This window comes from Malaya genurostris, chromosome 2 (assembly GCF_030247185.1).
Source record: "Malaya genurostris strain Urasoe2022 chromosome 2, Malgen_1.1, whole genome shotgun sequence".
NCBI lineage: Eukaryota > Metazoa > Arthropoda > Insecta > Diptera > Culicidae > Malaya > Malaya genurostris.
In genome coordinates this window covers 225,577,599-225,721,777 of record NC_080571.1, presented here as the reverse complement: position 1 = coordinate 225,721,777, position 144,179 = coordinate 225,577,599, and the positions used below count along the sequence as shown (strand labels likewise).

The following is a 144,179-nucleotide window of genomic DNA, read 5'->3' as shown; positions in this document are numbered from 1 at the left end:
AGTATCCTGTGTTTTTTTCACTTGCAGATCGTCCGACAACGCTATTATCATTGTATAAAAATATAACGAACGATGGTAGAGAAACACTGATCATTCGAAAAACATTCGATTCGCATGTCTTAGTAAAGATCTATTCGCACTGCTGCATGTGCATCTCAGCCATAACCGAAGCAGAAAAAATACTGTTCAGGTCAACCTTAAACCACTCATACACATTATCACACACCGGGACATGAGCAGCAGCAAGCCATGTTCGGTTCAACTCACTACCACAATAACTAATAACTAATAATACTCTGAACAATGCTTTCAAATTCACCACTCCAAATCTGCTCGGAGATACAAAATAACCTCTTAGGGCGGTCACCATAACATTCAGGTCACACACAAAGGATTTATATCCCTACTAAACCGACAAATACCACGAAGAGGAACGTGTATAGCGTGATGGGATAGTCGATGTCGAAAGTTAATTTTAATGTCAGGATCTAAAAAATATATTGAAATAAAAATAAAAAATCCGTGTTTAAATTTTTTTTTATGCAACTTTCTAATACTTGAAAAAGCCTTCAACATGTTTTTTCAAAGTATATTTCATTCAGAACACGTTATTGAATTTCTACTACTTCTTGTTGAAATAGTGTCCAATTGACAGTTTCCTAGTTGAAACGAATTGAAGAAAATGCATTTCTATATACACCTACCATTTTCAAATTAATCTCTGGATACTTAATCCATCCGTGTAAAACAAACTATTCGCCATACTAATGACGCATGGTTATTTTTGAAAAAGGCGGTTCGGTAATGTCAGAGACATAACCGAATGACGTGAATACGAATGCAAAGAATTGTTTAAGTTCGCATATGAGTTCAAAAATTCATTTTTGTGCGGTCAGTGGAATGAACTAAATCGCTTTGAAAATATTTCTATTTCATTCCACTAAGGAGTGTATCGAAAAATAGTTAGCAACATTAATTATTGAATAAAAAAGCGAAAAAAAAATATTTTGACATCAGTTTTCGATATATTTACATTTTTATGCGTTTCTTTGGACTTGACATTCTTCATTTAATTCTGCACAGTTACTTTTGTGACTTTCCTGGTGGCATGTCCAGTTTTTTTTAACTCCTGCATGTTTTGGGACACTGTACCTTCCTTCCGAAAGTGCCGCTTGACAATTGCCCAATACCTTTCAATTGGCCGAAAATCCGGGCAGTTCGGTGGGTTGATGTCCTTTTCCACGAATTGTACATTATTTTTTGACAACCACTGTAGAACGGAGTTGCCGTTGTGGGCTGAAGCCAAATCCGGCCAGATTAGAGGAAGAGCCTTATGCTTTCTGTACAGTGGCAGCATTCTCTTCTTCAAACATTCTTCCTCGTACACCTTGGCGTTAATTGTGCCTTTCGTGAAGAAAATCGACGACCGCAAACCACAGGTACAAATTGCTTGCCAGACCAACACCTTCTGCTCAAACTTTTCCATCGCCACCGTGGTTTCAGCGTCGTCCAGGTCCTGGTACACCGATTTCGTATAATATTGCGGTCCGGGCAGCGCTCGAGAGTCTTTCTTGGCGTAGGTTTCGTCGTCGATCAGGATGCATCCGTCTTTATTCTGTAGAATCCGGCTATACAGTTTTCGCGCTCTTTATTTGGCCTGAACTTGCTGTACCAGAGACTTTTTCGGCACCTTCTGTTCCTTGGACGTTTTCAGGGAGCTCCGAACTTTGATTCGTTGAATCATGCCGAGGCTGGTGTTGAACTGCTTGGCCAAATCCCGCGTCGACGCCGATGGGTTTTTCCTGATGTACTCAACCACTTTTTAGTCCCGGCCAGGCTGGCTGGGACCCGTTTTCCTACCGGATCGGGGCAAATCCTTCATGGAAAGGGTCTTACCGAACTTCTCGATAATATTTTTGAAACTGGTGTGGTGCACTTTCACCCGTTTTGCAATTTCGTTGTTCGTGACACCACTTTCTGAGCACCAAGTGTGCAGAATTTTCTTTCGCGTTCCCGGATCAATTCGACTCATCATTGAAACGATAAACCGTACCGAAACCAATCGATTGCGCAGCTGTTATTGATATATAAACAAACATGTCACCGCAAAACACGCTGCAAAAAATTAAGCCATTTCAGAGTAATAACTGTTTGAATGTTGCTAACTACTTATCGATACACTCCTTATAAACTGTTCACTACGCCTACTGTCACGAGATAGTAATAGACACAGATACTAGTATTTCGGTGTGCTATTTGCAACCTTCATCAGTATATCAGTCCCGAGTTGGCGGTTCAATGCATAGGACGCTGGTCTTACAAGCCAGCTGTCGTATGTTCGAGCCCCGACCTGGAAGGATTCTTAGTGTCAGTAAGGTCCATAGTACTAGCCATGCAATAATTCTGTACGCTAAGAATCGGCTGCGAAGTCTGTTGAAACAGGAAGGCCAAATTCCACGAAAGGAATGTAATGCCAAGACTTTGCTTTCAGTATATCAGTTTCGTTGAGCTTCGCATGCGATAGAGTAGTTGTATCTGGACTTACCATATCCCTGGCCTGACCTGAACTCTAGACCTAAATTCAGGAACCGAATTCAAAAATCGAGCTCTGGAATTTTATCTTTTATTCAGAAATCGATTATTGAAATCTGGATCTGGACTCTGAACCTGAAATCTGAAATCGTAGTTCTAGACTTGCACTCTGGAACCGAATATTGTATCCGGACTCTGGAACAGAAATATGAACCTCTTTTCTGGTATTTATTTTAAAAACCAAAGTAATTTTAATTTAATTTGATTTCTGTTCCTGGATTCTTTAGCTAAAAGCTGGAATCGCGTGCTAAGCCAGCACCCTGAATCCTAATTCTTGGCTAGAATATGTACCTGGACTCTGGAACTCAGTTTGGCGCTGAGTTTTGCTGTATTTTGAACCAGAAAATAAAACGTGGTTCTGATTTATGAAATTGATTTCTGGAACTGAATTCTGAATCTAGATTACGAAGCTGAATTCTATCTCTGAACTCTGCAACAAAGTTCTGGACCTGAATTCGGGAACTGAATTCTGGAACTGCAAGTTCAAGAACTGTATCCGTATTTCGGAACTGAAGTATGAATCTGAATTCTGGATCTAATTTTTGGTACTTAATTTTGGGATTGAGTTCAAGTCCTGGATTCTAAACTAGAATTAGGCAATCGAAATCAGGACCTGGATTTCGGAGCTCAATTTTAAAACAAAGTAAAGCTTTTGCATTCCTTTTGTGGAGTTTTGCCTTTCTGTTTCGACATAATTCGTAGCCTATTCGAAGCGTACAGAATCATTGCATGACTAGTACGACGACCCTATTGGCACTAAGAATCATTTCAGGCCGGGGTTCGAACATATGACAACTGACTTGTAAGACCAGCGCCCTATGTATTGAACCGCCAACCCTAACCAATTTTAATGCTGAAGGCCTAAATCCTGGAAATGAATTCTTAATCTGCATTTTGAAACTGAATTCAGGAAGTGAGTTTTGTGTCTGGATTCTGTAGCTGAAAACTGGGATTGAAATATGAACCTGGATTCTTGAACTCAATTAGCTACTATTTAGCTATTTTATACTAAATTTTTTTCCTTTCTATACTAAAATCACGGTTACGAGGAAGGCGAGCAAGCGTCATGAGTTTTCCGATTCAATACTCGTTGATTCTCAAAATTTCAGAAATCTTTAATTCTTGAAGTGATGCCATACATCCAAAAGTTTTATCATAATTTGTTGATTATATTACCGGTAGCATGGTGGAAGATTAAAGTTGATACGTTAGATATAACAGGAGAAATTCACGATCAGAAACTTATCACGTCAAAACACCTAACGAGCTGTTTCTTGATGCCTTTCATACAGATATTCGTTATATAAATGGAAGAAAATTTCGCATTCAGTTCTTTGGTATCGATATTCTGCTTCTAAAAAAACAAATTATTGCTTTTTTTACAGTGTTTATCACTGTCGATGGCATATTGCTCGGATGCGCGAGTCCTTTTGGATGATATTGGGTATAGTCAACAGTTTGAATCAAAGATCCATTTTGAAAATGTTACCCATCAGTTTGATTTCCTAGCGGATACCGATTATGCATCTCCGCTATATTGATTATTTGCAACTATTTGCGTTAAGATACTACTTCAAAGATCTATTCTTACCTACCTAATTTCTGAGTAGGTCCTTCTTATCTCTTTTTAGAACAAAATTCATCACAAAAATCAAAGGATATTCCAGGATAGATCGAGTTTTTCACGCATTCCGGTTTCGAGATTCAAGGCCACATATAAGGTAGGGCCTGAAAGTTTTACTAGCCATGTGGTCTATAATCGACCTAAAAAAAAAACAATTACTGTATAAGATAAAGTTTCACTCATTATTCCATAGGGTGAATTTTGAAAAACTGATCCATACTAAAATCGACACTCAAAATTCGGCATTCGATACGTCATAACATTTCTAGATCGAATATTTTCTAATTTCACATGGTTCATGCACTGTTCGATGAACGATCATAGATGAATGATTCAGATATAAGCCGCACAATTGAATATCATCATGAGAAGAATGTAAGTTATAAAGCAAAGCAAAGTCCTGACATTACATTTCTTTTGTGGAATTTGGCCTTTCTGTTTCATCAACAGACTTCGCAGCCGATTCTTAGCGTACAGAATCATTGCATGGCTAGTACTATGGATCCTACTGACACTAAGAATCCTTCCAGGTCGGGGCTCGAACATACGACAACTGGCTTGTAAGACCAGCGCCCTATGCATTGAACCACCAACCGGAATGTAAGTTATGGTGGTAGCTGATTTTTTTACGCAGCAATGCTATAATAAACACTAAGAATTTAAAACTATCTGCTCTACGTTATGAAATTAAATAATTCGAAAAGAACACAATTACATAAAATTGAACATCCAAAACTAATTCAGTCATTGGAACCTAAGCCAGTGCAATAATGCAGTACAAATTTTCCATCAAATGGTTCTAATTTAAAAGTGCTCTCAATTTCAACTCGTTCCTATTTTTGGTAGCACTGGTTCGTCAAACACACACCAGGCACAAAAGCGAAGCATGCTTTCTTATTTCGAGAACAGATAAAACACTTGAAATTCACTTCAATGTATGATACTTGAGTTATCTCGACAAAAGATCGAACCAAAGAAGGTAGATCTTTCGGATCAGACAAGACAAGTGAAGTTTGCACAAGAACGAATGAAGCTAGGTACGATTCTCATCGAACCGAGAACTCATCAAACACCGAAACGAAGAGAAATGTTACTTCCGTTGCTTCGCCAAACCTTTCGAAGGATGTATGTTTGAGAAAAAAAACGACTGGGATGCTTGGTGATATTATTACTCCTTTCCAGCTGGAGAGTGACAAGCATACAATGGGTTACTTTGTAATGCCGAAAATACTGCCATGAACCTTACATAACCTTAAAGACGTAGAAGAGTTCCTCCCAATTAGGATTCGCTGAATGCCTTTTCGCTGTCATAATTCCACTCGTGCAAGATGAATGGACATCGAAAAAGCCGGTTCAGTTTGACATTCTGTTGATTTAATTCCCTGGTTGGGACTATTCTATTTTGCTGACGCTAAGACTAACTTCCTTTCCATGTTCACTAGCACAGGAGAGAATAATAAAAGTTATGTCCAGATTTAGTTATTGGTTTGCGCCGTAAGCTGACAGTTGATGGTATCAAGAGATTAAACGTTTCGCCGAGAATATGAATCGGTTAGTAAATATTTCTGCGAGAGTTTGGGATCACACGTGTTGGTGAATTCGACGGCGCTCGACGAATTATCCATAATTGAAACTGTTTTTATACTCTGAAAAATTTCTTCACCGATTTTACATTTATCGATTTCGCATGAATGGGGTAGTTCAAATATGCTTTAGATGTCATCAACAATGCTCTTAAATTTGTTAAATATAAAATTCGAGTACATAATATAGAATAATCATTGAACAATCTATCTTGAATGAGCTCAAATAATAATTCGTATAGACGAATGGAAATTGAACCCAAATGGGAGACCAATTCAAACCTTTCAATTTATCGACCGATATGATTTATGTCTACGCATCGAACATCGATTATCACCATCCCGCACAAACGCTGAAATCTAATTCCAAAGCTTGAATGGCCATGACAGGGCAGGCCTTGTCTGGTTAAAATCTTTTGTCCGCCAACGTCCTATGTCCAACCTTCAAGCCTGAATCAACAGTCCGAAGCATCTGTACAACACAAACTCCCGGAAGAGTTCCTCCGAATGCCCCTTCCGAAATGCCTCCACTGCTCTTCTGACGGCAGTGATTTCAACACTTTCACGCTTTCACGCGACATCGTTGTGTTAGATCACAACGACGTGTAAAATTACAATTACTTCCTGTTAATGTCGGGCTATGAAGATTTATATAATGAATAAATTTCCGGCCAAAACAATGGGCATGCCACTTTTCATGTTCAGGGTTGAACCCCGTAACGCTTCCTAGCGAACCCATTCGGGTGTTGGCATGCAGTGCATCGCTACAAATGAGCGAATAATTGGCGAAAACTGACTGAGTTCTAAAAGCAAGAAGAACCGAAAGCAAAAGCAGGGACAGCATGTAGTAGGTAAAATCCTACGATTGCACCAGCTTCAATGATGCATAATTGCATTTGTCGCTTTCGGCGGGTTTATGGTGAAATGGATGGTGTTTGCCGTTTGGTCTGTCGGTGATGTTGCCGCTTTGTGTAATTGCACAATGGGGGGGAATATTGTTTGCCAGCATATGTGTGTTTTGCAAATCATTACATTTCGTATTCTTCCTAAATTAGTCCAAATTGTGAATTCGACCATCTTCTTTAAACTGGTACGTGCTTTGGCATAAGGCTTGCTTCAATCACAATCGCTGATCATTTATTTTTGCGCATTTCATTTATTTTTGCGCGTTTTCAATAACATTAATTAATTCGTCTCCTAATTATATTTGATGATTGAATTAATATGTATATTAATTTTTCTAACAGTTTAACATAACATATCTAATATTGTCATTATACAATTGTGACATTATGTGTGTAATTCTAAGTTACTCCTCTATCATCAACCCGTAACTCTGAAACTGAAACTTTAATCCAAGTCAATCAGTAACTTGTTTTCAATTCAGAGTTTTTATCTATCATAAATGTAAATAGGTTTTTCTCTTGTCAACGCATCAGTTTTGACATCAGCATTTATCAGAAATGTTATTTGAGGTCTGCTCCTCGATTCCGTTTAGAAAATAACTAGTCCTCGGTTGGAAAATAACTGGTCCTCGACAAAGAAAGTTCTTAGTTAACTAGTCTAACCTACGAAATAAAACAGTTCTCATATCGGTTAGGCTTTCTTTGAGAAAACGAAATGAGTTCCACTATTGCAGGTTCTTCCGGAACTGGTATAATCGAAATCGATTCGTATAACCATCAACTAACATGACCTACAAACTCTGTTATTTTTTAATTAGGTTTAGAAGATTTTATACGATGATGGCATCATGCTTTAAGCGACGGTTTGAAATTGTAAAAACTTCTCATCGCGTGATTCCGGAGCCGAAATTCGACTATTATCAAAATTCATGAGTTTTTTATGGGGCCATAAAACCTTTCATTTTACCCTAAATTTGTGAATATCGTTCCAGCAATCTGTATAAAAAGTTAATGAGATCCATTTTTGAGTATGACTATTGAGAACCTCGCGCTAACTCGTATTAAGAGTTGGCAGCACCCTCTCAGATTTACACAAAGAGTTTGTCACAAAAAAACAACTTGAATACATTGTTTTTCCAAAAATAATCTAGACTGCCAAACTTTTTGAACCATTTTTTGCCTTTCTCATATAGAAGGGTTATGCAATCACTTGAAAAACCGACTAGTGAAAATTGGCCTGGAGGGCTAAGTGTCATATACCATTCAACTCAGTTCATCGAGCTGAGCAATGTCTGTGTGTGTATGTGTGTGTCTATGTGTCAAATAATCTCACCGGGTTTTCCCGGAGATGGCTTAACCGATATGGACAACTCAGATTCAAATAAAAGGTCTCGTGGTCCCATACGGAATTCCTGAATTTCATCCGGATCCGACTTCCGGTTCCGGAATTATAGGGTAAAGTGTGTTCAATATTGTACACCGTCACTTAAACCGGCAAAACAAAATACGTAAAAAAATTTCTAAACTAGACTCAAAACTATACAAATCCATATTCATTATCAGTAGGCAACTAAACAAACCGTTTCCGGCTATCCTGGTTCCCGGTACCCGGTTCCGGAAGTACCGGAAATAGTGGTCATATATACCAAAATGGATCTCACTCACTTTTCTCAGCGATGGTTTGACCGATTTCCACAAACTTAGATTCAAATGAAAGGTCTTTCGATCCCATACGGAATTCCAGAATTTCATCCAAATCCGACTTTCGGTTCCGGAGTTATAGAATTTGAATTTTATCCCGACCCGACTTCCGGTTCCGGAATTACAAGGCAATATGTGCAAATCTATGAGAAAATGCACACTCAATAATTTTCTCGGGAATTTCTTAACCGATTTTTACAAACTAAGATGCAAATAAAAGGTCTTGAAATACTTTAAAAGGTTCCCGAAAAGTTTCGGTTCCAGTATTACAGCACGATAAGTGAAAAATTTCCAATTTCATGAGTATTTTTTCAAAAGTGATTACGAATCGAGGTGCAAATTTTTATAAAACTTACGAGTAAATTCATCTAGCTGGCAGACCTGGTTAGTTACTGGATATATAAATCTACTTTGGGACTACTAGTCCCCAGTTTCCGCTTCCGAACGCACCGGTAATAGAGAGGGAAAGTTTAAAAAAAGGGAACTCAATTCGATTTCTCAGCAACGTTGAAACCGATTTTCACAAATCATGATTCAAATTAAGCGCCTTAAAAGATACTGTGCAATTTCGTCTAGATCCTTCATTATAGGGCAATGAGGATCAAAACTTTCAAACTTTAATACAAAATGATTCAAAAAATGTACGCACCAGTAAGTACTGGTACGGAAGAAGAAAACACCACCACCTAGCGCACAGCGTGCTTTGTTCAATTTTGTATACCGTGCAGGGTTGCCACATTTAGATCTATATTTACTTCACATAACTGTTTACAAATTGAAAATGTTATGGTAGTTTACACCCAAAGAAAGTTTTTGATTTTATTCAAGCTTAAAAGAAAAAATCTACACAGGTTAATTGTCCCATATAAAGTTCCTGAATTTTATTTGGATCCGGAATTACAGGGTGATTAGCGAAAAACTTCCCATTCCAAATTAGTTCCTTACTTTTCTCAGAGGTGACGTGATTAATTTTTACAATCTTAAATTCAAATGAAAAGTCTCCTGAATTATAGAGTAAAATGTGTTAAAAATTTGATACCGTCACATAAAACGGCGAAACAAAGAACGTAAAAAAATCTAAACTGGCCTCGAAACTATTTCAATCGGTAGCCATTATGAGTAGACAGCCGAACAAATTAATTTCGGCTTTCCTGGTTCCCGGTTTTCGATTAACAACCGAAAATTGTCGCCATAGACTCAAAAACGGGTGCCAGTCCCTTTACTCGAACCGACTTTGATTAAACCGGTTCCCGGATTCCGGTATCGGAAGTAGACCTGTGCGCCACGCCGCCGTCTCCGATAATTTCGACACGCCGTCAATTTAAGAAAAAGATGATCAGGTTATCACATTTTTATCATGCCGCCGATTATATTAGATCGGCAGAAAAAATAATATTATCAATGTAGAAATTTTTTCACAGTTTTTATGAAAATTCATTGAAAATTAAAAATTAATCACTAAAGCATTTTCCGGCTACTTATACTGAAAATCAGTACTACCGACGTCAACCAAAGCCAATACCATTTGATTCAAAGTCTATGTTATTCAAAAGGTTTTGAGCTATTGGCACATTATCGCAAAACTGAATTACCGGTAGCGACACCTGCACATGAAAAATGGATCCTAAAAAAATGAGGGTTCTTCCGAAAATTTTCATATCGGCAGTAGTGATTGCAATATTTTTTTCGTTTATTCAATAGTACAAAAGGATATCAGTAATAAAAGTAAACTCGGAGTAGAAGAAAATCGATTTCAAAGTGATTACTACTACTTTTTTGTGTAAACTGCAATTAAACATGATAAGCCCCCAGGAATGTGTAAAATTGGGTATGTAAGGTTAGGTTAGGTGTCCTGTGTGATTCAATATTTAAATTAATAATATGTTAATAATTGATTACACCGAATCGCGCCGCCGATATTTTCAAGAAATGACGTCACGTTGATTCGCCGCCGCCGCTGGTCAAAAAGACGCTTTAGCCGCCGGTGTTGACAATATTGATCGGCGCACAGGTCTAATCGGAAGTACGTGTAATAGTGGGCTCACTTCATTTTCTCAGATATGGCCTAACCGATCTGAGTAGGTTAGGAGCAATTATTTTTGTTTTTCAAGATTCAAAAAAAATTATTTTGTTAAATACATCACATTTATATATGAGAATACGTGAGATATGAGAAATGCATCATTACACCACTAGGTGGATTGAAACAGGTTTTTTTATTGTTTCTCTAAAAAGAAAATATTTCATGTTCTGAAAAAGCACATCTTTTCGCCACTACTTTACAACCAAGAATAGGCAATAATCTTCAGAAAAATCAAAAATCGAGAGAATTTCGTCTTCTTTCAATGATTTTTTTGTTCTTTAGAAACGAGGACTGTTCTGAGCAAATAAAGTCGTGAGTTATGAGTTTGTTAAATTTATCAACAACAATTTGATTCTATTTGCATTGTGGGTTCCTTTTCAATGTATTCATAAAAAGCACAATTTTTACATACATGCAAAGAAGCAAACAGTTGTTCTAGTAGTTCTATCACAATGCATTTTTTCTATCATTTCTTCCTGTGACACAATTCTTTTACTACTAATCATTAGATTGCCATTTTCATGGATTGTGCATATAACATACATACATTGTGTATTTCTGCACGATCAAGCAAAATGCAATGTTTTCGTCGCAACTGTGCAAACACAGTGAAAAGAATATTGGTTTAGTTTTCGATAAAATTACACTGAAAAAATAATCAGTTGGGACACGGAAAAGTTTTTTTCAAATGACTTTTTTTCTTGAAAGTGCCCTACTTGAATTTTTGATTGTAGGTAGGAAACCTACCTTGTAACAAAATTTCATTCAAATCAAAAATGGCGTTTTTTTTTGCAAATCGGCTTTTAATTTTTTAAATCGATTTTTTCAGTGTGCGAGTTGATTAGGATTTTATTCCATGCATTTATTCGAACATTTGAATATTTTTTTAAAAATCATTCATACAACACTTTTTTATAAGATTTGTCAGTTTTCGACTACAGTCATTTGAAAAATATTGTTAAAAAAATGCATGGCCCATTTCAAAAGACAGTCTAGATCATTTTTGGGAAAACGAAGTATGCAAAATGTTTATTTGTTTTTGTGACAAACTATTCATGTACAGCAAGTTTCATTAAAATCTGAGAGGGTATTACCAACATTTGTTCGAGTTAGCGCGAAATTCGTCTATATGACTACAATATCCAATGCATTCGCAATCGAAAACCGAAAACCAGGATAGATAGCCATAAGTTTGTTTGGCCTTCTTCAAACAATGCTTATGGATTAAAGAAATGTCAAGATGCAATCATTTAAAAAACGACTAGTAAAAATTGATCCGGAGGACCAAGTGTCGGACATACGGAATTCCTGGGTGTAGGGTGCAAGTTTTTGGAAATTTTATACTGTCACTAAAACTGGCGGAGCAAAAACCACAATAAAACCTAACTTACTTACTCTTTCAGTCGTAGACCACGCGGGTCTCTGCTGTATACAGGAGGCGTCTCCATTCATCTTGGTTCATGGCTGTTCACCGCCAGCCTCGGTAGCTGCGAAGGGTCCGCATGTCGTCCTCAATTTGATCGATCCATCTGGCCCGCTGCGCGCCTCTTCTTCTTATACCGGTCGGATCATTATCGACAATCATTTTAACCGGGTTGTTCTCCGACATTCTAACAACATGCCCGGCCCACCGTAACCACCCGACCTTGGCCGTTTGGACGAGGGTTGGTCCTCCCAGCAACTGGTGCAGTTCATGGTTCATTCGCCTTCTCCACGTACCGTCTTCCATCCGCACTCCGCCGAAGATGGTTCGCAACACCTTCCGTTCAAAAACACCTAGTGCGCGTTGATCCTCCGCAAGCATTGTCCAGGACTCGTGCCCGTAGATGATAACCGGTCCAATCAGCGTTTTGTAGATAGTTAACTTCGTATGACGGCGAATTTTGCTCGATCGAAGCGTCCTGCGCAGTCCAAAGTAAGCACGATATCCTGACAATATGCGTCTCTGAATTTCTCTGCTGGTGTCATTATCGGCAGTCACCAGTGAGCCCAAGTACACGAACTCGTCGACCATTTCGATTTCATCACCACCAATCAGAACTCGTAATGGGTTGCGTGCTATAATATCAATATCATCAGCGAAACCAAGTAGCTGGACGGACTTTCTGAAAATCGTGCCACTCGTGTCTATCCTCGCTCTTCTTATCACACCCTCCAAAGCAATGTTGAATAGCAGACACGAAAGGCCATCACCTTGCCGTAGCCCTCTGCGAGTTTCGAAGGGACTCGAGTTTATCCCCGATACTCGAACAACGCACACCACTCGATCCATCTTAGCCTTGAACAATCGTATCAGTTTGTCCGGGAATCCGTAGTCGTGTATGATTTTCCATAACTGATCTCGATCGATTGTGTCGTAGGCTGATTTGAAATCGATGAATAAGTGATGTGTGGGCACATTGTAATCGCGGCACTTTTGCAACACCTGGCGGATGACGAAGACTTGGTCCGTGGTAGCGCGTTCGCCCATAAATCCTGCCAGATATTGTCCCACGAATTCGTTTGCAATCGGTGAAAGTCGACGGCATAAGATTTGGGAGAGTACCTTGTGCCGCCTACAAGGAGAGCAGCAGAGTTATCGCGCGGTAATTGCAGCAATCCAGCTTATCACCCTTTCTGTAGATGGGACACACGATTCCTTCCATCCATTCCTCCGGAAAAAGCTCGCCCTCCCAGATCTTGGTAACGACCCAGTGCAGTGCTTTCACTAGTGCATTAACACCGTGTTTTAGTAGCTCGCTTGGTAGTTGGTCAACGCCAGCGGCCTTATTATTTTTCAACCGGCTTACCACCTCCTCCACTTCTTGGAGGTCTGGGACCGGCAGTCTATCGTCCTCCGCACGCGTTCCCAAGTTCGTTACCGCGCCGCCACTTTCGTATTCCGCCACATCGCCTGCATTCTTCTCGGCCACTAACTGTTCACATTCGTCGTCGAACCAGTCGTTCCTTACGTTCGGAGCCGCCGTACCTAGCGTTGCTGATGCAGTGCTACCTATGGCAGAAGCTGCGAGGATTTAGTTCGTCGTATATTATCCTGTCGCAGCCGGCGAAACCTAGCGACTTGCAGTTCCATGTTCCAAGTTTCCAATCGTAGTCCTTATTTCGTCGCGTGGGTCTATGCCGATTGTTCCGGGTCGTATTCTCTCCTGTATTATTCGTAATAGATGTTTTACGGGCGGCTTATTAGGCCTACGCCAACCTCCCTGTCTCGCCGGAGTTTCATTGTGCTTGCTCTGTTTAACGTCCCAGCTAGCACTAGGACGATCCCGTTGGTGGGGTTGCCACCTTGGATTTAGCTGGACGGGATGCAGCATTTCATACTCAGCCGCTGGATACCAGAACAGACGCTGTTTGAAGCCGCTCCTAACACGGAGTACAGACGCTCCGACATCCTCTAAAAAAACCTAAACTGGTCTCAAAACAATTTCAATCGGTAGTTATTATTAGTAAACGGCCAATCAAACCGAACCCGGTTATCTTGGTTCCCCACTTCTACCACTATTAGTCATATATTTCAAAATGAAACTTACTCACTTTTCTTAGATATGGCGTAACCGACTTCAACAAACTTAGATTCAAATGAGACGTCCTGTAGTCCCATGCAAAATCGTAAAAAAGACTTCTAAATTTGACTAAAAACTAATAGAGTTTGTAGGTAATGTTAGTTATTAGGCATACGAAACGACTTCAATTATATCGGTTCCGGATGTATAACTTGCAATAGTTGAACTCCCTTTATTTTCTCAGAGGTGGTCTAACAGATCTGAGAATTTTTTCATTTTGTTTATTATACCTAGGACATGCTTTTTCAAGTTCCACATAAGAATGTTAAACTAATATTATTCTTTCAGTAATGAACCTAGCACTACGAAATTCGTTCCATCGATTTGAATTGCCTTATCAATTTATAGGGTTTCACATTGCTTTAACAAATCAATCGATCACAGCGCAACGTACTCAATCCTATTTGCTGCCTATTGCTAGCTATATTTCAATTTCTCCTGAAATGTTTACAAAAGTCGAAGTGGTTATCTGGAGTTTAGCAAATCTGCTAGTGATATTAGTCTGGCAACCTATACCCTGTGATAGCGGGAGATTCAAACGAATCATAGGTGGAGCTTCGGTTAACATAACCAGTTTTCCTTATCAGGTTGCGCTGCTGCTGGAAAAGAAAAGATGTGCCGGTTCTGTGCTGAGTGATCGATGGATTTTAACAGCTGCTCACTGTGTGAGGTGAACCAAATCTAAATGGCTATTTAATCTTCAGTCGCATGGATGTTTGACAATTTTGTTAGGAATCAGACAAAGGTGGCTATTCGAGCAGGATCGAATCATTTCTACAGTGAAGGCGTGTTGGTGGCCGTGCGGAATATTTTTATGCATCCCATGCAGAATGACTGGAGAAATTTTGATTTTTCACTTTTGGAACTTGCGGAACCGCTGGTTTTAAGTGAGAGTATTCAACCGATAGAGCTACCAACTCCGGGTCAATGTTTCTCAGACGGAACATTTTGCAAAGTATCAGGCTGGGGCCAAACCGGAAATGTAAATGTGTCAAGATATTTCTTACGGGGCACTACTGTTGCAATATACAATCAGGAAAAATGTGCCTATAACTACAGATATTTAGGAACAGTTAAGGAAAATATGCTATGTGCGGGATACGACCAAGGAGGAAAGGATTCTTGCGCGGTTTTTTTCTGTTAATAGCCGAATGTTGACTACTAGACTAATCCTTACCGTTTCAGGGTGATTCCGGAGGACCTTTGGTGTGCAATGGTGTACTGGCAGGAATAGTATCTTGGGGAGGAAAATGTGCTGAAGCCGGCCAACCGGGTGTTTACGGTCGTGTAACCAGTGCCCTGAACTGGATTACTGGGACTATAAATTCGGTATACTAAAACTACTAGAATCGAATTAAATGAAATAAGCAAATTTCGACAAGTACAGTGTGATCACTTTTTAGGAAACCTTGCTAGGTTCGAGTCTCACACCACGTCCATAAAGAGAACAGACACACACATACATAAAAAAGTGGTTCAGCAACTTGCCCAAGCGATGTGTTGATCTGGGAATGGGCATGTCTGCTGATCCTTTGCTTGTCATATGTTTTTGTTTGGTTACGAGAATTTTTTGTTCTGGAATAAAGCGAACAATAATTAAATTGTTCAAAATAGTACCCTTATTGAGTTTTGATTTGATGGCGAATTCTGACTCCTTATCCTATATTTTTCCACATTTTGTAATTGTGCGATAAGAACGCGACTGGAACTATCAGTGATGAGACTGAAAATAAAAGATATTAAATTTTATGCGTGGGATTCCCATGTTTCCTCACAATTATTTCTGAAAAAAATAAACCAAATAAACAGTCAAAATCTGATAACTGATTTTGAACCAGCAGAGTTGCCAGTTGTACTGAAAATTTATTAAAGTACACTGTCAAATTGACAGCGACATCTCTCCCCCACTTTACCCTAATTAAATTGGTAATGTTTCTATCGAAACAAAATCGAACATCGATTTTTTCGGGAAAAAACGGGAATGTTTTATTTTTGGACTCTCGAATATGTCAGTCTTCGAAAAGTAAATTCACACGAATTTTCCAAAGTGTGTATCTAGAATTCAGATGCCCCAAAAATATAAGTTTTAATTTCTTGACAGGTCATAACTTGCTTAATAGGAATTCATAATTCATAATGACAGTACTCAAATGACAATGTCAACAAATCGACACTTCAAGAAATCACAAAAGCACATATAAGAAATAACTGCAGGATTATGTGCACATAATTCATCTAGATGTAATGCGTATAACGACATTCGCCGACGTTGTCCGTAGTGACACTCCATAAGTAATTTCACGGCCAGTAGCTAGACAAACATCTTCTAGGTTGGACCTAGAACGCCTACCTGCTAACCTGTGCGTGATGGTTTTCGAAAATAGAGTCCAACATATCGTCATCGTTCGGTTGTTTCTTAAACCGATGACCGATCCCGGATGACTGCAACAACATAACCTAGAGATGAACGGAGAAAAGACCCACTAAACGCTTTATGTAACGCTTGCCTGTAGGTAAAATTAATTCATAAATATTTTGAAACCCGTTCCCCATAGGAAGGATAAGCTAGGACATGAAATTTACATTCAAATAGATGACGCTCTTGACAACCATATGGCACCTTCTGAGGTCGGTGCTGTATGGCAATAGCTGTTTCAGGCATAACAATACCGCATCAGACACTATCGGAACCGTTCGGAATAACCAACAGTGAACGACAGACGGCCTGGAGCAATGTCAAGCCTTGTACGTGAAAGTGTGACGTCTGGTAAACTCTGCAATATTCTATCCCGGCTCGCAGTAAATGGTGAGCAATAGGAGCTACTATTATTTAATACCGTATCGTACGTACACCAGCACATGGCGAGTTAAATATTTTTCTTTAATCATACTGGAAAACTACTTGCAATAGTAATATTCGATCACAATACAATAAAGTTGTCACTGCTCAATGTTCGCAATGCGGATTTTAAATATAAAGGGTGATTTTTTAAGAGTAGAGAATTTCATTAAAAAAGCACACAAAAAATTTGATAAAATTTATGAAAATCTTCATTGGAACCACTCTCTTCAACATGTCGTCCGGTATTTCACGAATAATGCCACCGGCACATCAGTCACACCAAACAGTGACCTTTCTGGGATACATTGGTAGCTCTTGTAAACCAGCCATGAGTGCTTCGTCGCTGAACACAATTTTTCAATCTGTGATCTGTCGAGAGAGAGGGAGATGTCAGATTTTTTAAATTACTCGATTATTCTAGCGTATTTCCAAAATAATCGATAAAGTGTTTATCGATTAGCAGAGTTATTAATGGATTACTCGATAAATGTTTGACCGATATTGGTTGAAACGTCTTTTGACGGATAAGAATTCCGATGAAACGGCGGACTCGTTTTGGTCCGTCGCCCAAGTGTTTCTCCTATTTTGAGTACAACTCTTTTACGTAAGCTGAAACGAAAACGAAATGCAGCACAGCGACGACTTCGGAAACACCACTAGTAATGTATACCGCAAACTGAATTCATTATTGTATAAATCATATGTTTTACGAGTGCAAACTGATCTAAAACGAAACCCTAAAGGAGTTATGTTAACTCGAACGGGAAAACATCAACTGTTCCAGCAAATGTTTATCTAAATGATAGCATATCGTCGACAAGTGGTAAAAGATGCGAATTTCTCATAAGTATTTAATGCAATGCCCGTTACCACTTCTGGATCGAAATTGACAGTTTCGGATGTTCCTGAAATTTTGTTGATTTTTATGTTTTTTTAAAATCACATCTGAAATGGTAACAAGTGCTACTAAGAAGCTAAAAAGTTATTTCTCGCCTGGACCTGACGGTATTCCCTCAGCTGCTTAGCAGAATATACAACCAATCGTTAATTGATTCACGTTAACCCGTTTTTTTTTTTTTTTCAATCATATAATTTATTAAGGCACACTGCTTAAGCTCTAAGATGCCAAGGGCTTTTTCTAATTTTAATTAACAAATAACTTAAAACTAGGATAGTATATTAAGATAATGTAATGACTTTGGCAGATCCCGCCTTCAGCTGGCTATCGGCACCGGCCGGCGTACTGAATGTAACACGTTGGTAAGTATCTTGGTATTAGCCGCTTTTTTCTGTCCGTGTGGGTTCGCGGGGGGACACCCCCAGGCTACGAATACCAGACGGGTGGCCCATATTCATCTCATAGACTACAGCGGCCGTCCGTGGGTAATGATGATGATGTTACGGAGGAAAATGAAAAAAAAAATATACAGAGAAGTAAATATTACGGAGAACAGAGTAAAAAGGGGATATGGGAACAAAATGACTAAGAACGACAAAGATCTAATTAGTTGACATCGAGATGGTGAAAAAACGTGGGAGGGGGAAGCAGAAAATTTAGTGACAGCAGAAAGATCTTGTTAGTTTCAATGAAGATGGTGGACAGACGAGGGATGGGGAGATTCGGGCGGATGTTAGTGTCGAACCTGTGGGTGGAGTTTCTTCTTCGCATCAGTCGAGGAACAGGGGTAACTAACGCAGATTACACTTGTTTATTAATGTGTTTAAGGAATTTATATATGAGTAACATATATGATATATCCCGACTCGCCAACACATCTCGAACCGGAACATCAGGTGGTCTACCTCGGGCCCTGAGGGAGTCCTTTAAAACAGACCTGGCGTCACAATACCCCACACATGACCATACGACATGCTCGATGTCCTGATAACCGTTGCCACAGGTGCAGAGACCGCTCTCCATGACCCCAATACGCCGAAGATGTGCGTTGAATGTGTAGTGATTAGACATGAGCCGAGACATAACACGAATGAAATCGCGACTCACGTTCATCCTCCTGAACCAAGGTTTCGTCGATACCCTAGGGATAATGGAATGTAGCCATCGTCCCAGTTCGTCATTACTCCATGAAGTTTGCCAACTTTCAAGTGCTCTTCGACGAGAAATACTGAAAAATTCATTGAAGCAGATTGGTCTTTCATAAATATCACCTTCTAATGCGCCCACTTTAGCCAATGAGTCTGCCTTTTCATTTCCCGGAATGGAACAATGTGAAGGGACCCAGACTAACGATATTGAATAAGACCGTTCAGATAAAGTTCGCAAGTGTTCCCGTATTTTCCCCAGGAAATATGGGGGATACTTTCCTGGCTTCATTGCCCGGAGAGCTTCTATTGAGCTTAGACTGTCCGTGACAATGAAGTAATGGTCTTTGGGCAACGTTTCAATGATCTCGAGGGTGTACTGAATAGCAGCTAATTCTGCGACGTAGACTGAAGCCGGATCACTGAGTTTGTACGAAGCGGTGATGTTCTGATTGAAGATGCCGAAGCCTGTGGACTCGTTGATGTTTGATCCGTCAGTGTAAAACATCTTTTCACAGTTGACTGTTCTAAATTTATTATAAAAAATATTTGGGGCCACTTGAGGGCGCACGTGATCCGGAATTCCACGAATCTCTTCTCTCATGGATGTGTCGAAAAACACAGTAGAATCAGAAGTATCCAACAAATGAGCACGGTTGGAAACAAACGAAGAAGGATTAATATTCTGAGCCATGTAATCAATATACAAGGACATAAAACGGGTCTGAGAATTGAGCTCGACAAGCCTTTCGAAGTTTTCAATCACCATCGGATTTAAGATATCGCATCGGATTAGCAATCGATATGAGAGATCCCAGAATCGATTTTTCAACGGTAAGACGCCCGCAAGCACTTCGAGACTCATCGTATGAGTCGACTGCATGCAACCTAAGGCAATACGCAAACAACGATACTGAATTCTTTCCAGTTTAATGAAATGGGTGTTCGCGGCGGATCGGAAGCAGAAGCATCCATATTCCATTACGGACAATATCGTTGTTTGGTACAGCCTGATCAGGTCTCCTGGGTGGGCACCCCACCATGATCCGGTTATTGTACGAAGAAAGTTAATTCTCTGTTGGCATTTTTGTTTCAGATACCTAACATGACATCCCCAGGTGCCTTTGGAGTCGAACCAGACCCCGAGATATTTGAATGTGAAGACCTGAGCTATGGTTTCACCCCTTAGTTGAAGCTGTAGTTGTGCTGGTTCTCGCTTCCTTGAAAATACAACCAGCTCAGTTTTCTCCGTAGAGAAGTCGATACCAAGTTGAAGAGCCCACGTGGACAAGTTGTGGAGTGTATCTTGTAATGGTCCTTGCAGATCGGCAGTTTTGGATCCTATAATGGACACAACGCTGTCGTCGGCAAGTTGTCTTAGCGTGCAAGATGTGTTGATATATTCATCGATATCTTTTACGTAAAAATTGTATAAAAGGGGGCTTAAGCATGAGCCCTGAGGAAGACCCATGTAACTGAATCGTATTGTCGACAAATCACCATGCGCGAAATACATGTGTTTCTCAGACAATAGATTATGTAAAAAGTTGTTCAAAACTGGCGAAAGACCATGCTGATGCAGCTTCTCAGATAAGATATTTATAGAAACTGAGTCAAAAGCCCCCTTAATGTCTAGGAAAACTGACGCCATTTGTTCTTTACGAGCAAATGCCATTTGAATTTCTGTTGAGAGCAACGCAAGACAATCGTTCGTTCCTTTACCCCTGCGGAAACCAAATTGTGTATCTGAAAGTAAGCCATTAGTTTCGACCCAATTGTCTAGACGGAAGAGAATCATTTTTTCGAACAATTTCCGGATACAGGAAAGCATAGCAATCGGCCGATACGAATTGTGATCGGAGGCTGATTTTCCTGGTTTTTGAATGGCGATCACTTTCACTTGTCTCCAGTCATGTGGAACAATGTTGTCCTCAAGGAACTTATTGAATAAACTCAACAAGCGCCTTTTGGCGGGGTCTGGCAGATTTTTCAACAAGTTGAATTTGATTCTGTCTAACCCCGGGGCCTTATTGTTACATGACAAGAGCGCAAGTGAGAACTCTACCATCGAAAACGGTGTTTCGTTTGTATTTGATGTCGCGGCGCGGGAGATCTTCTGTTCCGGAACAGAGTCTGGACATACTTTTTTAGCGAAATCGAATATCCAACGGTTGGAATATTCGTCGCTTTCGTTCGTGGTGTTTTGGTTTCGCATTCGTCGGGCTGTGTTCCAAAGAGTGCTCATCGATGTTTCTTTTGTTAATCCGTCAACAAACCGTCGCCAGTAACCTAGTTTCTTTGCTTTAACTAAGTTCTTCATTTGCTTATCTAGCGCTGCGTAATTTCTATAATTATCAGGTGTTCCATATTTTCTGAACTTTTTGAATGCTAAAGATCTTTCCGCGTTCAGTGATGAGCACTCTTTGTCCCACCACGGATTGGGAGGAAGGATGTTAGTTTTCGCGCCGGGTACACGTTTCGTCTGAGCTTGAATCGCGGAGTCGAGAATCAAGCCAGCCAAAAGCGTGTACTCTTCCTCCGGAGGAAGTTCTTGTGTTGTTTCCAGTTTCTCAGACATCGCATTTGCGTAATATTTCCAATCAATATTTCGTGTGAGGTCATACGAAACATTGATTGTCTCCGATGGTCTTAATCCGTTGGCGATTGAAATTACGATAGGTAGATGATCGCTACCGTGAGGATCGGGGATTACCTTCCACTTGCAATCCAACCGTAGCGATGTCGAGCAAAGGGATAAATCCAGCGCACTTGATCTTGCTGGTGGTGCAGGAATCCGTGTCATTTCTCCCGTATTCAATATTGTCATATTGAAGTTGTCACAAATATCATGGATCATAGCTGATCTGTTATCGTCATGAAGACAACCCCATCCCGTACCGTGTGAGTTAAAGTCTCCTAAAACCAACGTTGGTGCGGGAAGGAGTTCTATGATATCACTGAGCCGCTGATGCCCAACCGAGGCTCTAGGGGGAATGTAGATGGAAGCAATACAAAGGTCCTTACCTTTGATTGTAACATGACATGCGACAACTTCAATACCTGGTATCGAGAGGAGGTTAATTCGATAAAAGGAATAGCACTTTTTGATTCCCAAAAGTACTCCTCCATAGGGGGTTTCTCGATCCAAACGAATAATATTAAAATTGTGGAAGTTGAGAGATATTTCAGAAGTTAACCAAGTTTCGCACAATGCAAATGCATCGCAATTCGTGGTATATAATAGATGTTTGAAGGAATCAATTTTTGGGATGATACTTCTGCAATTCCATTGTAAAACAGTGATCAAATCCTTGACCTCATTGGATAAATTAGCCATCGAAGGATACAATCGCTGAAAGAAGGGGCCATTTTACAGTCAACTGTTTCAAAAACGTCTCAGCTACGGGTACAAAGGTCATCAAAATACCTTTCAAGGGGTCAGAGATATTGAAAGTTTTAAAAATCCAGTCCACTATATCAGAGAATTTAATAAATCCAGCATTTGGTTGATTCTTTGACTGGTCTTTAGGGGCAATTGAGTTTTTGTTTGTCTTAGGAAGTGTTGGAAACTCCTTATCAGATCTCAGTTTTTCTAGATCAGGAGCTATTCTTTGCTTCGGTGTTTTACTAACACTACCATTAGCTGTTACTTTTGGAGGCCCCTCAAGGGCCACCTTCGAACCCTTACTAGGTAGCTTATGAGAGGAAATATTTCTCCTTTTCCTGTTGCTACGAGGGATGGCCGAAGATGTGCCTTCGAGAGGGTCGTCTGAATCGCACTCGTCTGTTGACAAGCAAGCATAGGGATTTGCAGATGGGCTTGGTGGTGTAGCACTCTTTAGCATTTCTGCAAATGTGCGCTTGGAGCGTTCCCTCAAAGAGTGCTTTAGCTTATCTCCACGCAATTTGTAGGTGGGACATGCTGAGAGATCATGCGGACCCTCACTGCAGTAGAGACACTTTTCAATATCTCTTCCGCAAGAGCCATCCGCATGACGCTCTCCACACTTCGAACAACGGGGCCGATTCGCACAATGGGAGGCTGTGTGTCCTAATTGCTGGCAATTAGTACAGTTCATAACCCGCGGTACGAAGAGACGTACGGGTAGACGAACCCTGTCCAGAAGGACATAATTTGGCAAAGCCGAACCAGCGAAGGTCACACGATACGAGTTCGATTGAGGATAAGATTTTGACCCATCCTCGGCGATCGATACTGAATGCAAGCGTTTGCAATCCAGTATCTTCAGATTCTTGAGTAAGGGGTTTTTGAAACCGCCAACCCCGTGCTCAAGAATATCTGCGCAAGTCAAACCTGCATCTGTGACCACGCCGTCTATTTCGACTTCGCGGGCTGGTACATATACGCGATAATCCCGCGTAAAGAGCTCATTTCGAACGATCTCATTAGCCTGCTTTAAGCTGGTCAACGAGACCCTGAGTTTGTCGGAGCGCATTTTTACTATTTGTGTGATAGTCGGGTAATGTGACGTCAGGTTCTTATTTAATGTCAATAAATTCAATGTTTTATCTTTAGATTTGGTCCGGAAGTACACCACATATGGACCGGTCGATAGCGAGGGTTCATCGGAATATTCCTTAATCCGGGGGGTTTTATTACTGTCAACAACAGGCGGATTAGGATCTGTCTTCATTTCTTCGTCTGGAGGGGGAGGACTCATTGTGCTTACTGTAGCACGAGGTTATATTTAGGCAAGTGGTAAATTATAAGAGGGATGCAACAATAAACTGTAATAAGTAATAAGAATAAAGAAAAAGGCAATACTTAGCTTGTTGTACAAATGCAAGGAACGGTCGCCAAGACCTGCTCTTGGTCGATTGCCACTTCAATTGATGCCAAAAAACCTCTACGAGGAAAAGTACAAAGCACCAGCTAACGGTTCGGTGCGAAGGTGCAAAAAACCTCACCGAGGAAAAGGCACAAATAAACTGTTTATAGTTTGTATGGACTAACGGTATCACTTCACTTCAATGTTCGATCACAATCGACACAGGGAACAATGGCCGCAATCGACACAGGGAACAATGTTTATAATCCGCACACTTGGCCTTGATCGGCGGAACAATAACCGGCTAACGGTACCGTTTCGATCGACCGCTCACAATAAGGCACTGTTCTATTATATAACGCGAAAAAAAACCTCTCAGAGGAAAAAGCACTATTGTCTATCACACAATATCGTCCGACCACTTTATCACACACACACAACTGGTTTTCTATGCTTTCGCAGTAAATCCAAATCACGTCTGTTCGCTCGGAAGGTTGAAACGGCAATGACGTTAACCCGTTATTTGGAAGCAATCGGTCATAGTACCCGTTAACAAAAAAGGAGATAAGCTTAATGTGGCAAACTACAGAGGAATTACTAGTTTATCCGATGCTTCAACAAATCTTTAAGGAGATTACATTGTTGAATTTAGATTATTTTTTAGATAATTTTTTACGTTTTTGGCATCGTCGCTTTGATGGACGGTTTGAAATTTTGAGCCACAAAAAAAATTTTGAACAGCAATAAATGGCACTTGAATAAATAAGGTTTTCCAAAGAATAATTAACTCCAAATAGTGCAAGGTGGATGTCGTTACTATTTGCGTTAACAAGATTCACCAAAACGTAAGTGTTTTTATTACTTTGAGTTTCTGAAGTCTGTCATCAAGTCTTCAATCTTTTCTAAAACAATGCTGAAGTATTTCGTGTCAACAGATGCACTGGTTTTAATGGCTGAGCTATGATGGTTCTATTGATTTTCATTTTATTTGATGTTTTGAAGGAATGTTTTTAAGCATTCTCGGGAAGGCTTACCATTTTTTTGAATTGTTGTAGAACATATCTTCAGATATTTTTACACCTCTGGTTTTTTTAGTATTAAACCAATAATTTTATAACGCATTAAAGTGCTTCGGATTCATATATTTTTTAATATGAACGATCACAATATTTCATTATTTTTAAATTTACAATCGACCATGCGTTTCCAAGCTCTATTCGTAGGAAACGCATGGTGCTTAGTTCTTGTAGTTATGTACCATGCGGTTCCTTCTAATACAACTTTAATGGAGACGCATGGTTGATTGATTGTGTTTTCAGAAAAGCTGAAATATTGAATTGATCTGGTTCTGCAGTCTATCTTGATGCTGGTCCGGATCAACCCATGATTGTTTCCCGTTTAGGATTCTTAAAATGAATCTATCTATCATCGCCAGTTATAATTTGATGCCAAACTGATTTTTTTCGTTTCATTGAAGCAAAATTTTACAAGTGTTTTTATGTTTTCCATCTATCTTTCATTCAATTCATATGGCACACATTTTCCACACTTTTGGCCTCTCCCCATAGCTTTTAAGCGCACCCTAAACTGAGCAATGACACACTCCCAGCAAGGTTACCTGTATGCAAGAAAGCAAAAAATGTATCACCTATTCATTATCGAAATGCCTATTGCATAAATATTTTGTTGTTGTCAGTCTTTTCTGGTTGACGCTTTGGGGCAATTTTTTTTGTAGACCCTCATGATTGAATCATGACATGATGAGCAACTAATCGCTTTGTCGTTTTAAACAATCAAGATTTTTCTGCGTGTGTGAACGATAGATTGTAATTCTCAAGATGGAAGTAATAAGTAAGTAAGGTTTACAATTAATTCTTATGATCTTTGCAATGGCAAATACGTAACTAACATAAACGACGTTCAGTTGCCATTTCAATATTTAAACATGAAATGTTTTCAAATGTTTCAACATGTAACGATTCTGGTTTTTTGTTTGCGATTCAGCCAGCTGATAGCACTCGAAAACAATTTTATTTTTACCTAAAATGTCGGGGAAAAATCTACAGAGATGTTAGTTAAATCAATGACTTTTTAGTTCATAACACCCGGGCGTGAAACAACAATTGCAGAATTTTTGTTATCTGGGGGCTCTTACACACTGAATTAGTTTTGAGAAAACATTTAGAATATTTTATTCTGTTTTACCTTTCTGCCTTTCTCATATAGAAAGGTTATGCAATCACTGTGAAAACCGACTTTTGAACCGAGGCCCGGAAGGCCGAGTGTCATATACCATTCGACTCAGTTCGTCGAGTACGCAAAATGTCTGTGTGTGTATGTGTGTGTGTGGGTGTGTGTATGTGTGTGTATGTGTGTGTATATGTGTATGTAACGTTTTTTGCACTAACTTTTCTCGGAGATGGCTGAACCGATTTTCACAAACGTAGAGGTCAAACGTAGATTTTCACAAACGTGAAGGTCTTGTGGTCCCATACAAAATTCCTGAATATTATTTAGATTCGACTTCCGGTTCCGGAATTATGGGGTAAAATGTGCAAAAAAAAGAAAATATGTGTTCTAACTTTTCTCATAGATGGCGCGACCGATTTTCACAAACTTGAAAGATCCTGTAGTCCCATACGTAATTCCTGAATTTCATGCGGATCCGACTTTCGGACCCGGAAATATAGGGTAAAGTGGGTTAAAAATTGTATACCATCACTGAAAATGGGGAAAAACCTTAAAAAAAATTCTTAATCGACCTCAAATCTTTTCCAATTTGATAGTTTTTATCAGTAGACGGTCAAACAAACCGATTTCTTTTATTTTTTTTAAGAATCGAGAGAAAAATTTTTTTTCAGTATTATATATGATAGTATGATTGATATGAGAAAGGCATCATTACACCACTAGGTGGATTAAAACAGGTTTTTTGATCATATCTGTCACAATTGACCTTGAAAACAGACTATGTTTTTAGATTTAGATTCTGCACGGTAATACCTATCCAACAAGCCATAGATTGTTAAAATCTGTCCATTTTTAACGGAGATATCGACATTTTTGTGTAAGCGACTTTTCCCCTTATTCCAGCAGTAGGAGTTTTGAGCGCTGTATGACAAAACAATGCTTGGGAGCAACGTGAAACACGATTTTTTATACTGTTACATACAATTGTTTCTAAGTACCAAAATAACTGTGTACAGCAACTTTTTTCATGGCATTTTGCCTCGGACCGATTTTAGCACGGTTCAGATTTGGCAACATAATCGTTCGAATATGGCATATGTAAACCAGATGATGGCAGAATTTTTTAGTTGAAATCAATTCCATAATTATATTGATTTAAACTACTTACAGCAATAAATGCTAGAAGAACATATCACCCATATACCATTCAAATCAGTTCGTCAAGATCAGCAAATGCGTGTGTGACAAATGATTTCACTCAATTTTCTCGGAGATGGCTCAACCATATTTTTACACACTCAGATTCATACGAAAAGTGGTAAACTTCTAAACAAGGTTTCTGAATTTCAATTTGATCCGACTTCTGGTTCCGGAACTACAGGATGATTGTCGTAAGTTGTGTACTCCTCAAAGCGACTAAATGCTAAATATCGAATGATCAGCATGGATTCATGCCCAAGCGTTCAGTGACAACGAATCTTTCAACTTTCACCTCAACTTGTTTTGAAAATTTGGAACTCGGATCCCAGATCGATACTATATAAGTTAAATTGTTCCGGCGACGGATCTGGTTTTAAAATGAAACTGAACTGTTCTTCATCCCAGTAATCCGACTTGTTTCTCTTCCGTGAAAACCCCGTCTACAATTTTTTTTTCATAAGATATATTTATTAAGGCACAATGCGTTAGCTCTATGATGCCAAAGGCATTTTCTAATAATAAGGATTGTGTAGGTGCTGACCTCTCATGTTCTACTGGAGACGTTGCTACCCAATGGTAGTGGCCGTATGCTTGTCCGTATGGGTCCACGGAAGACACCCCCGAGTCAAAGAACCGGTGGCCAGCGTGCTAGTTATCGACAGGAGTAATCCTCCGTTCTTGGAATCAGCCAGGTGACGTGAGAATGTATCTAAAATTGCCGCATCCTTCTGTAGGACCGTGGAAAACACCATCAGGTTGCGAAGATCTGGCGGGTGGCCCGCATATTAGTCATCGACTGGAGCGGTTTTCCGTAGGCGATGATGGTGATGTTGCCGAATAGTATTAAGAAAAAAAAAGAGATGTAATTGTTGAGGAAAACGGATTGTTAAAGGGGGGTATGGAAACGAAATAACTAATAACGACAAATATTTAGTTAGTTAACATCGAGATGGTGAAGAGACTGGGGAAAGGGGAGCGAAAAGTTAGTAACATCAAAAAGATCTTGTTAGTATCGATAAAGATGGTAGACAGACGGGGGATTGGAAGAATCGGGCGGATGTTAGTATCGAACCTATAAGTGAAGAGTATTCTTAGTCTCGAAATGAGTAAGGAAAACTTTATATGCGGATCACACTTGTATATTAATATGTTTAAGGTATTGGTAAATAAGAAGCATATAGGAACTATCCTGACTCGCCAACACATCCCGAACCGGAACCTCAGGCGGTCTACCTCGGGCCCGTCTACAATTGATCTGGTTCTAACTGATCAAAGTCACATTTGTAGTGAACCGATTACACATGCTGACTTTGACTCAGATCATCTTCCTATAACATTCAGACTTTTCAACGAAGCTATAATTAATCCAATTAGTTCTATATTCCACTATCATAGAGCTAATTGTTTGGATTACAGACCTCACATTGAAAATCATGTGGATCATGAAACTAATTTAGAAAATTCTGCGGACATCAACACAGCAATTGATAATTTGACACATTGCATTATCGAAGCTAGAAATCTTTCAGTTCCCAAAGCTCAAACTAAATTAAATTCTCCTATCATCGATAACCATCTTCCGCTGCTCATTCGGTTGAAGAATGTTCGTCGACGACAATATCAACGTTCTCGTGATCCTGCTATGAAAAACATAGTTAAGGATTTACAAAAAGAAATTAAACATAGATTTACTCTTTTGCGAAATAAAAATTTCGCAAAAAAAATTGAACAAATTAAGCCATATTCTAAACCTTTCTGGAAACTTTCTAAGCTTCTTAAGAAACCTCAGAAACCAATTCCTGCTCTCAAGGAAGGAAATCAAATACTTCTTACAAATGGCGAAAAAGCTCAAAAACTTGGTCAGCAGTTCGAGAGTGTCCACAACTTTAATTTGAACGTTGTGAGTCCTATTGACAATGAAGTCTCACTGAAATATGATCATACGAGGTCTGTTCAAAAAGTTCCCGGAATTTTTTAATTGCGCGCGTCTGGAGAGTCCGGTGGTCAAATTATTTTTATTGTGTTGGTACATATGTACTAATGTATGGTGAAATTTTCAGCTGTATTCATTGTTTACATTCTGTCTTGTAGCAGCTGGTGTAGACGTGTTTTTTTGAGCTCGGCGATTTTTGTTAGTTTAAACAATGGAAGAATTGAAGAGTCAAAGAATTTGTATTAAATTTTGCGTGAAAAATGAAATAAAGTGTAACCAAGTGTGCGAAATGTTACAGAGAGCCTACGTTGAGTCTGCTATGAAAAAAACAAGTGTTTACGAGTGGTATAAGCGTTTCCAAGATGGCCGCGAAGACGTTGAAGACGACGAACGCTCCGGTCGACCCAGCACGTCAATAATCGATGAAAATGTGGGAGAAGTGGAAAAAATGATTATGGATGATCGCCGAATCACTATTAGAGAAGTTGCTGATGAAGTTGGCATATCATGCCATCATATTTTTTCAAATGTTTTGGGCATGAAACGAGTGGCAGCAAAATTCGTTCCAAAACTGCTGAATTTTGAACAAAAAAACAAACGCATCACCATCGCTCAGGAGCTGTTAAACGACGTCAACGACGATCCAAATTTACTTGAAAGGGTCATAACTGGTGATGAAACATGGGTGTACGGTTATGATGTCGAAACAAAAGCACAATCGTAAACTAACAAAAATTGCCGAGCTCAAAAAAACACGTCTACACCAGCCGCTACAAGACAGAATGTAAACAATGAATACAGCTGAAAAATTCACCATACATTAGGGACATATGTACCAACACAATAAAAAAAAAATTTTGACCACCGGACTCTCCAGACGCGCGCAATTAAAAAATTCCGGGAACTTTTTGCACAGACCTTGTATTTCAACTCAATTGTTATTACAAGATGACATTATTGAGACGAATTTTGATGAAATTAAGTCAATTATTAGGAAACTTGAAAACATGAAGGCTCCTGGTAATGATGGAATCTTTAATATTCTTATTAAAAATCTTTCCAATGTTGCCTTGAGACTCTTGGTTAAAATTTTCAACAAGTGCTTGTCATTAGCTTACTTCCCAAAAAGATGGAAATACGCTAAAGTAATTCCTATCCTCAAACCTGATAAAAACCCAGCAGAAACATCAAGTTATGGACCAATTAGCTTGCTTTCTTCTATCAGTAAACTTTTTGAAAAAAATATCTCGTTGAGAATGGTGTCTCATATAGATGAGAATTCAATTTTTTTTACCAGAGCATTTTGGATTTCGTCATGAACTACTACATTCAACTACTCATCAACTTGTAAGAGTTACGAACATGATAAAAGCAAATGGAGTTGCTTTTTTAGACATAGAAAAAGCATTCGACAGTGTTTGGCACAAAGGTTTAATAGCAAAAATGTCTGATTCCCAGTTTCCTATTTATTTGATCAAAATGATTCAAAATTATTTAACTGATCGTACTCTTCAGGTTAGCTATCAGAATTGTAAATCTGAATTGCTACCCTACAAGCTGGTGTTCCGCAGGGTTCGAACGTAGCTCCAATCTTGTATAATATTTTCACTTCTGATCTTCCAAACCTACCCGTTGGTTGTCAGAAATCGCTATTCTGTGATAACACAAGTCTGTTAGCCACAGGTAGAAATCTAAGAGTGATCTGCAGTCGCCTACAAAGAAGTTTTAATATTTTCAGTGACTATCTGCCAAAATGGAAAATTAAACCAAGTGCAGCGAAAACGCAATTAATTATCTTTCCTCATAAGTCAAGTGCTTCTTTTCTTAAACCAAACAATAATTACATTCTCAAACTGAATGGCTTGGAATTGACATGGTCTGATCAAGCAAAATACTTAGGTTTAACGTATGACAAAAATCTCACTTTCAAGGATCACATTGAAAGAATCCTAGCAAAGTGTAAGAAATATATTGAATGTTTATATCCTCTTATAAACAGAAATTCTAAGATCTGTCTAAAAAACAAATTGGTAATTTATAAACAAATTTTCAGACCAGCCATGCTTTATGCAGTACCAATTTGGTCAAGTTGTTGTTCCACCAGGAAGAAATCGCTTCAAAGGATTCAGAATAAAATTCTGAAAATGATTTTGAAGCGTCCTCCCTGGTTTAGTACAAATGAGTTAAACAGACTCACAAATATACAACCATTAGATGTAATGTCACATAATATTATAAGCAAATTCCGACAAAAATCGATGCAATCTTCAATTGAATCGATTCGCTCTCTGTATTAGTTAGTAAGTTAGTATATAAGTTCCTTTTCCCCATTACACAATACAAGTAGGTTTATAATTTTCCGTTCACAAAAATCACAGAATTGCGGAAGCAAATGATGTCTTCATTGTTAGAACCAAATCATGTATATAATAGGGCTGAAAAGTCACCACTTGTGGCTGAACACCCAATTAAAATCTTAATAATTTAATGTTAACTCATATTCCAATAAATAGTTATTTAAAAATAAAAAGGTAGTGTTAAATCCAAGTTGCGGGAATTCAGCCTAGGAGAGGCTTTCAAAAACATAGCTAATAAGTGTTTATACCCTGAGAGTTTCAAAATTATCTGACTTAAATGAATTCATGGTAATTATTTTTGTTTGCTGCATGTGTTTTTTTTCCAGTTCAGTCTTTGTACATACCTTTTTTCGAATAAAATATCTGAACTTGAAACAAATTCGGTTACTTCCTAGAACCACTTGGCATATGCTTTCTTTTCTATCCATTTCGACCCAATTAGTTTATCAGCATATGTCAAGTCCCGCTGCGCACTCCGTTCGTACGAAAACCTATAAAGCTTTACACCAATCGTTACAAAGTTTCAGTCAGAATGATTGAGGTCACGGTTTGGATTTGTGCCACACTATTGGCATCGGTCTGTTCGGCTACTGACACATTGGATGATTTCGAGGAGCGAATCGTTGGTGGCATTCCGGTGAACATAACGGACTTTCCATACCAGGTGTCATTGCAACGGGGAAAACATTTTTGCGGAGGTTCGGTGTTGAGCGATCGATGGATCTTGACGGCAGCCCACTGCACCAGGTGAGTAGTTTAAATTAAGCATGTCGATATCCAATCGTAATGCATTTTTTTCTAGTGGTATTTCTGATCCGAGTAAACTAAACATTCGTGCTGGATCGAGTCATGTTAGCCACGGAGGAACAGTTCTAACCGTACGGGATATTTACATTCATCCACGGCATAACCGACAGAACCATTATGATTTTTCGCTGTTGGAATTATCAGGAAAATTAAATCTTAGCGAAAGTGTTCAACCAATCGATTTGCCGGCTGCCGATGATTCATTTGCGGACGAAACTCTCTGCGAAGTGTCCGGATGGGGTAACACGCAGAATGTGAACGAATCTTCACTTATGCTGAGGGCTGCGACTGTTCCGTTATACAACCAGGCAAAATGCAGCTCTATCTACAAGGAGTACGGTGGTGTCAAAAGTAATATGATTTGTGCTGGGTTTGAACAGGGCGGAAAAGATTCGTGCCAGGTTAGAAATTTCGTATGCATTAAAATGGTATTGAGAATTGATTGTACAACTCGTTTCAGGGTGATTCGGGCGGGCCACTGGCGTGTGGCGGAGTGCTGGTAGGAGTTGTTTCCTGGGGTAAGGGATGCGCTCAAGCCGGGTATCCAGGTGTATACGGTAGAGTCACTAGTGCTGTGGATTGGATTACGGAAACAATGAACGAAGTTGTTAGTTTATAAAAATAGAAATAAATTTCGGTAGACGAATGAATTATAGCCTTGATTATTCATTTGATAACGAATTTATCAGTAATGATATTTTTTTCATAGTGCATTTTATTCGTTCCATTCACAGTTCCACTATTCCATGTATTCTGCCAGCTGGCTAGAGTTTTCTGACGACAGCAACTGAAAAATTCATTGAATCAGATTGGTCTTTCATAGATATCACCTTCTAGAGCGCCCACCTTGGCTAACGAGTCCGCCCTCTCATTGCCCCGTATGGAACAATGTGATTCTTTCATGGATGTGTCGAATTCTTTCATGGATGTGTCGAAAAATTGATTGTTTACGATGGTCTTACACGGTTGATGATAGAAACTATGATCGGCAAGTGATCGCTATCGTGAGGATCACAGATTACCTTCCACTTGCAATCTAACTGTAGCGAAGTCGAGCAAAGGGATAAATCCAGCGCACTTGGTTGTGCTGGCGGTCTATTTCTCTCGTGTTTAGGATTATCAAATTGAAGTTGTCACACAGATCCTGGATTAACGAAGAACGGTTATTATCATATAAGCAGCCCCATCCTGTACCATGCGAGTTAAAGTCCCCTAAATCCCCTTAGAGAGTTCTTTCACGGATCGCTTCAATTTCTCCGCACGCTGTATGTACGTAGGGCACACCGAAAGATCATGAGGATTCTCCCCGCAGTAGCAACACTTTTCCGCTGATTTTTTGCAGGGATCGTCCTGATGAGTCTCTCCATATTTGCCGCATCGCAGTTTGTTGCAACAATATGTTGCCGTATGCCCTAGCTGTTTGCAGCTTGTACAGTGCATTACTCGTGGTACATACAGCCGAACAGGTAGACGAACTCCACTCACTACCAAATAATTTGGAAATGCAGATCCGGCAAAAGTCACGCGAAACGAGTCTGATTGCTAAAATTTACCATCTATCGATTAGAAGTGCAATTGCTTGCACTCCAAAATTTTCACTGGGTGAAGGTCGGGGTTTTTGAAACGGCCCCGTCCTTCATCAGATCTTCGATCGTCAAACTTTCGTCACGGACCACACCGTCGATCTCCACCATGGGGGTATCGGAGGAGGAGATGGCGGCATCTCGGATTCGGACTCGGTTTCTAAACGTTCTTCGTTCATTTAAGCTTCGCCTTCTTCCGAGACACCCCCATTGTCATCAATATTCATATTTTTAGTACGGGAGAAAAGAGTCTCCCGCACTTGTAATAAGAATTAAAAACAAAATTGAAAAGGAAAATATATAAATAGAAAAAGTTAGAAAAAATACTTAACAGTATGACCCGGCAATCCGTTAGGTGAGTTGATCCTTCACTCCTCCGTTGTGACTCAGTGTGACCATGACTCAGGATTGTACGGCTGCGATGCGGGTAGCAAACAATGGATGTATGGTACTGTCCGCTGCTGCCCGAGTATAACACAATAGCGTCCACTGTCGATACCGATGCGAAGTCGGTGCACAGGCAGAACTCACTTGCGGGGATGCTGCTTTTTATCACTACGGTGTCATGCCTATAATACAGCCTTTGCTGTGATAGGCACCTTCGTTTTGCCGATGTCGATTGTAAGAAAAACGCGTGTGTTTACTTCGAACATTCGGTTACGAATGAGGAATGCTTCATTGTTGTTGATGGATGTCACAGAAGTACTAGGGTTTTTTGGGGTTTATGTGAAGGAAGCAACGTTATGCTTTGGTGTAGCTTTCTTCTTGTCCTGTTTATCACATGGCTTCGTACTGGGACATAGTTCTGCGAATAAACTGATCGTTGACCGGTAAGGTTAGATCATGCCCAGGCAACCAGTAAGTACTAATAATGTCATTAAAATAGACTTTTATGAGCATCAAAAATGCTAATAGCTCTATATCTGCAATCTGAAATCTCATCGGCCTTAATTCAGTCTCAAGTGCTTATAGGTTACCGGGGTGCACACGCACTCCTATAGCAATATCTTTAATATACACTTGATGTTTTCATGTTCCATGTAAGGAGTGTATCGAAAAGTAGTTAGCAACATTGACATCAGTTTTCGATATATTGTAGGAAAATTACATTTTTATGCATTTCACTGATTATATTGAAGAAAATCCTAGTTTCTGTGAAACGCTTACACTTTGGACTTGACATTCTTCATTAAATTCTGCACAGTTACTTTTGTGACTTTCCTGGTGGCAGCTGTCCAGTTGTTTTTGAACTCCTGCATGTTTCGGGACACTGTACCTTTCTTCCGAAAGTGCCGCTTGACAATTGCCCAATACCTTTCAATTGGCCGAAGATTCGGGCAGTTCGGTGGGTTGATATCCTTTTCCACGAATTGTACATTATTTTTTGACAACCACTGTAGAACGGAGTTGGTGTAGTGGGCTGAAGCCAAATCCGGCCAGAAGAGAGGAGGAGCCTTATGCTTTCTGTACAGTGGCAGCATTCTCTTCTTCAAACATTCTTCCTCGTACACCTTAGCGTTAATTGTGCCCTTCGTGAAGAAAATCGACGACCGCAAACCACAGGTACAAATTGCTTGCCAGACCAGCACCTTCTGCCCAAACTTTTCCATCGCCACTGTGGTGTCAGCGTCGTCCAGGTCCTGGTACACCGATTTCGTATAATATTGCGGTCCGGGCAGCCCTCGAGAGTCTTCCTTGGCGGAGGTTTCGTCGTCGATCAGGATGCATCCGTCTTTATTCTGTAGAATCCGGTAATACAGTTTTCGTCATCGCAAAACACGCTGCAAAAAAATTAAGCCATTTCAGAGTAATAACTGTTTGAATATTGCTAACTACTTATCGATACACTCCTTAGTGCACATTATTATTCACCCTTATTCTGAATAACGACGTATTGATTTTTCGATGGTATTTCATGTGTATTCCCTATAACGCTAGCAAAATCGAAGGTAGCTAGGATTCGATCGGACCACATTCGAAACGGCTGAACCGGCTGATTCGAGACGGCTGAACTGACTTTAACAAACTTATGCTAGTTTGAAAGCTACTGTCGGACCATTGATCAAGTTCAAAGATCAAATGGCTGTGACTTTTGGTTCCGGAGATATGATTGTATAAGTGACGTAATCGACAAAACGCATTGTATTTTTACCACGCAAGTTTCTCGGAGATGACCAAACAAATTTTAACAAGCTTAGGCCCGTTTGATAGCTATTATTAGGCCATTGTTCAAGTTCGAAGACCAAATGGCTGTGACTTTTGATTCCGAAGATATAATTGTATAAGTGACGTAACCGACAAAACACGTTGTTTCTAACCGCTCTAATGTATATAAGTGTGCCAATATTTTGGGATTACCTCTAATTTCGTAAAGCGCTATTATTCAAAAGTTTAAGCACCTCGAAAAAAGTCCTCATGCAAAATTTGAGCTAAATCGGACATGGGTAAGAGGTGCTGCCCAGCGGTTGAAGTTTGAAAATTTTCGATCTTGAAAAAGCACCATAGGGGGGAGTACATGAAATGTCCGAAATCGAATTTTTTTTATGCCAAAAATCTTAAAATTGCATGAAATGTCGAGATTTAGTGTTACCTGAAAAAAATGTTTTTTTTTGGAAAAATCGACTTTCTGGGACTTGCAATGTATGAAGCTATCATTCGCCGACGATTTCAAGCTATTTCATCTCATCAAAGATCTAAAAGACTCAAATTTCTTGCAGTCACGGCTGGATGTATTTTCCAACTGGTGCAACGTCAACAGAATGGTCCTGAACGCCTCTAAATGTTCCGTTATCTCCTTCTCTCGTAAACGAACCACGATCTCGTATGATTACACTATTTCGCAAGCTGTACTAAAACGGGAGACATCAATTAAGGATCCAGGTGTGTTATTGGATTCAAAACTTAGTTCCAAAGGTCACACAGAATATACCCTCTCTAAGGCATTCTAGATGCTAGGGTTCATCTTTCGCATCTCAAAGAATTTCAATAACATATACTGCCTGAAATCGTTATATTGCGCTCTAGTTCGTTCTACACTGGAGTATGCTGTTGTTGTTTGGGCACCATATGACCAAACTGATAAGCTGCGCATTGAAACTGTTCAGCGCAAGTTCATTCGTTTTGCTTTGCGTCGCCTGCCCTAGAGAGATCAATTGAATCTCCCAATCTACGAAAATCGATGTAGGCTCGTACACCTCGATTTGCTATCTGTGCGCCGTGATACTCTGAAAGCTGTTTTCGTCTCGGACCTCATCCAATCTCGAATTGATTGTGCAGATCTCCTACAACAGCTAAATTTTGACATTCATCGGCGTAATTTGCGGTTTAACCCCTTTCTCAGAATTCCTCGTGCTAGAACTAACTATGGCTTTAATGAACCGTTTTCGAGTATGTGTCGCGTATTCAATACAATTTATCTCGTACCACAATTAAAACCCGTTATCTCCGAATCTTTTCCCGCTAGTTTTATTTAGATAATTATATGATATCAAAAGTTGTTAGTTAGCTTTGTAGTTTAAATAAGGGTAATTTAAGATTTCGTTATGTATCAGTTGGACAAATGTTATCTGTTGATACAAAGATGAAAAGGTTTTATGCCTGCTGGAGAAGGAGAACAAAAATCTCAGCTCAAGCGGGCTTTTCCCTTGTTCCTAAAAAATAAAATAAATTAAATAAATAAAAAAATAAGGCATTATCACACCACTAGGTGGATTAAGAAGGCTTTTTTAATTTAGATCTGATACATCTATCGTCCCATATTTTTTGGGGGCAAAATGAACCGGATTGTGTGGGGCGTAATGCTTTGCGTAATATTTGCCATGCATAATCAATTTAATGAATAATAGTTAGCGCTCTTCCTTCTCTAAAATTGTATTTTGAATCGAATATTGTGATGAATGTTCACCCGTTGTTGAAGATTATTTGGGATTGTTCATATGATATATGCGTTTGTGACTCAGTCGATTAACTGACGTGCATTGTGATCTAATGTTTTTCGGTTAAAAAGCGCTATTGCCTAGCCATGTAATTTTCAAATAACTTTTTTTTTTAATTATAGAGGTTTTAACCGTAAGGTCATTCGGCTCTTCGGGCCAGAAAAGCTTTCTGACCCTATGTGCGGAATGGGGATCGATCGAACCAAGGTGGGCTGCGTGAAAGGCATCGACTAACCCATCAGGCTATACCCGTCCCTTTCCATACAAATTGAATATAAAGGATGTAGCCGGGTTTGCATATAAAAACTACCCCCAAACAAAAAAAATTGATATACACTGTTTGAAAGGGTTTATATTGGAGATGGTTTTCCCTTTATTTTAACCCTTTAACTGCCAAATCGGTGTAGTTACGGTGGTTTTTCTGATTTTCATTTTATTCAAATTTTTCAAAAACATCTAGTAAAAAAATTTAAAAAAATCAGGAATATTTTAGGAATCATGGGAAACCTTTTTGATTCTGATTGAGCAAGGTAACTTGGCTATTTATACCATGTGATACAGAACGTCGAACGTAGATTTCGCTTGGATTCGAATTATCCTTGATTTTGCGCGTAGTATCTAGGAATACTTTTTTCTGCAAAAGAACTATAATTGTACTTTAGAATTTTTAATAAATATAGTTATTATTTGATTTGAATACAAAAAATGAAAAATAAATGTAAAATGATTTATTAGTTCATAAATAAAAACTTTAAACCGTATATTAAAACCTAAATATTTGTCAATTCATTAGTTCTGATTCATGTTTCTCTTACCGGTCCTTCCTTATGAATTCTTTTAAGTCCTGAACTCAAGTTGTAGATAGAAACGCATGGTATTTAGTTCTAGGGGCATGTGATATATGAGTTTAGAACTAAATACCATGCGTCGATGATGACAATTTGATGGAGACGCATGGTTTTCCGAATGATTTATTTTTATTTTAGTCTGATATCATACCCGTCCATATTTAAAAAAAACTGAAAAAAATTCAACGTAATGTACTCATAAATGATTTATTTTTTTATGTAAAATCTAGAGTGGTACCAAAATTGTAAGTGCGATTAAAAAAATTCGAAAATTTTGAACATTTCTTTTCACATGAAGTACATTTTGAAAAGCTCTGAAAAGGTTTCCCATAATTCCTAAAATATTCCTGATATTTTCAGGAATATTTTAGGAAATAAATTTATGGATTTTGAAAAATTTAAATAAAATGAAAATCAGACGAACCACCCTAACTCCACCAATATGGCAGTTGAAGAGTTAACTTTCAAACAGCGTATATCAATTTTTTCTGTTTTGGGGCAGTTTTTATATGAAAACTTGGCTACACCCTTTGTGTGAAATACGTCGCTACATTTATGTGCATCCTATAAGATGTAAAATCATAAGATTTCTTCGAACTGTGGAGTTTAATAATTCACATAAATTTGCAATTTAAAACATGTAAAAATAAACATATCATTAACTTTACAGCTAGCAATTGAGATCGCAACAGACACAATATACAGTTTCCTGTAATGTGTATAAACCAGAATAAAAATTGAATGCAAGACGATTTACTGATTAGATGTGTTTATGAAATAATTAACTGGTTTCAAATTATACTGCGTATGGTGTATTTTCGGACAGTTTAAAACATAAACATCAAAATATTGCACACTTGAATAATTACAACTGGAATGGAATGAGAATATTTTCGTTTCCAAATTCAAGTAACATTTTTAATTTTAGTAATAACTTGTCACAGTCTTCAGTAGGTAGTCAATAGGTGAGATAACTAAGTGCTCACAAGTTCCTATCTCATGCCTCCCCGTGAGTCTATGATGACATTTGGTCAATAGCACGGCATCGACAGGGTGTCATCGCCTACTGCATTGGTAGCAGAATGAGAGGATGCGAATTGGTTTGTATGTAATCACTTATTCGAAAAGCAACAAATATTACAAATCATTCAAATAGGTCAAGTCTATTTGTTTTGATAAAACCGTGTATAACATTCCTTGCAATAATCATGGATTAGCATTTCTGATTTCTCTCAATAATTCGACTCATAAAGCAAAATACGTTTTATGAGTAAGAGTGACATTTGATTTGAGTATAAATAATCTATTTATTCTCATTATTAGTGTTTTATGTAAGAGGGTCTATAGGACAAATAGTCAGATGTGTGCAATATCAAACTATTGCCGTTTTTCATTGAAAAACACTGGTGGCGTGTATTGCTCTGGTTTTGCACTTTCGAGCAGAAATGGCAATGAAACACCGTCAGAATGTTGTATTTCTGCTCGAAAGTGCAAAACCAGAGCAATCCACGCCACCAGTGTTTTTCAACGAAAAACGGAATATGTCTCATGAGTTTAATAGACTGATTCCGAATACTGAATATTTGGATACGATTGGTAAGATCGGAAAATGTTAATCGTATACAGAAATCTGAAAAAACATAAACCAAATACTCGTCAATTGCTCGCCATTAACAAAGGATCGAGTGTGTTTATGTAATGATTGAATCCATTTGATACAAACATTGCATTAAGGTGGGGCCGGTCGATTGAATTTCCACCTTGTCGAGTCCTACACTACAGTAATTCGCATATATAAACAAACACATGGAAACATTGTTTCTGTAAATCGTTGTCAGGCAGTGGGGTGTGGGTTAAACACACATATACTTGTAGCAGTCTTTTGTGTTACATCATAAATATAAAATCAAAACTTTAAACTCCACAAAAGCCTAGGACTGAAAATCATTATTAGATCATATTTTAGACAGAAACATTATGCTTCATAATGATTGTAAAGCAAAATGAAGAATCAGCATAAACCTACGTTAAATCTGTTTCAAATTTTGAAACTAGTCTTACGATCAACATTAAATTAAGCTCCCTAATGAATAAACTGCCATTTTAAAAGCATATTTCTTGAAAATTTGTACGTCATGTCGCGCTTGAAAGATGATTCCATAGTAAAGTTATCTATTTACTAATTTGAGCCATTGTCTTAAGGTGCAAGACTCTTTGCAAGCGTATGAGTAATGTCAAGAATGTGTGCGTAAAAACAAATTTCGGCGCTTCTTTTCCTGATTTTAATCAATAAATCTCCATATGGTTGAAAAATAAAGCAATCAGTTCATTCTGCTTAAGATTTCAATTTAAGAAAAGCGAAAATCTTAGTCTAAAACTCTTCCGTTTTTCCTAAAACGGCTCGAGAAAAATTATTTCAGTTTCAGCTTACTTCCACTGACACATTTGATTAGCAACAAACACATTCCTATATCGATTTCCTCTTGCAGAAATTATTGCGATATAAAGATTTACGCACCTTCTATGAGTAAATCCGCAAAATAGGAACCTTTAATTTAACACGCGATAGGCAAAGGAAAACTGCTTTTGTAACAGAAAATATTTAGTTTTGTTCATTTTGTGTAGCGCAATCTAATACAAATGCATTGAAGCAGTGTTTTTATTATTATTTTATTATTATTATTTTTTATTAGGGAATCAAAATCTGCATTCAGAAAATGTAAGTAATTTTCCATCAAACGTTGGTGAAAAATTGATCAAAACTGATTTTTCATCCAAAAAGTCAGGCTTAACATTCATTTGAGAATAAATTATTGTTTAAAAAGATTGTTTGAAACTCAATCGTTCAAACCACTTTGATAAACTGGTTGCACTGCGAATATGAATACATAGATCTATGACATACGTGCCAAATAAAATGTACGTAATACACAAATTACCAACACAAGTTAACTTGGTTTACTCTTGATCCTTAATGCGAGACGATTTACTGATTAGATGTGTATAGATCAAATAACTATAGCTAATCGCCTTGAAATAAATGCGGTTTTCAAAAAAGTCTGAAAGATTTATTAAAAATAATTTTCGTGATTCATCATCATTTTTGTATAAATCAGTTTCGTTTCGTCATAAATTGTGCAAGAGATTTGAAAATGAAACATAATAGTAATTTATATTTCCTTCTTTATACATTTTGGAATTTTTAATTTCACAAAGATCTCGCGGTCTCATAGCCAGCTATTGATTTTTTTTTCAAATCGAACTCTTATTTCTCGAGTATCGAGAGTGCAAAAAAGTTTTAAAAAATTGCACTCGATTTTCTCGAAGACCGTTGAACCAATTTTCACAAACTTAGGTTCAAATGAAAGATCATTCATTCCCATTATACTCTATCGAAATTTATACGAATGCCGTTTTGCATCCCGTCTCCAGAACATGACCAAACGAATTGTAGATTTTCTTGATCTTGAACCTCCTTTCTCCAATCGCACTGTACTCGTTTGCACAATGGGTGTCGATTACGCACACGCAGCGAGTGCGAGGTCTACTCCGCAGTCGACGACCTCTCTCAGGATCTCTGTTGAGTAGAATCCGGATGAAATTTAGGTATTCCGTATAGGGCCAATAGACCTTTCATTAGAACATAGGATTGTGAAAATGGATCAAGCCATCTGCGAGAAAACCTTGACACACATTGGCATTGCTCAACTCGACGAACTGAGTCGAATGGTATATGATAAATTTTTTATTTTAGTTTTGATTTTATCTGTCAAAACACTGCTTGCAAGTGTTCTAAACCTCATTGAAAAAGACATAAATCTCATTCCACACATCATCTACCGTTATCACTTCATCGTGATTATTAGATTGAAGACATAAATTAGTATGCAGAATCCATCTTGTTCATTTTTATCACATTTTATTACCCCCAGAATGTTCCATACCAGCACTCGGCATAACTTACTCTTCTAACGCTCAGTGCTGCGTGAGTGTCGCCCTGACGAGGAATTGAGATTGATTGCATATCAGTGTCTGCCTACTGCACTAACACACAATCATAGCCCGGAACCAGAACGGAACCAGCCAAGACCGAGGAAAAACGTTTTCGGAAGCCCATGGCTTGTTTTCTGTCACAAGTTTTCCGCCCGGAGCTATCATGCTGAACATCGACATGGTGACATATGAGCCAAATGAGATGAGTTGCCGTTTCTCCGGCCAAAGTGCTTGTTGAGCTTTTGCCTGTGGGGACATGCGGCTTGAGTATTTTTTGTCGGTCTATCTTGGGAGAGATTTATTATTAAATTTGCATAAAAATTGCGCTTCGGGCTTCCTCCGGCAGAGCACTGGGGAAACGGGAGTGAGAAGAAAGATTACACATTTATTTTTGCTTGTCTTGTTCGACATAATGAATTGTGTATGTAATGATGATTACAAATGCTGGGCTTGAGCATAAGCTACATTATCTCGGTGCCATGGAAAAAAAGGAACACTTATTTGAGGGGCAGTCCAATAAAAAATTAACTCACCTTTTTTATTATTCGTACTACGATGAAAAATCACAGTCAAGTTTTTGTATTACATTTCGAAGCGGAATCTGACTTCCATTCTGACTACCAACTTTCCAATATTGTTTAGTTTTTACCGTGTAAATAATTGATCATATTTTATTTCTAGTCGTTTTAGTTTTAGTTAGAAAATATAGCCAAAATTTCATACTAACGATAACCTGTGCTCAACACCAAAATCTTCACATATCTTCAAAAAAAAACACCTACGCCAATTTTCACCGTGGGTAGCGTCAAAGCTGAATAAATTTAATGTCAGTAATTTATTATTCATACAAAAATATTCCTCGTATTTGCTTGACTTCCGAAGGAAGGTAGGTACTTCCATCATTTTCATCACTTCCTAGTGGGAACCTTCTGCTCTAATGTGTGTCATTCAGGTGACATTGTATTTTTATTCCGTGGAAATTTTATCACCGAAAGTGGAAAAGCCAGTTACAATTAAAAGCATGTTATTGCCACCTACCTGTCGGCATCTGTGGCCTGCCCTCTGAACGGTGCCGGTTTGATTCGTTGGACTTCGTTCCTCGGTTACGGGCTAGTTTTGCCGCGGCACGTAAATCAATTATTATTTTATTATTATTTTTTATTTTGCTCCCGTTTCGATGTGCCCTGTGCATTGTACAGACCCCATTTAGCGGCTACACTAGCCGTTTCATCCCGCCACACGAAAGCAAAAATTCAAAAAGGGAAAATTTTAAAACAATTATCTTCACTGAAACATTTTACACATGCTGCTTTCCTCCTATTTTTCGTTTGGTGTTCTTTCGGGAGAGTGCATTTGTGCTGGAGGGATGATCAAATCATTTTACAACTTCGATTTTGGTATCATGAGAGGTATTATTTTTTGTAATTTATTATGCAAAATCAAAATCATTGTATTTATTAATTTGTTTATTACGACTCGACTTTATTTTACAAAAAAGGAATGTGTAAAGTAAAAGCCCTGACAGTATGACATGAATATGAATGAAACAGAAACGCTTCCTCCACACCTACATATTTTACATTATATCCGAGTAGAACTTAAATTTAAAATCAATACACGGTGCTTAATACTGGAATGTTATTATGTTAATAGTGGAACAATACATGAAACACATTTCTTCAATGGAACGATATATTTAACAACACTTTAATGAAATAATATAGTCATTAAACACAGTTTTTTCTAATCGATTTATAGTTTTTGAAAGAACTTGAGGTTCTTAGCTTCGATTGGTTCCGTTGATGCTATCTAGCGAATTCAAACCGATAAAATTGCCACTCCAAAAAGATCACACTGCACTAGTTCAGTCAATACTGACATAGACTGAATAAATAGTCTGTCCTTAAATACAACGTCATTACATGTTTACATTAAATAGGGCGGGACTAACTAGAGCAAACATAACTGCTCGATCGCCGAATTGTACATAATATCAAAAAGTTGTTTAAGATCTATTTTCGGTTCTTGGAAAAACAGAGATTTGGAATTTGTTCCTTGAACATTTGCCTTTGAATTTCAGTACATTTTTTTTTAAAGCTAAGATTCTGCAGCCAAGTAGACACTTAAAACCGATTCTCGAGCTCGGCATTTTGACATGCCGAAGTAGATCGGTAACACGACATTTTACTGATTGTTCAGTAATCCACATGCTTTTTTTCCGGAATTCGTTAAAGTAATATGCCGATATATCAGTAAAACGCGTACTTTTGCCGAAGTTTGGCATAATATTATGCGGAACTTGTCAGTAAACAATCAATATACCGAAATCAGCAAATCCGTTTCCCGAGATTTCGAACAGTGAGATAGATATTGGAAAACAGATTTTGTATATTTCGTCACAAGATAAGTGAAATAAGCAAACTATCTGCTTCGCAAATATAATTATTAATATCTACATATTTCTAGGTAGGTGCCTTGAGGAGCACTAAAATAATTTACTTTAGGCGTGATGTTTTCTTTTTTGTATGCTAGATTCCAATAAACATAATAAAACATCATGTTTACCAAACCTTTGCTTTTGTGACTAATTTTACATACAATAATAAAGAAAAACCCATTCCATGTTCGGTTACTGATGACTCGGCAATTCGTGATTCAATCCTGATTGCTTTTGCCGAACTAACAGTAAAATTTCTGCTGACAAGTTCGGCAGTAATTCACAGTTAATAAATTTATGATTGCCGAGATTCTCAGTAATTATACATTTTGCCAAGACGATTACCGAGCACTCGGCTGTGCAAATCTCGGCATTTTTTGCCGAGATTCAGTATTTAAATTTAAGTGTGTAATATTAATAATAACTTGTCATTTTAACCAACAGCGAAACAAAAATCTTGCGTAAAGTGAATGTTGCACCCAACATTCTGGCTCAGTGAAAGCGGCACCCAAATCGTGGTGGCACCTTGTGTCGATCGTGGTGACATCTGCAAGTGTTCGCCACGTTGATTGAGCAACTTTTACACACAGTTCATATGTGACCCTTTATATCTGTTATCTGTGCTGATGGTAAGGACGCCAATCCTACCAATTACAGGTGATTGTATATTTCATTTAAAAGTACAGTTCTTGTATGGGTAGAGTTGTTGAAGTGACGTTATGCATAAAAAATCTGAGTACTGTGAAGGTCACTGTCAAGTCAAATTATTGATTTTCATGTGTAGAATCGTATCCTATTTTTCATCAGAAACTCATAGCTGGAAAAATGCATTAAAATTATTTCAACTTTAATTTCTTAAATTTAAAATTCCCACCAATCAGATTAACAACAAATGTGGACTTTACTTTCAAGTTTAAAAAAAAATATTTCAAAATATAGATAAGATGTTATTTTTTAGTAAATTTTTTATTTTTTGGAAAAGTGACTTTTTTTATAAGTGTATATGTTTTTAGATTGACTAATCAATTTCCTAGAACTTTTTCTTGGGGACCAATTTTTCACAATTAGCAGTTTCCGAGCTACAGTGATATAAAAAAGTGCTCACCAAAAACCATTGACCCATTTTAAAAGTCATTCTTGAGTCGGTCTGGTCTATCCATTCATAAACAATAAATGGTTTGTGAGACTGAACACATGTGTAAAGTTTTATTTTAATCGGTGTGTGTGAAGTCTGATAGCCTGCTAAACATTTCTGGAATTGCTTAGCTGGGTTATGTCGTTTTCGATTAATGCCTAACCTAATCCTTAACCGTTCGAACGTCTTTTCAACGCCGTTGAACTGAAATTCGAGTCAGTAACAAACTTAATCTTATATCGGGTTAGCTCAAACCCCCGTTGCTAAGTGCGAACTCAATTCAGTTTAGTGAAAATTGTTCTTTTGATAAATTAATCTGGAGTGGCTCCTCTTTGGAGCCGGAATGCGGGGGGGGGGGGGGGGGGAAAATCTACGTTTTGTATACGAGGGGGGAAGGAGGTTTTATGCAAATTCTACGTAGTCTCATTTTTTTTTATTCACAAAAAAATTTACGAAATTCAGGCAATCAAGCCAGAATAATGTTCCCAATGATTAGCTTTACCTGAGACAAGACAGATTCGAAAAAAGTAAATGTCTAGCATTGTGGAAGTGGAAATTTGTGAAAATAGGGGAACTATAGTCTTTCCAGTAAAATTCTTCATTTGAATCACTTTACCCAGAAAACCCATTTTCTTTCCTATCGCTCATCCGGTAAAGACGTTTGAGAATCATTGGGCCATATGAATAAATGTATTAAAGTCTGTTGTTTGTAGTATCTTTTAAAAAACAAAGTCCACAGAGTATAACGCGGTTTGGTATGAATAAAAAACAAGTTCGAACATGTAGTTAATGCTACTTCCGAATTTAAGCATTTACTGCACACCGTATCGACACAGAGCCGGAAAAGCTGGCATAAGCATGTACAAAGCAAGAAACGTACTTACAGTTTGTAGCATGTTTTGACAGGAACGTGATCCACACGTAGCATTTACTACCGAAATTCAAGCATGCTACGTTTTATTCATACGGCCCAACGGTAGAAACTTCTTTGAACGGTTAAACCCGCTGCCTTCGTACAAACTCCACTAAGGAGTGAGTATGGAACAGAAGCTTGGTAAAACACGTTCTAGAACTATCTGAGCGAGAGGATCAACAAGGATGAATAATTTCTGAACTCCGTGCGCAAATCAATTGATTATTACAACGAACGTTAGAAATCTTCAAAACTGAAGAACTATCGTCAGATTGCCAATAAGGGATTTTCGAAGTAGTGACTACGAGAACACTCTTCCAAGGAATGCTTGACTTTATTCAATTTTCTTGGGTTTTTATACAAGTTTTCAGCTTACATATCTAATAACAAATTCTACAAATCGCGTAGGATAAAATGAGAAGGAATGAATCCAACTTTTATTGCGCCTCTTGCTGATATACCCTACGCTCAAAACGTTATCTGCGCCGGAATGGCTGGCCTATTCGATCGGTGCTTTATCTTTTATTTATTTAGGTTTTCCTGCTTTATTATTTATTTCTTCTGATTCGTTACACTAATTTTCATCACAAATAGTACATTACTGTGCTCGTGTTTGGGCTTTAAGTATCATCTTGTTGAAAACAAAATTTATCTAGACCACTTATTATGTTGATATATTTACGTTTCGTGTTTGACTCATCAGTGCATAGCAGTTCAAATTGTACTGCTTAATGCAAAATTCTGCAGTTCAATTTGAACCGCTAAGCAAACGTAAAGTTTCGGCTATTTGCAGAACACTTTTTTTTCGACTCGTTCACCTCGAAATGCAATGTCTATACTGACGTGCCGAACGAAAACGTGTTTTCGACTCTTTTCGGCCGATGCAGGTTTGGTCACTCAGGGGTTAGCCAAATTCTGTGCTAGGACACTTGCAATGAAAAAAGTGTTCTGCAAACAGCAGAAATTCTACGTCTGCTTAGCGGTTCAAATTGAACTGCCGAGTTTTGCATTAAGTAGTTCAATTTGAAGTGCTATGCACTGATGAGTCAAAGACGAAACGTAAATATAACAAAATTTGTTATGTGCCCTAGCACAAAATTTGGCTTACCCCTGAGTGACCACTTATTAAGTATTTTTGGTAACACTAAGGCTGTGGACCATATCGAGAATTATTTTAACTTTTAGTTAAAATTTGACAGGCGAGCAGTTATCAGTTTGTTGTTATAAAAAATAACCTTGCCCGCTATATTTCCTCATTGGATGACAGTTTCACTTAGAGCAAATTTGATGGTTCTAACGTACATTTATGATACATTTGTAGGATCATTTCTAATCATTTCATAATTTTAACATTTCCAGTAGATTTTACAGATAAGTGGCTCGTGAATATGTTAAAATTAGAATGTCAAAACTCTTATAACGAAACGATTTTAAAAACTGTAAATTACAAAAATTAGCACATATAGCACTTCCTAACCAGGGATGCAAACTGCCTCCCCTTTTTTATTACTGTAGTCTGTTAACCCACATTTACATTTTCTATTATTCGTACTGTACCACGCTGCTGCATCCAAAATAAAATTCTATTACAGTAGGCATGCGAAGCAGTATCGCGTTAAAAACTACCGCCGAAATCACCGCCGCTTGAGGTAGGTAGAAATTCTATCTTTCTAAATTTTACTATCTCCTTGTTCGCGCTACTGTAGCACAAAAAATGTAGCTCGCTACGGTAGAAAAATGTACTTTGCCGCTGTAGAAAAAAGTAGATTAGTGCGATAGAAAAATATACTTTAGCGCGGTAGTTAACAGTGGTATCGAAGAACAGTAAGCGCAGTACATTGCTTCTATTCTTCGCTATTTCAAAGATGATTTTCACTTATTCAGAATGTTTGTAAAGTAGTATTGCTAATAAAATTTATTTAACCGCGGCTTTAAGCTTTTGATCGTTGCCAGGAGGTATTAATGGTTGGGTTTGCCAGAGGGTATAAATGAATTATTTTTCTCGAACAAAAAATGTTTTGAAGTAAAATTATTAAGTTGCAGAATTATTTATGTATTTCAAATAAAGAAATTATGTAATCGCTGTGAGAATCAACTTTTGAATAGAGGCTCGTATGGCCGAGAATCTTTTACTGTTTGAATCAGTTCACTTAGTTCGCACAGTGACTGTGTGATTAGTTCAATAAATTATTCATGTTTTCTGGACTTGTTAATTGATGGACAAGTAAACTCAATTCGACTTTACTGGTTCCGGAAAGTAGTGGGCGAAAGATATTTTTGAAATGGTTTGATCGATTCGCGCTAACTTCGTATAAAACTGAAAGACTAGTTCCGAAATGACATATTTATCCGTGTAAAATAATTCAAACCGTGATATGAACAAAATAATAAAATCAATCAGTATTTCGATCGAAATGAATGAAAAACTCACTCGGAATGGAAATACTCGAAACTCTGCCTGTTAGAAGGTTTTGCTATTTTAGGAACAAATTAACGGATTAATGAGTGCGGTTCACAATAAAATATAATCAATAATTAAACACAGTACTAAAGAAACAAATTAGAATAGTAACTTAAACCGCCATAGTTAGATTCGTTATACTCTATTTTTACTACCGTCAATCATATGTATTAAAAAAAAGTTTTGTACTGTGTTATAACATGCAGTTTGGGCCACCTTCCTCTAATAAGAAAAAATCGGTAAAATATTGCTGACTTTCGAACAGCTCAACAATAAAATCAGTAAAAAGTATCATTTACCGATCGGTCGGTAGAGCTGAGCTGAGACTCATTTCTTCATAATTTTATACTGAATTATTTATCACTCCATACTGGAGTTTGAGGACATTTACATAAAAATTGTAAATGCATGAGATTGGTAGCTATTTTGGTCGGTTTGGATTAAAACCTGGTAAAATATCATCTTTGGTCCCACAAAATCGATTTATTTAAGTGTGCTCGAATAAACATTAGGCTTACTGCCCAAAACATGGAAAATATTCAGATATCGAAGACTATATCTTTCTGAAATCGTTATTAGCTTTCCAATTTCAGTAAATTATGTAATTATCCGAAATTTAATTTGTGCTGATGATGATCGCTAGAATCCTAAACAAAAGTTTACCATTTGTATTTTTTATCCTCATGTTTACCGGAATCAATTAAAATTCAACGCAGCTTTTATAGATTTTACGATGAATTTTTCTTTTGCTTGGGATTTACTAAAAACAAATTTCTGGCGAAAAATGATTTCCACTTCGAGTGACTGAAATTCTAAACGTAGCGAAATACTTAACGATTTTTTACTATTAAATGCATACAACGGTTTAAGTTTAACACGAATCTGTCTCTTTATTTTGAAATACGCTTATTTATAGTCTATGCTCTCCTAACTTAGCTAGTTGGGTTTTACAGTATGGATTGCTAAAAATCCGGGGGGAGGAGTTAGAACGCGAAGCGTAAGTCTGATTTAACCAATGACATGTCTCGGTCATTGTATTGTATTTGAGTACGAGAGAGTGAGTAATGTTTCAAGGCAAGTGTGTGAGTGTGATACAGAAGAGGGGAGGTTGAGAGTAGTCAGGTTTAACTCTCGTGAGTGTCGGTTCGAGTCAGTGTGCTTTCCTGGGTTACTGTTATTCTAGGTCATGCCATATGGCACTGTCTGAGAGAGGTGTAGAGGTGGAGAAGCGGGGAAATGACATAACTGCTTTGTTTTTGAGTGATATTTGATACTTAAGTTTCCTTGTTTGTATTTATCGTATGCATGCGGTGTTTTTCGCTGGGCTGAAATAAGTGCTGACAATTTAATCGCCTTATGTAGGTGAAGTTTATATTTCAAGTGGGTTTCTGGGTTTCATGGCTTGGTGTCGAGTGGAAATTTGTCGAGTACGTGTTCTATGAGAATTTGTCAAGTGCGTGTGGTCTGAAGTGTGGGAAAGATTTACTTTTGAATATTTTACATGGTCTGAGATGTGTGAAAGATTTAATGTTACATGCTCATATTACAATTTCTTTAAACTCGACATTTGATTTTTCTAGTTGGGAAAGAGTTGTACAAGCAATTCTGATCGTTCAATACAAATACATCTTTAAAGATAGTAACATCGACAAATGGTTCGAAGAGGAAATCAAATTTCTTCTTGTCCTTATTTGATCAAACCTAGCTCCTATTGGGTTGTAAACACAGCCTAAATATGTTGTATGCATGGCTAGATTGTAGGAAAAGGCTTCTGTGTTTCTGTTGAAGAGACTTAAAAAAGTTCTTTGAAGAATCCCTTAGAAATGCATACGTTTGAAATAAAGATACAACTAGAAATAAAAATTCAAGGAAAAAATGAAATGAAATTGCCCGCTTCAGAAAACTTGATTTTTTCCTGAGTAGGGTAACGGTACCTTCATTCATTTCAGCTCCGTATCTCAATAATCTGAAATATGGTGCATTCTGAATGCATTCGTAAAGATAATAACACCAGTATTATGCACAATTATGCCGTAATCTGATTTTTCAGAGCCGAAAAAAAGATATTTCATACGATTTTATCATAATTTGTTGATTGGTAGTCGCGTAATCCTCAAAATAACGTGGTAGCTCCACAAATGAAATGATTATTAGTACAACAACCCTATGTAAGATGAATGCATTTCTATAGCTATAAATTTTAATCTTTTATTAGTCTGGGATATTCTAAACATAAAATATAGTCAACACAAAAATTTTACAAGATATCATGCAAATGCAATTCAACTAATTCCTAGTTCAATAAAATATAATCAGTTGTTCGAATAGATAAATAGTTCGTCTTTACGCAAAAATAATACTTATGCATGTGAAAGATTAATTCAATCAACCTTCCACTACACACCCTCTGAGCAAACACCGTAAAGTACAGCGGTAGAATACATCGTCCGCAGCTGTAAAGTACTTTTTCATCCGCAGTGGAGTACATTTTTGTCCGCAGTAGAATACTGGCGGTAGGAAGCTACTGTACATTTTTTAAATCTACGGGAGTTTCAAACAGCAGTACAAGGCCGTACCATCAAGAAACGGTAGAATGAAGTAGAGCAAAATTTGTTTCAACCTGTACCGTTCTGATCGTCGCTGGTACTCTCTCTGCGGTAAATGTACCATCAAGCAGTTGTAGCAGGCTGTAGAATTTTGAATGTGTAGAATGTACAAGAATGAATGTATTCTACCGCTACCGTTTGCATCCCTGTTCCTAACACACAAAACTCACAAAAGAGTAACGGATGTGACATCTAGTAATGCTTGTACCTTTTGAAAATGTAACATATATAGCGTTTTGTAGCACCTAATACTTACAAAAAAGTTACGCATGTAACGCTTCATAACGACTAGAACTTACAAAAGAGTAACGCATGTGATGTTTCGTAACGCCTAAAACTTATTTAAAGTAGCGCATATATCGCTTTGTCATGCCTATGACTCACAAAAAAAAACTTACAACAAAATTACGCATGTAACGCTTCGTAACATCTATACTTAACAAATAAACAACGCTTCGTAACGCTCTGTAACGTTTAAAAAATACTTAAATGTAACGCATGTAACGCTTCGTAACGCCTATGATTCACAAAAAAGTAGCATATGTAACGGTTCGTGACGCATATAACATACAACAAAGTAACGCATGTAACACTTCGTAACGCCAATAGTTCACAATAAAGTAACACAAGTAACGCTTCGTAACGCATATGACTCACAGAAAAGTAACGCCTGTGATGCTTCGTAATACCTATAACTTCATTGAAAGTAACGCGCCGTAACTCGTTTACCACAAGAATCTAACCTTATAACGGTTTTTAACATTCATAATTTCCACAAAATGACTCATATGATCTGTAACCCACAATTTAAGAGAATTATCGTATGCAACGGTTTCTAGTTTCTTTAACTTAACTTTAATGCATTCCATCTCACGATAATCTCGAGTTAAACGCTTCGTCAAATGGAACATTTTTTCATATTGAGGACGGGTATAGCGTGATGGGTAAGTCGATGCCTTTCACGCAACCCGCCTGAGTTCGATTCCCAACCCCGCATATAGGGTCAGGAAGTTTTCCTAGCCCGAAAAGGTGAATGGCCTTAAGGTTGAGACTTCTATAATCAGAAGAAGAAAAAAATCCATAGTACCATTAGCCTGAAAAAAAACTTCGTAACGTATATAGCTTCAAAAACAGAACTACTGTTTTATGTATTTTATGTAACAACAATAATGGCCCTTATTACCGGTGTCACTACACGGTGAAAACCAAGTGAAGTGAATGTAGGTCCTTATTACGGAAGTCGCTTCAGAGACAAAAGTAATTACTTGAATGAACTTGATGTCATTATGAACATCACGCCATCAACATTTTGTTGAAAAATAAATAGTTTTTTCTACCATAGTGCTCACTTCGCTATACGTGATACCGGTAATAGGTAAAATCAAGTGAAGTTACGTGTAATTGAAGTGAATGTGAAAGTGGAAGTGAGAACGGTAATAAGAGCCAATGGCCCTTATTACGGGTATCACTACACGGTGAAAACCAAGTGAAGTGATTGTGACCCTTATTATCGGTATCACTTCACGGTGAAAATCGAGTGAAGTGAATTTAGGTTCTTAGCACGGAAGTCGCTTCAAAGTCACAAGTAATTATTTGGATGAACTTGATGTCATTATGAACATTACGCCACCAACATTTCGTTGAAAAAATGAGTTTTTCCACTGCAGTGATCACTTCACTATGCGTGATACTGGTAATAGGGAAAATCAAGTGAAGTGACATGTAAGTGAAGTGAATGTGAAAGTGGAAGTAAGAACGGTAATAAGGGCCAATAAGTTGTTATTTTTTCACCCCGGATTCATCCTCCGATTTATGTGGTTTTGACTCTGTTCTGTTTCGTAGGGCCTGCCGCTGCGTGCCTTATCGGCAGTGAAGTTTTGGCCATCACGTAACTTTCAAAACCTCTATCTCACGGTGTAATCTACAGGATCAACAACCCCATGACATGGCCCTTATTACCGTTCTCACTTCCACTTTCACATTCACTTCACTTACATGTCACTTCACTTCATTTTCCCTATTACCAGAATCACGCATAGTGAAGTGATCACTGTAATGGAAAAAACTCATTTTTTCAACGAAATGTTGGTGGCGTGATGTTCATAATGACATCAAGTTCATCCAAATAATTACTTTTGCCTTCGAAGTGACTTCCGTACTGAGGACTTAAACTCACTTCACTCGATTTTCACCGTGAAGTGATACCGATAATAAGGGTCACAATCACTTCACTTGGTTTTCACCGTGTAGTGATACCGGTAATAAGGACCCATTTCTCATATTTCATCATATTTTTTTTCATTTCTGTTTCTGATTTCGGGAGAGGCCAGAATGTTATTGTTGTGATGTAAAACGAGGTGGATTCACAACAAATATATTTTATTTTAAACAACTATAATAATTTATACATTAAAATGTGACTTCTACTGCGAGCCATGATCGGAAGTAAAGTGTCGTAACGATGATAACTGTGCGTGTTTCCTGCACGGTAACGTCAATGGGCTTTTGACAGTCATCAAAAGTTGAGACCTACCGGCTGAACAGTGTTGCCGTTAGTGTGGTCCTCCCAACAGTTTTTGTAGTTGTTGTTGTTGTTGTTATGAATGATTTTCACTGGGTTCACTAGTTCACGGAGCTGAACGATCATCCTTGTCCTTGATAGTAGGTGTCTTTTCCGCATTTTTAATGCAGAGTTGTTCGCAATGAGTGGTAGAAATCATATATTTATTTTATACGAATTGAATTGAATCAAGAAATCAGATTTTTATTTTGTACGAATTGAAGAATTTCTATCCAGCAAACACAATTCCTTATCAGGACCATCTTTTCTCGAAAAAAACCTCGTGGTTACCTTCCTGAATAAATCAATTGATGGCGCGAAATTTGTGCGAAACCAGAATCTTCCCACTTTTGAAAATTGAGCATTCCTCTTACAGTTATACACTTGGTTGCCACTCATCGCACACAATAAGTTCGGCCAGTTTTCCATCCTGTTGAACTTTGGGCAATTAAATTTTATACACGACATCCCTTCCGCCCGCCTGTGCCATATGGAGAGATGCGCTCACAAAAGGACCAAACTGACGCTTGTTGGCTAGAATGACCACTGTTTTGTTGGCTGCACGGACTCCGGCAGGACACATGTTTGCACAATGTTAACCTTCCTCGCACTATCGTGTTTCATGCCAACAGTGAGGGTGCTGCTTTATTTCTGGTTTGTGGCCAAGCTTCAGATGAGCGTTGCAATCACAATTCGCCACGCAGCGTCGAATACATATGCGAAACCAAACTGCAAACATCAATATGTTAGTAGCTCACACCATTCACGTGCTAACCCATTAGTATCCACGTGGCACGGCGTGGATACAATCACATCTAATTAGCTATACTGCTTCTGATACTGCTGCTGTTAGATTAATTCGTGATCCACTGCTGATGTTCCATTTGGTTTATTATTGTGATTGGAAAACGTTGCCTAAAAAAGATAAAACGGTTATCATATATCGTCCCATCTGACACTAACACTAACCCAGAACATTGTAAGTCTGTAAACTCTTGCCACTAACCGAAAATTAAACGAAAATTGTGATTTCAGCTCCGGTACTTTCGCAATCCTGACATTTTATCGTCAAATAATTTGACTCGCCTTCTACGTCCACCAGAACAAATCTGAACCCCATTTTCTTTCTCGCCTGTCAGCACCCGAAGCACCCGGAAAACAATAACTTTACCAAATGGAGCTCCGGCGCGAGACCGAGAAAAATATAAGCTCGTATTTTATTCGGAGATTTTCACGATTCATTAAACATTCACATTTCCACAAACCGTGGCATGTTCAGCAGATCCCATCGGGAATGTACTGATGGTAGGGTACATTATGCTTCAGTCGAGCATTTTATTTGTCTTTATCGATACAATTTTTGGCGCGCTGTTAACCGGCTAGAGGCAACATGAGTAGTGAAATGGGAAATTCGCAAAGTGTGCAATCTTCGTCGCATTAAGCTTTACGGCTGATGGTTGCTAGGAGGTGATGTGGCGAATGTATGTACGATTATAAGGGAAATGACTTTTCAGCCCTTGATTACTCAATAGCTGTTATCGCTTGACTGACAATTTATGACAGTACCAAATCTAATGAAGAAAAATGTATCAAAAAATTAATGTACTTTAAATTTTCTTGCGAAGCGCAGTTGTGTACCCTCATGATCCTGATCATTTAAACGCATTAGTTGATTATGTGTTAAAAATTCAATATCAACCATATTTTCAACTATACTAATTTATCAGCACAAATGAGCATTTGTTTGACAGCATTACCTCAAAGTACTTATGTAATTATACGTTACTTTTGTTGAAAAGATCAGCTTAATATATAAACAGGTGAGATCGAAAATCGTATTCGTATTCGCGTCATCCAGTCATGCTTCTGACATTGCCCGCCCGCCTGATTTTTCATCCATGAAACCAACATTTATTGTCATACCAAGGATTCTTTGTCACCCAAACTTACCAGGAGACGAAAACTGCAACCAGCTGTAATATTCTGAAGACTTAATTTTTGTCGCGACAATTCATATGTTTTCATATACTAATCTTATCTAATCCAAAATATCTAGACTTTGTCACGGCCGATTTATGATATAAGCTTTAATAGTCGAGATATTTGATGAAAAAGTAGAGGTACACAGATAAAAATATTTTTGTGAATTTACATCTATTTTCATGCACATATTTTGAGCAGGTAATTAAACATAAAATGACATTACAATTCTGTACGTTTCAATATAATTTAATCGCAAAATAAGCGTTAATTGAAAGATACAGTTATATTCATTGGAAATTCAATGCAATTCAATTTAGTTTTGCATCGATGAAGGTTTTCAATCAAAATTTCGATTCAACCCATGTCTATTCCATGTTACTATTGATTTACATCTCGTGTAAATTTCATCATTTCTTTCTGTGTATGCCATTGCAAACGTTGCAGATTTTAACAGTTCTTCAATCCGAAAAAATATAGCTCGAGCAGTAAACTCAATGAATCATTTTGAAAATTTCTCAGAATATTCTTAACTAAATTTCAAAGATATCATCGAGTAGATTTTTGGATATTCATCAGGGAAAAAAATAAAAATCTTGCATCTTGAAACTACTGTCATCCGCCCTCTCTGATCCCATATTTGATCTGATATCATTATAAGGTGTTCTACATAGACAGGGCCGTCGAGAGAAAGTTCGGACCCGGGAGAATGTTATGAACCCGTATACGAGAGAAGTTTCATAAAAATTAGTAAGCATGAGAATGAAGAGATTTTTAAATTCATTAACTTAAGGTGAAATGTAGTCTCAAAAAATGCGCGCAAAATTTTAACCGCTTGAGTTGAACGAACCGTCGCACAAAGCATAACAAGCAAAACCGACACATAGAAACCAGGAATATTACCAGTGATTGAGTACGGTGGGCTTATCACACGTTTTGTTAGTTTGTAAAAAAGAGACTCTAATTCAATCTTTATTGCTATTGATTATTATTAGGGGAGAGTGTTCGGTTACCGACACGACCTAAGTGCACATTATGCGGACATATATACATCAATGGAAAGCTAAAGTCCCTAGCTGACATCTGATTAAGAAACTAAGTTGATTTATTTGATTGGGCAAACTTTATTATCCATTAAGTAATGTGATAAATTTTGGCCATTTCAAAAAAGGTGTTCGGTTACCGGCACCCCAACAAATTTCGCTAAAAATGAAAAAATATAAGCAAAGACTGCAATTATTCAAAGAAAAACGTGCTTAATCCACCTAGCAGTGAGATGATACCTTTTTTTATCAATCTGCATGAGTTTTTTGCATGAATATTCTTCGGTGTTTTAGTTCACATGACATTGTTTTAATGACCGTCGTTTTAGGCGGCAATTTGTGATTTTAATCGCTCAATACCCTGTAATGTCGAAGCTGCAAATCGGATCGAGTTTGAATCTAAAAGTGTTGAACATTTTAGAATTGTCATCTTCTATATCGGCTTGAATTTTAAAAACTCATCATCCTGTAATTATAGAATCGGATAAAATTCAATAATTTTGCATGGATTTCATAAATCCTTGAATTTGAATTCTTGTTTTTGAAAATCGATTTTTTGAGAAAACGATTCGATACTGGAACCGGAATTCAAAATCAGTGTAGCTGAAATCAATTAAATTCATCTGAGGAGTTATATAGTTTACATTTGATTCAAGATGTTCGAAAATCAGCGCAGACTGACTAAAAAGCAAGATGTTTTATAGAATCCTAAGATCATTCATTTGAATCTTAGATTTCATTTGAGTCTTAGATCGGTTCAGCCATCTATGAGAAAAATGATTTACACTATTTTAATTTCGTTTCATGATATGTAGCTCAGGAACCAGAAGTCGGTTCCAGGCGTGATTAAAGAGCTTTGTTTTGAAGCACTTCTCGTATGAATCTGAGTTTGTAGAAAATGGTTGAGTCATCTCCGAGAAAATTGAGTGAAATTATTTTCCACACACGCATTTGCTGATCTCGACGAATTGAATCGAATGGTATATGGATGTTATGTTCTTCCAACATTCATTACTGTCAGTAGTTTAAATCAACATAATTATGCAATTGTTTCTAAATCGAAAATACTGCCATCTTGGCCATCATCTGAATTACATATGACATATTCGAACGATTATGTTGCCAAAAACGAACCGTGCTAAAATCGGTCCGAGGCAAAATGTCATGAAAAAGGATGCTGTACACAGTCTTTTTGGTACTTAGAAACAATTGTATGTAACAGTATAAAAAATCGTTTTTCACTCCTACTGATGGAATAGGGGGAAAAGTCGCTCACACAAAAATATCGATATTTCCGTTAAAAATGGACGGATTTTACCAATCTATGGCTGTTATTACCGTGCGGAATCTAAGTCTAAAAACATATACTGTTTTTACGGTCAATTGTGACAGATATAGTCAAAAAAACAGAAAATTTTGACATAAAACTTCGCATAACTCAAAAAGCAAACATCCTATTCCAAAACCATTCAATAGCGTTCTGGGTGACGGGGAGATCTTTCATTTGCGACTAGTTTGATCAAAATCGGTCCAGCCATCTCTGAGATCTCGACCTCTTAGTTGACAACACACATACAGACACACCCTTACACACACACACATTTGCTCAGTTCGTCGAGCTGAATTGATTGGTATATAACACTCGGCCCTCCGGGCCTCGGAAAATTTTTCCAAAGTTTGAGCGAATTCTATACCTATTTTTTATATTTATAAATAAGGTACAAACGGAATTTATTATTTTCGGAGGCGTTTTGGACAAAAGTCTTCACTGCCTGGTGGTGACTTCGCCTTGGCTCTCTTGGTCGATGATTTGGATGGTGGTGTCTTTTCTGTTGATTTGGCCGTCCTCCCACCGGCTTCATGGCATTAAATACGTTACTGCAGCCGAATTTAATGGCTTCTTATCCACTAATTAATGGCATTATTCAGTGCATTCAGGTTCATTTTCCTTGACTTTACGGATTTGTTTGGAGTCGTCATGGCTAACAGAATCAGAAAACCAAAGTTTTAACTTATATCACGGATGTTTTGTGTGTTGCATGTCACCATTGATGCAAGGTAATACAATAAGTTTAACTAACAAAAACAAAACGATCGCGCCAATTTTCAAAAGTCTGTAAATTCTGACGAATGTCGGCAAACAATCGAAGTTTCAAAACTATGTAAAAAGTCTTCAGGCGAAAAAATATTTGCAGGTTAACTACGAAATTTGATAATTTACAGACAAATTTGCAGAAATGGGGTGTCGGTAACTGAACACCTTGGAGTGCCGGTAACCGAAATCGGTAGACATTTAGAAAATTACTAAAACACCTGTTTTAATCCACCTAGTGGTGTAATGATGCCTTTCTCATATCAATCATACTATCATATATAATACTGTGGAATTCTTCTAAATAACTTTCTTCTATTCTTAAAAGAATAACCGAAATCGGTTTGCTTGACCGTCTACTGATAAAAACTATCAATTGGAAAAGATTTGAGGTCGATTTAGAAAACTTTTTACAGTTTTTCCCCATTTTCAGTGATGGCATACAATTTTGTCGTGAATACGACTTACTTTACTATGGGGTGCCTTTTCAAAATTAGCCATATGGAAGAATGGGAAGAACTTAATCGTGAATATCTCGACTTGTATTAATGGTAGCAACATAATTCTTTCACCATTTCATCAAAAATATGATCAGGAATTTAGGATAATATTTTGAACAGTGTGAGATAACCACAAACAACTCAAAAATTAAATTTTCTCAAAATTTCAAAATAATGCGGAAAACTCTTTACTTTCGCTTGGGTTTTTCGCGCAAGGACGACGATTTTGAGGTAGTCAGGCACATATCTTCAACTGAATGCGTATAAAAGGGGAACCGTGGTGAAAATCGATCATTTCTTTTCGTGCGTTCGATGGGAGCAGACGTCGTGGGAGTTAAACCTTCAACCAGCAGCGACGGAGAGGGCGCTTTCTGCGTGGTTAAAACCTCAAACGCTCAGGTAGCAACTTTCATTCGCTTGCTGGCCTTCAAGGCGAGCAGACTGCCATCGCGAGAGTTAAACCATCAACCAGCAGCGACGGAGATTGCACCTTTTGCGTGGTTAAAACCTCAAACGCTCAGGTAGCAACTATCATTCGCTTGCTGGCCATCAAGGCGAGAAGACTGCCATCGCGAGAGTTAAACAATCAACCAGCAGCGACGGAGAGTGCACCTTTTGCGTGGTTAAAACCTCAAACGCTCAGGTAGCAACTCTCATTCGCTTGCTGGCCATCAAGACGAGAAGACTGCCATTGCGAGAGTTAAACCATCAACCAGCAGCGACGGAGAGTGCACCTTTTGCGTGGTTAAAACCTCAAACGCTCAGGTAGCAACTCTCATTTGCTTTTCGGTAGTCGTAACGAGAAGTTCAAATTTCAGATATTAGTTCCGCAATATAGGTTTAGTATTCAGAGCCTGCGTGCTGAAACTGTATTCCGGAACTAATTTCAGTTTCGAAATTGCAGTTCTAGAATTCAAACTGGATTCTGAGTCTGTTATTGGTTCTAAATTTAGTTCTTGAACTCAGGGTCTAGTTCTTTATTCCAGACTTCTTCTATTCGGTTCTTTTTAGAACCATAATAATACTCGTAAAGAATTATGCGGAAATTTACTTTACTGTACTCTATACAACTCATTCTGGTAGTCATGGCGGTCTTCAAGTTTCAGAGCTTAGTTCCGGAATATGGGTTTAGAATTCAGAGTCTGCGTGCTGAACTAACTCAACTCGTCACTCTTCATCACGAACGCTTTCATAAAAAGTTCAGAGCCACCATTTTTTATTATAATGAACTATACTGCTTATTTCATAATATTTAATTGCGTTTCAGAATGTTTAATGTAACTAATATGTAGTTTAGTCTAGGCGCATCGTTTAAATTTCTAGTAATGAAAGAGGGGAAAGTTGCACAATTCAAACAATCGATCAATTACCAATTCGAATTCGGAAGCATAAATAAAGCGTGTCATATTCGTATTCACGACATCCAGTTATGTCTCTGACATTACACACCCGTACTTTTTTAACCTACTTTACCCTATATTTCCGGATCCGAAAGTCGGATTCGCATGAAATTCAGAAATAACGTATGAAACCACAGGACCTTTCATTTGAACCCAAGTTTGTAAAAATCGGTTGCGCCATCTATGAGAAAAGTTAGAACACATATTTTCATTTATTTTTGCACATTTTACCCCATAATTCCGGAACCAGAAGTCGGATCCAAATAATATTTGGGAATTTTTATGGGACCTCAAGACCTTTCATTTGAATCTAAGTTTGTTTATTTTGGCATTCGGCACAAAAAGAACGTGCTACTATTACACACACATGACATTTGTCGGAATGACGCTATCTGCTTTATGTCAAAAGTTACGGTGGGGTGCGGGTAACCGAACAGTTTTCCCTACACTAGACTTATAAACCTTCGAAAAAACGATTGAAAATAAGAAAACATTCAAATATTTCAGTATCTTTGCCAGTACCAAATAGTAATTCACTGCATTAGAGACCGCGCTCATTATCGATTAAAAAACTGTTGAAATAAGAAATTAATGGACATTCACTAAACAACGAAAAAGTACCAAATAAATACATTTTCTATGAACGTATACATTTTTGAATTGCGATTCCGGTACCACGTTATATGAATGTTATATGTGTTTCAAAGTTTATAATACTTGTCTTATAATCATTTCATTCAAATAGCCATGTCTAGGTTAAATTTTAATTTTTGCTACAATCTGAAGTAATATATATTATATGATATTACACAACAAAGCAACATCAATTCATTGAGCTAAACTTAATTGGACATTACTAGCATTATCAACGCCAGTTACATTAAAAAATAAACAATTTCTTATAATACCTAATTTATTGCATTCAACTCGTTGTTATTTCAACACAAAACCCAATACATAAATTCGTGTCATTATTTTATATGTAATTTTTGCGCACGATATAACTCCACTGAAACCACTGTGTAGTTTTTGCTCAACCACCGTAAGACCAAATACAAATTATCGATTCAGCTCGACGAACTGAACAAATGTCCGTGTGTGTGTGTGTGTGTGTGTGTGTGTGTGTGTGTGTGTGTGTGTGTGTGTGTGTGTGTGTGTGTGTGTGTGTGTGTGTGTGTGTGTGTGTGTGTGTGTGTGTGTCTGTATGTGTGTTGTCAACTAAGAGGTCGAGATCTCAGAGATGGCTGGACCGATTTTGATCAAACTAGTCGCAAATGAAAGGTCTCCCCGTCACCCTGAACGCTATTGAATGGTTTTGAGATCGGATGTTTACTTTTTGAGTTATACGAAGTTTTATGTCAAAATTATCTGTCACAATTAACCTTGAAAACAGAATATATTTTCAGACTTAGATTCCGCACGGTAATACCTATTCAACAAGCCATAGATTGTTAAAATCCGTCCATTTTTTACGGAGATATCGAAATATTTGTGTAAGCGACTTTTTCCCCTATTCCAGCAATAGAAGTTTTGAGCGCTGTCTGGCAAAGAAATGCTTGGGAGCAACATAAAACACGATTTTTTATACTATCACATACATTTGTTTCTAAGTATCCAAAAGACTGTGTACAGCATGATATTTTGCCTCGGACATATTTTAGCACGGTTCGTTTTTGGCAACATAATTGTTCGAATATGACATAAATAAACTAGATGATGCCAGCATTTTCGAGTTGATAACAATTCCATAATTATATTGATTTAAACTACTTACAGCAATAAATGCTGGAAGAACACAACACCCATTTACCATTCGAATCAGTTCGTCAAGATCAGCAAATGCGTGTGTAACAAATAATTTACACAATTTTCTCGGAGATAACTCAACCGTTTTCTACAAACTCAGACTCATATGAAAATTTGTATGCTCCCAAACAAGCTCCTGAACCGTTTTAAGATTCAAATGAAGTCTAAGAATTATCTAAGATTCAAATGAAAAGTCTTTTGATTCTATAAGACATCTTACTTTTTAGTCAGATTCAACTTCCAGTTTCGGGGATACAGAGTGATTAGTATAAAAATGTCTATTTCGCATAAATTCAGGTTTATCGGGTTAGCAGATTTGGATAGTCGATAACCAAATAAACTTATTTCATTTTTGCGATTCCTCAAAGATGTCTACATTGATTTTCAAACATTTTGAAACAAATGTAAACTATACAGCTACTCAGGTGAATTTGTCTGACTTCGGCTACACCAAATTTCGAATTCCGGTTCCAGTATCGAATCGTTTCTCAAAGCTCAATCGTTTTTTCAAAAAAAAGCCAAATCGAATTTCAAAAACAACAATTCAAATTAAAATAAATCCAATTTTGTCCAATTCTGACTTCCGATTCTGGAATTGTAGGTGGTTGAATTTTTGAAATTCTAAGCGATATAGAAGATGACAATCCCGAAAAACTTTAAAGTTGGTCTCAAAAATATTGCAATTTTTTCGTCATATGGCCATACGAATCGGTTTAGATTATGCTGGTTCCTGAATACCGGCTCTAGTAGTACCTCAAATTACCGTAAACTCTAAAGTGGAAATTACTTCGACTTATCATGGAATGTTTAACCGATTGTTACACTTTTATTTTCAAATTCAAATTTCAAGTGAACCGAGCTTATCGAGGGGTCCTATTCAAATGATACATAATAAATCGCAGACTACTCTATCTTGAGTTTATCTTTGGTAAAAATATCGGTGTAATATTTAACATATCCACATTTCATCACAGTAACCTACAGCAATTTTCTTTGTACAAACCTCTATCGAAATTTCCAAGTTTACCATTATTAGTACGTTTTAATTGGAAGAAATGAACACAAATTGTACGAAATCTGGAAAACTACACAGGCGGTCTCACTTTCTGAGGAGCGGAACCGTCCCGACACAAACGCGGATGCGCAACGAGATAGGATCAGATTTAGCTAACGTCATTATGGAGCTGATGAGTCCTGCCTGTCAGCAGTGGATGGGCGTACACCGGAAACTACTGGGTCCGTCAGTTTACTGCGTAGATAATGATGAGCTAAAAGCAAAGATTCACGAGCACATTTTGCTCGTGGGGAAGGAGGCTGAGGACAAATTGGAACGAAGACGTAGAAGGATAGTCAAAAAGAAGGATCTCCGAGAAGAGAAAGAATTTATCAAGTTCGAATGTCAACAAAAGATAGAGCTCGCACGGAACGAAGAAAGAAAGCGATTGGAAAGGCAATTGAACGCGGTCAAATTGGCTTGGGAAGAAAAATTTAGGATCATGAAATCAAAGCTTGGTGAAGATTATTTAGTAGCACGAAGAGAAATGACTCGATTCATGTGCAAAAATATGCGCATACAAGCTCGTCATTTGATTGGCACTATAGCAAGAAAATACAAGACTCACTTGGAAGAAGAGGTATCTAGAAGGGTCAACAGCGAAGTTCTTAGGTTGGCAGATCAAGTAAGCGATTTCGTTCAAGCAGCAGTAGAGTAAGAAATTCGACTTTTGAGATGTCAAACTTAAAAGCATTTCATGGTCTTCGAAATTTTCAGAAAACAGAAAGATGTCGACACAAAAGCTATGCAACAATTGTGCTTCCGTTATGAAGAACTAATTCGAAATCTTCGGAACCAGGAAGCATGTCGACAACTGACTCGGCTGTCTCAACAGATATGTTCGCGGTGGACCGAACTTTGCAGACGTCCTAGCAATCAAGAGATATCGTGTCAAACTTCATTCTTCGTACCGGAGCCGTCCTGTGCAGTTTTATCCGAATCCATCGCAGTTAGTCAAGGTTTCGAAGGACCGAGTGAGTTTCTAGAAGAAAATGATTTATTTGTCATCGAAACCTGCCCCATGACTCCAGAACCAAGTCCAGTGTACAGTGTCGCGACCATTACAACTGAAAGTTCAACTTGGTCGTCCGGTCCGGTAAATTCTTTCATTGTCGATGAAAAAATTTTCGAAGAACTCAGCACAACAATTCGCAATCGATTGCCTCCAGTTTCTTCCATAACCTGGAAATCTGTAAAGAAACCTAGCATGTACATTAATTATGGGACAAAACCACCATCGATCGACTCAAACTTCACTAGGGATATTGTTGATTATATTTTAGCGACGGAAGATATGTCTAGAGAGGAAGCTTATATATCCACTATGAAGCTAGATATGTCGGATCCAGAGAAGTATAGAAAAATGCATTTAAGATGAACTATCGCAGTAACAGCTTATTATTTGTTACAGATCTTCTTCAACGGCCTCTGATGCTTCAATATCCGAATTGTTTGATGTAGAGAAACAAGAATCTGAAATCGAACTAATGGTAAATGGTATTACTCTAAAATACATTCGAGCGACTGAAAGAGACTTTGAATAATTTTGAATATTAACTTATTAGTATTGAAAACGACACAGGCACAAAACTTTGAATTGAATCCTTGATATTTACTCTACGTTTTTGTTTAATCTATGAGAATGAAAATGTGAAAAAATTTGGAAAGTGAGTGAATTACAAACACATTGATATCAATTACGCTCGGGAAACTTATTTCTGTCGAGTTTCATTATAGTATACAGCGAAAACTCAGACTTGTTCGCGACAAAATCTGGACCGATTAAATTTGGAATAAAACAAACCTTCTATTAGTTCATTCCAAGATGCATTTTCTATTCATTTACTTGTGCATTATTACTCAACTTGAAACTAATTACAATTATTTAATTAGACTACATGAAGAAACTACGACCTTCTGAGTTTATTCCATCCATCAGGATCAGTACAGACTTTTCTGCAACCGATTTTTGCTGCTTTTATCCACGATTTTCTAAATTTTTCGATAGCTGTAGCTAGTTGTATATATTGAGAGAGAGTTATCTTTTCAAGAAAACACAATCGTCCTTATTCTGAATAACGACGTATTCGGTATTGGTTTTTCGATCGAATATGGTTCGGTCGAATCCTAGCTACCTTTGATTTTACTAGCGTTCTTAGGAATACGAATGAAATACGATCGAAAAAACGATACGTCGTTATTCAGAATAAGGGTGAATATCGCTCGACAGGTCGCAACTTCGGGCAGTTAAGTGGATTCTCTTTTTTCGGTACAACATGAACTCCAATCGGTTTATACCATTTCAAACATCTTTGACCGTAGTGACAAGATGCCAGTTCGGCCCAGAATAGTGAAGGAGCGTCATGGTAGCGCATTCTTATTTACTTATTTATTTATATCGTTTGTTTATACCTGGTTTTAACCTTGTCGGTCGTTCACAGGATCACGCGTATTCTTCTTGCCTTCTATTTTTTGGAAAACTTGGCCTTTATCTTTGTCTTGAAATCCTCTTCTATGACGTTCCGTTGTATAGTTGTTTAAAATGACAGTCTAGAAAGCTGATTGAAGTCTTCGAGCACATAAGTTTCAACGTCCATTGTCAAATATTCGCGATATTGCTTTAGCCGTCACATTCTGTCTATCATTACGGTTAGGTACAGTTTTCATCTTGAACGGCCGAGGATTAAAAATATGCACGGAAGTTGAAGGAATTTTAATTTTTCTAGCCGCAGTACGTACCGAACGATCTGGTCTCTTGTGCAATATTTGCTTCACCTTAGCGTCCTTCTGGTGGTTCCTGAGATCCGTTTTTGTTCCGCTCCCTAACTTCCTGGCTGTTGTAGGACGTGTATCGAAAGATTTATGAACGCTATGCACAGAGCTTGCAAAATGCTGGATGCCTTTTATATTTAACGATATATTTAATAAGGCACACTGCCTTAGCTCTAAGATGTCGAAGATTTTTCTTAACAGTACTTAAGACTTGGGAAATTTCTTGAATTATAACATTGTTGTATTTGGTTCACATTGTCGAATGCTGATCACCGCAACTCTGGGGAATCCAGTCTTCAGTTTGTGGTCGACAGTGGCTGACGGAATAGATCTTACATGTAGTTTATCCATGGGTACTTATCGGTGGTAAACGTATTCTTTTGTTCCTGTGGTTCCTGTGGCGGAAAACACCTCCAGGATACGAAAACCCAGCGGGTGGCCCGCTTGTTGGTCATCGACAGGAGCGACCTTCCGTGGGCGATTATGGTGATGTTACGGAAGAGATTGAGAAAAACATTGTAAGGTAGATGTTGTGGAAAACGAAGTGGAAAAAGAGGGTATGGCAACGAAATTACTAAGAACGACAAAAATCTAATTAGTTGACATCGAGATGGTGAAGAATCAAGGGAAGGGGGAACGAAAAAATTAGTTACAATAAAAGTCTTGTTAGTTCTGATGAAGTTGGTGGCCAGATGGAACAATGGGAGAATCTGGTGGGTGTTAGTGTCGTACCTGTAGGTGAAGATAATTCTGATCAATGAGCAATGAGAATCATATAAAAACCATCCCGACTTGCCAACACATCCCGAACCGGAACCTCGGACGGTCTACCTCGGGCTCTGAGGGAGTCCGGTAGCTCCGACCTGGCGTTGCGATACTCTACGCACGACCACACGACATGTTCGATTTAGTGAGCCCAATATGCCAGAGATGTGCGTTGAATGTGTAGTGATTTGCCATGAGCCGTAACATAATACGAATGAAATTGGGACTCACGTTCATCCCCCTGAACCAAGGTGTCGTCGATACCCAAGGGATAATGGAATGCAGCCATCGTCCCAGTTCCACATTACTCCAAGAAGATTGTCAACTGTCGAGACTTTTCTGGGGTGAAATACTGAAAAATTCATTGAATCAAATTGGATTTTCATAAATATCACCTTCAAAGGCGCCCACCTTAGCCAATGAGTCTGTCTTTTTATTGCCCGGAATGGAACAATGCGAAGGAACCCAGACTAACGATATTAAATAAGGCCGTCCAGATAAAGCTGTATAAGAAAATTTGGAGGACGCCTCCCTGGCTTCATTAACTGAAGAGCCTCTATTATACTTAGGGGCTGTCCATAAAAGACGTCACGCCGCAAGAGGGAGGGGGGTGTTCCCCAAAACGTGACCTTTTGTGACAGTGGGGAGGGGGACGGGTTGTTGGAATGTGACGTCCAAGCGCAGCACATTTTTGAAATACCTAATAATATTACGCAATATTCAATTTCCAAAAGATATCAAATATCTCATCATAGCGCCACCTCGTTGTGAAAATGCTCATTGGATTAGTCAATACTATAGTAAATCATAGTAACAGACAGAGATGCCTGATCTTTTGAACCAAGTCATTTTTGCCAAGTCAAGTCATACCAAGCCAAGTCATTTTTGCGTGTCATACTTTATAGAGAAATTGCTGCCAGCAAGACATACTTGCTGATTGCAGATTTTTTTTTCAAATTTGCAGACCTTGTCTGCAGATATTTGAAATTTTCACCTGGCATCTCTGGTAGCAGACCGGCAACCAGAAAAATATTGATGTATCGATAGGACATAAAGTAATAGTGCCCATCCGTTTGCATACACAAAACGGAGTCATGCTCGCTTGGCTCTCAAATTTGCCGGTTCGTTTGGATCCATAAAGTGCGCCATCGCAGGTCAATTTCTATGAAAGTATGTCGTCAATATTAAATAACAATCGAATTTCTTGCAGGTGGTCAAATTTAAGCTCGCACGTCGCAAAGATATAACCACGGGTTTATTTTAAAATAGCTGGTGGAGAAATCATTTTTTATGATATTTTTTTATTGTAAAATGGACAAAAATACTCCGTACACTGATCTTTTCAAATCTTACATCAATGCTTTTCCTGGTGCAAAAAAAGCTTATTTACAAAAGAAAACAATCGAAAAGTGGAATCTGATCAAGAAGGACTAAGATCTACAAGCGAAAGTTACTCAGCTGAACCACGAAAATGAATCTTTAGCTTTAAGAAAAAGGGGGACCTTATTACAGTTTAGGTCACAGTCAACATCTTCTTCACAATCAATATCTTCTACACAATCAACAATCTCAGAGCCAACATCATCTAACATAATATCATAAGAACCAAAGCTAGCTTGCGCGTTGAATCTGATCTTCTGAAATTTGATTGAGCTAATGAAAAGGAAAAACCGTGGGCAACTTAGCGAAGAACAAGAAAAAAATCTCAAGGAAAAAAAACGAGCTGGATGCCTTGGAAAAAAAAGTTGAGAACAAAAATCAATGATCAACAACGCAAGATAAAATCTCGTGCAATAAAAAGGAAATTCATGGCTGAACTTATTGATAAGAATCCGGAAATTGAAAAAAAGTGAATCCGGAAAGTGAAAGTGAAGAAGAAGCTGGTTCTATGCCATTTTTTTCAATTACAGAGAATACGGATGGTCCTTGAGAGGAAAAATAATTAAATAAAGAATCATAGAACAAATTGTATTGAGTATGTATTAAGATGAATTTTATTTATTTTAAATGTGTGACACGTGACATAGGGGGGTTGGAGGGTCTTTGCCAGTGCAGTAAAACTTCATTCAATTCAATTGAAACTGAATGTGGAACATATTGACGATCTCTCCACTGCAGTAAACTTCACTCTTTGACACACACAATGTTTGCTGACGGCCCGAACGAGCAGCATTCAGTCCATCACTCGTTTCTCTTCAATCGAGGCTCAGTTTAATTACCGTCAGTTGATCTCTTGAAGTAACAAAATATCTCTTTCAATAGTGTGAGAGCAGCCTTCAAATGAGGTTCATGTAAACATTCGAATTGGTTCAAGATAATAGATGAAAGACTAATCAGATAGCTGAAATATCAATCACAGAATAAACATAAACTAATTGTTTCCTCCTTCAGTTTTCATTTTTAATACTTTACTCCATTTATAATTCTATTCGTTCGAATATGCTTACTACCAAGAGCGAAGACAATGAAGCAGCTATACTACATGGCACTTGAAACTGAGCAAGCAAAACTTCAAATGACTAGGTACGATTATTCAACTGACGATGAATTCTAGGAGCTTCACTTGAAAATGGCAGCAAAAGTCAAATGAATTAGTAAGGATACGCTGACGGTCAGCGGCCATAAATTTCATTTTCATCTTATATTATTCGATTGAAAATGAAATTTTACCGCACTGGTCTTTGCAGTTGTGACACCCTAATTCGACGGGTACGTGATCGATTGCATGTAACGATGTTTTTAGTTTAAACGAGTACGGGTCGGGTTCAGGTACAAAAATTGGGTATTTGAACAAAAGTTATTTCGCATTCGGGTCGGGTACGGGTAGATTTTTATTTTCTACCGTATACCGGTTGGGTTCGGGTTTGAAAGAAAATTTATTCTCGGGTTTGGGTCGGACACAGGTATTTTTTTTTCATTTTTGATCAGATACGAGTCGGGTTCGGGTTTAAAAAAAATTACCTGGCCATCTCTACTAATTATTATGCTTGAATTATTGGAAGTTGCTTTTTTTACATTTCCGAATGGCAACCATCATCATCGAACGTGTACGCCCTCTATAGTGGCCCTTACACGATCATTAAAAGTGTCATTACTAAGTAATGACACTTCTGCTCAAACGCTCGTCATTACTGCATTACTGTACATCATTACTTTTTAGCATTACACGTTCATTATTAATGATGAGTATTTGTAACTACTCCAGCAATAGCAATATTTTTATTTTCGTTTAGCTGAAAATAAATTTGATTTGCCATTGATACGTTAAGGTTAATGAAATATTAACAATTTAAATCTACACTTTGTCATTTTTTCGCGTATAGTTCTAAAGATATTCATCACTTCCACACAAAAAGTAAGAAGAAGAAATAATGTTGGTAATGATGGAAAATCCACAATTCCATCATTACTGAACTCGTAGACCTTACACGATCATTAAAAGTGCCATTACTTTTTAGTAATGACACTTTTAATGATCGTGTAAGGGCCGCTTATGAGTCAAACAAACGTTACATTAAAAATATTGATAACAGCGGTTCCTCAGTACAGACAACAACCAGCAATGGTTCACGTAACGTAAATATTTAGTGTTCGACAAGCGGTATCAAAACATAATAATACATGAAAAAGAACCGCTGTTGTAATCAGTGCTGTCAACTGTTTTTTCCAAAAATCTGTATTTGGCGGAAAAATTATCTGTACAATATCTTTCTCGAAAAATCAAACGTCGATTTTGTGCGGAACCTGATTTTGCGACCAAAAAAAAAGGTCGCTCGACCTGGTTTACCCCTATGGAATCCAACACAAAAACTGAGAATCGGTATATATCTGTATTCTGTATCGAGTCCAAAGATCGGTATAAATACCGAGAAATCTGTTTAGTTGGCAGCGCTGGTTGTAATACTAGTAACAGTTGTCCAATTCTTCTGATTTTGTTTTGGTTTGTTCTCTGATAGTGATAAAAAATACACATTGTGTAAAATTTTCTATGAGCGGTCTCAATTTTCCATGCAGTTACAATGGTTTCCTTGAACTATCGTTATTATCTCTACTTTTAATTCGATACGTTCATTTCAGTGCACAATCAAAACTAACAACTAGAAAGTTTCATACCTATATTGCTAAAATATGAAAGTAAATAGGATATTAATCTAGTGTTTTTTTTTGGAACCCTAGTGTTACATTCTAGTCGAAACTCGTTATAGCTCACTGATGCTCTAAGAGGTCACACTTCTTTACACTGACCAAATAATCGCAGACCAAAAACCGAATGATGAGGTAAACTAAGTTTTAATCAATGAACAAGCTAATAATGAGTGCAAAATTATTTCGCAATAATTCAAGCTATATTCGGAAACTGAGTAATCCTGCTGGGGAACGGAACAAGAACCCGATTCTTGAAGTTCTCAAAAAATTCCTTGATAATTCCGAGCCGGGCAAAAAGTTATTGGAAATCTCCTCTGGTGTGGGATTGCATGCTGCTTTTATAGCTTCTCATTTTCCAAACATTAATATTCAGCCATCGGAAAATGATCCCGTAGTATTCAGTAGTATTGATGCCTACAGACAAGAAGCCAACGTAAAGAACCTACAATCTCCCATTGCTATCGACATTTCCCGGCCGTGTACTGAATGGGACAACGATCATCAACTGAATTTCCAAACATCAGCAGAAAGCTTCGATTACATGCTGAACATTAATATGATTCACATTACCCCAATTGAGTGCAGCAAAGGACTGTTTTGGAACGCTGCTCGACTACTGAAAAAAGGAGGTTTATTGATCACTTACGGACCTTACGCAGTGAACGGTGTGATAAGCCCAGAAAGTAATGTTAACTTCGATGCCTCTTTGCGAAGTCGTAATCCTGCTTGGGGCATTCGAGATGTAACAGCGTTGGAGAAATTATCCACAGAGAATGGAATCGAGTTAAAGCAAACATTTGACCTACCGGCTAATAACAAATGCTTGATCTGGGAAAAAGTTAAAGGTTTGCAGGATACGTAAAATACTGCTGTATTAATTATTTGATTCTTAATTATGAATTAATGCTGATTTAATTAATTGATTCATAATGTTCACTATATTAAATAAACGATGATAGCTAAATTTTGTGAGTACAACAATGTTAATAATTCGCACATTGCTTCCCTTTCCTTCAAAACTCGACGTTCCGTGTATAAAAACCAAACGGAATTTCCTTAGAAAGAATCATGCAAGATGTTTCCAACAATTTCGGACCCAATGTATTTCAATACTTTCTAGATATGTATACCATTTTCTCAGTTATACTTTTAAGAACGGATTTCAATTATCAATTCTGTAAATGTACAATACAATCCTCCCTATTCTGTATTTCGATCGAATCGAATGTAAAAATTGGCATTCTATAATCCGATTGAAAGATACTTTCGTATGAAAATCTCGAGCTCGATCGAGATACAGAATGCAAAACTTCGCATTCGATCAAAATAATCCGATTCGAACGAAATTCAGAACCGGGGTAAATATTTATTATAGCCGAGATAATAGCATAGATTTAGGCTCACTGATATACACTATTGTGTCAATTTTTTGGTAACATCACACTAAAAAAACGTTCCCGTTTTGTCAATTGCGAGTTAGTGTCATATAGTGAAATGAACATGTCCAAATTCTTAACAGCAAAAAGCAGCTGTGGAAAGTGTAAATTCATTACTTGGCTTTCAAGAAAAGTACTGCTGAATCACTAATCATTCTGTAATTCCGGAACCATGATGAAGTCAAGATGAAATGCAGGTATTAGCTATGGGACGATAGGACCAAAGATAAATAATAAAGACATGTACGTGCTTATAAATATTTCTAAAAAATGTGGTTCGTTTCCGGTACCTTCTGAAATGACCGCACTCACCGCTTGATGGAGCGCGAGATTAATTGCATTGTTATCATTTCAACCAAAGTGTGCCATAAAATCTCAATCAGTGCTGTCAACTGTTTTTTCCAAAAATCTGTATTTGGCGGAAAAATCTATCTGTACAATATCTTTCTCGAAAAATCAAACATCGATTTAGTGCGGAAACTGATTTTGCGACAAAAAAAAAATGTCGCTCGACTTGGTTTACCCCTATGGAATCCAACACAAAAACTGAAAATCGGTATTTATCTGTATGAAAATTGAAATATCGGTATTTTGAGAGAGCACATCTGTATTCCTGTATCGAGTCCAAAAATCGGTATAAATACCGAGAAATCGGTATAGTTGGCAGCGCTGATCTCAATATATACAAATGAGCTGCCGAATCGAAAGGATTCTCACGGTTTGACATTATGATTGTATGATGGGAACTCAGCAGTGCAACCAATTTATAGCTGCCCTTACACGTGACAATATTATTGTCAATCCAAAGTATTGTCAATACCATCAATCCAATTGGTTTGATAACTAGAGTCCGAGTTTTTCGAGAAATTCAAGTGTTTGGTGCTTTAAATATTGCAAATGAATATTTAAATATTGAGAAAAGAGGCCATTGCACATATTTAACAGTTTCTCTCTGGAGAGAAAGTATTGTCGGATTGATGGGCAGTTTTGATTTTTTGACAATATTTTCGTCAATCCAATGAAGTTTCCATTACACGATCAAAAGTATTGTCAATACTCCTTGTATTGACAATAATATTGTCTCGTGTAAGGGTCGCTTATCACCATTGGTGCCAGTTTCACGGAGGACCGTAGATGTGCGCCAAAAAAGATCGTGAATGTCATGTCTGGAAATTCGTTTGTGATAGGACCTTCCATTTGAATCTAAGTACAGTTACTCACAAAATTGATCGTACACACGAAAAAATATCACATTTTCACATTTTGCTGTTCAATTAGTAAGTTTAAAGTAACAAAATATATGTAATTTCAATGTTATATATTTCATGAATTGGACTAATATACATTTTATTCAAATATTAAGACTCTTCCCATTTGGTGGTTCGATTGCAACAATAAACGCCTTAGTTCTATCTCACAAAATTGATCGTACACTCATTATGAAAATCTGCATTATTAAGTATAGCTGGTGAATGCGGATTGGAATATAAAACTTAGTACTTAGTGTGTTCTCACTTAGCGTCGATTACGGCTTACAAACGACGGGGCATTGGGTCCACTAGTTCTTTGCGCAAGATGCTCGGATATTTTCCCATACTTATTTTATTTTCTGTTTCAGCGTGTTTTTGTTTGATGTGTTAGTATCTTTGAACTGCCGATTAATTTTATCCCATGGGTTTTCGATAGGATTCATGTTTGGTAACTGTGGTGGTGTTTTCAATTGCTTAGGAACGTTATGTAACAGCCATTCCCGAACAACATGTGCGGTGTGTTTCGGATCATTGTCCTGTTGGAAACAATATCCCGATGATAATCCTAATTTTTGTGCACTTGGTTTTAGGTTACGTTTTAGGATATCCATATATAGCATTTTGTCCATATTCCGATCGATACACTTCAGTTTTCCTGTGCCTGAAAGCTGCCATACAACGCCACAACATAACACAGCCACCACCATGTTTCACTGTTGGTCTCAAACTTTTATATTTGAGCTCTGTATTCAGCTCTCTCCAAACAATTTGTCTGCCATCATATCCAAAGCAATTTATTTTTGTGTCATCAGTGAATATTACCTGATTTCGAAACTCCAGCGGTTTGTTTACGTGTGTTTTGGCGAACTCAAGCCGCTACTTCTGATTTACTGCTGATATGAATGGCTTTTTAAGGGCAACATGACCATGCAGATTAGATTTCCGGAGAACGCGGCATACAACTTCAGTTGACATAGGTCGGTTGATATCTTGAGACACTTCCGCCGTCAATTTCGGTTCACTTATTTTCGGGTTTTTCCGTATTTTGCGAACTATAAACCGTTCGTCAACTTCCGTAAGGATCCGTTTTCTTCCCCTTTCTGCCTTCTTCTTCCCTCGTTTTTCCAGTTGTCAATGATATTCTGTACGATGGAATGTGATCGTCCAACGATTTCTCCTATTTCGCGTAAGGATTTTCCTTTACAGCGCAAGGAAATGATCAATTTTCTTGTAGAAACGTCTTTTTGCTTTCTTTTGCCTTCCATTACAAAAAAATAACGGTTTTCTCTGTATTTCAATTTATAACTCTGAAACCAAAGCTAAAACGAAATATTAATGTTGTTTACTCTAACACTGACAGCTTACACACAAAACGAGTTCATAGTAAATTGTGCTGATATTGGTGTACGATCAATTTTGTGAGATTAAAAAGGCATACATTTCCTTATAAATCGATTATTTCTAACAACAAAATAATTTTAATCAAAGTTTTCGTTCAATTATGTTTCAAAACAATTTTCATTGCAAAATCACTTCAAAATAAATTGAAAACTAACTAGCAACAGTAAGAAACTGCAATAAAATGTATCATCATACGTGTGTGTATATGTGTGTATGTCCCGGGTTGGTGGTTCAATGCATATGACGCTGGTCTTACAAGTCAGCTGTCGTCTGTTCGAGCGCCGACCTGGAAGGATTCTTAGTGTCAGTAGGATCCATAGTACTAGCCATGCAATGTTTCTGTACACTAAGAATCGGCTGCGAAGTCTGTTGAAACAGAAAGGCCAAATTCCACCACAGGAATGTAATGCCAAGACTTTGCTTTGCTTTGCTATCATACGTGTGTACGATCAATTTTGTGAGTAACTGTATGTGAAAGTGGGTTCAGCCATCTCCGAGAAACGTTGGTGCACTTTTTTTCGTCGTTTTTGCACATTTTACCACATAATCCCGGAACCGGAAGTCAGATCCAAACAATATTCAAGAATTTTGTATAGGACCACAAGATCTTTCTTTTGAATCTAGATTTGTGAAAATCAACATTACACACGCAGAGACATGTGGAAAATTTTTTCTAGGTTCTGCCTGAAATTTACAGCTTCTCCAATTTTTTCAAGATATTGTTATTTAGATATGCAGTACCCAAAAACTCTTCAGTTTGTGGACATAAAAATATGCAACCTTTGATGAAAGTATGTGTTTTGATAATTCAAATATATTTTTAGAATATTTGAAAATTGTAAAAAATCATTGAAAACCTAGAAGGATCAGCCCTATTAGGTTGTTCGACCTATTGATGTGGAACAAGGAAACCAACATTCGGAATAACTGATAGTTTCAATAAAACAGTTCAATCAGTCGTCAGTCGTGCTACAACGCAAACCTTTTAGTTTTGTTTGAAAATTCGAAAAATATCGAGCACGCGAACCAAGAAAAAAGACTGTTCGCTATAACTTGTATTTGTTGTTTATACATTATGGCTTTACGTCTTCGATTTTGTTAAAAGCTATGAAAACATTTCACAATAAAATGTGTTTCAGCAATAAAAAATGGAAATTGATCATAAGCTACTATTGAGAACTTGAAAGTACAGATCAAGTTCCGCGTGAACTTTCTAGCTGCCTAAGAGCAAATTCAGCAGCTGCAAGATTCATATGAGTGGTCTATAATGTAAATGAAACTGAAACAAACGTATCCCCAGCAATCCGTTTTAGTTTTATTTATTCGACCAGTTCTACTGTCAAATTTAAAATTGGTATACACTGCCGTATATTAGGTTTTTTACCGTCACTGCTAACCTCAATCGGATGAACACATTTTGACAGTTCAGCAGTACTGTTTGTAAACAGAAATTTCTTTTGTTTGTTTATTGACAAATTTGATCAGACCATTTACGGTCCATATCGCCTAAATAAAGTTTTAAAACATTTGTTCACGATTGAATACGGTTCGTTTTTGATATTTATTAAATAAAAGTGACTAGTTGCAAAGTGTAAAGATGATTGTTTTAGATGTGCTCTTCGATTTTTGTTTAAGCTTGTTTGTAAACAGTACCGCTGAACTGTCAAGGATGAATACTTGTTCATTTGTGTCGTCACGATAAAAAACCTAATTTGTATTAGGTTTTTTATCGTGACGACACAAATGAACAAGTATTCATCCTTGACAGTTCAGCGGTACTGTTTACAGAGATGCCAGGTCATTTTTTCAAAAATCTGTGATCGAACTCAAAACCTGTCTGTGAAAATCTGTGACCGTTTTCCGTACCCCTACAGCTGTTCAAAATCAAATTTGGTGAGCAAAAAAAAAAAAGGTCTCACCATAAACACGCTGTAACTTTTTTGTGCTAAACTGTACTCGATTTCCAAAATCTGTGAAAATCTGTGATTTATTCAAGAATCTGTGGAAATCTGTGATTGTTTTCAAAAATCTGTGAAAATCTGTGTCAGTTTTAAAATCTGTGCAGAAAACTCAAAATCTGTGAAACACAGATTAATCTGTGAACCTGACATCCCTGACTGTTTACAAACAAGCTTAAACAAAAATCGAAGAGCAAATCTAAAACAATCATCTTTACACTTTGCAACTAGTCACAACGAACCGTATTCAATCGTGAACAAATGTTTTAAAACTTTATTTAGGCGATACGGACCGTAAATGGTCTGATCCAATTTGTCAATAAACAAACAAAAGAAATTTCTGTTTACAAACAGTACTGCTGGACTGTCAAAAAGTGTTCATCCGACTGAGGTTAGCAGTGATGGTAAAAAACCTAATATTTGAAAAACAGATAAAACGCTGCTGGGGCTGCCAGTTTATTTTGTTATAATTTCTAGACTTAAATTTTAAAACTGACATAAATTATGCATTTAGAACTAAAACACTCCTGAATATGCCCTAAGAAAATACGTGGCAATTTTTGACAGTTCGAAGTACAGAACAAGTTCCGCGTGAACTTTTTCGCAGAATAGAAACTGAACAATGTATTTTAGAAGCAACTTAGAAGTTCTTTCGGCTGTGTCGCGCGAACTTTCAAGTGTGGATAATTACTTTAAAAAATGGGCTGCTTAGAAAACTATTCATGAATTTTGAGAGCTGTTAAAGCCAAAACAGTCCCTTTTATCCGAACTTTTGGTTAGTTGGGTGCTCGCTATTGATTAATATTTCGATCATTTTTAATACAATGGATAGGGCACTTAGCGACCGTTACACGAGACAATATTATTGTCAATACAAGGAGTATTGACAATACTTTTGATCGTGTAGTGGAAACTTCATTGGATTGACGAAAATATTGTCAAAAAATCAAAACTGCTCATCAATCCGACAATACTTTCTCTCCAGAGAAGAAACTGTCAAATATGTGCAATGAACTCTTCTCTCAATGCACAGTGGTTCAAAAGCGCAATTTCACGCTCTTAATTAATAACTCATAGGAACGTGGTTTTTGAGGTACAGTATCTTCAGAAAAGTTGTTCAGAATGATAGAAGCCATCTTTTGGCAAATTTTATTTTTGTGATTAATTCCCCTAAAAGTGAGATAAAAATATTAGTTCAGTTCAGAGCCAACATAGGGGCTAAGTTATTTTGACAAAGTTGTTCAGAAAGTTATTTCAAACAAATTTGCTGAAGGTACTATTCCCGTAACTTGAGTGTAATTCATAATATAATGTATTTTCTGAAAAGGGTGTCCTAAAACCAGTTTTTGTATGAAAACACATATATTATCAATTTATATGAATTTTTTATGTTCTACAAAGTTTTTCATCATTACAAACTACACAACTTTCTCAAACATACTATGCTGCTATCATTTCAGTTTAATGAAATAGAGCCATTTTTTATGGTTTTTATTACAAAATTTCAACTTGTCTATCATCAAAAGGCGCAGAAAGGTGCAGATGAGACTACTTACATATTAAACTACTTGACAAGAGCTTTCATACCGTGGTTGAATTACTCGTCTGCGATCGTCTGCAGGCGAGATATGTTCTTTTCAAATATGCTTGTCCTTGACATTTGCAATGATAAGGTACACTTCATGTCATATCAGATTTCAGTATATATTCATTACTATGGTACTTGCCACAAAATATGATTTTTTTTGCACATCGAAGTCTATAAATTGAATAGTTTGGTAACTGTTTTGTCACGATTTTTTAAAAAACATTATATCGAATTAAGTTATGTCATTTTCTGGTAGAGAAAAGTATGATCGAAACTCATTTTTAGTTATTTGTATTTAGTTTATGATAGCTGACAATGTTCTTAACCAGCTAAAAGACTCTTAGCATCATCCGACAGATTCTTCTTGGACTGGCCATTCACGAATATTTTTAGCCAATGGATCTGATGAAACTAATAACCAATTCATGGGATCCGGATTCGAAAGTGATATGTATTGCTTGCGTGTATAATACTCTCGAAATCTGTATGAAAGAAACTTCTTAATGATTGTGAACAGTACAATATAGCACGCGTTTATCGATCTTCACTTCAATTGATGAATGGAGGATATTTGTCCGCAGAGATTTTCTATAGAAAAACTTACCAAAAAATAACATGACGTAATTCGAAATGATGATTGCCTTTTTTCAAAGCCGTGGCTTTTTATCTTACTTTCAGAAAACGTCTGGTATGATTACTAAACTTTTCTATTTGTAGACTTCGATGTCCATAAAAATCATTTATTGTGAGAGTTACCATGGTAACGAATATATACTGAAATCTGATATGACATGAAGTGCACCTTATCATTGCAAAATTCAAGGACAAGCATATTTGAAAAGAACATATCTCGCCTGCAGACGATCGCAGACGAGTAATTCAACCACGGTATGAAAGCTCTTGTCAAGTAGTTTAATATGTAAGTAGTCTCATCTGCACCTTCCTGCGCCTTTTGATGATAGACAAGTTGAAATTTTGTAATAAAAACCATGAAAAATGGCTCTATTTCATTAAACTGAAATGATAGCAGCATAGTATGTTTGAGAAAGTTGTGTAGTTTGTAATGATGAAAAACTTTGTAGAACATAAAAAACTCATATAAATTGATAATATATGTGTTTTCATACAAAAACTGGTTTTAGGACACCCTTTTCAGAAAATACATTATATTATGAATTACACTCAAGTTACGGGAATAGTACCTTCAGCAAATTTGTTTGAAATAACTTTCTGAACAACTTTGTCAAAATAACTTAGCCCCTATGTTGGCTCTGAACTGAACTAATATTTTTATCTCACTTTTAGGGGAATTAATCACAAAAATAAAATTTGCCAAAAGATGGCTTCTATCATTCTGAACAACTTTTCTGAAGATACTGTACCTCAAAAACCACGTTCCTATGAGTTATTAATTAAGAGCGTGAAATTTCGCTTTTGAACCACTGTGCAATGTTTCAATGTTCAGTTGCAATTTTTGAAGCTTCAAACGCTTGATTTGTTCGAAAAATGCGGACTCAAGTTACCAAGTTAATAGCGACCCTTAAGCGGCCATTACACGTGACAATATTATTGTCAATCCAAAGTATTGTCAATACCATCAATCCAGTTGGCTTGATAACTTGAGTCCGAATTTTTCAAAAAATTCAAGCGTTTGGTGCTTTAAATATTGCAACTCTGAACATTAAAATATTGAGAGAAGAGGTCATTGCACATATTTAACAGTTTCTCTCTGGAGAGAAAGTATTGTCGGATTAGCAGCCCTTACACGTGACAATATTATTGTCAATACAAGGAGTATTGACAATACTTTTGATCGTGTAATGGAAACTTCATTGGATTGACGAAAATATTGTCAAAAAATCAAAACTGCCCATCAATCCGACAATACATTCTCTCCAGAGAGAAACTGTGAAATATGTGCAACGGCCTCTTCTCTCAATATTTTAAAATTCATTTGCAATATTTAACGCGGAAAACGCTTGAATTTTTCGAAAAACTCGGATTCAAGTTATCAAGCCAATTGGATTGATGGTATTGACAATACTTTGGATTGACAAAAATATTGTCACGTGTAAAGCAGCCCTTACACGTGACAATATTATTGTCAATCCAAAGTATTGTCAATACCGTCAATCCAATTGACTTGGTAACTTGAGTCCGCATTTTTCGAGAAAATCAAGCGTTTAGCTGCCCTTACACGAGACAATATTATTGTCAATACAAGGAGTATTGACAATACTTTTGATCGTGTAATGGAAACTTCATTGGATTGACGAAAATATTGTCAAAAAATCAAAACTGCTCATCAATAGCAGCCCTTACACGAGACAATATTATTGTCAATACAAGGAGTATTGACAATACTTTTGATCGTGTAATGGAAACTTCATTGGATTGACGAAAATATTGTCAAAAAATCAAAACTGCTCATCAATCCGACAATACTTTTTCTCCAGAGAGGAAACTGTCAAATATGTACAATGGACTCTTCTCTCAATGTTACAATGTTCAGTTGCAATATTTGAAGCTTCAAACGCTTAATTATTTCGAAAAATGCGGACTCAAGTTACCAAGTCAATTGGATTGACGGTATTGACAATACTTTGGATTGACAATAATATTGTCACGTGTAAGGGCAGCTAATCCGACAATACTTTCTCTCCAGAGAAGAAACTATCAAATATGTGCAATGAACTCTCCTCTCAATAGCAGCCCTTACACGTGACAATATTATTGTCAATCCAAAGTATTGTCAATACCGTCAATCCAATTGACTTGGTAACTTGAGTCCGCATTTTTCGAGAAAATCAAGCGTTTGGAGCTTCAAATATTGCAAATGAACATTGAAATATTTAGAGATGAGTTCATTGCACATATTTGACAGTTTCCTCTCTGGAGAGAAAGTATTGTCGGATTGATGAGCAGTTTTGATTTTTTGACAATATTTTCGTCAATCCGATGGAGTTTCCATTACACGATCAAAAGTATTGTCAATACTCCTCGTATTGACAATAATATTGTCTCGTGTAAGGGTCGCTAATGTTTCAATGTTCAGTTGCAATATTTGAAGCTTCAAACGCTTGATTTGTTCGAAAAATGCGGACTCAAGTTACCAAGTCAATTGGATTGACGGTATTGACAATACTTTGGATTGACAATAATATTGTCACGTGTAAGGGCCGCTTTTGGAGCTTCAAATATTGCAAATGAACATTGAAATATTGAGAGATGAGTTCATTGCACATATTTGGCAGTTTCCTCTCTGTAGAGAAAGTATTGTCGGATTGATGAGCAGTATTGATTTTTTGACAATATTTTCGTCAATCCAATGAAGTTTCCATTACACGATCAAAAGTATTGTCAATACTCCTTGTATTGACAATAATATTGTCTCGTGTAAGGGCTAAGGGCTGCTTTAAGCAGCCCTTACACGTGACAATATTATTGTCAATCCAAAGTATTGTCAATACCGTCAATCCAATTGACTTGGTAACTTGAGTCCGCATTTTTCGAGAAAATCAAGCGTTTGGAGCTTCAAATATTGCAACTGAACATTGAAATATTGAGAGATGAGTTCATTGCACATATTCGACAGGTTCCTTTCTGGAGAGAAAGTATTGTCGGATTGATGAGCAGTTTTGATTTTTTGACAATATTTTCGTCAATCCAATGAAGTTTCCATTACACGATCAAAAGTATTGTCAATACTCCTTGTATTGACAATAATATTGTCTCGTGTAAGGGCTGCTTTTCTCCAGAGAAGAAACTGTCAAATATGTGCAATGACCTCTTCTCTCAATATTTTAAAATTCATTTGCAATATTTAACGCGCCAAACGCTTGAATTTTTCGAAAAACTCGGACTCAAGTTATCAAGCCAATTGGATTGATGGTATTGACAATACTTTGGATTGACAATAATATTGTCACGTGTAAGGGCTGCTTAAGGGCAGCTTTACAAGTCAGGCGGCAATGTACAGTATTATGCCGAGGGAATTTAGTTTCTCTCTTATAGCAAATAAAATGTTCGAATAAATCTGCGATTCGTGGCGAAAGTATTGATGGAAATTTCTCATAAAATAAACAGCTTACAAGTACTTATTCCTCTTAATATTTTTTTATATCGATAGCTAAAGAAATTTTACTTCTTACTATATTAATTATATTAATATAATTATATACTTCGTACTCTGTTGCTCGACCGTTCTATAGGTTCCATTTGTTTTGAATCTATTTTCTTTGTATGTTGACATTAGTGATATTCTCTGTACTGCTAGTAGTATTCCAGAGACGTTAATTTTTACTTTTTTTTCAATGTGCTGATCTTCTCAAATGCTTTGAATAACTCCGGGTAAGCTATTGAAGTTAACAATAAAACACTGTGAACAGAAATGCGGTTATAAAGGGGACATGGCATGTTGATAGTAACGATGCTACTACAGTGCGGGGTTCATCACGGATGTTATATTTTATTCACAGCGTAAAACTTTGAGCGAACAAAACGAACGAACGGAACTGGGTGGGCACTATTTCGATGGAAATTAAAACTAAATCACTAAAACTAAAGAATATAAAATCACAAAAACGCAGCGGCCTCTTTGAGAATCTCTGAACGGTTGCAAAAATTATTATGAAAAAAACTGCATTCTGCCGATGAACTCTTTATAAAGCAGCAAAATCCAAAGAAACACATTCGCACTCGCAAACTGGACTGGTTCTGTATATTTAAGTTAAGAGTTTTGGTTGAAAGAAATAGGACACTAAAATGCTTTAATTTATCACAATTATTCCTATAATGGGGGATCATTATTCGAACAGAAAACAGAATTGAACTGAAGGATCTAACCCGTCAATCAATATCTTGTGGGTGATTTGAACCTGCTATAAATTTTCTTCATCATTACCCACCATTTTAACATCGCATTTTTTCCCTTGGCTTATCGTTAGTTGTTTTGTTTCCAATCTCGGAACAGAAAACTCCATAGTTAGAATAAAAACCAGGTTTCGGTAGTGTGTGTTTCTTCTTTTCTTGTGTGCAGCATGCTTATTATGCTATATTAATCAGTCTCAAATGAAGAATAAACTTAATCTCAAGACGCCACGCTCGTAGTAGTTTCCGCCAGGGAGAGCCGGCTAGTGCTGGTCGTATCTCGCTTAATGTAAAACAGAATGTACGGTTTGCATTCAGCAACCGCCGAGCTGCTGACCTCTTTCACCGTGTGGTCATTGAAATGCATCCATACGCCGTTATTATTCGCATAGGAGGTGTAATGTCCGCAGCTGGAGCTACGAAAGTTCAATAGATTCCACGTTAGTTTAGTTCCAATCAGAAGCCATTTGCAAAAAGATCTTACCCATTTCCATGATGTACTATAACAGCCGCTAAATCGTACACGTTGCAACTAGAATTCGAACGTCTCGTCTCTGGACCATTATTTAATACAAACTGCGACATGTCTAGTGCTTTTATGGGAAACGATATCCTCAGGTCAATTTTGGTTCTGGAAAAAAAAATTCATTATCGATGAATGATTTTTGTTTATTTTATTATTATAACATTCGCTAGCTTTTTTCTCATTTGAACAGTTGAATTAAAGTGTACATACCTGTAAAAATTATTCCATCTGAATCGCTTGATGTGTAGACATAACACGTTCGGCAGTCTTCGAATCCAGAACCGTTTCGTAGATTTCTGTTTACATTTGCAGGAGTTGCAGTAGTAGAGTTCTGTTTCTGCTAGTTCTTCGACCTGAAACAGATTTACATCATATGAGATACCTCACCGTTACTATTCACTATGACTATACCAACCTCCGTGAAGCTAGATAGACAGTCTGAAATGTGGCACGATGGGGCATTCCCACTTTTAACCTTGTCGTTATCCTCAGGAGGGTCTTTGTTGTAAAATTTTTCCGGAATGTCCAACGACAAATCGAGGAATGGATCATGCTTTTTACTCTCCATACCACAAATGAGGCAACGCACCTCACTCTGCAGAACGCCACCGAAAACGTTGGTCACAATTGAATTTCGTCCCTTTGCTTGTAAATGGCTCAGGGCGGGTACATTGTAGGGATTGGGTTTCGCTTCACCCGTTTTCTGCGACGGTGATGTGGATACATCCACTGGAATAGAGACCTGTTGAAGTTCGGTGTGCAACCGGTCCAACATGTATCGCAGGAACTCGTGTGCGTCATGCTGTCGATGACCCCGAAACTGAGGTACTACTTTCCAAATCACCAAAAATAGACATTCCGGGGATATTGCTCCCTTTGAACCATCCCCACCTTGACTGAGGTTTAAAAGGACCTGGACAAACAAAATTGTAGCTATCGGTAAGTTGTCAAACATATTGTAATCCACTTTAACATACCTTTCGCAGTTCTTCCACCACAAAAACATCATCCAAATTCTCTTTCATGCTGCGCGAGTGGTACGCCTTCTGCTTGTGCTTACCAGTTTCTAGCGATGGCATCGCGTTAAAATAACAGCTGAACTCCTGTATGTTACTGAGTGATTGCAATACTGAATTCATGAAGCACGTGTTGCCCAAATTCCGCAGGCCAACAACGCGCCGCATCGGCTTCCTTTTGGCACTACCGGCACCATTTTCATTGTTACTATCATTGGAGATCGTTCGTTTTCGGGGTCGCAACTTCCGAGCAACCGACGACGTACTGGACGAAGACAAGGACACCACGGACGACGGCACAGCCGGTTCCTCCCATCCCGAATCGCTCGACGATGACGTGCTACTGGCGGTCTCCTGAGTTGACTTGGACGAACTGATTTCCTCCATCGTCGAGGAAGTTTCCGAGACGCTGTCGGCATCTCCATCCTTCAGCTCCTGGCGGATTTCTTCCAACACGTTATCGGACGTATCGTTTATCACAAACTCGTCACATTTGTAACTGAAAAGCAGTTAGGATTTATTACAGAAAATGTCGAACATTATCGCATAAAAAATAAAATTGGTCATGTGCACTTATTAGCACAAACCGGTACCCAGTGGATAATTTAAGTTTTATTTGACCATAAAATTATGGACTATGTAAAAACCATTATTACCACGCAACGCAACATTTCATCAAATGCGCATTAGAGGTGTAAGGCCGGAAAATTCAGATCAAAACAAAAATTCTCTGAAAAGCAGCAAACTGTTTTTAAAAATTCCCATGTAAAGTTTGTCCGTGTTAAATTTCAAACAATTATTGGTATTGCCTTACTGTTCACTATACGGGCCGTGTGTCAGTTAAACAATACAAAACTAACCGCGTAACCTTTTCCTGTGATAATTTCGAACGATAATTTGTAATTTGTAGATGGATTTATATAATTCAACTACCAATCGATTCGGGAACATTTAGCTTAAACACGTATGACAACGTCGTTTCAGTATTTCAATAGCATACCATTGAAAAATTGGTTAGAATCGAGTTATGTTTTCACGAACTAATCACAGCAGTCCATAATGATGTCATCGTCTTGATTGTGTTGGGCTTTTTGTTTGGTTTTTCTGGTCTCACTTACAATAGGGCAACGGCTCCCTATTTCATCTCATTTGTAAGGACGTTGAGTTTCAGTTTCCATAACATTATGAAAAAACCTGGCAACCTTGCAATACTAAATGAGATGAAAACAAAGAGCAATCAAGTGAATTAGGTGAAAAAAATTTATCTCGTATTTTTGAAGACTTTTATTGCTTGTCGGGTAATTTTAGATGTTTTTAATCGTAATTAAACAAGTGACAAGTGAACATTACTATTTATGAAGTCATCCGACATTCAATAGTAGTGTAATTATGTGAAATAGAAATCATGTTTTGAGACGAGCCTTTATAAAAGATTCTTTTCAGAATCACCATTATTATATCACAAAGAATTGTAATTTCGTAATATTTAATTGTGTGTCAGAATGTTTAATGTAACTAATTTGTACTTTAGTTTAGGTCTATCGTTTCAAATTTTAGTAGTGAAAAAGGGGAAAGCTTGCACAATTCACACAATCGACCAACTAATTGATATTCGGAAGTATATAGAAAGAGTGTCAGTTTTATTCGTATTCACGACATCCAGTTATGTCTCTGACATTCCAACCCCCCTTTTTATAGTTAAAACTGAGCATGTTTCTAATAAAGCCCAAGGCTTTGAACACAAAGACGATTAACAAAAAGTATCATTGTATTATTATTCTGTAAATAAAAAAATTGTCAGTATTCTCGAAGGGGTTGAATCGATGCGAATAGAAGTTTTACTATCTTTGCGACATTTTGTTGCTATCTCGTCGCATCGTTTTGCTAACCGCCATTGAAAATTGTCAGAGACAACTGGATGACGTGAATACGAATCAAACTAACACGTTTCGTCACACTTCTGAATATCTGATGGAATCGCTCTCAGAAGTTGATATATTGTGTAAATTGTGTAAGGTTTCATTTGCTATGAGGAAATGGTATTTCAGTTTTACGTCGAGTATCGAAAAGGATATACGAGAAATCAGAAAGGATATACGAGAAACAATGACTACTAAAGCGGTTACTACCATTTATCAGAAGCCGTGACTCTCTAACTCTGTGTTGGCCTCTTGTCTATATACGAAACCCGTCCGGGAATGGTAAATAGTACAAGAGGTCAAGGGCGTGCCAAAATTTGTCAATCCACAAAACTGTCCAGAACTTCGTACGAAAGAGAAGTACTGGGGTCCGGAAACTCTTTGAACCTAACAAAGTAAATACCACAGAAACTTCGATAATTTTATAAAAAGGGTAAACATTCTAATCAACTGTTTTCCAACGTAGATAGACTTTATCCTACACATAATCAATGGAGTTATGAAATGAATTGTTATATCGAATGATTTTATGTCAAATACTAACATGCCAAATGAATTAATAGCCCGAATACTGCCCAAAATTACTTACCAGTAAACCGATAGATTAACTGTGTTGATGCAGATGTTGTGGTTTTGTTTGGATGAATGTTTTAATGCGTGACCACTTTCGTATCTGCCGCAAAGCACCGATCCACACTGTAGGCACATCCAGTTGTCCTTTCCAGCGCATTCTGGAAAAGGGAACAAATTTTGAAAGAAATGCTTTGAAATTCGTTACATAATTCTTTTGTGGGGGTTATAGATTTGTAACTTATTTTGACAAAGAGGGAGGGAGGGGTAGTTTTTTTATGTTTTGCATGACGTAATTTGTGCATGACGCTCAAGGGTGTTCACCAATATTAAGTTAAAAAGTAATAGCTTTAAAAATTACATTTGATAGGGAAGAGTGTTCGGTTACCGGCATCCTTTTCTTTTAAGCTTATAACTTCTGACTAAGACTGAAAAAATGTTATTATCAATTTAGTAAAGTGATAAATTTTGGCAATTTCAAAACAGGTATTCGGTAACCGGCACCCTAAGAAATTTCGCTTAAAATGGAAAAATATAGTTAAATACTGCAATTATTCAAAGAATAAATGGAATTTATTCATTTCGGAGGCGTTTTGGGCCAAAGTCTTCATTGTCTGATGATAATTTCGCATTGGCTCTCTTGGCCGACGATGTGGATGGTGCGTTGATTTGGCCGGTCTTCCACCGGCTTCGCGGGATTGAATACGTTGCTGCAGTCGAATTTATTGGCTTCATATACACTAAGCAACGTTTAATGGCATTAAACAGTGCATTAAAGTTCATTTTCCTTGACTTGGACCATATGTTTGAAGTCGCCATGGCTAACAGAACCAGAGAACCAAAGTTTTTACTTATATGACAGATGTGTTGAAGCTGTCAAGTTGTCCACGTGTTGCACGTCACCAGAGATGCCAGGTTTAGCTAGCAAAAAGAAAAGATTGCGCCAATTTTCAAAAGTCTGTAATTTCTGACGAATAATTTAAAGTAAAGGAAAAGTGTACCCTATATTTCCGGATCCGGAAGTCGGATCCGGATGAAATTCAGGAATTACCTATGGAACCACAGGACCTTTCATTTGAACCCAAGTTTGTAAAAATCGGTCGCGCCATCTATGAGAAAAGTTAGAACACATATTTTCATTTTTTTTCTGCACATTTCACCTCATAACTCCGAAACCGGAAGTCGAATCCAAATAATATTCAGGATTTTTGTATGGGATCACAAGACCTTTCATTTGAATCTAAGTTTGTGAAAATCGGTTCAGCCATCTCCGAGAAAAGTTAGTGCAAAAAACGTTACATACACAAATACCCACAGACATTTTGAGTACTCGACGAACTGAATATATGGTATATGAATCGAATGGTATATGACACTCGGCCTTCCGGGCCTCGGTTCAAAAGTCGGTTTTCACAGTGATTGCATAACCTTTCTATATAAACAGGCAAAAAGTCGTAAAAATCTGTTGTATTGATCTCACGCAATTAAATTTGTTTTGAGCGCAGCAAAAAGTACAAGCGTCTGTTTGTTTTGGCATTCGACACAAAAAGAACGTGCTGCTACTACACACTCACACACACACATGACATTTGTCGGAATGACGCTATCTGCTTTCTGTCTTTTAGTCACGGTGGGGTGCCGGCAACCGAACATCTTCCCCTAATATGGAAACTGAGCTTAAAAAATCATCGCCGTGCTTAGGTTTTTGCATGTAATTTTGGGTTGCGCAGTAATTAGGTATTTTGGCCTACTTTAGCATTGATTTTATTTGGGCCCACATTGTAAAAATATCCACCAAATGTTGTAATATCTTTAAAAAACTTTAATTTAATGTGATTAGCTTCAAACTGATGCAACATGGGTTACTTAACATCGGTTAAATCCATAAAGTTTGTTAGGTGGGCCAAATTATATATAGTGGCCAAAATACCTCTGTTACCCTATTTCCTCTCAAACTTTTTAGTACCGTTTCAAGCGCGTCCATACGATGAAAAATCTTTGCCAACGATTTGATTTATTGGTCGCTGATACGCTGGCAGCTCGGTCAAAACCGAAGAGGGAAGCAAACGAATGTCGGGTCGGTCTGGTCGACGAAGTGCGAATAGACCTTAAAACGCTGATGGGGATCAAAGTTTTTTTGTTTTATTTCAAAATTTTAAAACTCATAAATTATGTTTCTAGAACAGGCGCGTAGCCAGAGAAAATTTTCGGGGGGGGTTTTAGAACATGGTGATAAATCAACACATGTACAATTTATATCACAATGTTTCCCATGGGTTATAATTTTTTGTTTCGGGGGGGGGGGGGTTTGAACCCCTAAAACCCCCCCCCCCTGTGTACGCGCCTGATCTAGAAGCATTCATATATCGACCGTCCCACGACAAATTGGCCTAACTGCAAATGACAGTTTCTCTTTGTTCACTTTTTCTTTCACGATTTACCGAACTGATTTTATATTTGACGATTTACTCTTCGCAAAACTTTCAAGATAAAACTAAAAGCTTTCGATTTATATTGAAAACTTTAGAGAATTTGCAATAATGACTCCGTAATAATCAAAAGAGAAAGTAAACAAAGAGAGGCTCTCATTTGCAAGAGGCCCTTTTGTCGTGGGACAATCGATGTGCTCTAAAATGATTGCGTTTTTTTCTTGTTAACGGCCACCTGTCAACATTTACTTTGAATAGATTTTCTGAAGAACACGGTGTCGTATCCCAAGACTTATTTTTAAGGTTTTTTTCGAATAAATACCGAAATAGTACTTGTCGCCTCGAACTTAGTTCACAGAATGGCGTCCATTGTCGTTTCCCGCTAGCTCTTGCTTCATTCCCCCTTTTTTTGGTTGTGCACACATAATTGTACTTTATTGTTTTCATACATAAAACACACGTCAATTTTTTTTTTTACTCCGTGAACCATACATGTGCAGATCAGTTTCCAACTGATATTTCTCCAATATCAAATACTTCTATAATTTTTTTTTGAATTTTTTTTTACTTAGTCAGATTTATTATGAATTTTCCGTAATCTTCCAAACATTGGAACGAAATTCTAGTTACGTCGGCCACCTTAAACGTTCACTCATAACAGTGAACCTAAGGTGAAAGTAAATTAAAATGAGAGTGTAACCGCAAATGAATTTCCAGACACAGATGTCGTTTTGCATCTCTTTCTATGCTGTCTTTGACAGTTTGACTGGCAATAACAAAATCACAAACAAAAGGAACATGAAGATTACATTTGAACAAGGAGGTAAATTTTACGTAATTAAATCTATATCACTACATCATTCTCCTTCTCTACTCTTTTTTTAAAAATTTTTTTTTTGTGTTTAAGGTAATAGATTATAGTCAAATAGGTTTATGGAGCATATTGCAACATCACTGGTATCAACCGTAGTCGCTGACGACGGATCAAACTTAACTAGATCTCAATTCTGGTTGCACGGCTCACGAAAAGGAATTTTGATGATTGTATAAATATTCTTCAAGCATAAATGCCAGGAAATGTGAGTCATAAAATAAACAAATGCAATAAGCAATGTGATAGACCGCTTCATTTTATTTTGTGAAGGATTACCGTAGCGATGGCGAACGACAGCGAAAATTCCCTTTTATTTTGTTGAGATATGTTAATCGTATGTATTACATTATTTTTTGTTAGTGGAATACATGATAAACAAAGTTATCATCAAATCTTTGTGGTCGGGCTACTAAGTTTCGACTTCGAAGAACTCTGTTCCCATTGGACTGTGAATGTTGATTGCAGTTTACAACTGACGATGCTTTAGTAGCACTATCGTGTGTCATTAATTCGTCGTGTTTCGGTTCATCAGACGTTTCAACAACCATTAGATTTATTCCGAAGCTTGAAGCTCGTTTTACTTCCCGGACGTTTCTTGCGTACTGAACACCGGTTTGGCTAATAACTATCACTTTCACTCCTTCTTTAGTTACCACCCTATAACGCTCCGAGGAGAATACAGGATCTGTTTTGGACCTTTTTTGCTGTGCAAGAACAACTACATCACCTACATTGATGTCTGAATCCTTCGCACCACGTATCCGGTCTGCATACTGTTTACTGGCCAGTTTTGATTCTGCATCACGTTCTCTAATGTCAATGCGATCGAGTTCTTCTTTGGAGCTACTCCACAGGCTGGGGAATGTGCTTCGATAACGCCACCCGACCAACAATTCAAAAGGCGTCACACCAAGCCGAGAATGTGGTATCAAGGTATTGTGTTTATGCACATATTGTTGAACAGCCAATCGCCAATTTGTGTGGTCCAGCCTAGATGAAGACAATGATTTGATGATGCCCTGGTTTTGTCTCTCGACGGCTCCATTAGTCTGTGGGCAGAGTGGTATTGATTTGCGTACCTTAATACCCTTATCCTCCCAAAATTTAATGAATGACGTACTCTGAAAAGGTGGCCCATTGTCACTTTGAATGATAATCGGTAGGCCCCAGGTTTCAAATATTTTGAATAATGCCGCATTGGTACTATCAGCATCTGTAGATTGCATCTCAACTACTGATAAATACCGTGAATATGTATCGATTACCACTAGGAACTCCCCCGAACCAAAACCGGGCACTGACAAAAAATCAATCTGTAGGATTTCCCAGGGTCCTTCCGGGAGTTCTCTAGATGCTAGTGGAACTGGGGGATTGCGTTTAGCCAAAACTGTGCATGTTTCACAATTTTTAATATATTTAGTAACCTCATTTGACATTTTTGGCCACCAGAAAAATTGTCGCATTATGCGTTTCATGGCCATTTCGCCCACATGGCCTCCATGAGCTGAGCACAGTGCTTTTCTGCGGAGAGTTCGAGGAAGAATTACGCGCTCGTCTTTGAAAATCAAAGAACCAAGATAGCGTAATTTTTTTTTCTGATCTTCGTATGCTCGCAATTCGTTTGGCCAATTCTTTTTTTTTTAAGGATTCGCGTACAGCACACAGCTCGGTATCGTTTTCTGACGCCAGTTCGATTTCACTCCAAGTTAGCTCCATGCAGCTCGTATCCAGCGCGTACAGAAAATGTTTATCCAATTGATCCTCGAAAGATTCGTTTTTCTGTGATTAAGGTATTAGTCGTGAAAGCGCATCTGCTACATTCTCACTACCTGCTACTCGTTCAATGGAGTAGTCGTACGGTTGCAGTCTTAAAGCCCACCCTTCTGCGCGAGTCACGGCCCTTTTACCAAGCCTATGATTGCTATTAAAGATATACTGGTTGGCTTCTGCATCGGTTCGAACAACAAACGGTCTAGCTAACAGATAGTTGGAGAACCGCTCCACTCCCCAGACAACGGCAAGAGCCTCTTTTTGTGTTTGCGGGTAGCGATGTTCAGATGCAGACAGTACTTTGGAAGCACACGCAATAATTCTGGGTAGCCCATTGCTATTATACTGGACTAACACAGCACCCAAACCACATGAAGATGCATCAACGAATAGTTCAATTGTATCTGACGGATTATAGTAGCCCAAACGCTTTATTGTAATAAGCGCTTCGTTCTTCAGGTACCTGAACTCATTTTCTTCGTTATCTGTCCAATAGAATTTATCTGATACGGCTAGCGTTCGCAAATGCAAAGTCTTGGAAGCTCGGTGTAGAATGAATTTATCTACAAAAGTAAACAACCCAAGAAAACTTTTAACCTCTGAACAGCAGATAGGTCTCCTGAAGTGTTTTATCGCTTTAACTTTTTCTTCTTCCACCATCCAACCGTCTGGGGTTAAATGAAAACCCAAAAACTTTACGAATTGGCTTCCAAACACACATTTGTTTTCGTTTGGCTTTACATTATGTTTTGCCAGACAGCAAAGAACCGCAGTTAAGTTCTCGTCGTGCTCCGTCTTGGTTGTTCCATAAACCAGAATATCATCCTGAAAATTCTTGCATCCCTTACAGTCACCTAAAATTTTTGTTTGGAGCGTTTCTTGGAATAAATCTGGTGCGTTACACAGTCCAAATGGTAATCTTACGCACCGAAACATTCCGAATTCAGTACAAAAGTTCGTTAGATGTCTAGATTCTTCATCTAACTCTATGTGGAAATATGCGTGTGACAGATCGATTGTAGAAAACCAAGTAGCACCATTTAATTCAGCCAAAATCTTCTCCAGTGTAGGCATCGCAAAGGGTGTTCGAAAAATATAACGGTTTGGGCCCCTTAAATCGATAACTAGGCGTATGTCATCTTTCCCTTTTGGAACTACCAGCATTGAAGAGCAGAACGATGTATCCATTCCTGCTACTACCGGTTCAATTATATTCGCCCTAATTAATCCTTGAATTCTTTTTTCAACAATGGGTTTTATAGATAACGGAATGTTGAAAAAAACATTTCGGCAAGGTAGCTTAGATTTATCGTAGTGAATTTTGACTGGAGGAAAATTGAATTTTGGAAAAATTTCATCCTCCGCGATCGCTGCAATCTCGCCAGCACACAATGATCGATTTCTGTTATGATGTTGTATTACCGGAACCTTCAATCCTAATATTTCCTCCAGTCCAAATTCACTACACACGGTACTCGCGGAGAGTTAGTCATAACAGTAAATGAAAACAGAAAAGCACGCTATTAAGTCAGTGTTAAAATTAATCCTCTGCTATTAATGGTTCACTTGCAATTCCTCTCCCAAAAGGTTGTTAACAGAAGGCTCTTATTGGTCGAGAACAAGAATTCAACAGTCCCACGACAAAAGGGCCTAACTGCAAATGAAAATTTCTCTTTGTTTACTTTTTCTTTCACGATTTACCGCACTGATTTTATATTTGGCGCCTTACTTTTCGTAAAACTTTCAAGCTTTCGATTTATATTGGAAACTTTGGATAAATTTCAATAATGGCTCCGTAATAATAAAAAAAGAAAGTAAAAAAAGAGAGCCTCTCATTTGCAGTTAGGCCCTTTTGTCATGGGACTATCGAATTGCAGAAGAGTTGAGTTCTTTGATCGGAAATCTGGCAGCCCTGGTACAAAAGAGTAGTGAAAAAGCTCTATGCAAAAGCTTCTCTCATATCCAACCGTTCGTGTGAGAAATACACAAATTCGCATCGCTATTACCAATACTAATTCACAAAATCATATGATGCAGTTTGTAGTAGAATGAGCATAACAAAAGCGAGAGCCCAATAAATAAAAGATGTGATTTAAACTTGTTGGCTAAATGCTCGCTCGCTGAAAAAAGATAGAATGATATCTCTTTCGTTTAGTTCACGAAATCGAAAGAATTGACTTTGTCATTGATAACGCTTGTATACATAACGCGTATCCATACATGGAAAGCAATATACAATGTTATACAAGAGCGCTCGCAATTGGCATCTTATGAATTATTAATTCATATTTGGATTTTTAAATTGCGTTATACACAAATAACATCAATGGGAAAAATCAGTTGCATCAATTGGTTTATTATTAGGACATGTAAACCAAGTGCCCATTTGATTTTACATCAATATAAACATTTCGTTATTCAGGTTTTTATACGTCATCAGAATACTCATTTGTATCGAAATGGGCATGGGCCAATGGTCGTATGTCAGGTGCCTACCTGTACCTATACAATAAATTAATAGACTCACAAATCGGCAGCAAAATCTGTTGAAAACAGGTCTAGTTCCACATTAAAATACTGTACTTAGATCACCACTATAAGGAAGATGATTTGCTACGAATAACAATGTGAAACAAATACATGTTCGTTGTGAATCATTCATTGATTACACCACTTAAGCTCTGGTTTCGCATGAATCAATGAAGCAAGCTAACAGGGTCTATTAAGATTGAACAGATTTGTACTTTAGTCGATCACAACATACATTATAAACACAAATTTCGTATAAGCAGAAAAGTCATAACTTTTCAACCGCCTAGAATATTAACGATGGCAAATTAAATCATAATTAAGTAAAATAATTGAGAATATTGAAAGTATCCAATTCATGTAATCTCTTTATTATGTTTCTATCTTAACAAATTTTTCCAGCATTCTGTAAGCAGTAGATTCTAAAATAAGAGGTTTTATAGAGTCGCCAATCTCTCGTACACGTTCATAGATGAACTCTAGCATCACTGGTCCAACGTCGCGAAAGCTTTCCCCCAGCGTTGGCATGTAATTGTAACGCTTCTATTTCTGTTTCCATTTTTCATTATCACTTCGTTCGCTCACCCGTGATGACCAAAATGGGGTGTTCTTCACTCATGAATTTGTTATGTATTTTCAGCATTCGTACATCACTAGTCCCGAGCACCTACATTCCGTTTCATTGTTGCGTACACCCTTAATTAGTTTGTAAATCCCAAGTAGTCATTCCAATTACGCTTGCAGTAGCTACTGACTAGCGAGATGTTTTATGACCTCACATGCAGGGTTGTTACGGTCGCGCGAATTTCGCGGTTTTCGCGAATTTCGCGATTTTCGCGGATTTAGCGCGGTTTCTGCTGAGATTTTGATGCTATGGCGCGGATTTCGCGCGAATTAAAAAAAATCATTCCATGTTTGTGAATCATTCGTTCGAATAAAAAAAGTTCTTTGTAAATTTTTGAAGCTTGTGAATTTTATGAAACCCTAAAAATTTAAAGATGGGCGAACGTTTCAGCAACTGGTCGAGCTGGCCGAATTGGTGAACTTTCACCTTGATAAAACCAAAATTTACTAGAAGGCGGTTCTAGAAAATGTTCAGTGGACAAAATTTAGATTTCATGCTTTTCGAACTCGAGTGATACAAGTTGCTATTTCAACAGAGATGTTACCAGGAATTACAAAATTTTTCGATATATGTGATTGCGTTTTCCCATTCCAATGCAGAAATCGAAAGATTTTCGCACTCAAGGATATTGATGTCTGATGGAAGATATCGTCTCAGTGAAAACATATTCAATAATGCAAAGAACGTAATAAATGAAATGCTATTCTTCAAAAATATGGTCACAAAGTTTGAGTATGATAAAAATCGCATTCTTAAAGCAAAATTGGCACGACAGGCTTACGAAGCGAAGTCTGACAAGAAAAGAAACGAAGAATTTCTGGGATTCCATCCGTGGTGATAGGAAATTGTTCTAATAGTTTGTTGGTTCTACTATCCAACATTTACAATTGTTCTTTGCGCTCTGCAATTTTTCCTGAAATATGGAAGAAATCCTATGTGAACAAGGGTATAGTATTCCAATCTGTGGAATTGATGCTTCCTTCCCCAAATTTAGTAACCTACACTTCCTTCATCATATCTTCTTTACAACCACGACTACAAGTAGATTCTATATACATCGATTTCGCTGCTGTGTTCGACAAAATCAATCATCACATAACGATCTCCAAGTCAATCTACTTGAAACCGGGATTAAACGGATCATTTTTTAATTCGCTTCGATCATATTCAACTGGTAATGAAATGATAGTGGAAATAGGTGCCTGTACAACCTCACCATTTGCTGTTACCTCTGGAGTTTCTCAAGGAAGTCACCTTGGACAGTTATTAATTTTATTGTATCTCAACGATCTAAAGTAGCAAAAATTCTGTATTCAAGTCCGACTATAATATTTCACAAACTGTTCTCGAACGCGCATCGTTTGTTAAGGACCTGGGTGTTCTGAAATCCAAGTTAAATTTTAAAGAGCACATAGAGCTTACTATGTTCTAAACCTCTAAGCTATTAGGATTCATTATTCGCGTTACTATAAAAATCTCTGATGTACATTGCTTGTAAGCTCCGTAGTGCTCTTTAGTTCACTCAACTCGAATATACTTCGATTATCTGGTCACCTTATTACTAAAACGATATCCAACGCATTGGAGCGATTCAACGCAAATTTGTCCGATTAGCTCTCCGACGTATTCCATGAATATATCCATTAAACTTACCGAGTTACCGTGACCGCTGCAAACTGATTGGTCTCGATTTATTATTTGTTCATCGAGATTTTTGTAAGGCTAGTTTTGCGGCAGACCTACTTCAGTCGTAGATCGATTGCTCAGAGTAATTGCAATCGTTACAATTAGACATTCGTCGTCGTAATCTTCGATTCTATTTTTTTCTTCGAATTCCCTATGTTATGGATATAACGAGTCTATTGGTAGCATGTGACGCATATTTAACAAATGTTTCAATTCTTTCGACTTTCACTTATCACGTAATGTTATCAGGAAATCGTTCCTCATGTTATTGTTTCATTTGTTTTAGTTGCTATAGAAGCACTAGATTTAAGGAAAACGTATTATTTGTAGGATTCTAATCTATTGATGCAAAAGATGAGAAAGTTTTAGTGGACTTTTTCCTGGTCCAAATAAAATAGCAAAAGATAAGGAGGAAAAGCAAGACATTTAGAGTAAAATCTGACAACAGAAGAATGCTCTATTATAATTGAAACTGAAAATAAAAAGAGTAAATCATGTCATCCTGATGTGGTCTACCTTAAAATTCTTCTTACCAAGAAGGAAATGCTTGCCGAGCAAGATGTTGAAGCAAAAAAAAATTGTCTTCGCTGAAATCTGTTTAACTTCTTTCAATATCACAATTGTAAGCATTTTTATTTTTTATTAATTAACTAAGAACATCGAAAAAGATGGAAAATAAAATCGAAATCGTTTTAATGGGGTTTCTCGAAGTGACGTGTTGTATGCGGACTAATTTATTGTGTATCTATGACAAACTTATGCAGATTTTTTAATTTTATTTAAGTGAATTTTCAAGTTCTGCGGAAATTATCACCTGCATAAAAATAGTTGTCTAACACTTCACTCGAACATTGCGCGTTTCAGTTTTCAATTTCGCGCGGATTTAGCGCGTTTTAGTTTTTGACTTCGCGCGGATTTCGCGCGTTTTGATTTTGAAATTTTTCGTAACAACCCTGCACATGGTGAGGTCAGATTTCGAAAAACAAGTAACCGAAAGGAAACAGCAGGAAAACAAAAGCTACAACAAATAAGATCCTATGATGTAATATCGATTTTTTCCCAAGCTCGTAACTTGGTGTAACATTTGAACTACGCCATCAAATGCTAAAGCGACCGAAACAGCAAAACTGATAGGATTGCAGAAAACGAGGCTATAAGACATTGCCCTCTACTGAAATGGTCGAGTCAGGAATAGTTTGGAATGATAGCTTTTGCTTGCCATGGAACTTTTCTCCTGGGGTTTCGTTTGCAACTTTTTTTTTGCAGAAATGGCTGTACTCCTTAGAACACACCTCATGTGATTATGAATTACCTGAGCATTTCCACAATTTTGATAGTACTGCTGGAGAATTTGTAGGTGTTCCGGATCCTTGTGCAGCTGTAGTCTGGGAAACACTTCCACACAGAATTTGCTTCAAACTTTTCACTGAGTCCTTCCGTAGAACGACATTATCGTTTATATGAGGACATTCCATTTTGATTTCCGTCACTAGTATCTATGTATATGCTATATCCAAGTCGGATTACAAAAATATTCCTCCTCCTGCAAATTTCAGGATGAAATTTTTAAACGGATTTAGTTTCACACTGTTCCACAATATTTTCGGATGGATTAGCAAACACATGCAGTAAAATAAAGAACACAAAAGTTAAAAATTTTGGTTGCTAGCTCCGCACGTTTCCCTGGTTCTCTTTCGTTGATTATGCTACAATTCGTGTTACGCTGGCTGACGGCTGGGCTTTTGCAGTCCAGTATCTCCGTGATGAGTAGAAAAAAATCACGAAACAGACATGTACAAAGAAAATCAAAAGTAAAAACTGCCAGAGGACCAATACTGCTCGTTCTCTACGCATACTATGACGGATCTGACAAGCTCAACATAACGTGTCACACAAATGTTGCACGGAACATGACAGTTGGCTGTTGCGCTACAAATGCGTCAACCCGGTGAAAAAACTAAGAAATCGAACATGTCGATGGTAATATTTCAAAAGAAAGTTAAACTAGATGTAAGAAAAACCCGTAAACAAATAAACCGTTGATTTTACAGCATATATTGTTTCTACGATTCACAATTCTCGGTTAATTTTTCAAAAGGGCGTATAAGCAAATGACAGTGTTTCTTTAATCACTCTCTCTTTCTATTATTGTGATGTGATTAAAAAGATTTCCTTTGATATCACTATTCTGTTTGAAAGTCGAAAGTTTCGGGTATCATTTCATGCAAAGAGTTGAGTGATAAACGTGTTAACCGCTTGGTAATTAATATAAGAGAAAGTAAACAAAGAGAAACTGTCACTTGCTTATAAGCCCTTTTGAAAAATTAACCGAGATTGAGAGCCTCTCTTTGCATACTTTTTCTTTTGATTATTACGGAGCCATTATTGCAAATTCTCTAAAGTTTCCAATATAAATCGAAAGCTTGTAGTTTTACCAAATACAAATTATAATACGGAGTACTTCGACAAATTTTCAAGGACGCATTTTGCATCGTGCGGTACACTGTCAGAGTGACAATGTACTTTAACGAGTTTTTTATAAAACTAGCAACACTGAAGGGTAAGAACAAGTTCACCATAGTTACTGTTTATTATAGTGAAAAATAAATAAACAAACAGTTTTTATCTGATAATCAAGATCACAAGCGAAATGTAAGTTAAACAATAATCTAGAATGGTTAAGCCAGCATGAATATACTACTAGCTATATTGATATTTGTAGATTCGTGGGTGTTTGTGTTCATTTTTCATCTTTTATGCTAGTGCCGGTGATATTTAGACTAATTGTTGCGGTTTAATACAGCAACGATAAACATAAACAAACAAGTTTGTTTTGCACCGTAGCAACTAGCATAAAGCGTTGCCAGAAACGATCTCCTTTCACATTTTAAAACTATCGCAATGAAAGGGAGGCTTACTTGTTCAGGCTGTGAACCAAACATTGGCGATTCGTTTGTATGGGACTTAGGGGTATTATTATTTGTATTTGGTTTTACTTTGAAAGTATTGCGAAGAGTAAAGCGTCAAATATAAAATCAGTTCGGTAAATCGTGAAAGAAAAAGTAAACAAATCTCGATGAACATTAGAAAAGGTCCCAAGTGCAAGTGACAGTTTCTCTTGGTTTACTTTCTCTTTCAATTATTACGGCAAATTCCAGTAATTTCCAACAAATTCTACAGTGCATATCGAAAGTTGATGGTTTTTGCTATAATCCTATGTGAAGTGTTAGATGGAAAGATTGCTGATTGGACCGTTATACTCGAAAGAGAAAGTAAACAAAGAGAAACTGTCATTTGCACTTAGGACCTTTTCACGTGTTTGTCTTCAAATAGAAACTGTCATATACAGTTAGGCCCTTTTGTCGTGGGACGGTCGATTTGAATTGTTACGATACTTAATACATTAAAATATTCTTCAATGGTCGAGGCAAAATTGGGGAAGGTTTGGAACAGCAAATCGTATTGTTTTCATACAATATTTTTTATTCGGGAATGCTTTCGATACTCAGAGCAAATTCAGCAGCAAATGAAGTCGAATAAAAAAAAGAAAGGGGAGCCAGCCTTTTGACGGTTGCCAGAATTCCTCACAAGCGGGCGTTTGTTCCAGCTTCAGTTCTATTATAGATCGCCCATATAAAACTTACAGCTGCTGAATTTGCTCTAACAGTTCATTTAAGAGTTGAAGGTGATTTTTCAATACGAAATATCTGAACTTATTTCACTGGACAAGATATATTTGTTTTCACGCGACAGCTAAGAAATTTCCTCTTTATTGATTCGTTTTACAGGTCTGTTACACACACGAACACAGTGCGTATTGGGTCAACAGAGTTTCAGACAATCACCTATCACCAAGGTCTACGAAACGAAGCAATTTGGCGCATAGTTTTCGTAGATTTCATTATTTTTGTTTGTGTGTTTTTATTATATTTATACGGAAACAAAAAGAAATCTGGATTGTGAACATTTAAAATGAAAAACAACTGAAGACTCAGTAATTCATAAATTTCAATTTGTTTCTTATACCGAACAATCAGTAAAGGTTATGCCGAAAAGATAATAGACTTTTGCTGACGGTTTCGGTAATAACGGTAATAAAATCGGTCCGGTTATCTCCGAGAAATCAATGTGAGTTTTTAGAGAGACTTTTAACCGGAGACTTAACAAACTGCAACTATTGAATTTTCCAAGATGTTTTAGTAAAGCTGAAAAGGGCGATTATTAGACTGTTATAGGATTATTACTCTTATAGTTATTATTAAAGTTTCGCACGGCGGAAGGTTGTTGTAAAATAATGCCCAGTTACATTTTAAATACAAATTAATTGCACATTGCTTTAAAGTATGTAGAATTAGTGTAATAATACATTAACAATGTAACAATAGAGTTGTAAATGTGCAGTGATATAAAGCATATGGCTACTTGGGAAGATAGTAATTCGTAAAAGGACTGAATTTTAAAACAATGTTTTAATTTTTGTTAAGGTAGCGCTTCGCCGTGGTCAGGTCGAAGCGAGACAACTCACTGCTTCCTCTTGCTTTGTCGCCGAAATTTCACCCTAAATTGCAAATTTCTCCAATACTAACCCGATTCACGAAAAATCAAAAACATACAATTGTAGGTAAATGATTTTACCACAAACGAATTTCCAGACATGACAGTCACCATCTTTTTTTGGCGCTCATCTACGGTCCTCCGTGAAACCGGTACCAATGGTGATAAATTGGTTGCACTGCTGAGCTCCCATCATACATTCCTAATGCAAATGTCAAACCGCGAGAACCCTTTCGATTCGGTAGCTCATTTGTATATATTGAGATTTTATGGCACACTTTGGTTGGAATGATAACAATGCAAATAATCTCGCGCTCCACCAAGCGGTGAGTGCGGTCTTTTCAGAAGGTACCGGGAACGAGCCACATTTTTTAAAAATATTTATATGCACGTACGTGTCTTTATTATTTATCTTTGATTTTACTATGCATTTGGCGAAAAATATCAGTTAGAAAGCTTTTCTTTCGCGAGATTTCGTGCGAGTTTTGTTAAATATTTTGTTTTATTTTTTCCTTTTCTCGCTATAAACAACTCGCATATGTAGGGATGTGCTACGTTTTCAACAAAGCGTCAAAGCTAGTAACGATGAAAATCATTACTGATTTCTCGTTCTATTGAAACATGAATAGTAATTATTTTACAAAGTAGTAACACTTACTTACATTTTCTACTCATCTATATTCAACGTTTACGCAGAGAGAACGGAAAACGAAAACAAAAGAAATGTTGTTAGCGTCTACCGCATGTGGCATTTTGCACACCCCAATGCATGCGTTGACATTGTGTGCGTGCGAAAGAATAAGGTTTTCCTCATTTATTTTTATAACTCGCACGAAATCTTTCGATAAAAACGTTTATCAGGCACAATTTATATACGAATCGATAGAAAAATTAATTATCTAGAATCGTATGTTCTTGGAATTTCCGTTTTCTTTCCCGTTTTCTCACAATTTTGGGTAAAGTGCGTGAGACCCCGGGATAGGCAGCGAACTCCCGTGACCACGGCGAAGCGCTACCTTAAACATACCCCACCTTTCAAGCAGACTTACAAGTTTTAGCACTTAAACATATATCAGGATGCATTAAACTAGTGTTCGATCAACTGTGAACATGAGTGATTTTAGATGCTTGAGATGCTGGTCTCAGAAAAATTAAAATTTTCATGATTTTTTCTAGGTATGTATGTCGCATATAAAAGCACAAAAATTTTAACAAAACACACATACTTTAGTAGTCAAAATAAAACTTCACCATGCAAATCAATACATTACAGGTAATTCTTTATGAATGGCAACTCTGGTGATAAATGAAAATAATAAACACAGTCTAGATGACAGACAGATTTTAATAGGGTAACGTTGCACCATCATGACACATGTGAGTACTGTCCCAAATAAAGGAATATTCGAAATGACCGTTAAAATGATTGAGGAATCTAATTTGAGTGTCCTGTCTGTTAGTCTGTGGAACAATCTAACACTCTCATAAACTGAACTATCAACCGCTACCAATATACAACAAAATGAAAACGAAACAAAAGATTCTTACAACGATTAAACAACAGGGACGGTGGACGATGGGACGAATGATGAAGAACCAACTGATACTGCTTTCCTCCGAGGAAAAGAGCATCGAATAGACCCAACCAGAAAAACCTGTTTTAATCCACCCAGTGGTGCAATGATGCCTTACTACTCATACCATTATAAATATTACTTTGGAGTTCTAAGAACAACTGTTCATTGAATAGAATAAGGCAAGTTTGTTCGAACTTAATCGAGAAAACTGAAACTGGAAGTATTAACCACAACAAATACAGGGATTTTGTATGAAAATTGATTTGGTCATCTGAAATAAATGTAAGGTAGATACTTTTTGCTGTTTTTGAACACTATTTCCAATACTAATTTCGAGGACCGATATAGACGAAGTTGGTTTTTATCACTACACGGAAAATAAAAACTACCTATTATTTGACTTCTTTTTACTTCATTTTGAGTTCTTCCTTTCATTCGCTCCTTCAATTGTTGTCAAAATACAAAGAGCAAAACCACCCAACAGCGAGAGTTTCGTTCAATAAGCTAAAAATAAGTAAACCGTATTAACTTGAAATTGAGTCAATATGACTCAACTATAGAGTAAATATAACTCATCTTTGAGTATTTTTTGCACGTGTCATACGAAAACTACCTAGAGCCACTTTACCTAAAATTAGGTTATTGAACGAATCCCCCAAATTGGGTGGAATGTACTTAAAATTAGGTTGATTTGCGGTTCCGTGTAGCAACAAATATGACTTACAAATTGGAACAGTTTTGAACCTAATTGAAAGTAAATTTTTCCTTTTTTGTTCCGTTGTGCGATCTACGATGGTAACTGTAGAATGCCTATAACAATTCAAAATATTTATTCCGAAATGTGAAATGTTTTCAGTTTCGTTAGCTTTACAATATGTTTGACAGGACGTTTGTTCGTTTGGAACAAAGCTGTCATTCCAAACGAACAGCTGTCGTCACTCTGGTTATTGGCACTCTAAGTAACTGCACAGGAGGTGTGATGTTATATGTGTGAGTGCGAAAACAGAAAAATGTGAGGAAGAAAAATGTAAACACCGGCCATTGCATGATCACGTCTCGATGCTTTTACCGTGTAAAAAGTTTTAGTTTCATATTTACAGGGTCTGCCATCCAATTTTTTTTTTAACTAGCTGTTATTTCGACATTGGTAACCTTAATGTCACTTCTTATTTGACAGAAACTTAGTTCTTCCGCTGAACGAAAATGGTTGTGTATACGCTTGAGGAACGCGTGAAGATAGTGCAGTTTTACTTTGAAAATCATGATAATGTTGCGGAATGTGTTACCAAAAAATCATCTTTTCGAATGAGGCTCACTTTCATCTCGGCGGTATGTTTATAAGCAAAATTGTCGCATCTGGGGAACGGAAAACCCGCACGTTATAATGGAGAAGCCAATGCATCCTCAGAGAGTGACGGTTTGGTGCGGATTTTGGTCTGGCGGCATCATTGGGTCATTTTTTCTTCGAAAATGAGGCAGGAGCCGCCGCCACGGTCAATGGCGAGCGCTACCACGCCATGATTAGCGATTGGTTCTTCCCGTTACTTGAAGAGGAACACTTGGACACAAAACGGCGCTCCGTGCTACACAGCCAACGCTACGATCGATCTTCTGCGCACAGTCTTCGAAGATCGATTTATCAGTCGAAATTCGGATGTCGTTTGGCCGCTTTGGAGCTGTGATGTGACGCCGTTACACTATTATCTTCGGGGGGCTGTCAAAGATAAGTGTTATGTGGACAAGCCTTGAAGGACAACATTAGTGAAGCCATGGCTGAAATAAAGCTGCATACAATCGAAAATGTACTAAAAAACTGAACCGACCGTATGGTGTACTGCAAGGCCAGCCGAGGCAGCCATTTGAATGAAATTATATTCCACAATTACCCGGAATGATTGTACTTTAATATGAAAAAAATAATTTTGAAATCGGATGAACTGTTTGTGTTTTATTGCATGTCTTAAAAAAAATTACATGGCGGACCCTGTATGAACACTAAAATAAACTACATACCCGAAAACTCCACATAGTAACACAGTAATAAAATTCCGAACCATATTTGTTTCGATGTTTAAATGCATGAATCCCAGGGCTCATTTTGTGAGAAAATGCATAACACATTAAAAAACGGCTTATCTCGCCACCAGTATGCATTTCCACATCGTACGTCGTATCACCTACACCTATCATTTTGACATCATGTATGATTTTTTCATCAGATAATGCTCCGTTCTCTGAGCTTGTGGTTGTGATCGCTCGTGTTGCTCTTTGATGCATCAACTATCGAATTCGTCGGTGATGTGCTGCTCCATTCACAAATCGACACTCATCGACCAAGCTTGCAGCGAGTGAACAGCGCAACATATTTTGTCAGATAGGTCTACCTGTCAAGAGAAGAAAGAAAATGTGTAAATATTTTTTCGCAACTTTGTTTCGAAAGGGAAAAGCTGCAATCGTGGTAGCGGTTTATTCATCGAGTTTAGTTATACAATATTGAAATAGCCTCACGAATTTGATTTACCTAGTTCAATCCTCATAAGAGTCACAGTTCGAATGCTTTAATTAGTATGTGCCAAATTCGTCATTCTAGTTAAATAACCACAAGCCGCATAACCATGTTGACATTCGACAGCGGAATCTAATGAAAAGCTATGTTCTGCGGATGAAACGAAAAGACGCTTGTGCTGAAAATCTCGAATATTTTTGTTCACTTGAAATAGTGTTACAGTTTTTTGACCCAAGATGCTTTGGCTGGGAGCAGTGTTTAGTTAACTAATAATCATCGCATGAAACGGATAATTTATATTGGCCAAAATATTGCAATAGGATACGAGGAATGCTGCTGAGGATGGTATATTCTTCCTGCCGCAATATGACCCGGGCTAGAAATTTTGCCCTGGTGGTGTTGTTTCTGCTGCTAGCTGGTATTTTTATATTTAATAACGTCAATTTCGTTTCCTCAGGTACGTCTGATGTTGTTTACCTCCTTGCTTTTAATTATTTTTTCGGGAATCGTTCTGTTTATTAAGTATTTAAGTGACACTGTAAATGAATGATCGCAGATGTGCATTCAACATATGTTAAGAGAAATTGAAGTATGACAGCATCATTCAGTGCAATGCATTTTAAGGAGCAAACTTTAGGAGTAGTAAAATAACAGACACACAGATAACCTTTGAGGACAATAAATCTCAAATGGAATAGAAGATAAAATGATGCATCTAACTCCTGTACGTAGGTCACCTATTCGACCATTTTATTCAGCTATTGAAATTTTTTTCATATCTGGTGGGTCAAATACTTTCAACCAAGTCAACTCGTTCGTTACGCGAATGGTCAAGCTTATCGTACTAACTTAACCGCTATGCATAATTTTAAAGAGCTGATTGGTGGAAGGTTAGTTATGCAAAGGCAGTTAAGTAAGTACGATGAGCTGGACCGTTCGTATTTTGAAATACCATACCGAAAGTTTAACAATTGCGTTGAAAAGTAATGTGTTGTTAAACTGATTTATAGTTAAACCCGAATAGTTTAACTTAATAGTTCTAGACAATATATTCCCAAAAATTACTAGCTCATATACCACATATTTGATATGCTCTGGTTCGCTTATTTTATACTAATCAGTGATATGATAGTCACTGGATTAGATTGCAGCTCGGTGGATGTTCATGATTCGCAATTTTCTATTTAGCTCCACTTTAGATCAAAGCTAAGCAAAAGAATGAATGCAAACCCATGTGTGCTAAAGCTTAGTTGCTGTACAATCGTTTGTTTATAACTTTCAGATGAAACAAATATGTTCCGGTAATGAACCCAGGGGTGGACAATTGCGTGTGCCAACAGCTTCGAAGGAGAAAATCGGTAATCAAGTAAACCACTTTACTTCGGTCATGCACTTTTTGTTGGAACATGTGGTCTCGGTGCCGGATCTTTCTCGGTTGCATGCGGCTCTGTGTGTTTGAAAAACTCAGCATGCGTCACTTACATGCATATTTGTTATGGGTAAAACTAGAGTGACTATAATCAGAGTGGCGACAGCTGTTCGTTTGGAATGACAGCTCCCAGTTCCAAACGAGCAAACGACCTGTCAGTTCAATGTAAAGCTAATGGAATGTTTTGAATTGTTGCCAAAATTACGGATGAGATGTCGTCACTCTGGTTATAGGCACTCTAGGTAAAACTAGAGTGACTATATTCAGAGTGGCGACAGCTGTTCGTTTGGAATGACAGCTACCAGTTCCAAACGAGCAAACGACCTGTCAATTCAATGTAAAGCTAATGGAATGTTTTTAATTGTTGCCAGCATTACGGATGAGATGTCGTCACTCTGATTATAGGCACTCTAGGTAAAACTAAAGTGCCTATAACCAGAGTGACGACATCTCATCCGTAATGCTGGCAACAATTCAAAACGTTTAATCCGAAATGTTGACAGTTTCGTTCGCTTTGTATTGTATTTGACAGGTCGTTTGCTCGTTTGGAACTGGAAGCTACCATTCCAAACGAACAGTTGTCGTCACTCCTCGTTAAAGGCACTCTAGGTAAAACGTACACACTCAACTGGATTAGAAAAGTATGGAAAAACAATTTATTTACCGAAGGGCAGTAACAACATGTTCCGCGTTGGAATAAGAAGATCGGTTACTGTTGCTGTTTTACGCAAAATTATCCCATGCTACAATTTCATGCTTATTATTTTTATTTCAAATAGGGTTATTGTACCAATAGTCACCCCATTAGTAAAGTCACTACGATTTTGCAGATTACTTGACTTCCAATCCACAAATTGTTGTATAATCGGATACAACATCTTCACTTCGGGTTCAAGAAGCAATATCATACCACATAATCAGTGCACAACCCGTAAATTTTGTCGCCAGACACCACTGAATTTCTTTTATTTATTTTTTCGCTTTCTTTAACTGATTACTACGTTAGGTCATTTAGGGGTTAGCCTATGTTTGTGCTTAGGGCACATAACCGTTTTTACTTTTCTTTACGTTTCGTCTTAGACTCGTCAGTGCAGAGCAGTTCAAATTGAACTGCTTATTGCAAACTTAAACAGTTCAACTTGAACCGCTAAGCAGACGTAAAGTTAATGCTATTTGCAAAACACATATACTTGGTACCGAAGTACCACGTCTTTCCTGACGTGCCGAACGAAAACGTTGTTTTCGGCTTATTCTGGCCGTTGCAGGTATGGTCATTTAGGGGTTAGCCTATGTTTGTGCTTAGGGCACATAACCGTTTTTACTTTTCTTTACGTTTCGTCCTAGACTCGTCAGTGCAAAGCAATTCAACAACGTTTTCGTTCGGCACGTCAGGAAAGACGTGGTACTTCGGTACCAAGTATATGTGTTTTGCAAATAGCATTAACTATACGTCTGCTTAGCGGTTCAAGTTGAACTGTTTAAGTTTGCAATAAGCAGTTCAATTTGAACTGCTCTGCACTGACGAGTCTAAGACGAAACGTAAAGAAAAGTAACTACGTCAGAAGTTAAAATTAAAATGCCATTATTACCTAACCGTTCAATTTGTACCGCTAAACATACTCAAAAGTGGTTACTTACGTCATCTGGTTAGCGGTTCAAGTTGAATTACTAGGTTGCAATGGCTGCTCTTTTTTGACCTGGTAACGCACTGATGATTCGAAAACGAGTCGCGAAAGAGAAAATGATGGAATAAATATTAATTTAAAAAAAACAGCGATTAAGATTATAAATTCAAGAACAGGAAGGCCCCCGTATTTTTGAATTTTGTAATCTTAGGCCTACTGTCTTTCACACTTTATCCAAAAAAGTCGAAAATCGAGACGATAAAAACAAAGACAATACAGTGTAGCGAGTAATAGTGTATTTAAAGTAAGCCAGAATGATATACAAAAGCCTGAAACCTTACTAAATTCAATTTGTATTGATTTCGAGCGCTGCAAACTTAGACCAACGGCAAAATTAATTGAAATCTTTCTGAAAGAACATATGCATCTAGACGTGAGAGATGTTCATGAAATACAGTTCAGCAAGGCTTGTAACTCACGAGATGCAATTGCATTCGTATCGGTTAACAACGAGGTGCACAGTGTTGAGTATGACAACGTGAAATACAAAATCCCTGTGTACGTGGTAGACAGTGCTATAGAAGTGCGTGTACATGACGTTCCCCGCAGGGCACTGAACATTACGTTCGAGAAAATATGTCGCAGTTTTGAGTTTTTTCCCTGGCATCCGGAATGGTAAGGCGATTCCATCTAACGTGATTTTTGGACAGGTCGGAAGACATCCTTGTAGATCGCTGGTAACTTACGAAGAACAGCTACTCACTACGGTAATCAACCTACTCACTACTGTAAACCTTGCACTGAAACTGCGAAAAAATGTTTCAAAATACTTTCATCATCGAACTAACTGCTGCCATTAATGCACAAGAATGCACAAACTGTGGTACTAATAATGATCCCGAACGAACAACGTAGAAAAAGGAAAAGAAAACAGAAACCAGCCACAACAGTACCGACGACACCAGGCACTCCGAGCAAAAATCTGAACAAAAAGTGTTCGAGAGTGATTCACCGCCAGTTACCATGAATATAGTGACCCCTCGATAATCATGAAAATAATCTTCTTGAGCAACACTCTTTAAGTTGCTATGAACTAGTTACCAAGGAGCGCTATAATAAATAAACAAATTATTTGAGAAAGTTGTGAAACTTTTCTATAAATTTAAATTTTGTTACAACGTACTTTCTAGATTTGCGCCGACCACAATAGTACATTAACCAAAACTAGTACTAGAAGTAGTGTTGCGACAGAAAGGCGTCATCCTATATCATCCACAACTACCCATTAGCTCTATCTGCAGTGTATTCATCTAACTCATCCATGCTGATGGTCTTTCTTTTTAGGAATATCCAGTCGAGTTTCCGAAACACATCACTTTTGCTTAATATACTGTCAACCAACCTGGAAGTTAGTACTAGTCTTCAAGAAACGAAAATGAGACTTCATTGTTAAATTGTATCCGACACTCTTCACATTCGAATACTTCAACCAATTGTCTGCCGCCTTACTGTAGACCGTAGTTACAGCAAATACAAATTATTTGTATTATTTGTATTTGGTTACAGTCTGTTTGAGACACAAATAATTATTTGAAGGAGACCTGTTTTCACTGGAGGCTTTCGATGTGCACTTCAAAACCTATAATTTCAATCAGATCTAATATCCTGAGAAATTTGATTTTCGTGCTGTTCATATTCATCAAAGTATACACGCACTTTTCGAAGACCTCAAATTACTGAGAGTAGAAGTAGAGGAGTTTCCAAAAATTGACAGCGCAATGTTTCACAACATGTATGCTGATTAGCAACGAGGGTTGAACGATTTTAAACAAGTGGCGAATTGAAATGAAACTTATTTACATAGCAGATAGTCATTATAGATCTAAGTATGGTTACTATTTAATAAACATCCATAAATATTGAATTGTCTGGAAGTCATTTTTAATATGAGCACCAGCAAGCTTTAACGAATACCTCTATTCGATTAAACTAAATGATAATTCCACTCACGGCAGTTTGTTTTGTTTACATTTCCCAAGTCTTCAATATGCAGTAACCAAGGTTATGGTAACTGTTATTTAAAATCAATAATCTATCAACTTGTGTTGCCAGTTTCAATAGTTTTTCAGGCGATTTCGTTTTGACATTACCAGTTACTGAGGGGTAGTTAAATTTGCGATACAGTTTCGATAGACGAGTGGCAGGTCGTGTCGTCGACAGTACGTTTGACAACAACACTGACGGTGATCCAATGTACGATAAGTCGAGCCGCGAACAAAGTGTCCCTCAATCCACGCTGGATTGAAATGGAAGCTCCTCTTTCCCAAGAAAAAAGGGTGACAACGAGATCCAAAAACAAAAAAAAATTAATTTACAAAAATGACTCATTCGGCCACGTAAAGCTTGTACACGAATAGGGCTGACAAAAAATAAACTAGACTGAATTCGTCTTGGAATAGATTCTTAGTTTGAATAAGTTTTGAGAAAAACTGATTTTCAGATAGCCCTGATAATAGACTGTTGAGATAAAAGCCACTGTAAGTAGCCAGAATATTTTTCGCGTTTGTTAATCAGAAAATGACAAATTAAACTGAGCATTTTAGTCTTCAATACTGACCACTGCAAATTTTTGCAAATGCAATTGGGCGATCAAACTGGTGTGATGTCAAAACCCAAGTAAATATTTTAGCTACTTCAGCTTATTTGTTATCAGTTGGCAACTTTCGTAGCATGCTTAGTTGGTGAGGATTGTTCCACGGTAAACGCCGAAGAGCGAAGCGAATGAATTTGCGTTGTATCGACGCCGATTCTTTGAGCATCGTTTAGGTAGTAAGAATTTCAATACGGCACACAGTGGCCCAAAACTGGAAAAAGACGGTCAAAAGTCTGTACTGACTTTCACTTATTTTTAAGAGCTGGCACATTAATTTTTGTTAAGAGGGTAGCACCAATTTCGAATAAAAATAATTTTTTTCGCAAAAAAATTTTTTTTTCTGTCTTATTTTGAAGAAAAAAACATTTGAAGTATTTTTGCTGAAGATATAAATAGTGTAAAAAAAATATTTTTTTAGATATATTAACTTTATTTTAAAATCATTTTTTTTTTGGATTTATCTACGTAGAATCGTCCTATATTACCTAAGTATCTACTACAAAGTGCGCGTAAGCACGCATAAACATGCTTTATTTTGTTTACTTTTTGACAATTAACAATATTATAAAAAATTTAAGTGGAACTCGATGCAATTTTTAGGCCTTTTCAAAGTGGGTTTTAAATATTGAAAATCCGAAAAATTATCAAAAGCTCAACACACATTCAAAAAATGGAAAAATATTTTCCAATCACAATATGTTTTTTAAGATGATATATTGATCGTTCGACGCTTACTTAGAGATGTGCGAAGCAGCTCATACCGGTGAGCAACTCCGAACCGATCAGCTCACTAAAGGGAATCGATTCGATGTATCAGCTCATTTAAATTGAACTGAAGGTTTGTTTTGAGCGCCGGTTTTCTTTCATATGCTTTATCGAAATCATTGATGCACAAAGAACAATACTATGCGAACGAACTTGTTTGCGAATTATTATTATGTCATATTTGAGAATATCTGCAAAAGTGGCATCCCTGAATGTACCTTAGCCTACTGAGTGAGAGGTGAGATTTCTTATTGACAACGGCTCATTCAATCTGTTGAAGAAGGATAAATACACGTTCGGTAAAGCGAACAAAAGGTCATGCACACATTTCTTTTCATTTATAACTCGCTCTTCAAGAGCCGAAAATCCGTCCAGCTCGTGGCTTGTTTCCACCTCACCAGCAGGGATTCGAGGTTATTTTTTTAAAAAATCTGTGATCAAGCCAAAAACCGGTTCCCCGTTTCCATAATAACTAATCGGAATCATTTTGGTAAGCAAAAATAGAAGTCTCTTTATTTCCTAACGCTCTGTAATTTTTGAGCTTGAGCTTGACCGACCACCCCTAGTTGCTACTCCGTTACTGATCGGGATTAGCTTAAATTGTACAGGGAATTTCTAGATGATCCGACCTGGGACTAGTAAGTCATCCTTCAATGTACATCTTCTGGTAATCCCAGAATTCATTGATCAGTACCGGCGCCGGCCAGGCCCGAACGTAGATCGTCTAAGGAATGGGAAGGAATGTTAGTCCAACACTTGTTGTTACTAGAGGCCGTATATACTACTGCGCACTCCACAAGTTTCACGGGAGAAGGATATTTGTTAGTATAAATTTCAGTAATGATAGTATTCGCGCGCGAGCTAGTATGTTTCGGTTCAAGATGCTCGGATGCACCACTAAACTCACTGAATTCCCGAGTGAACGTTTCAACAGTATCCGACACTGTAGTCCCGAGAAGTCGTGATTCACAGTTCTTATTCGTGAAAACTAAAGGACAATTTGAAATACTATCACGTAACGAATAAAAACTTCCCTATTTTTTCTAAATGGAATTATCTGCTACAAAATAAACGAGTGAATAGTATTTAGACAAAATAGTTGATTCATTATAGTGGTATATTCTAAAACGTTTTTGTAAAACCATTTCAAATCACCAGACAAAAGTCAACAGATTTCACGCGTGACTTTATTGTTTATTATTTCCGCTTCATTATTTTAATTATTTATTAAAATTATTAATTGGTTACATTGGGTGATCTGGGCAGTCGGCTACCGAGAAAAAATTATTAATTTATTAAACAAATAAGTATTTTTTTTACTATTTATGAAATGTGCCGATATAAAGGGTGATTTTTTAAGAGCTTGAGAACTTTTTTAAACAATAAAACGCATAAAATTTGCAAAATCTCATCGGTTCTTTATTTTAAACGTTAGATTGGTACATGACATTTACTTTTTAAAGATAATTTCATTTAAATGTTGACCGCGGCTGCGTCTTAGGTGGTCCATTCGGAAAATCCGCTTTTTTATCGACAAATTTTGTTCAGCGATGAGGCTCATTTCTGGTTGAATGGCTACGTAAATAAGCAAAATTGCCGCATTTGGAGTGAAGAGCAACCAGAAGCCGTTCAAGAACTGCCCATGCATCCCGAAAAATGCACTGTTTGGTGTGGTTTGTACGCTGGTGGAATCATTGGACCGTATTTTTTCAAAGATGCTGTTGGACGCAACGTTACAGTGAATGGCGATCGCTATCGTTCGATGCTAACAAACTTTTTGTTGCCAAAAATGGAAGAACTGAACTTGGTTGACATGTGGTTTCAACAAGATGGCGCTACATGCCACACAGCTCGCGATTCTATGGCCATTTTGAGGGAAAACTTCGGAGAACAATTCATCTCAAGAAATGGACCGGTAAGTTGGCCACCAAGATCATGCGATTTGACGCCTTTAGACTATTTTTTGTGGGGCTACGTCAAGTCTAAAGTCTACAGAAATAAGCCAGTAACTATTCCAGCTTTGGAAGACAACATTTCCGAAGAAATTCGGGCTATTCCGGCCGAAATGCTCGAAAAAGTTGCCCAAAATTGGACTTTCCGAATGGACCACCTAAGACGCAGCCGCGGTCAACATTTAAATGAAATTATCTTCAAAAAGTAAATGTCATGTACCAATCTAACGTTTAAAATAAAGAACCGATGAGATTTTGCAAATTTTATGCGTTTTATTGTTTAAAAAAGTTCTCAAGCTCTTAAAAAATCACCCTTTATGTTATCTCTGTTATTAAATTTGTAATTTTAACGGATTTGCACAATAGGTGATTTTTATCATTCAATTTATAATCTTGAAAGACAAGCACTGGCATGGAAGAAGAAAACATTGTAATTTTAAAGAATTTCGTTATTCAAATCACAATCCTGAAAGACGAGAAAAGAAATGAAAAAATAACATAAGGAATTATGTCATTTAGAACTTAGAAGCTGAACGAATTAGATACAGAATTTTCTGAAGAAATTAAGAATTAATATTAGTTTAGTGGAAAAGAACAACCATATTCGAAACATTGAACAAATTCGGTAAATGAAATCACGAAAATATGAAATCCTGTAGCTGTGACCTCTTACGATATGGAAACAGGAACCAGTGGATGTATTCTTGGCAGTTTTTTTTGTTTCGCCGCCTAATTCAACACGACCTCTGGACTGGTCATGTTGTGGAGAAAGATAACAAGCACTGTCATTCTCCTAGTGAACCCCAGCCCCTGGTTGCTAAAAACTGAAATTGTTTTGTTGAACAAAGTATGATTAAAGTGAAACACTTAGCTTGTTATTCCTAATCTAGAAGTGGCAACAGAGACTGACCCTCGTCGTTTGGTACAACAGTGTCAAGATTTTCTGCTGAAGAAAAAGCAAAACTGTCTGTATTCTTTGTAACCAACTGCACTTTTCACTTTTAGAGTCTGATCACAACACACAGTTTTTTCTTGTATTAACACTATGCACTTAAAACGAAAAGTCAATTGAATTCAAAAGAAATTCCACTTTTCTGTAAATTATACTCAAATATGACACGCGAAAATTTGTTTCCGTCCGCTCTAGCGCACAGCCTACTCTTTTTTTGTTTCCTAACGCTCTGTAATTTTTGGTGCTAAACTGAGATCAATTTCAAAAATCTGTGATCGATTTCAGAATCTGTGTAAATTTGTAACCATTATTAGAAATCTGTGAAAATCTTTCATAAATACGTTTATTTCTTAAGGCAGTTTACATAAGTTTTTCTTCGCCGTAGCATCACTTTTACATAATATTCTTATCCTAATTTAATTCTAACATAGTCACAACGTTTTGCATTTATTAAAACATATTCTCTTATTACTTAAATATCACCTTAGGTAACTCGTCATTAATTATGAAATCTACTCGGAAATATTATTTGAACCAAACGATTAACTTCTATAAATTATAAAATAAGCTGTTATTTTCAGACATTTTGTTAATAATTTCATAAACTGTTTCGAGTTTGTTTGTATCATTACATTATTTTTATTCTAATTTAGCTATTGGTTGAACTCATGGACGCAGCTGGGATCAGAACTAAGTCTTGAAAGGGGCCTTTATTAAATTGAAACTCCAGTTTTCTTTATGAAATGATAAATAAGTTTCATGTATGAAAGGTCACGACAAGCAAGAATGTCTCGAACTGGGATATTGGATAGTCTACCTTGGGTACGCAAAGAATTTATTAGTTGAGATCTGACATCACGATACTCCACGCATGTCCAAACGACATGATCAATATCTCGATAACCTTCGCCACAAGCACAATGATTAGTCTCGGAGAGCCCAATTCGAAGGAGATGTGCATCTAACGTGTAGTGATTGGACATGAGTCTGGACATCACACGAATGAAATCTCTACTCACATCCAGTCCCCTGAACCATGCCTTTGTCGATATTTTCGGAATAATTGAGTGCATCCACCGACCCAGATCATCTTTATCCCAAGAAGCTTGCCAGCTGGCAAGCGTTCTTTGGCGAGACGAGCTATAGAATTCGTTGAAAGCAATTGGTCTCTCATAAATTTCACCCTCAATAGCACCACGTTTGGCTAAAATATCGGCTCTTTCATTGCCAGGAATGGAGCAATGAGCCGGGACCCAGACTATAGTGATTAGATAATTATTGTTCAATATGTCGTTCAGGCACTGTTTTATTTTCATTTAGGGGTTAGCCAAATTTTGTGCTAGGGCACATAACCGTTTTCATTATTTTTACGTTTCGTCTTTGACTCATCAGTGCAGAGCAGTTCAAATTGAACTGCTTAGTGCTAAACTCGGCAGTTCAATTTGAACCGCTAAGCAGACGTAAAGTTTCTGCTACTTACAGAACACTTTTTGTTTTGCAACGAAGTGCAATGTCTTTTCTGACGTGCCGAACGAAAACGTGTTTTCGACTTTTCTGGCCGATGCAGGTATGGTCATTTAGGGGTTAGCCAAATTTTGTGCTAGGGCACATAACCGTTTTCATTATTTTTACGTTTCGTCTTTGACTCATCAGTGCAGAGCAGTTCAAATTGAACTGCTTAGTGCTAAACTGCTAAGTTTAGCACTAAGCAGTTCAATTTGAACTGCTCTGCACTGATGAGTCAAAGACGAAACGTAAAAATAATGAAAACGGTTATGTGCCCTAGCACAAAATTTGGCTAACCCCTAAATGACCATACCTGCATCGGCCAGAAAAGTCGAAAACACGTTTTCGTTCGGCACGTCAGAAAAGACATTGCACTTCGTTGCAAAACAAAAAGTGTTCTGTAAGTAGCAGAAACTTTACATCTGCTTAGCGGTTCAAATTGAACTGCCGAGTTTAGCACTAAGCAGTTCAATTTGAACTGCTCTGCACTGATGAGTCAAAGACGAAACGTAAAAATAATGTTTTATTTTGCCCAGAAAAAACGGTTCAGTCTTGCCAGTCATGTTTGAGCGAATGGCTTCAATTGCACTCAGACTATCTGTGAAGAGGAAATAATGGTTTGGAATTAATGTGACGATTACACTCAAACTATAATGAACTGCTGCTAGCTCTGCTATATAAACAGATGCAGGTTCTTGAAGCCTAAATGAGGCCGAAACATTATTGTTGAACATACCAAACCCTGTCGCTTCTTCAATTCGCGATCCGTCCGTGTAAAACATTTTCTCAGAGTCAATATGCCTGAACTTACTTGAAAATATTTTTGGGATTTCCGTCGAACGTAGATGATCCGGGATTCCACGCACTTCGCGCTGCATGGATGTATCGAAAAATAAAGTTGAGTCAGGGACATTTAGGAGGCTGACACGGATAGGAATATATCTTGAAGGGTTGATTTCCTGTGACATATGGTTAAAATATACTGTCATGAATTTTGTTTGAGATCGAAGCTCGACTAGTCGTTCGAAATTATTAATTACCATGGGATTCAGCACCTCACATCTTATTAGCAGGCGTGATGAAAGCTCCCAAAATCGATCTTTTAATGGAAGAACTCCCGCCAGAACTTCAAGACTCATTGTATGTGTCGAATGCATGCACCCTAAAGCAATTCGCAAACAACGATACTGAATTCGCTCCAGTTTGATAATATGAGAGTTTGCAGCGGAACGAAAGCAAACGCATCCATATTCCATCACTGAAAGTATCGTTGTCTGATACAATTTTATTAGATCTTCCGGATGAGCACCCCACCAAGATCCTGTTATTGTTCGAAGAAAATTTACTCTTTGTTGGCATTTTGTTATCAGAAACCTAATGTGTCCTCCCCACGTGCATTTGGAATCGAACCACACCCCGAGGTATTTAAAAGTTAAAACCTGTTGGATCATTCTTCCCATCATATGGAGCTGAAGCTGCGCGGGATCATGCTTTCTTGAAAAGACGACAAACTCTGTTTTCTCCGCAGAGAATTCGATACCAAGATGAACAGCCCAATCGGACAAGTTATCTAAGGTATCTTGCAATGGTTTATGCAGATCAATAGCTTTGGGTCCAGTAACTGAAACCACGCCATCATCTGCCAATTGTCTTAGTGTACATGGGGTTACTAGACAGCTGTCAATGTCATTTACGTAAAAATTATAGAGGAGCGGACTGAGGCATGAGCCTTGCGGGAGACCCATGTAACTATTTCTGAGTGTTGCCAAATCGCCATGTGAAAAATGCATGTGTTTCTCTGACAAAAGGTTGTGCAAATAATTATTTATAACCGCTGGGAGTCCATTTTGGTGAAGCTTGTCTGAAAGAACATCAATGGAAACTGAATCAAATGCTCCTTTAATGTCTAAAAATACAGATGCCATTTGTTGCTTTTGAGCGAAGGCAATTTGGATGTCAGACGAAAGTAATGCAAGGCAATCATTCGTCCCTTTATTTCTACGGAAGCCAAACTGAGTATCTGACAACAAACCGTTCGTCTCGACCCAAGTGTCGAGACGTCGTAGAATAATTTTTTCGAACAATTTTCTGATGCAGGACAACATCGCAATGGGTCTATATGAGTTGTGATTGGAAGCTGGTTTCCCCGGTTTTTTGAATGGCGATAACTTTCACTTGTCTCCAGTCAGGTGGAACAATATTTTGCTCAAGAAACTTGTTGAACAATTCCAACAAACGTCTTTTTGCGAGGTTGGGCAGATTCTTCACCAAGTTGAATTTAATTCTGTCCAACCCTGGAGCGTTATTGTTACAAGACAAGAGTGCTATAGAAAATTCCATCATTGAAAATGGGTTATTAATAAAACCATTATTTGGAGGAGATTCCCGTATAATGCTCTGCGTAGGAACAGAATCTGGGCAAACTTTCCTAGCAAAGTCAAATATCCATCGGTTCGAGTATTCATCACTCTCATTGCCCACGTTACGATTCCTCATTCGTCTGGCCGTGTTCCAAAGAGTGCTCATTGAGGTATCTCTTGACAAACCTTCGACAAAATGTCTCCAATAGCTACATTTTTTGGCTCGAAGTATGCTCTTGTACTTGGTTTCTAAAACCATAAGTTTTTCAAAATTCTGAGGAGTTCCTCCTCCCCGTTTTAGAAACGTCTTGCAAGCATTTTGTTTTGCGAGTTTAGCCTCTGAGCACTCTTTGTCCCACCAGGGGTTGGGAGGCCTTCTGTTAGTCGTTGGCCCAGGAAAGCGTTTAGTTTGGGATTGTTCTGCTGCCTCCAGAATCGAACAAATGAGGAAGTCATATTCGTCAAGTGGAGGGAGCTCTTCCATTGAATTCAAAATACTAGAGATACTACTTTGGTATTTAATCCAGTCGATATTTTTTGTCAAATCATATGGAATACTAGCGGAAGTAGCAATGCAATTGCTACTGCTAATTGAGATGATGATTGGTAAATGATCGCTACCGTGTAAATCAGGCAGTATTTTCCAGGTGCAATCTAGTCGAATTGATGTTGAGCAAAGAGATAGATCTAATGCACTTGGGCGTGCCGGAGGTCTTGGGATTCGTGTCATGCTACCCATATTTAATACCGTCATGCTAAAATTGTCACAAATGTTTTGTATTAAAGATGATCTGCTATCATTGTAAACGGAACCCCACATAATACCGTGCGAATTTAAATCCCCCAGAATCAATCGTGGTGCAGGAAGGGCTTCAACCATTTCATTAAGCTGTTGCTGTCCAACTTGTGCTTTTGGAGGAATATAAACCGAAGCTATGCAAATATCTTTGCCTTTAATGTTTATTTGGCAAGCAACAACTTCTATACTAGAAGTTGAAGGGATGTTTAATCTATAAAAGGAATAGCATTTCTTAATTCCCAAAAGCACTCCACCATACGGAGAGTCTCTATCGAGACGTATAATGTTAAAATCATTAAAATTTAAAGCTATGTTTGAAGTAAGCCATGTTTCGCATAAAGCAAATACATCACATTTTTGACTATGCAATAATATTTTAAATGAATCAAGTTTTGGCATGATGCTTCGACAATTCCACTGCAGGACAGTGATTGTATCATTTGCGACGGGTGATAAATTATCCATCAAAAGATACAAAACCTGAGACAATTGGCCATTGAGCTGATAACTGCTTCAAAAAGGTTCTAGCTATTGGAAGGAATGCCATTATGAGGGTCTTTAAGGGTTCAGATATATTGAATGCTGAGAAAATCCATTCAACAATTTCCGAAAACTTCAGTAATTCTGTTGGTGGCTGTGAAATGGAGCCCACTGGATTATTATCTTTTTCTGTACTAGATCCTGGATTGGTTTGTGAATTTGACAAACCAGGAGGCACAGTCTTTGGTTTTGACTTTTTTTGTTTAACACAGGGATCTTTTTTTGAAGATGAAATTTTAGGTGTCTTTTTTGGTAATTTGGAGGAAGACTTCTTTCTCTTAACTGACCCTTGGGTAGTGATAAACGAATTACCTTCACTATTTTCGTCAGAGTCAGAGTCCTCTGGTTCCTCTAGATTTGAAAACCCGTTTTCGGTTTCCAAAGGGGGGACATCAATGACCGTTTTAAGCATTTCTGCATATGTGCGCTTAGACCGTGCTTTCAAAGAAAGCTTAATTTTGTCTTTGTGCACTTTAAATGCAGTGCATACTGAAATATCATCATGAGGACTATTCCCACAATAAATACATTTTTCAATTTCCTTGTTGCAATCATTATCTTTATGAGGTCCTTCACACTTAATACATTTTGGTTTATTGCTACAGTAAGTAGCTGTGTGGCCGAATTTTTTGCAGTTCGTACAATTCATTACATTTGGAACAAAAAGCCGAACAGGGAGGCGAATTTTATCGACATAGACATGGGACGGCAACGCAGACCCGGCAAATGTCACTCGAAACGAGTCTGATGGGCGATAAACTTTTTTTTCCTCTTCATGAACTACTGAGTACAGTTGTTTGCACTCCAGTATTTTCACACCCTCAAGCATAGAGTTCTTGAAACGACCAACACCATGCTTGAGTAAATCATCTACCGAAAGACTCGCTTCGGTAACAACACCGTCAATTTCGACATCTTTGGAGGGTATGTAAACTTTATACTCTTTATTGAAATGTTCCGAAGAGACAATATCATTCGCGTGTTTCAAATTATTTACCACAACACGAATTTTATCGTTATTTACTTTTATGATCTCTTTGATTGAAGAGTATCGTGATGTCAAACCTTTATTAATTTGAAAAATGTTTAATGGCTTTGATATACGTCTAAAAAAGACTATCCAAGGCCCAGAAGAGCTCTCCTGATATTTTTTCGTTCGTGGGGGTATCGGATTCATGCTAGGATTTACGTCCATGGATTCATCCATTACATTAAAATTTTTAACTAAACTTTAAAATAAAATTTGAAACCAACACTACACAGTACTCAATCAAAAGGAAAAGAAAAAACTTCTACCTTGAAATTGTTGTCTATCTCCGTTGCACTGCCGTGTAGATCCTCGTTGCTCTAGATGTTCTTGTTGGATGTATCTGGACGTTGATACAATGCTGAAGCTCACTGTAGCGATAGAATATGATGTGATGCTACTGCTACCTGACATCCAGCACCACTCGAATTCCGATTTGCTTTCGTCTTCGCCAGCTGTAACCAGCGCAGGTCACCGGTGTATACCTGCGTGTTGTATGGCAGTGGAAAGACCGAGTTGTCTTGTCTCCTTCTTCCTAGTGCTCCGCACCGATATGCTTCTGCACCGAAGTGCCTTCGCACCGGTGTGCCTTTGCACTTTCCTGCTTCTATGTGCCTTTGCACTCTTCCTCTTCGATGTGCCTTTGCACTCTCCTGCTCAGCACTTGTGGCTGTATATTGCGGCCTGGGTAGAGTTTGGGAAACGCCCTTTGTTGTTTCCTTCACCAGCTTGGCCCAGCACTAGGGCTCTCTTATGCAGCACGACTATACGTTTTAACGGCTGCTGCCAACAGGTTTCTACCTGTAGTTCAACCGTTGTCGTATTTAACGCGTGTAAACCAACCAACGTTATTAAACTGTACGCTTCTATACACAACCTTCTCGGTTGAACGGCTATTACTGAATGTGCCATTTTTTAAATCTGTCCAAAGATTGAAAATCTGTGGAACACAGATTAATCTATGAACCTGGCATCCCTGATTACCAGTGCGGTGATCTGGTGAGCTGCGGTTCTTTTAAAAAGAGTTGTGAGCTATCAGCTCTTTTTAAAGATTCGATTCACTGGAATAGCTCAGGAACGATTTGTCCATCTCTACGCTCACTGCAAAAGTGAGTTACAAAAATAGCAGACGCGTGACACCCTCCGTTTCTTAATCATGCATGGTTTCAGCACGGCCATAGTGAAAATGAGTCACACGAATAGTACTCAGGATATTCTTATTATAAAATAAATTGGGTTAGGAATATAATTTCCTAAAAGTATTGTAAAAGTTTGCTGCGTTAAGTTGCATATTTCGCTTCGGTACAAGGTTTCCTAGGTAAAAATAGGTAAAATGATGTATAACTTTTTCAGAAAAGAATAAACCTATGCATTATCTCTACAAATTTATGGGATTTTATATTTTCTACAATTATTCCAAACAAAATATGTAAAAAAATAACTTGAAACAAGTTATGATTAGAAAACTAGTTTTAAGGGGGTTGTCATAATTCAATAATTAAAACTAACTTTGTAATTGCCCAAAAAAAGTTCCATCGAGTTCCACTTAGAATTTTTTTATAGTATTGGGCATATCTTTTCCTATAAATTTTGTAAAAATCAGCTGCATAAAGTTGCATATTTCGCTTCGGTGTAAGGTTTTATCATAGGTAAAAAAACATAAAATGTTGTATAACTTTGCCAGGGAACAACAAACCTATGCACTACCTTCAACAAAAATATGGAATTTTTTATTTTCTTCAATTATTCTAAACAAAGTATGCATACAAAAAAAACTTGAAACATGTTATGATTTTAAGGGGGTTACCACAAAAACGCTTTGTTTATCCGAAACGGTGCGACCTACACTTTTGGTATATTTGACAAAATAAATTATTTACAAAAAAGTTCTAAAAGTTTGTCGAAGAAAAAAAATTTCTATCTCTTCAGAAAAAAAAGTCAGCAGTCATTTTCATGCAGTTAACTTTGCATATTTTGGGCTTCGTCTGCAAACAAGGGTCCTCTAGAGAAAAATGGACATCGTTGAAGTACAGTAAAAATATTGCAGACCCGATATGGCTACCCTGCGCAATTCCGGACGAAGTGATAAACTCATTGGAAACGTGATCGCTGATTTTCACTGCTAAACGACGATTCATAAGGTATGATTCCAGTCATCGAATCCAAGTCTTTCCAATATTGCAATCGTGATATCGTGGTACATTACTACAAAGGCAGAGGAAATATCAGTGTAAATTGCGTCTGTTTGAAAAACTTCTGACATACCATCAGTCACGTAGGAAATGAATGACAATAGGTTGGTGGTTGTGGAGCATTTAGGCATAAAGCCATGTTGAGTATCGACAATAAATGCTTGCAGTGGTTGAAAAAAGTCAGTGTCAGTATAACATTTTCAAACAGTTCAGAAAATGCACTAAGCGATGTGATGCCACGGTAGTTGTTAACAATATTTTGTAAATAAACATGAAAATTAAGGAGGAACACAAAAGAAAATAAACAAACAGAAATTCTGATTGGTTTATGTGACTTTATCAAATGTTCACGTCATTTTGTTGAAGTATGCTTTAACACTCCAACCACCAAGCCTCAAAAACTGTCGGAACGGTAACGTGACTTCGTTTATACTGAACCGATTTGGTTAATTTGGTATCAATAAATTTAAATAGAAACGACCGCATATGGCAAAGAACAAAAATTTGTTTCATAAAGACAACGCACCGTGCCACAAGTCAATCAAAACATATAGTTTGACTTGAGTTTCGAATTGCTCCCACATCCACCATATTTGGCTCCCAGCGACTGCTGGCTGTTCGCAGACCTGAAAAAAATGCTCGCCAGTAAGAAATTGAATGAAGAGATTATCGCTGAAACTGAGGCCTATTTAAAGGCAAAAAATAAATCGTTATACAAAAGTGGTATTGAAATGTTAGAGCGACGCTGGAATGATTGCGTTGCTCTTGATGGAGATTACGTTGATGAAACAAGTTAATTTTGAACCAAAAAAATTGTGTTCCTTGTTAGAGCCTGGACTTTTCAGCCCATGCCAATACTGATTTGAATTTAATCATTGGCCAATTTTGTACAACTGAAATACTCGGACAAAGTATTCCAAAATGATCTTTGCATCGCAAGTATTGTTGAGAAACTTAAAATCTATCGCGATAAACTAGTTTTTTGCCTTTCTCTATAGAAAGGTGATGATATTCCTGGAAAACCCAACTTTCAAACGGACCCTCGGAAACCCATAGTGTTATATATCATTCATCTCAGCTCGACAAGATCGGAAAATGTCTGAGTGTGCACTTTTGCCGCTCAATTTTCTCCGAGATGGCTGAACCGATTCCCGCAAGCTTGGGTTCGTTTGAAAGCTACTATTGGACCATTGATCAAGTTCGAAGATCAAGTGGCTATCACTTCCGGCTCCGGAGATAATACTGGTATAAGTGACAAACCGCATTTTTGTCTTTACGTATAATTTTCTCAGAGATCACTGAATAAATTTCTATAAGCTTAAGCTCTGATCTAATCAAAACAATCCGAATTAATTTAATTTAATAATCAGCCCAAATTCGTGGCAGTAATCATCTAAAAAAAAAAAATTGTGATGATACTGGATTACAAGAGAAACTGGTGATAAGTTATCAGATTTTTATTCGAATTTTGACTTAGAAAAATCAAACATCTTCACAAAATGACATGTAATTCTGACATTTTCTGCTTTTAACTATATAGGGGAGAGTGTTCGGTTACTGGCACTCTTATTTTAAGCTTATAACTTTTGACTAAGTGCACATTATGCGGACATATATACATCAATGGAAACGTAAAGTCACTAGCTTACAAATGATTAAGAAAGTAAGTTGATTTATTTGATTGTTAAAACTTTATTATCAATTTTGTAAAGTGTAAAGCCATTTCAAAAAAGGTGTTCGGTTACCGGCACTATAAATAAAGACTGCATTTATTCTAAGAAAAAACGAAATTTATTCTTTTCGGAGGCGTTTTGGACAAAAGATTATGACTTCGCCTTGGCTCTCTTGTCCGATGATTTGGATTGTGGCACCTTTAGTGTTGATTTGGTCGGTCTTTCGCCGGCTTCGCGGCATTGAATACGTTACTGCAGTAGAATTTATTGGCTTCTTATCCACTAAGCAACGTTTAATGGCATTAATCAGTGCGTTGAAGTTCATTTCCCTTGACTTTGATGATTTGTTTGGAGTAGCAATTGCGAACAGAATCAGGGAACCAAAGTTTTTACTTACATGACGGATGTACGGAAGCTGTCAATTTGTCCACGTGTTGCGTATCACTAGAGATGCCAGTTAATACAATACGTTTAGCTAGCAAAAACAGAAGGATCGCGCCAATTTTCAAAAGTCTGTAAATTCTAATGAATGTCTGCAAAGAATCGAAATTTCAAAATCTGAAAAAAGTTTTCAGGTAAAAAAAGGTTTGCAGATTAACTACGAAATTTGATAATTTACAGACATATTTGCAGATTTGGCATCTCTGCATGTCACTGACAATTCTTCATGATTTGTCGAAAAAAATGGGGTATCGGTAACCGAAATCGCTAGACATTTTCAAAATTACGAAAAATAATTTTGGTTGTGAAAATTTGGATAGCATCCGGTAATAAATCACGAAGTAGATCGATTTCACCTTATAAATATTCGATCCACTCACCTTTTCGAATGATGCTTTTCAATATATGATACTATAGGAAAAATCAGAGAAAACTTTTGTGTTGATTTTCACGCAATTAAAATTTATTTTGAGCGCAGCAAAAAGTTCAAGCATCTGTTTGCTTTGGTATTCGGCACTAAAAGGACGGGCTGCTATTGCATACACATGACATTTGTTGGAATGACGCTATCTGCTTTCTGTCAAAAGTTATGGTGGGGTGCCGGTTACCGAACACTGCCGGCAACCGAACATCATCCCCTAATTTGTTTATTTTCTCAATGACCTATACATATTACGTTAAAAAAAATTCATATTATTGAGAGCAACATGTCTGTATTAAACTTGATAAAGTTCTCATTTCAAAAAACTACAATATATTCACAAAACTACATACAACTGAGATAATTTGTTTCGATATTATTCTATTTGAAATTTACCATGTCGGGTCACCTCTAATTTCGTAAAGTGGTTGTACCCTCGACGTTTTATACAATTATAAGATATTTGGCATCAATGTTTTTGTCTGTTTGGTGATTTTTGGTGATCGTAAATTTTCAAACTTTGACCGCAGTGCCTACTCATGTCCGATTTAGCTCAAATTTTGCTTAGCTACTTTTGTTTTGTGCACTACCGCTTTACGAGATTGGAGACGAGTCTACCGTAGTAAATTTCAAATAGAATATAATCGAGATAAATTTCTTCAGTTCTATAAATATATTGTAGCTGTTTGAAATAAGAACTTTTACTAGTTTAATACAGATGTGCCGCTCTCAATAGCATGAGAATTTTGATAACGTAATATTACAGTTCGATTAAAAATCTGATAACTTATCATCAGTGTCAGGATGCTTTACAATAGAATAAAAATGTATGTTATCGCGACAAATTTTAAGTTTCTCAATAATATTAGCGATGCATAGGTCATTTTACAGTACTTGCTCCAACATTTTCAGTTGTACAAAAATAACCAATGACTAAATCCAACTCACTATTAACCTATTATGAGACATCAATCTAGACAATCCAAAAAAATTATTGATAACAAAATTAGCTAAATTGGTTCAGTAAGATACAGCCATTTGAATGTACCGTTCCGACTGTTTTTTTGAGGGAGTTGGTGGTTATTGTAAGGAAAATGACTTTTAAAATGATTAATGATTCTCGAGCTATCGATGTTTCAATTACATAAACCAACCCAGACAAGTTTACGCCAAAAACCTTATCGAGTAAATATTGAAATTGATTGATAACACAAAATCTGAGGTGGCTACCGTACTCACATGAGTTGATGCGTGATTACAACCAATTGAAGTGAGCTTGAGTCTGTCGGTAATAAACTTAATTGAGCTGTTATATGTGTTATCACCGCTGCAAATATTTGATTGTTTACCTATTGGGTCACATAAGTACACAAATCACGGTGGGAAAACCGATAGAAGTACTTTTGTAAAACGGCATGTACTTATTACTTCTGGTGGTGAGTATCAAAAGCTGAGTTCGTAAATGGTAATGTAGGTATTATTGGATCTGAAAAGAGAATAGAGTTTTATTCTATGTGGATATCAAACCTGTATAGTATTTTCATTGCGACCTAAGTGCAAATGGCAGATTCTCTTCGTTAACTTTCTCTTTTAATTGTTATGGAATATTTCTGTATTTCTTCAGTACAGATAAAAAAATAATAGTTTTAGTTATTATTCTCTGCACATATTTAGAGAGAGGGACTGCTAGGAGAACCGTAATAATCGAAAGAGAAAGTAAACGAAGGAAATCCGTCATTTGCACTTAGGCCGTATTGAGACTGAGAGTTCTATACAGAAATTAACTGTTTTGACGATGATTGAATTTTAGATGTTATTTAGATGTAACTCGTAGTAAGCGTTAAAGTGGGCCCCTTTCCTTTCAAAACTTTTAAAATGAAGAAATAATTTGGGTTTAGCCTATTTTGTGCTTAGAGGCACATAACCGAATTAGTATTTCTTTACGTTTCGCCTTCGACTCGTCAGTGCATAACAGTGTACGTTGAACTGTTTAGTCACGTAGCAGACCGCTAAATAAACTCTAGTTGAGTTGTAACTTTATTTGATAGCACTGAAGTAATCAAAGAGAACCTCCTATTAACTTTTAGGCGCATTTGAAATGTTCACGTCGATTTGTGCTTCACGAAGACTCTAATGCTAACATATCTCACTCAACTCAGGAACTTTCCCGGATATTTGGAAAACATCATATATTTTTTCTGTTTTCAAGAAGGGAAATAAAGCTGATGTATTTAATTAGCGTGGCAGAGCCGCACTATTCGCTGTGTCTAAGTTACTTGAGGATATAGTTGTAGATTTCACCAAGCATCACTGCAATAACTACATCTCGGAAACACAACACGGGTTTATGCCAAAACGATCAACTACAACGAACTTATTGTCTTATACATCTTTTATAATTCAATCCCTACAAGTACGCGTTCAGGTTGATGCTATCTATACGGATTTCTCCGCAGCCTTCGACAAGATAAACCACCAAATTGCAGTTGCTAAACTCGAAAAACTTGGATTCAGAGGATCTTTACTCAACTGGCTTCAATCATATCTTATTGGTCGGGAAATGTTAGTGAAAATAAACACTACAACACCGTTTACCGCACTACAAACACCGTTTACCGCAGATTCTGCAGTCCCTCAAGGCAGTAACTAGGAACCATTTTTATTCTTGTTCTACCTCAATGATCTCAACTTTCTATTGAAATGCCACAAACTATCTTTCGCAGATGATTTTAAGCTATATCATATAATAAGATGGCCCGACGACACCATATTTTTACAGTCATTATTCGTGAACTGGTGCAATGACAATAGAATGGTTTTAAATGTCTCGAAATGTTCCGTTTTGTCGTTTACTCTCAAACACTCGCTAATTAGTTACGATTATAACATTTCGCAGAATGTACTGAAACGAGAGTCTACCATTAAAGATTAAGGTATCGTTCTTGATAGCAAGTTGTATTTCAAAAGTCATAATGATTATGTGATCTCTAAGGCCTACAAGCTTTTAGGTATCGTCTTACTAAGAGCTTTGTCAGTGTATATTGTCTTAAAGCATTATATTGTGCTCTAGTCCGCTCGACGCTTGAATATTCAGCTGTTGTCTGGTAATCAAATCGACATAGAGCGGATCGAAGCTATTCAACATGATTTTGTTAGATTTACCCTACCATGGAAAGTTCCTACTAATCTTCCTAGTTACATAGATCGTGGATTTGCTCGTCGGATTTGCTTCAATCACGTATCGAGTATCCCAAATTCCTGCAGTTGATTAATCTCGACATTCATCGACACAATCTACGTTTCCACCCCTTTTCGAGATTATCCATTGCAAGAACAAATTATGGTTATAATTAACCGTTCTCCAGTATGTGCTGAACATTCATAAAACTGTTCCAATGTCTTTGACTTACATTTATCTCGAAATATGATTAAACGATTGTTTCATAATCACTTGTCTTGTCAGATTAGGATTTGTCTGAAACCGTTGATGTTTTATTTTTTGTTCAACCCCCAAACCGTCTCTCTATCATCTTCATTTGAAACTAACTAGATTCGTTCACCTAAATTAATCCGATTGTCCTTTCCTCTTTTTTTTGTCATCCACCATCCATTTTTTTTTTATCACTAATTAGATCTTCATGCTGATTCTAAACGTTCGTTTACGATCGTTAAGCCTAAATGTATATGTTGGATCATTGTAATCTGTTGATACAAATGATGAGGAGGTTTTATGCCTGTTGGAGAGAGAGATTGCCAAATTTCGGGCTTTACTACCTATAAATAAATATTGTACCATATGTGAATTATTGCTTATACTCGTTTACTTTACTTCGTATAAAACGTCAAAGTTACAGACTTAAACACGGATTTCGAAATGCTTTTTGCAGCCTTGAACGTTGTTTGTTGAAATCATGCAGAAACAGAACACCAAAAATATTTTTTGCAGCCGAACTTGTATTCTTCTACATTTCATGCATTGGCATTTCCATTTTCTCCACCTCAATCTCTGGTGTACATAACTCCAGACAATAACAAGATTGAATGCTACGTAAGCGTTCTGAGGCAGCAAAGATTATCATGCGTCTTAATATTAATACTTTTTTTTATTGTTCGTATTACGGTATGTTGCCATTACCAGAGCTACGAGATTTAGTTAGTAAACGAAACACCACGTTACGGCTTCAGTAGTCCGCTCCGTTTCATACCCTGTTTTAAGCCGCCCCTAAGGAGTGTATCGAAAATAAGCTATCCACAAATTTTTCTTTCAAATTATGATAAAAAACGATATTCTGTTCAAACTAAAAATTGATCCTTTATTTTACGAGGTTAAACTTGAGCATAATGAAAATCGGATGAAATTTAGGTTATTTCTTCACGAATTTTCCAGCTTTTGATCGAACGCTCTTCATCAAGTTCCGGTCAAATGTTGCATCGCATTTTTTGGACGCTTGAGCCCAAATTTTGCTTACCAGTTTTCTTAAAGACCCTCTTCACGATTGCCCAGTAACGTTCGATGGGTCGAAGCTGAGGGCAATTTGGTGGATTGATATTTTTCTCAACGAAATTTGCTGCTGCTTATTTAACGACAGCAATCTCTTCTGGAGACACTCAGATCGATAGATTTCTGCATTTATAGTTCCGGTAGTGTAAAAAATGGTTGAATTCAAACCACAGGAACATATTGCTTGCCATACCAGTACCTTTTCGACCGAATTTCTCCACTTGAATCGACTCCCCGGTTTTTGAATCCTCCTTTACATAAGTCTAATCGTCCATCAAAACGCATGCATCCGGACACTGCAAAAGACGCGAATACAATTTCTGGGCCCTTGTTGCTGCTCGCTTCTTCTGTTCTACACTTTGTTTCGAGATTTTCTGCTTCTTGTAGGTCTTCAGGTGATTCCGCCTCTTGATACGCTGGATCATTCCGACACTCGTTCCTGCTTTTTTGGCCAAATCACGTATTGACATTGATTTGTTATTTATGATTAGAGATACCACTTTCTGGTCCAGTTTCGGGTTGGAATTACCGGGTGTTCTGCCTCTTCCTGGTAGCCTATCCAAAGAATAGTGTTCCCTAAACTTATTAATGATGGTTTTAACACTGGCATGATGAATTCCAAACCGCTTCGCCAATTTTCTCATAGTAATACCCTTCTCACTTACCCATGTGTCCAGAACCTTAATTTGCACTTCCTTTTCAATACGCGACATTTTGAAAACGCAGAATTTCAACCGCACAAACAATAAAACGAAAGCTGATAGCCAAACGCACAGCATGCTGTGATCTGAGCATAAAAAACCATCACAAATACATGCGTACCACACAAATGTATGTGGATAGCTTATTTTCGATACACTCCTTATGCCTCGAATATTCCGCAATGTTGGTGATGACTACACCGTTTACAATAGGGTGTCCCAGTAAACTTAAGCACAATTAACAAATAACAATACCTACGAGCTTAGGTGCTGAATAAATCGAGATCCGTTCAATTGTTCGTCAAAGTGAGGACTTTTGATTTTACACTGTCCATTAGTTTCTGCACAGAATCCGCCATCTTGATATATTCCTGCAAATATACTTTTATGGGTATGACCTGGGGGACAGTTCGAAGGATTTGTCTTTTTAGGTACGAATTCGATTCCGGTGGCTTTGTACCAGGGTATCGTGTTCTTCGCGTAATGCACAGTTGCCAAATTCAACCAACACAGTACTGGATTATGTTTTCACATCATAAGGAGTAGGCACCAATGCAAGCACTCCGAAACGTAAACATCCACTGTCATAGCATCTGTTATCACAAATGAATTCGAAAGCATTCAACACTAATAAATTGCTCTTTTACCGATTTTGTAAAAATCGACTTATCGGCATCTGCAATCATTTGTCCAGAAATTTTCCATTTGTCGTGTGGATTCTAATCACCTAATTTATCGTATAACATACCAGCAGAGTTCGCTTTCATATCTCATCCAAGTCAGTCGATGAAACAAAACCGCTTACGTTCGGGACGGAAGAAACCAAGTACAGTATTGAGTAGTGAACAATAGAACGATCTCGAAATGAGTGAACCAAACGAACAAAAGCTACCGCCGCTACGAAAGAATACAATTATTGTTAACTTCAGGCAGTGCAAATTTCGACCTTCGATACCAGAACTTGAAGGTTTGCTTAAATAGCAAATGCATCTTGACATTAAACGTGTTCATTTACTTCAATGCAATAAGAAAAATAGTGTTGTTTACATGCAGTTTTATAAAAAGTTTGATGCAATTCAATTCGCAAAAGACAATAACAATGTGCACTATGTGGAGCACGAAAACATTAAGTACAACGTTCCAGTATATATGGAAGATAGTGCTATAGAAGTGCGTGTACATGATCTTCCCTCAAGCGTCATCAATCCTTATATTCGCAAAACTATATCCCAATACGGAGAGATCCTCTCTATCGAAAAAGAAAAGTGGAAGAACTTTTTCCCCGGTATTCTAAATGGCTTACGTTTGTTACGCATGCGCTTGAAGAGGCCTATACCTTCTTATGTGACTTTCGGTTAGGATACAAGAATCCCGTGCAAATCACTTGTTACCTATGACAATCAGATGGTCACAATATTGCCAAAAAGCTGTTCACTACGGTAAGCCATGTAAAAAACAGAACTAGGAGTATCCCCTATAGAACAAAGTACACCAGCTGCAGTTAACAACTTACCCTCCAGTCTCGTCCCTGCGGAAGCTTTTATTACATAGTTGTACTCGCATGTTATTTTTGTAATCTGTTTTCCATGTCATTTTTCCAATCAAATTTAAAACTAGTTCAAGGCGACGGCTCTACATCTTAAGATGTAGCTTGTTTTCACTTCTTTTCGGTTTTTTGGAAGTCCACAGTTCATTTCGTGTCTTGGCTCGATCGACGGTGTTCTTGGAGGTTCACAGCTTTTCGGTCACATCTCGTACCGAAGTACCCTTTTTACGGATGATAGCTTGCACGATTTTCTGGCTCAGGTTTTGGCGCACAGGGCCGGTTTTACTTGCAGACGTTTCCTTGTTCAGAAAGATAAATTCCTCATCACACTTCCGAATCGTGTTAAAAACTGCTCCGATGCTCACATCATTCATTTTCGACAACTAACTCAGTGAAACGTTGGGAAGATTTGTGCTTGATCTCCTCACAGATTGAAATGTAAACATTAACATACATTAATCATCAGCTACTGAAACGTCATTCGAAAATAGATGCATAAAAATCGATGCATATTTATTCCTTGTGGAATAGAATGTACAATTTCCTGCTTAGAGGTGAAGCAACTACCAGGTTTTGGTTCCGGCTTCCATGCCGAAAACTATGGAAAATAGAGGATATCAGTACCTGAATGATAATTCGCTTAACCATTAATTACTATCACTATTCTCTTTTCTACGTTTCTCAGACGATACAAACAAGGAATACTCAATGGTTCCCGAGAATGACACCATGCTAGTGTGCTTCGAAAGCTTTGCAGATACCCGAAAACGGATATTCTACGGCACAGAAAGTGACAATGCTGTGGATCCGGCAACTATCTACTTCGTTACACCGACATATCCTCGGCGAGAGCAGTTCGCAGAAATAACACGACTCGGCCAAACACTAATGCATGTTCCTCATCTGCACTGGATTGTTGCCGATGACACGGACAGCTGCAACCAGTATCTTAACAATCTGCTGAAGAAGTTTGGTAGTTACAATGTTTTTAGGATTACATGTGGATTCAAATTATTGTAAAGTGTTAATCTCTCCAACAGGCATACCTTACACTCACATCGCCAGCCCAATGCCAGCATTTTATCGCACTAAAAAACTGGTCCCGAGAGGTGTTGCTAACCGACGCGCTGCGTTATCATGGATACGTAATAATAACAAGAAGAATGGGGTCTTGTATTTCGGCGACGATGATAACACATTCGATCTGAAGCTATTTAGCGAAATTCGAACCACTAAGAAAGTGTCGATGTTCCCGGTCGGACTAATTGGGGATTACGCAGTCAGTACACCAATTGTGACAAATGTGAGTATCAATAACTTCTTTGAAAGCTCCACTGTAAATTCCATGTGACATGTTAATCTGCTATTCCAGGGTAGGGTGCAGGGCTTTTTCGATTCATGGCCAGCGAAACGAAGGTGGCCTGTAGACATGGCCGGGTTTGCAGTAAATCTCGAATACATGGCTCTCAGTTCGAATGTGACGATGCCATACAAGGCAGGCTACGAAGAGGATGAGTTCCTCAAAAGCATCGGGCTCAAAATGCAGGATATCGAACCAAAAGCCAGCAACTGTACGGAAATTCTTGTATGGCACACACAAACCAAAAACAATAAACCGCCAAAGATACGCATCAGTAGTGGAGCGCTACAGAATGATAAGGGTAACTTAGGGGTACTACTGAAACAGCTTGAGACAATGGGCGTCAGCCATATCAGCCAGTCCGAAGGTAAGTAAAGATTTATGGTCGGAGCTAAAATCGTCATATCGATAAGTGTACTGTCATGATGCGCGAGTCTGTTTATGATGCATGCCCTGGTTATTTTTAATTGAATAAAGTACACGTGAGATTTGATACTACTACATTCAATGGGCAGATAAGGTTTCAGGTTCATAAATGTATTTCGGGCACAGTTCACTACGCGACCAATTACTTTGAAATTAATTATTCCATCTTGGTCAATTAACTTCAGAAAACATCGCACAACATTTAAGTCTATCGGAAGAGTACCTCTTGAATGTGGTACTTGAAGTTTGTAGAGAGTTTGTTCTGGAAATACCACTTGACTTGTTAATTAGCAACACGCTGCAATGCAAGATAATCATGTAGCACTTAATTTCAACTAGATTTTTTTTAATATAATCGATGAAAAATTGATTGGAATGCGGTAGTAATCAAAAACTGATAAGTCTCATGTTTTCGGATTAGTAACATCCTTGCTTTGTGATGAGTTTAAAAGGATTGAAAAGCAATTCCAGCAATTAGTAACAAATTGTCAAATTTCACATACTCTTCTTCTTCTTCTTCTTTTTTCTTTGTTCGATTGGAAAGATTACATTGAACATACATCCAGCGGTTTCGTTTGTAGTCACATGGACTTCACTGTTTTTGACTACCGATGGTATCTCGCGGCGTTGCACCGCTGAGCCACTTCAGCTCGACAAAACTTTCTTTCCTTCTCGCGAATTACTAGAATTTCTAATGCACTGTCCACGAATCAACGTTCTCACACGTTGAGAGCTCAACCGGAAGTGTTCCACATAATCTGTTCTTGCTGAAATTTTGTACACGTTTTAAGTATCACGATCCTTTTATTTTGCACGAATCTTGAGTCGCATTGGTGAATCAGGACTGATTTCGTAAAAGGGGCGGAACTGGAAATTGAATAAAATTGGTGTCCCAGAAAAGTTGTGGGAAATCAGCAGTACACTTTTAAAAAATATACAATGAAAAAAATTAAAGCCTTAAGACCGAAAAAATAAAATAAAAAAAAACGCATTTTTAATTTCCTTCGCAATAATTTTATTTCAAACTTTCCATTGAAACTAATATGTGATGTTAAATGGAATAGTGTCTGTTCAAAAAGGAAAAAGTTTTTGATGAAAAATGATCACTTAAACAATAGAATGCTAAAGTGAGTTTACAGCTTGAAATCAATAAGTTTGTTCATAGTGGCCGTTATCTCAGAAGCAACCGTTCTCCAGATTAGTAGACATGAAATTGACAGAGCTAGAGTTTTTGGTAAATTTTGCTGAAATAAGCCGAAAAAAATTAAACGAAGCATCTTTAATTCTTTGCCCATTGCCTATTATTGAAGCTCTGTTACTAGAACCTTTTATTTAAAACCTATTATTGTAGCCTAAACCTTGTTTTTTTTCTGTTTCGATTATAGCGGTTCTAACCTTAAGATCATTTGTCTCTTCGGGCCAGAAAAACTTTTTGACTGAATGTGTGGGGTCGGTATACGAAACAACAACAAATTGCACAATTCAACAAAAATCTAAGTACTTTGAATTTCATGTCTAAATATCTCGAGAACTGTTACTTCTATAAAAATGGTCACCATGAGAAAATTTATTACTCTTAAGCTATAAAAGCATGCACTACCCGTTCAAAAATAAACCATTTTTTGTGCCTGGGGCCTGGTTTATCGTTTTTATATATTTTATATTTCGTCTTCGACTCGTCAATGTAAAACAGTTTATGTTGAACTGCTGAATAGCATAACAGTTCTAAATAAAGTGGTATGCGCTGACGAGTGGAAGACGAAACATGAAGTATAGACCTATTTTAGCGTAGTTCAAACGCTATCATTCATCAAAACTTGATATTTTGCAAATATCATTGCTTTGTTACAGCTTATTTCTTTTTATTTGTGGAAAAGCTAAAAAAAATCAACGATTTGTGATAAGTTTAAAAAAAATTGTTTTTATTTAAAACCCCTTTTAAACTAGGTAGCAAAAGATTCGAAATACATAAAAAATGCGTATTTTTTTAACTTTATTTTTTCGATTAGTGTTCTAATTATTGAAAATTCATTCAACTTTTTTTTTCAGAGTAAACCGATTTTCTTGAAATTCATATGAAACTGTAGTCTGGCACTTTATGTCAATTAGAATTATGTAAAACAGTATTATATAAATGCCATCGTTAATGATTGTTCTAAAGACTGTCCCAAAAAGTATGGACGCACTTTGATTTCGCTGTAAATAATTCACAAGTGTTAGATATTCAAATTTTATTCGATATACTGATAATATTAGACTACAACAACAGAATATTATTCTCAACATTCGCTACTTAGCCATTGTAGAAGAGCTGGCGCACCTTCTTGCGAACGTTCCTCATTAAATTCCGTACAGACTTCTTGGCTACAAGTTTTGACACTTTTTTCCAATCTTTTTCGAACTGTTGAATGGTTTCGGCTGCCGAGACATGTTTCCTAAGATGTGCCTTCGTTAATGCCCAAAATTCCTCAATTGGTCGAAGTTGTGGGCAATTTGGTGGATTCATGTCTTTTTGGACGAAAGTGACGTTTTTGGTAGTATACCATTCTACCGTTGATTCGAGTAGTCGCAAGAAGCAAGATCTGGCCAGAAGACAACATGATCCTTGTGGCTTCGAATCATGGGTAGAAGTCGTTTTTGTAAACATTCCTTGATGCATATTTCGCTGTGAGTGATGATGAAGGGTTTCGAAATCTTACCGCAGCTACAAATTGCTTGTCAGACCATAGCTTTCTTACCAAATTTGTCTCGGACTGGTTTAACACTTGCCCTTCTCGCACCGTATAATATAGTGGTCCCGGCAAGGATTTGTAATCGAGTTTCACGTAGGTTTCGTCGTCCATGATTATGCAGTTCAAATTTCCAGCAAGAATCGTATTGTACAGCTTTCGAACCCTCGGCCTGATCTTATTCTTCTTATAGGTTCGAAGATTCAAACGTTCTTTAGCACGAAGAACATTTGACTTCGAAGTGCCCACTTTTTTGGCCACATCCCGAACTGAAACCTCCTTCTTTTGCTCGAACGCCTTCAGTATACGTTTATCCAACTGAGGGCTAGCATGACATTTTTTTCGACCCGTTTTCGGTTTATCCTCAAAGGAACTTCCTGGTTGCATTTCGCACGGCTTTTTCACTTAATCCTTCCATTTTTGCTATCTTTCTCAGTGACAGTCCGCGTTCTGTGCACCATTTGAACACAATTTTTCGACGTTGTTCTGCTGAAAGTCCACACATTTCGAAACAAACTGATGAAAACGAATAAACAACTTCACAAGTGTAAACAACAGGACGCAGCTGCCGACCACCCGTTGAAGACTAGATCTCCCAAAGCTCATATGATGTGAAAATAAAAAAAAAATCTAGTTTAAGTAGTTTAAACATATGCCCTCGGCATCTTATAGCTTAACGCAATGTGCCTTAAAATATGTTATTAAATTAAAAAAAACAGGACGCAGCCATAAAAATTGACAGATTTTGAACCATTGCGAAACGGCAGCGGTTTTTGGTTGCGTCCATACTTTCTGGGACAGTCTTTAGGTATTTCGCCATAATAGTAAAGAAAATACACATGTACTATTTCAATAATTGAAAGATTCTGAAATCTACTCTTTTTCTGGTGCTGCTTTGAAATTGAATATTGAATAAATGTAGTATAACGAAGGATATGGGAACCATCCAATACCACACTTGCAACTTACTTTTCTTTTGAAGAATGTATGTTTGTTTTTTGTATTCTGGAAAGAGACTCATTTCGTGTATTGTTTGTAGGCCTTCAGTGTATGTATCAGAATTAATGAACATGATATTAGAAGCAAGAGTTTCCCAAAAAGCATTTTTTGTGATGTCTTCCCTTTCACCGACTTTGAAATTTTTTTAAATCTTTTCATCAGGAAAATGATGAGAAGTCACGGCCAGGCACAACTTTCTAAATAACCAGGGGAACGTGCCACTTGAGTCACTGAGTCACACAAAAAAACTACTATTTTCTTTATTGATAAACTTAACAATGCTTAAAAGTCTCAAATTAAAATAAACTTCATAAAATTTAGCAATCCATTTTTGTTACAGGCACAGCTGCCCAGATCACAAAGGACGGTAAATCAAAATCACTACTATCATGGTTCAGTTAATTTATCTCGCCGAAACTGGCTGCTGGTAAGGATATTTTAGCAACGAGTTGCAATAATCTGGTACCGTAAGTTTCACTGACCTTTGCACGATCTGTATATATAATGTGAAAGATAACCGCTCCGAGCATGTTCAGAACCGGCCAGAGTACAGCGACACTCCTCATCAAACCGATTATTTTAGTATAGTTACATCATGTCGCACACAATCACAGCAACAGAAGTTTACCAATCATCGACAGGAAAGAGTGGTGGAAGATATCAAATAAAAAACGCACTTTTTTAAATTGACACACAAATTCGTTTGCGAAAATCTAAATGATAGATAAAAGACATTTTAATAATAAGCAAGGTCGGTAAATTGTATCATTATTGGATTGAAAGGTATTATGAATATACTCAAAAGCTTAATTGGATTTCTTAGGACCTGATTTCTAAAGCAGCAGCACAATTAATTTCAACTTAAATTAGATAGATCATAACTTTTGAGAGGTAATTCGACAAAGAAAAATAAGCCATGCAAATACATGTATAAAGAAAGGAAACGATTTGCTACTGGAAAATCTTCCACGTATAAGATTATAGTTTTCATTCAATTTGCTGTGATATTAGTTTAGATTCATCAGTACGTCCAATAAAATTTCGTTTTTTTTAATTGATAGAATCAATTAGTTTCGTTTAGTTTGATGTGGCGTTTTGGTGTGATCACTATATGATAGCAAGAAACAGTTTTCGTTCAAAAACACAATACTAAATCATCATAATGGTTACCTGAAACTGTCCCAACTACACTTCATCTTTGACAGTGACTGTAAAACTAGTAAGCATTTTAGTTGAACCTCTCGGTTGATAATTGTTCTGCCAGACACTATCAAATAAACTCCGGTCCTCGAACATTTAGACTGCTTTTGTGTGAATCATCAGAAATAGGGACAGAACGGTTTCTTTCCTAGGTGCCAATCAAGCAAGCAAAAAATTGATACGCTTTCTCTTGAATCTACCCTTTAGGTTTAATCTTCGCTGAAAGCAAGCATACTTTTTTACGCTTTGCTTATGGGACAATTCACTGAAAGTTCCAATGAATCTTTGATATTATTCGAAACAACTAAGTTTGTTTAAAACTACAATGATCTGTTCCATAGTATAGATACAATAAGACAAAACCAATAAAAATAAGCTAAATTGTACATGCAGTTTTATTTATTGTTCTGAAATTCCATCGATTGTATACAAACCTGCCTTTCTCATTAACATTTAACTTTAGAAATCGATGCAAGTTCCGATGGAGTTTTTGACAACAGAGCCGGAAACCGGAGATTATCACAGTCGTAAAAAAGTTTTTGCGGCAATCAAATAGACAGACCTTCAATTTGAAATAGTTATAAAATCTGATTTGAAAATTTCGTACTTATCTGTGTCGTAAATTTTATGACGATTAGACATTTTTACCAACATATACACCCTCATTCTTGTTTACGTCCGTATCGGCAGTACGACGAACGGGTACTTTCGAACGAATACGAATAAGCCATTCTTGTTTTCACTCAAATGAATTTGAACGCGACTCGTTTGCCACAAAAAATTCAAATATCAGTAAACTTCTTCAAATAAATGCTAAGCCTTGATGAAATCAGTCCAATTCTTGTGATTAACCATATTCTAAACGCTAAAATGTATGGCAGTTTAACTTCAAACGATACGTGTATTCGAACATCATTCGTACGAACGGAAAGTCCCATTCTCGTTTACGGACGAATAGACGAAATGACGTGGTTTCGATTCGTCAGTTTTATGTTGCGAGTCAATCGTTCGAACACATTGAAAAAAGTTTAACCGATTTCAAACAAATTTATTTTCGAGGCTAAAGGTGATTTGCAATCAAATCATAAATTTTTGTATTGCAGAAAACATTTAGAAAGCATAGCAGTATAGTAAAATGCTGTTTTTTTCTTTTATATGCGCGGTTCCAAGTTTTTACGCATCAAATTTTACATCCATTCGGTACTGGAAAATACGCCATGGGCAAATATGCTTTATTTTATATTAAATGCATGATTTTACCAATGTAATAAATATGAAGACTATCGAAAACATGACAAAATTGCAAGAAAAATGCAACATATTTTTCGCAGATAATACTGATCGGACTGCTTTTTTTACTTTGCACGAAGTTTAATTTGAAAATTTCATTTACCGAGTTGAATAAAATTGGTCCTGAGTGCGATATTTATTTATTATGTAGCATTCGTCACTTCCTTGATGCTTGGAATCTTCCTAAAAACAACTACCTGCGCAGCTGATCCTTCTTTTGCACACGTACACGTTCGAGTGAAAACAAGAATGGCTCGTTCGCATTCGTTCGAAAGCATGTATTCGTCGTATAGTCGATACGGACGTAAGCAAGCATGATGATACAAAGTCAGCGAAAAAAACAAGTCAAATAACAAATGATAGCAAAGATTTTTAATTACAACCAAAATCTGTACCAGAACTGATAGTTTAAAGTTGGATGGGCGTTGTTTTTATGCATGTGCGATGTTTAAAATAGTGATTGATTCGAACGTAAACGGGAATACGAATTTGATATACTTTCGAACGTATCGCATACGGCCGTAAACAAGAATGAGGGTGATAATAGGTTCAGCGAAAAAACTATTCCATTCAAATGTTGCTTATAGAGACGAAGATCCTGTTTGAATAAAAGCTGGCTGATTCACCTCTCATGTACTTTTTCGATTGAGCCAACTATACGAAAACCTGTGCCCCTGTTACTTCTGTAAATGCAATTCAAGTAAAATGGGGAGTAATATGTTTTGAATAGCATCATAAAACATTCTTGGTGATTGGATTTGTGATATTTTTGTTATTATCAATTTTAATAATTTGTAATCTCAACATGTATGTAGATATTATTGACTGTTTTATTCATAACATTACTACACAACCGGGCTGAAATTTCATATATACAGCTGCGAATAAAAATAATAAAACAAACTTCTCAACCTGCTCAAAGATTCCGAAGCACATTTTTTGTGGGTTTCTTACAATTTTTTCAGATTTTTCCAATCATCTTGGCGATTTGTTTTGTATGTTGAAGAAAAATTTGTTTTATTAGTGCCCAAAAGAAAAGACTGACGGAAAAATAGTTAAATTAATCAGAATTTAAACTAATGCTAAAGATGAATATGATGAATTGTTTTTTTTTGCAAAATTAAAATTGTTAAAACACATATATGTTGTAAGAATCGAATAAAAAAGAACAATTAATTTTACTTTTACGTGCTGTAATTAACTCGTCAGTGCATAACAGTTCATATTGAACTGATATGCCACTTAGCAGCTCCACATAAACCATTAAGCTGACGGAAAGTTAACGGTATATGCGATTCTCACAAACTAAGAAGAAAATGAAAAGTCTTTCTTTAAAAAGTACCCGAAAATCTTCCGGTTTCGATATTAAAGCGCGATAAGCGAAATATTTTTAATTTCATGAGTACTTTATCACATGTGATAGCGAAACGAGGTGCAAATTTTTATAAAACTCATTAGTAAATTCTTCTAGTTATATGGATATATAAACCTACTTTGAGACTACTAGTCCCCTACTAGGATTCGAAAGTACCGATAATAGTAAAGAAAAACTCCAAAAACGCAACTCATTTCGATTTCTCAGCAACGATTAAACCGGTTTTCAAATCTTGAATCAAATTAAAGCTTTCATTGTTTTAAAAAATACTGTTTTATTTCATCCAAACCCGACTTACAGTTCCTAAATTGTAGCGCTAAGAGTGTCAAAACTTTCAAATCATCGTACAAAATAACGATGCAAAACCGGTACGTGCTGGTACGGAAGAAGAA

At 37.3% G+C, this 144,179-nt stretch overlaps 6 protein-coding genes across 9 annotated transcripts; 5 read left to right on the top strand and 1 right to left on the bottom strand.

Moving 5' to 3' along the window:
* Positions 1-14,488: 14,488 nt before the first annotated feature.
* LOC131427826 (trypsin 3A1-like) lies at positions 14,489-15,667 on the top strand. 2 transcript variants are annotated; one of them, XM_058591362.1, is made up of 4 exons: positions 14,489-14,721; positions 14,784-15,180; positions 15,237-15,380; positions 15,455-15,667. In XM_058591362.1, exons 1-4 carry the CDS (start codon positions 14,495-14,497, stop codon positions 15,491-15,493), a joined length of 807 nt encoding a protein of 268 aa, XP_058447345.1. In that variant the 5' UTR covers positions 14,489-14,494; the 3' UTR covers positions 15,494-15,667. The 2 variants fall into 2 exon arrangements, with proteins under 2 accessions (XP_058447345.1, XP_058447346.1); XM_058591363.1 differs by having other exon boundaries at positions 14,556-14,721; positions 14,791-15,180.
* A 16,137-nt stretch (positions 15,668-31,804) lies between these two features.
* Positions 31,805-32,854, top strand: LOC131427828 (trypsin-1-like). Its single transcript, XM_058591364.1, has 3 exons — positions 31,805-32,153; positions 32,209-32,614; positions 32,674-32,854. The coding sequence occupies exons 1-3, from the start codon at positions 31,939-31,941 to the stop codon at positions 32,830-32,832; spliced, it is 780 nt and encodes a 259-aa protein (XP_058447347.1). The 5' UTR covers positions 31,805-31,938; the 3' UTR covers positions 32,833-32,854.
* A 31,659-nt stretch (positions 32,855-64,513) lies between these two features.
* On the top strand, positions 64,514-66,262 carry LOC131432557 (uncharacterized). Its single transcript, XM_058598894.1, has 3 exons — positions 64,514-65,213; positions 65,277-65,912; positions 65,971-66,262. The coding sequence occupies exons 1-3, from the start codon at positions 64,561-64,563 to the stop codon at positions 66,101-66,103; spliced, it is 1,422 nt and encodes a 473-aa protein (XP_058454877.1). The 5' UTR covers positions 64,514-64,560; the 3' UTR covers positions 66,104-66,262.
* Positions 66,263-71,990: 5,728 nt separating this feature from the next.
* Positions 71,991-73,213, top strand: LOC131427824 (methyltransferase-like 26). 2 transcript variants are annotated; one of them, XM_058591358.1, is made up of 3 exons: positions 71,991-72,036; positions 72,273-72,374; positions 72,441-73,213. In XM_058591358.1, exons 2-3 carry the CDS (start codon positions 72,367-72,369, stop codon positions 73,102-73,104), a joined length of 672 nt encoding a protein of 223 aa, XP_058447341.1. In that variant the 5' UTR covers positions 71,991-72,036; positions 72,273-72,366; the 3' UTR covers positions 73,105-73,213. The 2 variants fall into 2 exon arrangements, with proteins under 2 accessions (XP_058447341.1, XP_058447340.1); XM_058591357.1 differs by lacking the exon at positions 71,991-72,036 and having other exon boundaries at positions 72,043-72,374; positions 72,441-73,212.
* An 11,110-nt stretch (positions 73,214-84,323) lies between these two features.
* Positions 84,324-100,537, bottom strand: LOC131427819 (ubiquitin carboxyl-terminal hydrolase 3-like). Of its 2 annotated transcripts, XM_058591350.1 has the most exons (8): positions 100,366-100,537; positions 100,001-100,231; positions 88,795-88,936; positions 86,248-86,785; positions 85,686-86,183; positions 85,481-85,623; positions 85,229-85,375; positions 84,324-85,160 (listed from the first exon to the last, which is right to left on the bottom strand). In XM_058591350.1, exons 2-8 carry the CDS (start codon positions 100,161-100,163, stop codon positions 84,965-84,967), a joined length of 1,827 nt encoding a protein of 608 aa, XP_058447333.1. In that variant the 5' UTR covers positions 100,164-100,231; positions 100,366-100,537; the 3' UTR covers positions 84,324-84,964. The 2 variants fall into 2 exon arrangements, with proteins under 2 accessions (XP_058447333.1, XP_058447332.1); XM_058591349.1 differs by having other exon boundaries at positions 100,001-100,537.
* Positions 100,538-107,045: 6,508 nt separating this feature from the next.
* Positions 107,046-141,508, top strand: LOC131427818 (galactosylgalactosylxylosylprotein 3-beta-glucuronosyltransferase S). Its single transcript, XM_058591348.1, has 5 exons — positions 107,046-107,782; positions 135,094-135,381; positions 135,449-135,711; positions 135,781-136,135; positions 140,263-141,508. Exons 1-5 carry the CDS (start codon positions 107,656-107,658, stop codon positions 140,322-140,324), a joined length of 1,095 nt encoding a protein of 364 aa, XP_058447331.1. The 5' UTR covers positions 107,046-107,655; the 3' UTR covers positions 140,325-141,508.
* Positions 141,509-144,179: the final 2,671 nt, after the last annotated feature.

Excerpts from the sequence above, each read along its gene's own strand:
- LOC131427826 (XM_058591362.1), top strand. The coding sequence starts at position 14,495 with ATGTTTACAAAAGTCGAAGTGGTTATCTGGAGTTTAGCAAATCTGCTA. Across the intron at positions 14,722-14,783 it reads ACAGCTGCTCACTGTGTGAG|GAATCAGACAAAGGTGGCTA; the intron begins GTGAACCAAATC and ends CAATTTTGTTAG. Across the intron at positions 15,381-15,454 it reads TTACTGGGACTATAAATTCG|GAAACCTTGCTAGGTTCGAG; the intron begins GTATACTAAAAC and ends ATCACTTTTTAG.
- LOC131427828 (XM_058591364.1), top strand. The coding sequence starts at position 31,939 with ATGATTGAGGTCACGGTTTGGATTTGTGCCACACTATTGGCATCGGTC. Across the intron at positions 32,154-32,208 it reads ACGGCAGCCCACTGCACCAG|TGGTATTTCTGATCCGAGTA; the intron begins GTGAGTAGTTTA and ends ATTTTTTTCTAG. Across the intron at positions 32,615-32,673 it reads GCGGAAAAGATTCGTGCCAG|GGTGATTCGGGCGGGCCACT; the intron begins GTTAGAAATTTC and ends AACTCGTTTCAG.
- LOC131432557 (XM_058598894.1), top strand. The coding sequence starts at position 64,561 with ATGAACACAAATTGTACGAAATCTGGAAAACTACACAGGCGGTCTCAC. Across the intron at positions 65,214-65,276 it reads TTCGTTCAAGCAGCAGTAGA|AAAACAGAAAGATGTCGACA; the intron begins GTAAGAAATTCG and ends CGAAATTTTCAG. Across the intron at positions 65,913-65,970 it reads GATATGTCGGATCCAGAGAA|ATCTTCTTCAACGGCCTCTG; the intron begins GTATAGAAAAAT and ends TATTTGTTACAG.
- LOC131427819 (XM_058591349.1), bottom strand. The coding sequence starts at position 100,163 with ATGGAATGTCCTCATATAAACGATAATGTCGTTCTACGGAAGGACTCA. Across the intron at positions 88,937-100,000 it reads AAAATTGTGGAAATGCTCAG|AATGCGCTGGAAAGGACAAC; the intron begins GTAATTCATAAT and ends TCCCTTTTCCAG. Across the intron at positions 85,624-85,685 it reads GTCTATCTAGCTTCACGGAG|GTCGAAGAACTAGCAGAAAC; the intron begins GTTGGTATAGTC and ends AATCTGTTTCAG.
- LOC131427818 (XM_058591348.1), top strand. The coding sequence starts at position 107,656 with ATGCTGCTGAGGATGGTATATTCTTCCTGCCGCAATATGACCCGGGCT. Across the intron at positions 135,712-135,780 it reads GTACACCAATTGTGACAAAT|GGTAGGGTGCAGGGCTTTTT; the intron begins GTGAGTATCAAT and ends CTGCTATTCCAG. Across the intron at positions 136,136-140,262 it reads CCATATCAGCCAGTCCGAAG|GCACAGCTGCCCAGATCACA; the intron begins GTAAGTAAAGAT and ends TTTTTGTTACAG.